This window comes from Aquarana catesbeiana, linkage group LG05 (genome assembly GCF_042186555.1).
Source record: "Aquarana catesbeiana isolate 2022-GZ linkage group LG05, ASM4218655v1, whole genome shotgun sequence".
In the NCBI taxonomy this organism is placed as follows: Eukaryota; Metazoa; Chordata; class Amphibia; order Anura; family Ranidae; genus Aquarana; species Aquarana catesbeiana.
The window spans coordinates 629922380-630066558 of NC_133328.1; the positions used below are offsets into that span (position 1 = coordinate 629922380).

At 44.3% G+C, this 144179-nt stretch overlaps 1 protein-coding gene across 4 annotated transcripts; it reads right to left on the minus strand.

The window, feature by feature from the left end:
• Positions 1 to 13113: 13113 nt before the first annotated feature.
• On the minus strand, positions 13114 to 108728 carry LOC141145542 (cytochrome P450 2C20-like). 4 transcript variants are annotated; one of them, XM_073632308.1, is made up of 10 exons: positions 108640 to 108728; positions 62307 to 62490; positions 57342 to 57504; positions 32921 to 33061; positions 28875 to 29035; positions 23611 to 23784; positions 22312 to 22453; positions 20694 to 20881; positions 19369 to 19510; positions 13114 to 15693 (listed from the first exon to the last, which is right to left on the minus strand). In XM_073632308.1, exons 1-10 carry the CDS (start codon positions 108723 to 108725, stop codon positions 15497 to 15499), a joined length of 1578 nt encoding a protein of 525 aa, XP_073488409.1. In that variant the 5' UTR covers positions 108726 to 108728; the 3' UTR covers positions 13114 to 15496. The 4 variants fall into 4 exon arrangements, with proteins under 4 accessions (XP_073488409.1, XP_073488411.1, XP_073488410.1 ...); XM_073632310.1 differs by lacking the exon at positions 108640 to 108728 and adding an exon at positions 97054 to 97188; XM_073632309.1 differs by lacking the exon at positions 108640 to 108728 and adding an exon at positions 90313 to 90456.
• Between the last annotated feature and the right edge of the window lie 35451 nt (positions 108729 to 144179).

The window sequence follows — 144179 nt, forward strand, 5'->3', positions numbered from 1 at the left end:
TATGGGAAATTAGCAGCACTAAAAAAATGCAAAGCATTCTTTAAATGGTACCCTTGCGAAGCGGCCGACCTCCTGTATTTACTATGCAGCGGGGTAGCCTCTAACTCTGAGCATGGGACCCAGATGCTAGTAGAGATAGCTGGATCCCACAAGTATGGAACAATGTAACTCTGTATAAAATATCCATACCTGGAATTCTGTTTTTAAAACATAGGCCACTGCTTATCATACACTGTGCTTTAGCAAACGAAATGCCCATTAGTTAAAATGGAACTACAGTAGACTCTCTCAATCAACAATTCCTGATGATGCACGCACGAGCGTGAAATATATTGAAAGCGAGGCTCAACACGCAATACATGAGTCCTCTGTTTCTGCATACGGCTGAGAAGCAAGCTGAGACGCACGCCGAGTATCACACACACATGCATGGTGCCGGACCGGCTTCTGCTCCTCTCTACAGCTGCATCTCGTTTCTGCTGTACCTTACACCAAACAAACTGGATTTGTAAGTGTTATTTTAAGCTATTAAAAAGACGTTATTACACTATCCAAGCCTTTCTGTGGCTTTTTATGTGGAGCCACTGTTTGCAGATGATTTGGATGAATTGGATGTGAGCTGGTTATACTAAAGGAGTAACACTCATATATATATATATATATATATATATACACCATCCGCGTTGGATTGAGACCTGGATGATCCACAAATAGCATACCTATGCTGCAAAACCTATGAAGGGACACATTGGATGAAAGAGGTTTCTTTGTATACTAGATGCCTGGTGGTCACTTGGTGGCCGATGCAATCTGGTGAGCGCTTTGATATACGAATTCGGGTGAAAAATAAGCCTGAGTCTTATATTCATTTTGGCAACAAAAGACACAGTAGGGCTTATTTTCGGGGTAGGTCTTATCATGTAATGTGCGTTCTTCTCTCCCCCTCTCTCTCCCCATCTGACAGGAACTCCCAGTGTGAACTGAGTTAAAATGCTTGTAAATCCTATATTCCACTCTATTACAGTAGTATATAATGTACAATGTGTGTGTTTCTGTAATATAATTGTGCCAAATACCTTCGTTATAGCGTTGTTCTGTGCCTCTGTGACCCGCCGGAGCTCTCTACCCCGCATTTATATTACAGAAGCACACACATTGTACATTATATACTACTGTAATAGAGTGGATTACATGATTTTACAAGCATTTTAAACTAGGGCTTATTTTCGGGGTAGGGCTTATATTGCACCCCTCCTGGAAAATAACGCTAGGTCTTATTTTTGGGGTAGGTCTTATTTTCGGGGAAACGCGGTACACGGTGTTTGGAGCACATAGAGAAGATTCATGATTCATGTCTTATAGCAATGTTTGATAGTACCATGGACTTTTATTTACGTTAATTTAATTTATTATATATTCACTTCATTATTATTCAGCCTGTTTGTGATTGCACTACTGTTGCGCCCTTTACGGTTTCACCTCTCCCAAGCATCAAACTCTTTCAATCCTTATGCTGCATGCATTAATTTAGTTAGTTCGTTATAGTTTATTTTGAACATGTGAAAAAAAAAAAAAAAAACATAAGAAATAAAAGAAGTAATCATTCAATAGTAGACAATCACAAAACAACTACAAGAGAAAAAAAAAAAAACTATGAAAAAAAATGTAGTTTACATATCCAAAAATGAGTGGGAAGAAGTACAAACCCATCACTATACAATAATTAGTTATTCAACTATAATATACTATAATCTAACTACACAATCATACACATATAATATATGCATACATACCCAGACCAAAAATAAATCAAAAACAATATTATTAAACAAACAATAATAGTTCAAACACCTTCATTGTAAAAATCATCTCTTTATACCTCTTTTTAAACTGGTTTATGCGTAGACATTTGTTGAGCTCCACATTGAAATTGTTCCACAGTTTGACTCCACAAATAGAAATACAGAAGCTTTTCCTAGTTGTCCACACAGAGTCTTATGCCGCGTACACACGAGCGGACTTTACAGCAGACTTTGCCCAGCGGACGGGATTTAGTCGGACAATTCGATCGTGTGTGGGCTCCAGCGGACTTTGTTTTCTCAAAAGTTGGACGGACTTAGATTTGAAACATGTTTCAAATCTATCCGACGGACTCGAGTCCGGTCAAAAAGTCCACTCGTCTGTATGCTAGTTAGATGGACAAAAAGCCACGCTAGGGCAGCTATTGGCTATAAACTTCCTTATATTAGTCCGGTCGTACGTCATCACGTACGAATTCGACGGACTTTGGTTGATTGTGTGTAGGCAAGTCTGTTCATTCAGAAAGTTTGTTGTCAGAAAATTTGAGAACCAGCTCTCAAATATTTGTTGTCAGAAATTCTGACAGCAAATGTCCGATGGAGCCTACACACGGTCGGAATTTCTGACAACAAGCTGACATCAAACATTTGTTGTTGGAAATTCCGTGTGTACGCGGCATAAGATATTACCACCATTGAAAATGAACAGGATAGATAGGGGTGTTTCACTCGTGCAATTAGTCATAAGATAGTTAAAACAGATGCAGCCACTGTGCCCCATCAAATGCAGCCACTGTGCCCCATCAAATGCAGCCACTGTGCCCCATCAAATGCAACCACTGTGCCCCATCATATGCACCCGCTGTGCCCCATCAAATGCAACCGCTGTGCCCATCAATTGCAAGCACTGTGCCCATCAAATGCAACCACTGTGCCCCATCAAATGCAACCACTGTGCCCCATCAAATGCAACCACTGTGCCCATCAAGTGCAGCCACTGTGCCCCATCAAATGCAACCACTGTGCCCCATCAAATGCAACCACTGTGCCCCATCAATTGCTGCCACTGTGCCCCATCAAATGCAACCACTGTGCCCATCAAATGCAGCCATGCCCCATCAAATGCAGCCGCTGTGCCCCATCAAATGCAACCACTGTGCCCCATCAAATGCAACCACTGTGCCCCATCAAATGCAACCACTGTGCCCCATCAAATGCAACCACTGTGCCCCATCAAATGCAACCACTGTGCCCTATGTAATTAAGCCACTTTGCCCCATCAAATCCAGCCACTGTGCACACAGACACACACACAAACATACACACAGCCAGACACACACAGACACACACAGACACACACACACAGACAGACACAGACACACACACACAAAGACACACACACAGACAGACACAGACACACACACACACAAACAGACACACACACAGACAGGTAAAGAGAGAGAGAGAAGTGAGGAGTCTGCAGCATGCCTCATTTCTCTTACCAGCCTGGCAGGTGCCTACTTAGGTCTGGAAGCAATTTCTGTGACTGTGTAAGGCGTCGTACACACGGTACAAAAATCAGATGGGAAAAGTCGTAAGACGAGCTGTCGGCAGATTTTCGGATCGTTTGTACGGTGCTTTCGACAGACGATTTGTCACAAAAGTCGAAAGTACAAACATGCATGCTTGAAATCAAGGAACGTCAGGGAAGAGTTTGGTCTTGTAAACTACCATTCGAAATCGGCAGCTGATGAAATGTTGAAATGCAGAGCACATTCTCATCTTCTTTAATGGGATAATAATGAATCTGCTTTACTGGTGATACTGATGTAGTTATGCTAAACATATTTTAAAAGGCATTTGTTTTGAACGATCTGAAAATTGCGAATCAACGCTCACCAAACTTCTACTAACACAAAATTAGCAGAAGGGGCCCAAAGGGTGGCGCTTGAGAAATGAACTTCCTCTTTATACTCTCATAGTATGTCATTACCTTCGTGTTTGTCAAACGACAATTTGGGGATAGTTAATATGCAAGACAAAATCCTGCACACGCGCTTTTGACAAACATCAGACGCTCGGTCGTCCAACAATCAAACCGTGTGTACGAGGCCTAAGGCTCAGTAGAAAGCTGCAGGGGATTAGTTGGGGAAGGGAAGGCTCCTCTACACTCCTTATTCCAGCCTGTGCATCCTCCAGCACCTCCCTCTGCTCCTCAGCCGTTCTCTCGCGCAGCACAATTTATAGATTGCGGCCGCTGCACTCAAGTCATATCACTCCACCAGGCACCATTTGTAAAGGAGTGGGCGGTGCCGGCCGAATCTAGAGAGGAGGCATCGGTAAATATGGCTGCCGCCGCCGCCACTCTTATGAAAAAAAAAGCCCCAAAGCTCCTAGCCTGTACGCCCACTTGGGACCCCAAAAAATGACCATGATTTTTTTTCTTCCCTACTCCATGTGTGCAGAGTGTGACAGGACACAATGGGTCCCCATGACCTGGAGGCCCGTGTGCAACGAACACCCTGCACACATGGAGGATACGCCACTGGGCTTACCCCATATGTGGCCAGTATATACAATAAATTAGAGTGAAAAAATATAAGACATCTGCTGTAAATAGATATTTAAATTTTTAAAGCAATATCTACCAAGTGCACTATATTAGTGCACCCCCCGCCAAACATAACTGATTGGTAGGATAAAAATGGCTAAACATAAACTAACTATACTACAAATAGTATCATTACATATGTACAATAAATTTCCATGGACTACCTCAGCCGAGGCATAAGGACTTCTTCCAAGCCTGCAAAGAGAGTACACAAATACATTTGTATGACCTAACATACTTATGCCCCGTACACACGGTCGGACATTGATCGGACATTCCGACAACAAAATCCTAGGATTTTTTCTGACGGATGTTGGCTCAAACTTGTCTTGCATACACACGGTCACACAACCGCGTGTATGTCGGAAAATCTGATCATTCTGAACGCGGTGACGTAAAACATGTATGTCGGGACTATAAACGGGGCAGTAGCCAATAGCTTTCATCTCTTTATTTATTCTGAGCATGCGTGGCACTTTGTGCGTCGGATTTGTGTACACACGATCGGAAATTCCGACAACGGATTTTGTTGTCGGAAAATTTTATAGCCTGCTCTCAAACTTTGTGTGTCGGAAAATCCGATGGAAAATGTGTGATGGAGCCTACACACGGTCGGAATTTCTGACAACAAGTTCCTAACACACATTTTCCGTCGGAAAATCCGACCGTGTGTATGGGGCATTACAGTGAGACTGTCTTCTCCTCAGAGGTAACCTTCTCACCCAAACATGCACCTCTTACTAACTATCATGTAGAGATAGCTTGTACATCCAGCCCCCTAAGGGCAACTCTTGACATGTTTTCCCGTCGTGTTTCTGCAATAGACAAACAGAAGGACCTACAATTCTACCTGGCTAAACACATTCTAGAGTGTTCCAAGTAGGAACCATGTGGATAATAATAGGCAAAGTCCCCCTATAATACCAGGGTACTGTCGTCCCTGTGGGCCAGGGTAATTGACTTACTGCCCTCCATCTATCTTCTTTTTGCACCGATTTGTTTACCTCCACCCAAACTCATAGACCCCCTAACTGAGTATGAACAGCTGTGCTTCCTCTCCGAGACATCCAAACATCTACTTTCTTCAATTTATAAAATTACCACATGCATTGCTACATGATCAACTTCCAACATACACCAAGAGGTGGTCCGCGGATCTAAGGAAAGGGCTAAGGATGGCTGACTGGCAAACCTCATTTCACTTTACGCATAAATCATCCATATCTTGTTACGTGCAAGAAAAAAAATTTAAACTCCAACTTCCAGATGGTACAGGGACCCCCACTCCCTACACAAAATATTACCATCGGTACCTGCCTGCCACCTGTTGGCGGTGCGGATCAGCTGAAGGAACTTTTCTCCACATTTGGTGGGAATGCACCCGGATTCAACCCTTTTGGTCTCAGATTTTTTCCATATATTGTAGTCTTTATGATGACTCCTTGACACCACAATGGTACTATTATCCATGCTTCCGGGATCGGTGGCTTTACAGAAACGGAGGTTGCTGTGTTTTTTACTGTCAGCTGCCAGACAATTGATCCTTTTATTCTGGAAAACCAGTGGCGGCCTGTCCATTAGGGATGCCCGGGCACTGCCTCCACTCTCCTCTCCACCCCCTATATGCAGTGGATAGATTCGTGCAAAGCATGAATCTATCCATGGCTGCCGCCCCCTTTTCATGTGTCCGGCCCCTTTCAGGGCACCGGGCACATGAATTACAGCGGCCAGGGTTTTTTTAAGCACCTGATTAGAGCCATAGACTCTAATAGGCTTCAAAATTGGGTGGGCTTGGGATGCTGAGGATGCATTCCGATCCCACCCAGGTGTTTTGCAACAGCGAATGAATATTCGCAGTTGCAACACTGATCCTCCTCCCGGGCCAATCGGAAAACAGGTATGAAACCCGTTTCCTGATTGGCCAAAACGTCAGGTGATCCTATTGGACGCCTATCGCTGGTAGGAGCAGAGAGGTGGTGCACCACGGAGATGACTCCAGGAGAGGGCACTGGAGCTCGCCATGCTGGAAGATGGCCACAGCAGCTCCAACCGCTGCCTCACCGCCCGCATCCACAGTAAGGACAGCAGGTGGCGGAGGGGGGGTGTTAGTGCCGCACGGGGGGGGGGGTAGCTGGCAGTTGTGCTAGTGCCGCTCCACTGGACTCTTTGGGACCCACCCTTTTCTCTTCCTCTCCGCTCTTTTTCCTACCTTTCCTCTTCTCATCTCTTCCTTTTACTCTTTTCTCCTTTTGATGTTTTTTTTTCCTCTTTGTTTTTTTTTATTATCATAAATCCATGTTCTTAGTATGCCAGATACATCTACCCTCAAAGGTGTGTCACGCACAATGCAGTTACATCTGTTTTTAAATATATATCTTTGTGACGGATCTCGGATACCACGGCTGGGCACCTCCGACAGACGTGTCTCCTGTTCCCCACCCGCAGCCGGCAGACTCGCCATAACCAGCCCTTAACCTCCCAATCACGAGGCAAATCACACAGGTGTTGAGGGTTAAACATGCAGAGCATAAAAATAGTTTATTAGGTACAAAACATACACTTTTAAACACAGTTAGGGACACTCCCCTTAGCCTTGTCATAGAGGGGGTAGGGAACAAGGAAGAACCAATGGAAACTCAACACTTGTCTATTCAAATAACTACAGTTGAAACACACCAAGGGATTATAATAAGCAGGCAGCCCCCCTTAAACATCCCCCGCTGGGATGCGTCTCCACACCTTTTGTCTACATGCCATGACCTAACATAATTAACACAATAACAAGAGGGGGGGGGGTGGGGGGAGAAAGGGATGCAGCTTACATAGAGACCTCATCACATGATCCCAATGCCATTTTACCCCTAAGTCTCTCGTTCTCTGCTGGGCCATAGTCTTTGGTTAGGAGGCCAGCCCACAGCCCCCTCCAAAACACACACAGTGACAGTGGGTTCTGTCACATTTCTCCCCTTTTAAAAAAATGACAAACAAGGTCCCTGACCCTCAACTGGTCTGGACCTGTGTTAGTCACAAACTCTCACCCCAGGCAAACCGCAAAAGGAACAGTACGACTCTGGCGCTAGGGAGAACATTAAACACGGTGACAGTGGTTTCTGTCACAATCTTGTACTGCTGACTAAGAGGGTATTCCTCTGTTGTTATCTCACTTCTGTATACAATAAAAATATATTTGTCTTTAATACCAGGGTACTGACTCTTTCCTATTAGCCGAACCCACAAGTTAGAATGAAAAAGTGTGGAGTACCCTCCTCCATTTGCAAGGATAGAAGGGAAGGGGATTTGGGACAGGGCTTCTAGCCCAACAGCAACACTATCAACTGCAACAATGGTTCTTCAGGCTTGGTAGCCCCTTTCAAACAGCACATGCAGTTCAAACAGGTAATGAACTCAACATCATTTTGTAATAGTGATCAGAATGTGGTATCCGATCATCCTTCCTTCAGGACCCTGAATATTAATAGCCCACGCTTGACTCTTCTTGTATGGGCGATTGAGTACCACACAATCAAAGTAGATGGATCTCCCCAGACTCCAGTTATCCTTAATGGACAAAAATGTCTCTCAGAGCTGTGGCTTGGATGAATTGTGTTGTGGCTTAGGAACATATAGGAAGTCTCAGACAGCTTCTTCACACCAAGCCTTTCTCTTGCTCTCTTATTTCCTCCATTATTTCTCTAGGGGCATATGGGTAATCATAACATATTCCATGGCTATCTTTTGCTGCACATACCTCTTAAAGTGAGATAACCTGGGGAGCTTTTGCCTGTCGCCTCTACCAGGCGAGGCATACAGGGTCTTCACCTTGGTGATCAGATTAGAATAAGCTTCTTTCTGAGCTTGAGCCCGAGCATAAGTATGAGGTGGGGACAAATCTTGGACCCTAGTGGCATAGGCCTCACAGAATCCAAGGTTTCTGGCACACCTCATACGAACAACCTCTGCCTCAGTTTCTTCGCTATATAAACTTGGACATGTAGGACTCTTCCTCTCTTCGGTTCCCCAGCTCCACTCCGTCTCCTCTTCTGCTCTCCACTCACTGATTCCCTGATTTCCTCTTCCAGGGATCCAAACCGGCATTCAAATCTGGGTGACCCCCACATCAATGATCCCTGGCTCTTCCTCCTCTGCTAAAGAGCTGGAGATCCCCAGTCTCTGGACCCATCTGCCCTTTTTAGAGCCAGACCTTTAGATTTGCGACCACAACCACTCAATATTGAACTTTACAGACTAAGTCAGAAATGCCATTAAAGTTTATGTGCATGTAAAGGCAGGCATCCCTATACTTTTGGCAACATAGTGTATATACGTACAGGTATTTATAACCACCTTCTTACTCCTCATCCCAGTCAGGTTTGTCGGAGTACAGTGAAAAAAAGGTGATTAATGCGCTACCTTCAACTAATTAACGAAAAAAGCTGCTACAAACAATGTGACAAACATTGACAAATAAAATAAATAAATTGCAGCGCTTAAAGCAGAAAAAACACCATATGTGATATAAAGTGAATGTCTCTGCAAACATATGTGGATATCCCACTGAAAGGGTATAATCAAAAAACAAAAGTCTGTGACAAATGCAGTGAAATCAGGATTGAAATTCCTTCAACTTTCCAGATATCCACTCAGAAGTCATCAAAGCAATAAGTGGATGTAAATGCGCTTACCGGAACTGTTGGACTCCACTGCCATCAGCATAGAGTCAATCGAGCAGTGTGCCACCAAGGGCAGATGTATGAACAGCCAAGGACCGATGGAACGCCTGCAGGCCAAGATGTCACTGCTGAATCACCAGGATAGAAGCAAGGACCAGTTCCAAGGTTCAAACATTTTCTCATGTCCAGGAAGTATGTGGAAAAAAAGGGGAATGCCTCCACATAGTGCAAATCAGGGTTGTTTTTGCTAAAAAACCGTAGTACATAAAAGTGATCACGAATATAAAACAGAGTGGCAATGTAGAGAGTTAAAGCCACCCTACGCATTTCGATCAATAGACCTTCAACAGGGGCATAAAAGACTCTTACTACCCTGCCCAAATATATAGAATATCTTTAAGATTACAATAATACTACTAGACCAATCAGCTGTGAAGGAACTAAAAACATGAATGCCATTGGACGAAAGATGGTCACGTGATTAGACGTGGCCAACCTCGTCTCAAGGTCCAATCACTGAATAGATGGTTGAGTGCCTGTACATGGATCTCCCAATGAGAGGATCGTGCGTCACCAAGGCCGGGTGATCAGCTAACAAGTCCCGGGTTAGCATCTCTTGCAAAAGCCCGCGAAAAAGGCAGGGCAGAGCACGTGACGCCATCATCTCCAGGAAGTGCACACACTGCACATTGGGACAGCCAGACAGCAGTGAACGCCCTGTCAAAAAGCCTGCGAATACGTGGGCGTGTCCACAGGGCAGTCACCTGACATGCGGCCGATCCCCATGTGACGCCGACGTCAGCCCAAAGGGACATGTACCGGGGCACTGAAAGATCGGCAGCGTGCGTCACACCGGGAGGTCCGCACAAACGTGGAACCACTCACATGACCTTCACATGATAAAGTGAGCACACGACAAAGTGAACACATGACAGGTATCAAATAACGTCACATGAACAATTATAAATAACAAAAAATGTAAATAAATGAATAAACAACGGAACATGGGACGGACAAGGCAAGCAGCCCCGCAAAATGTACAACCACATACCCAGTTCCTTTCCCATGATCCCAACTAAAAAAAGGAAAAAAACAAATGATCAAAATGAAATGTAATGTACTTGTAAAAATACACAAAAATAAATCTGTGCATGGATACAATATAACGGAGACTATTAAATCTCCAAAATGGTCACCAATAAAAAATAAAATAAAAATAGTGTAATAAACACCAGAAATAATAATATAAATTATGAAAAATGTGAAGAAAAGTGTAAATATCATGAAAGGTTAATGAATTAGTTCAAATCCCACTCCACGTTAATCCCAAACGGGAAATAGGATCTGAGCTCGTGTATCCAGTAAGTCTCTAATTTGGAGACACCCCATAAACGAGACTCCCCCTCCAATGAGGGACGAACCTATCAATAACTTGGAATAAACTTCCCGTGGGGTCCTTTACTTTTACCACTTTTTACTTTTGCCACTTTTTATGCCTGCAATATGTTCGTTCACACGTACAGTGAACGTTCTGATGGTACGACCCACATATTGCTTCTTGCATGGGCAAGTAAGCAAATATACCACATATTGAGTGGCACAAGTGGCAAATTGTCTCATGCAGTAGGTACGCAAAGTAGTAGTAGAACTAAAGGTATCAATTTTGCGTCTCACTGCAACATTGTGCACACACACACATTACACCTTTGGTATGGATAAAAGCCTTTACATTGTTGAAAAAATGAGACTTTTTTGGAGGGTCTATAATATTAGGAGCAATTTGTCCTTGTATGGAGTGGGCACCTCTAAAAATAACACCAGCGTGCTCGGGGAGCACAGGGCCCAGGAGTCTATCACTCCTAAGTACCTTCCAATGTTTTCTAAAAATCTCTTTTATTTGTTTGGACTGGGTGGAATACGTAGTGAAAAAAGACCATCTAACTTTGGAATCAGAAGGAATGGTAGGGCATTCTACCAAGGTAGAGTTGCTATCAATCAATGAGACTCTATTGATGCCACTCAATATGTGGTATATTTGCTTACTTGCCCATGCAAGAAGCAATATGTGGGTCGTACCATCAGAACGTTCACTGTACGTGTGAACGAACATATTGCAGGCATAAAAAGTGGCAAAAGTAAACACACTGTACCCCGTCATTACCTATTACACCATGATAAGGACCCCACGGGAAGTTTATTCCAAGTTATTGATAGGTTCGTCCCTCATTGGAGGGGGGAGTCTCGTTTACGGGGTGTCTGCAAATTAGAGACTTACTGGATACACGAGCTCAGATCCTATTTCCCGTTTGGGCTTAACGTGGAGTGGAATTTGAACTCATTCATTAACCTTTCATGATATTTACACTTTTCTTCACATTTTTCATAATTTATATTATTATTTCTGGTGTTTATTACACTATTTTTATTTTATTTTTTATTGGTGACCATTTTGGAGATTGAATAGTCTCCGGTATATTGTATCCATGCACAGATTTGTTTTTGTGTATTTTTACAAGTACATTACATTTCATTTTGATCATTTGTTTTTTTCCTTTTTTTAGTTGGGATCATGGGAAAGGAACTGGGTATGTGGTTGTACATTTTGCGGGGCTGCTTGCCTTGTCCATCCCGCGTTCCATTGTTTATTCATTTATTTACATTTTTTGTTATTTATAATTGTTCATGTGACGTTATTTGATACCTGTCATGTGTTCACTTTGTCGTGTGCTCACTTTATCATGTGAAGGTCATGTGAGTGGTTCCACGTTTGTGCGGACCTCCCAGTGTGACGCACGCTGCCGATCTTTCAGTGCCCCGGTACACGCCCCTTTGGGCTGACGTCGGCGTCACATGGGGATCAGCCGCGTGTCAGGTGACTGCCGTGTGGACACGGCCACGTATTCGCGGGCTTTTTGACAGGGCGTTCACTGCTGTCTGGCTGTCCCAATGTGCAGTGTGTGCACTTCCTGGAGATGATGGCGTCACGCGCTCCGCCCTGCCTTTTTCGCGGGCCTTTGCAGGAGACGCTAACCCGGGACTTGTAGGCTGATCACCCGGCCTTGGTGATGCACGATCCTCTCATTGGGAGATCCATGTACAGGCACTCAACCATCTATTCAGTGATTGGACCTTGAGACGAGGTTGGCCACGTCTAATCACGTGACCATCTTTCGTCCAATGGCATTCATGTTTTTAGTTCCTTCACAGCTGATTGGTCTAGTGGTATTATTGTAATCTTAAAGATATTCTATATATTTGGGCAGGGTAGTAAGAGTCTTTTATGCCCCTGTTGAAGGTCTATTGATCGAAACACGTAGGGCGGCTTTAACTCTCTACATTGCCACTCTGTTTTATATTCATGATCACTTTTATGTACTACGGTTTTTTAGCAATAAACAACCCTGATTTGCACTATGTGGAGGCATTCCCCTTTTTTTCCACATACTTCCTGGACATGAGAAAATGTTTGAATCTTGGAACTGGTCCTTGCTTCTATCCTGGTGATTCAGCGGTGACATCTTGGCCTGCAGGCGTTCCATCGGTCCTTGGCTGTTCATACATCTGCCCTTGGTGGCACACTGCTCGAATGACTCTATGCTGATGGCAGTGGAGTTCAACAGTTCCGGAAAGCGCATTTACATCCACTTATTGCTTTGATGACTTCTGAGCGGATATCTGGAAAGTTGACGGAATTTCAATCCTGATTTCACTGCATTTGTCACAGACTTTTGTTTTTTGATTTTACCCTTTCAGTGGGATATCCACATATGTTTGCAGAGACATTCACTTTATATCACATATGGTGTTTTTTCTGCTTTAAGCGCTGCAATTTATTTATTTTATTTGTCAGAGTACAGAGCTGTTAGCAGAACAGAGGACCCGACAGATGAAACATTTCCTTCGGGGGTAATTGCTACACTTCTTTTGGGATAGCCAAGTGAAACCCTCTTAAACCCTCAATGTACTTTGAAAAAGTGATGTCTTATACCACCCTAAAAAGGGAATGTTTAGCCATTTCAATGGAGAAGAGAAAAAAGGTATATTAATTTAATTATCTGTCTATTTCAATACCATCTGTTAAAACAAAAAGTTGTATTTATCAGAACCCAACTGGACATTGTTCTATTCCTGGCACAAAAGAAACAGAGTATAAACTAACCATCAACACTGGTGTGCAGCTTGAGGCTGGATTCACACCGTTGTGAATTGGATGTGGGTTCCCCCACATCCAATTCACAATAGCAGGAGATTTCTCTAAGGAGCCGGTTCACATATCTCCGCAGCAGGCCTGGTGCATTTTGCACAAAAACGCTGTGCGTCTTTTGGTCCGTTTCAGGTCCGAATTAAGCCCAAAATTCGGGCTGAAATCTGACCCGAAACGGTGGACCAGCACGCACCGGACCCCTGCTGTGAGCCACATGCGGCTCATATGTGAACCGAGCCTCAAGGTTTAGGGCAGATGCTGACCTAGAAGGGGGAAAACTGAGGAAGATTTCACTTATAGGTCTGAGTGTACAGGACATGGGATCCCAAGAACATTTGTAGAGGGAACCAGCAGAAAACCAACCTATGGACTGCAGAGGTTGTCATGGGGGATCTCGCCTCCACTGACTAAAGTCAATGTTCAAGTTAGTTGTTGTAGCTGTAACTGTAAGCTTTGGACCCAATACAACCTTGTGACCACCAACGTTGTGTTCCTAGACACAAGGGAGATCAGGTCTACCACCCATCCACACTTGAGCTGCACACAACTTGTTTTTACAATATCATAACATAAGTTTATAATATGCATTACATATATTATGTATCTGTAATAATTTGCTTTGTATATCAAACACATTTTTTTTCTTTTTTATGCAAAAACAAAAATACTTTCCATCTGAGTGCTTTTCATCCTTCAAGATTATTTCTCCAATTTTTACGAAAAAAAATAAATATTAACAATAATTCCCTGCTTTCTTTTTCTTTGTGTAGTTGCAAACAATGTGTTAGGCTGTTAGAAATACATTCTAAAATATATATTGCACTCTGGCATCCCTCAGAAGATGTTCTGTAGGACAAAACATGTAAGGGTGGAGCCAAGCAGTTACGTCATCATGCCGCCTTGGATGTTTGAAAACTGCTACACTATCTAAATCAGTGGTTCTCAACCTGGGGGTCGGGACCCCCTCGGGGGTCAAATGATGATTTGTCAGGGGTCACCGAATCCTGGGCTGTTCCTGAAGCCCACACCGCTCTCCCAGCCTTTTTGCGGCCGACCCGCAGCAGGGCTATCCTTGGAGCCTGTGACCTCCCCCCTGGGCTATTCCTGGAGCCTGCGGCCACCCACTCATCCTCTTCGCAGGTGCCCATTCAGTTCATGGTATGGCTGGGGGGCAGAGACTAGAGGTCAGCTGACTGGTGAGGAATGTGAAGTGGGAGGGGCTGGAGGAGACCCTATCTCCTGATTTTGGCATAGGTGTCACTGCTACGAGACACCACCAAGTCGGAGACACAGTGAAGCCAGAGACACAGTGAGTAACACTACCTGTGATTATAGTTGCCAATAAAAGGACTCAGGTAGCGCTAAATGTCTGCGGGTTAGGGGCGCAAATTACTTGCCTTGCCTTGGGTGCTATGAAAATAATTTTACTGTTAGGGGTCCCGACAACTTTGAAAATTTTATCAAGGGGTCACGGCACTAGAAGGTTGAGAACCACTGATCTAGATTCTTTCTCTGCACATGAGACGTGGATATGCTACTGTATATGTGGTTACCATTACCATACATAAAAGGAGAAAGCAATCCATTCTTCTGTGATCAGTATAAAGTGATGTGACACCTCCTGTGTGATGTGGTCTAACCTTTTGGTAAGCTTTTGGTAAGCAGATTTGTTTGGTGGTGGTTGGAGCACTGAAGCTGGTGAAGGTGTTAACATGATTAAGTTTCACGGTGGACTTTTTCTCTGAGTTTAATTCATTTTGGACTTTTTGTGACTATTCACGGTTGGTTTTACTGGTCGCATAAATGCAATATGTCATTTGGAATTCATTTCTTTTTTGTTGTATATAAACTTTTTATTTAGAAAAATATAGTGGTACAAGATAATATTGCACATCATAAATGCAGTAGACAATACAATTGTATGCATGTAGTCAAAGGATTATTGAAATTTGGAATGAATTTCTAACAGTGCAACACATTGTACAGTTGATATTGAATTTAGATACCACTGTGTTCAGATATCTGTGAGTTCTGCCGTTTTATTGAATATTCTTATCAATTTGTATCTTATTTTTATTTTATAGCTCACGTATTGGTTCTATTTGCATTGTTTATTGATAAACTTTGTAGATAACCCCTGGTTTAAATATATGTTGAGGCGTTCCTCTAAAGAAGGTCTCCTCTCCATACATTTGTCTGTGAATGTTGCAGATTACATGGTGGGTGAGGCTCGGGGCAGGGCACGCAGTTGGGCTGATGCAATTACTATATTTTTATTATCATGCAGCCATTTGGGGCCCTGAGGCTCGGCTCCCGGGGGAAGCTTGATGGTAAATTTCTGGAGCACAGCAGAGAAGAGAAGGAAGAGCTCCATTCGAGCCAAATTCTCTCCAGCACAAACACGCTTTCCTGTGGAAGAGACAAGGAAGAGTTGCAGATGTAAAAATTGCAAACAAGTAAATAAATTATTAAAAAATACCAAGCTCTATGAATGGATGTGGTGTTTAGGTGTAGACAACCAAAGACAGTGCTATCAATAGATTTTTTTTTTTATATGAGGAAAAAAAAACGTGCTTAAAAATGATCAAGATAGGAAGCAACAAAGAATAAAATGAGCAGCAACTCTACTGTGTGAATAGAAAAAAGGATATTCCTGTGCTATCACTAAAGGTAAAGATAAATATGTGCAACTGCTGCAAACACTGATAGGTGAATCTGGGACCAAAACATTTACAATATATGTGAATGGTGCTGCGCTGTTGTTATTGGGACTAAAAAAATATATAAAATACTGAAAGTCAACAAGGTGGCAGTATAACGAATATCAACTGCATATATCTTCTAAAGTGTAATGGTGAAATACTGAAATTGAACACAAGATGGCAGTGTAACTCTGATATCAACTGCATATACCTTTTAAAGTGCAATAGTGAAACAGAAACGTCCAGTGAAAATATGCAAAACCATAAAATTAAACAATGCTTGATAAATGCATAAAGTGCAATAATAAAAAGTCTCTGGAATAATCATGTATGTAAAAGTGACGTATCGTCATGTATCGTTTGGGTCACATGACTTCATCAGGGGATCCGGCGATACCCTGATGAAGTCACATGACCCGTTGGGATTGGCTGACAGGCACAACCGGAAGTGACACAGGGTATTCCTCTTCCTCCCCCTCTCTACCCTACTGGGGTGAATATGGAAGTGTAATACAGCGGAGTCACCATTATTGCGGTCACCATTATTGCGGATTGCTGGAATAATACAAGGAGGACCCCTCAGGTTATAGGAACCACCAGGCACCCACGCAAAGGACCCACAGAGGAAATCTGATTATTGATATACCTCCATGCTGTTACCTTACAGCCGTAGGCAATAGGCCACCCCTTATAGAGATGTCACTGCATAGGAATGAAGAGACACCATCACACTTTCTTAGTTTGTATGTTTAAGATTGGAACATCACGTTTTACTTTTACTAATATGATTATTCCAGAGACTTATTATTGCACTGTATGCATTTATCAAGCACCGTTTGATTTTGTGGTTTTGCATATTTGCACTGGACGTTTCTGTTTCACTATTGCACTTTAGAAGTTATAGGCAGTTGATATCAAAGTTACACTGCCATCTTGTGTTCAATTTTAGTATTTCACCATTGCAATTTAGAAGTTATATGCAGTTGATATTAGAGTTATACTGCCACCTTGCGTTGAATCTCAGTATTTATATATTTTTTTAGTCCCAATACCTTTGTTTACAACAGCGCAGAACCATTCACATAAAGAAAAAAGCCTGCTTACCAGCAGTACTGGACCTCTTTATTATAAAAAGGCCAGTAACCCTTTTGGCCGATTACCCCACCAGGGCCTTTTAGTGATGTTCCTGCAGACTCTCAGAGGGCCTTTAAAAGAATCCTCTGGTTGGAGTGTCCGTGGTGTAAAACTCTTTGTTGTTTCCGGCCTTATATACAGAACGGGGAGGCCTCGCCAGGAGCAGCGGCTACTGCTGCTCCTGGCAAGGGTTGAGTCCCTGGCATGGAGGCCTCCCCACTCTGTGAATAAGGTCGGAAACAAAGAGTATGACATCACGAACACTCCAGCCGGAGGATTCTTTTAAAGGCTGTCTGAGAGTTTGCAGGAACATCACTGAAAGGCCCTGGTGTGACTTGTTATGCGTTTTATCACTCGATGGGGACTCTTCTTTTATGTTGTATTTTTATTATTTTGTGAGGTTCATTATCTTTTTTGTTTAGCGCGACTCTGTTATATAGAACTGTCAATAGATTAGGCAAGTCCAAATCAGTATGTAAGGTTTGGGCCATTGGCCACTGGAGTCAATGTGAAAGGCCATGTTAAAGGTGGTTTTTAAAGTTAGTCATCTTAAAGAGTGCAGTGGGCTTTAAATGGTTCCTGAGGGTTAGAGAAGCTTCTTTCAGCTTGAGGGTGCTCAGTGAGTGCAGGAAAAACTGAAGGCCACTGCATTTTTTTTTCCCTGATGAAAATACAATCCAATCCAAGAAATCGTCTAAGTTGGGATTCAGTGGGCAGAACAATGCCCCTTACACATTGGTGAATAAGGAAAGAAGGGGAAAAGGGAGCATGTTTCCTTAGTAGGCTCTTTGGAGAACAATGGGCAGCTTATATCTAAGATCTACTTTATATACAAGGAGAAAAGTGCCAATCCAGCTGTATAAAGTCCACAAAAGATTTTTATTGGAAGATCAGTAAAAATCCAACATACTCCAAGGGACTTTGAAGGTTCCATATTATTTAAAGTAATTTGCTGCATATTGGGGATGGGAATAGGGGGGGGGACAAAAGTCATTCTTTCACTGGTGACATTATCTGAGACGAGGAGAAAACATTGTAGTGGATCTTTTTTTCGGAGGGGTGGATGGTCAAAGCTTTGAACATCAAACAAAAATGTAATTGTGTAGTTGACTTAAAGAAGCCTATGTACCGCCAGATCTCCCAGAATCCAGCAAACACACAATGGGGGCGTTTTACTAAATCTGGTGCAGCTCTACATAGAAACCAACCGGCTTCCAGGTTTTATTGTCAAAGCTTAAAGCGGTTGTATAGTCAATTTTTTAACTTTTACCTACAGGTAAGCCTATAATAAGGCTTACCTCTAGGTAAAAAAAATATCTCCTAAACCTGTACGGTTTAGGAGATATTCCCCTTGCTATGAGCCGCTGACTGCAGCGGCGCATGCCCACAGGGGATTCTCGGCTGAAGGCCCGGCAGATGCCGGACCTTGCCGGGAAAGAAATCTCCCGCGCGCATGCGCGGGAGTGATGACATTGCGGCTCCGGCCACTTATAGCGCTGGAGCCGCGATACCCGGAAGACACGCCGAGGCAACATGTCAGCTACCTCGGCGTGGACCAGGTAAGATACCGACGCCTCGTTCTAAGGTAAGTATTTCATAATGAGCTAGTATGCGGTGCATACTAGCTCATTATGCCTTTTGCCTTACAGGGGTATAAAAAAAAAAAAATTGTCAGTGGGTATACAACCGCATTAATTGAACAAGCTGAAGTAAGAAGCTCATTTGCTGCCATGCACAGCTGAACAAGATTCTGGGTGCTCCGGTTTTAGTACATCTCCCCCAATATGTTCTACAACATGTATGAATTCATTGCAACTTTATCTCAACTTGAAATAAAACCAATCACTGGAAAAAATCAGTCCGTTAGATTAACACCAAGATGTGAGTCCTGGGAAGTGCAGAGGGTGGTAGTGAGGGGCACTTTTAGAAGGATGTGAGGAACAAGGATGAGATGTGAGAACAGCTGAGGGGCTGATGTCATGGAGCGGTTTCTTGACCCTCACAGGTTATGGAAGACAATGAGAGGAGTTGAAAATATCCTACTGTGCATTTATCAGGAAAAAAGGTGTCCCTAGAACAGCACTTTACTGGCAGCAGGGGGACTTTTTTTGGTGCTGGTGCCACTTTACATCAACCCCATGCATGAGGAAGAATAAGATCTGGGCCAGAAGATTGTTCCCTACCTGTGCATTTTTGGGATTTTAGGTATAATTGTTATGGTGAAGGCCTAATGGTATGAATCTCTCACCAGCTGAGAATGGCATGAAGGCCGCCCGTTTGCGGAACTGGCCCTCCTCATCCAGGAAGTGCCCGGGGTTGAATTGTTCCGGCGTCTCCCACTGCAAGGGATCATTAAGCACCGACGTCAGGAACGGGGTGACGATGGTGCCCTGGTAAAGGAGAGAGACAGAGTTACTGTTATACATGAGTACAAATCTCATCATACAGGCTCAGCATCGACTTTATCATGTCAGAGGCTGTGACAAGCTGAATACTCAAACCATTTGTATATTACTGTGAATGTCAGTGTAATGTAATGAATGACTAGGGAATAGACAGGTGCCTGAGCAGAAAGAGAATTGTTTCTCACTCCCTTTTCTACAACGCTGTATATTACATTCTGGTGCATAATAAAAGAAGCAAACTCAGAATTAACTTGCTACATGAAATTTGATTTTGTATACACTGATTACCTATAAATGTGACCACTGATAGTTAAAGTGAACAACATGGATTATGTAGTGGCACCGGAAAGTGGGTGGGATATATTAGGCAGTTAGTGCATTTGATGCGTTGAAAGCAGAAAAAATGGGCAAGCAAAAGAATTGAGTGACATTGACAAGGGACAAATTGTAATGGCTAGATGACTGGGTGAGAGCAGCTCCAAAACTGCAGCTCTTGTGAGATGTTCCCGGTCTGCAGTGGTCAGGACCAACCAAACCTGGTCCAAGGAAGGAAAACCAGCAATAGGGTCATGAGCAGCCAAGATTCATTGATGCACATGGGGAGCAAACGGTGACCCATATTGTCTGATCCAATAGGAGAGCTCAAATTGCTTAAAAAGTTAATGCTGGTTCTGATAGAAGGGTGTCTGAACACACAGGGAATCGCAGTTTGTTGTGTATGAGGCTGCGTAGCCACAGACCGGTTGGGGTGCCCATACTAACCTGTGTCCACAGCCAAAAGCACCTACAATGGCCACGTGAGCATCAGAATTGAACCATGAAGCAATGGAAGAAGGTGGCCTGGTCTGATGAATCACGTTTTCTTTTAAATCATGTGGAAGGCCGGGTGCATGTGTGTCGCTTACCTGGGGAAGAGATGGTACCAGGATGCAGTATGGGAAGAAGACACGCCGGCAGAGGCAGTATGATGTTTTATCTAGTGGAGTCCATGCCTTGCTGGGTCAGGGTTGTTTTGGTGGCAAAAGGGGGACTTACTCAATATCAGGTGGGTGGTCATAATGTCATGGTTGATTGGTGTATTATTAACTGCTCTCTATGAGACCTCTCTTCCCAGACTGTAATGCCTCCTTGCTTTCCACCACCTTTCTTTGTCACTGTAGTCAGGTACCTTTGGGAGGGTGTATCCACGAAACTGGATGTCTTTGGTCACAGCGTGGAAGAGAGCAGTTGGGGCCAAGTCTAACACTCTCTGTATTTCATGGATTACTGCATTGGTGTATGGCAGTTGTAGTCTGTCTTCGATCCCAGGTAGACGCTGTGACTGCAACAAGTCATCAATCTCATGCTGGACCTTCACTGAAAGGAGAATATAGAAGAAGATTTGTATGTTCCACATTCTGAGGTTTAATGAGCATATATAACCTTTAAGAAGACACCCTACTTTTTCAGAAATGTTGCTGCACCTGCAAACCAATACTGAATCTTGCTGAAAGCGAAGGCGTCGTTGACCAGAGATGGTCTCACGATTTTAGAGTGCAAAAGAGGGGCATTTGAGGGTTTGCATTACCTAATTCAGTGGCCTTTGGGTGCCATAAACATGCCTAGATATACTTTGCGCAATATTATTAGGAACACCTGTACCCCTACCTATTCATGCATTTATCTAAATCAGTGAAGCAGCACAGAAATGCATAAAATCATGTAGCTACAGGTTAAGCAAGTTCAATAAAGTAAAACTGGAGGCAAAATGTTTAATTGAGTTTTAGATAGATGGGAGAGGGTTTAGAGTTCCTGTCGGGTTTTTATTGCTGTCTGTATTCCTGCATCCAAATAACCAACAGTGCAAACAAACGGCAACTGCCCCAACCTAAAACTGGTGGGAGGGCACACTGGACACTTTTGCTGCCATTGTGCCATCTGCTGGGTGTCCAGTGCATCCCTGTGCCTTTAAGGAGGAGTGGGCCCCTCCAGGCAAACCTGCCCTCAATCCATCCATTATTATATGTGTGCTCCAACTATGGAGGCTGTCAAATTTATAGTGTTAGGACGGCTGATAATATTGGGGTGCCTTGCATAGCCTCTGCAGCTTATGCATGTATTTGCAAACGTGTCCAAACTAAACACCTGTTTTTAATGTGAACTGTTAGACGGGACAGTTCAGTTCATTGCAGGCTGGTCGGTAAGTTGAGCTGGGAATATTTCTTTATTCCATGTGCTCCTTGCTGTTGAGGCCAGTTATAGGTTGGGTCAGTTGCTGTTTGTATTGTTGGTCTAGATTTTACTTACTTACCTTATTGGTAAGGAAACCAAAAACATCCCTTGATAGGCAGTTATGCAGACAGAAAGACCTTGCTGGTGAGAGGTTAGAGAAGAATGGACTGGAGAGCAGAAATGCATCTCAGAATGGACAACACATTGAACTTTGAAGTCGATGGGCTACAATAGCAGAATACCACAATGGGTTCCACTCCTATCAGTCAAGAGGAGGAACCCATCCAATACTGTGCCCACTGCACAGGATCAACAAAACTGGACATAAGACTGGAAAAATGTATCCTAGACGAATGAATCTCAATTTCTACTGAGGCACACAGATGGAAGGCCCATCCATGCATGCATAAGTCATTTTTTACTTTTCCCAAACTTTCTTATGGATGGGTTCTGCCAGGTGTTATATGAATGTCTGTGTTAATTTTGGGTACATTTCTTATCACTACTACCGCAGGAAGTAACAAGAATAACAACTCTTCTACAGACCATGCTGCACAGGCTATTATTGATCTTACTCTGGACATCAGGATAGTGGGCCATGAAGGCCAGGCAGAATTTCAGGGTAGAAGCGGTGGTCTCAGAACCTGCTGCCAACAGTCCCACCAGGACATTCAGGAGACTCAAATCACAGAAATCTGGGTCCTCTTCATGCTCCTCCTGAGTGGACACAGAGAGAACCATGGTCAGATAACTGCACAAAATAAACACTACAACCGTAAGGAAATTAAGGGCCCTTTAATACGTCCGCCCAATGTTTTTTACATGCATGAGCTTAAGCACATTTTTATTCAAGTTTACACCTAATTTTGTGCTTTGAATGTGCAATTTGTTGGTTCATTTGCTGTAGGGAGGAGATGAGGAGGTAGAGGAGCAGATGGGGGGGGGGGGGGTAGGCAAGAGAACAGGAGAAGATGAGAGGGAGGAGAGGAGGAGGAGAGAAAGGGAAAAGGCGAAGGGATGAAAAGAGAAGAAAATGAGAGGATGAGGAGAGGGAGAAGGAGATGGACAGGAGAAGCATAAGAAAGAAAGGGAAGAGAAGACGAAAAGGAAAGCAAAAGAGCAGAATAGGGAAAGAAAGAGAAAATAGGAGAAGAAAGGGAGAGAAGAGGATAGGGAGAGGACAAGCAGAAGAGAGGGAGAAGAGAAAAAAAGGAGAGGAAGATGACAGGAAGGGAAAAAGCAAAGAGAAGCAGAGGAAGATGGAGAAGTTATGAGAAGCAGACAAAAAAAGAGGAAGAGAAAAAGTAGGAGAAGAAGAGTGAGAGGAAAGAAGAAGTGAAGGAGAGGTAGAATGGGGTGGATAGAAAGGGAGAGGAAGAAGAGAGGTGAAGAGAAGGGGAGGGAGATGGAGAGGAGAAATGAGAAGCAGAGGAGAGACAGAACAGAAGAAGAAACAGAATAGAGGAGGAGAAGAAAGGGAGAGAAGGGAGGTAGAGAAGTGAAGGAAAGGAGAAGAGAGTTAGACTGGGTGGATAGAAAAGGTGAGGAAGAGGAGAGGAGGAAAAGATGTGCAGAGAATGAAAGGAAGTTGGAGAAGAGACGTGAAGAGAAGTAGAGGAGAGAAGAGGAAGAGAAGAGGAAACAGAGAATAGTGGAGGGGAGGAGAAGAAGAGGGAGAAAAAGAAGGAGGAGAAGAAAGTAGAAGAGAAGTGGGGGAGAAATGAAAGAAGAGGAGATGTAGATTGGGTGGATATGAAAGGAAAGCAAGGGGAGAAGAGAGGAAAAAGAAAAAGAAAAGCAAAAGTAGAGGAAGTGATTAGAAAAGAAGGGAGAAGAGGCAAAGCACTTTAAAATGTTATCTTTAGTATAAGCACCTCTTTCATCTTGAGCAGAAAATGATCGATAAAATCTTGGGGGGCCTCAGGCTTCAATGTGCGCTTGTGCTCCTCGATGTATTTTAGCAAAAATCTCTGCAGGTAGGTCCTTTCTTTAAAGAGGATCTTTGGCAATATTGGCAGTTTGAGGAGGATCGGGAAGACATTGCAGAACTGACCAGTGGCAATAAAAAGAGAGAGAGAGAAAACAATGAATGTCTTGATGTGGAACTCTGGAGTGTTTTCAGTGGAAGAGCCTTTTCTGTAAACATATCCAATAATCTCACAAAGATTAAATGCCTGCATAGTGGCTGACTCGCTGGATCATTGGAAGTTGAGCAAATCCGGGGACAGGGTGAAGAGTTAAATAGAATGTACTTGACTAAATGTGCAGTTACACTTTACAGTATACAGTTTCTAAAGCCAAAACTTTTTTTTTCTTTTGCTTTTGCTGAAGTAGGGAAGGGTTATTCTTCATGTCAGTTTTTTTGTTGTCTGACCCCTATTAGAGAGATCTCTCCTTACTGCCTTACGTGATTGAAAATCTATTCAAAAGGGAGAGGAAATTATCACCTAAACAGATGTCACTAGATGTCACCCTTACCCTTACTCCACACACAAAAGCTAACCTGTGGGCGGGGGCCTCACTTTGCCCATGCACGTTGGGCTAACGTTATGCCCGGAGTGTGCTCATCAATGCCCGGGACCAGGCGGAGACTGTGGTCATGTGAAAAGTCTAATATTAAGGCAGTTCCCCAACTCAGATGAGCCATCACTGTGGGCAGTAGAAATGCCTGTTCCCACTCCATCAGTCCAGCATACCTCTTACATCCACCCAGTAACAGAATGGGGTCCCGCCAAGCACATAATGTGGACCTCATACATGCTCCATCTTAACTTCTTCTCCTCCATACTTTGGGGATAGGTCATGGATCTCCATAGTGCTGGCCTGCTACTGGTTGCTATGGGAGACAGGCCATTCAGGAGGGAGCCAAGGCAATGACCCCCTTGCTACTGGAGGACCTGCCACCCTCCCAGGTACCACACCTAACAACTGGACAGATTGCTTTGCGACTTGGACTTTTACATCTTTACTCTTAGCAACCACATTACTCTCATTGACTGGTTGAAACACCTACCTGTGTAGTGTAACTTCATACCCACTTCAAGACCCTGGTTCTTCTGGGAATAAGCCAAAATCATCAAGTACCCCTTTGAATAATTTCAGACCAGGCTCAAAACAGTTAATATAACTTTTACTAACAAAACTTCAGTCTTACAGTCCATTGTGAACAGTTTAAATCCTTAGCATTAACTACAAGTAAGTGGCTGCCCAGGAATACATCTGTGAGGTGATAGTCCTTGCAGGTAAAGTCCATTTCTGGTGATCCTCCAAAACTTTTGGTGTCTGTAGCGGACTGCATGGCAAGTCAGTCCCTCCTCCAACTCAAGTCTAGGTGGGAAAGAGCTCTCTGGACCTCAGCCTTCCCCCTTTTTATACCAAAGGTGGGATGGCCGAGACCCAAAAGCCCAGAAACCAAGAATGGACAGTTTAACCCCTTCCTCCCCCAGTCTGGGCCAGCCACTAACTTATTAACAAGTGTCCAACCTGCTTACAAACCCAAATGCCGCGTACACACGGTCGGACTTTTCAGCTACAAAAGTCCGACAGCCCGTCCGACAGACTTTCGACAAACTTTCAACGGACTTTTGGCGGACTTTCAACAGACTTTCTAACAACCGGACTTGCCTACACACGATCACACCAAAGCCTGACGGATTCGTACGTGATGACGTACACCGGACTAAAATAAGGAAGTTGATAGCCAGTAGCCAATAGCTGCCCTAGCGTCGGTTTTTGTCCGTCGGACTAGCATACAGACGAGCGGATTTCTGGGTCCGGCGGAGTTATGACGTAAAGATTTGAAGCATGTTCCAAATCTAAAGTCCGTCAGATTTGCGACTGGAAAAGTCCGCTGAAGGTCCGGTGAAGCCCACACACGATCGGATTGTCCATTGGATTTGGTCCGTTGGCGTCCGTCGGACAAGTCCGGTCGAAAAGTCCAGCCGTGTGTATGCGGCATTACCCTCACTCCCAAACATTTAAAACAAACCTTTTTCCTCACTCCAAATGCTAAAACTAATCCTTACCCTCACCACAAAACCTAAACCTAACCATTACTATAACGTCAAACCCTAAATCTATCCCTTTCCCTTAATTTAAACCCAACCCTTACCTTCACACCAAATGCTAAATCCAACACTTACCCACACTCAAAACATTTAAGCTCACACTTGCCCTTACTCCCAACACCAAAACTAACCCTCACCCTAAACCTAACCATTACTGTCACTTCAAACCCAACCTGTACCTTCACTCCAAACACTAAAACTAACACTAACCCTAAACATCACTCCAAACCCTAAACCTAACAATTACCCTCACTGCAAAACACTAAAGCTCCCCCTTACCCTCACTCCAAACACTAAAGTTAACCCTTACTCTCATGCCAAACCCTAAACCTAACCTTATCCCTAACCATCATGCCAAACCCTAAATCTAACCCTTATCCACACTGCAAAACACTAAAGCCAACTCTTACCTTCACTCCAAACCCTAAACTAATTTTTGCCCTCACTCCAAGCACTAAAGCTAACCCTTACCCTCACTGCAAAACAATAAAGCTAACCCTTACCCTCACTCCAAACTCTAAACCTTACCCCTACCCTCACTGCAAAACACTAAAGCTTATCCTCACTCTAAACCTAGCCCTATTCCTTATCTTGACTCCAAAACCTAAACTAAACCCTTACCCTTACTCCAAGCACTAAAGGTAACCCTTACCCTCACTGCAAAGCCCTGCAGCTAACCCTTACCCTCACTTCAAACCCTAAACCTAACCCTATCCCTTACCATCACTCCAAACCCTAAACTAAGCCATTACCCTCACTCCAAGTACTATAGCTAAGCCCTACCCTCACTCCAAACCCTAATCCTAACCAATACTGTCACTTCAAACCCTAAATCTATCCCTTACTTTAAACCCAACTCTTACCTTCACTTCAAACCCTAAAAGTAACATTTACCCTCACCATAAACCCTAAACCTAACCTTATTTCAAACCCTAAACCCAACCCCTTACTTGCACTTCAAACCTTAAAACCTAACCCTTACCTTCATTTTAGACATGCAACTTAACCCTTAACTTTACTTCAAGCCCTAAACTTAGCAATTAACCTCACATTAATCGCTAAACCTAACCATAAGCCTCAATCTAACCCCTAAACCTAATGAATAATTTTAGTGTAATTCCTAAAATAAATTATATTAGTATCTAAGGCCAAAATGTCAAGGTCTTATTAACGACATTTCCCTTCTTGTAGTCTTGTAATCACATTAAGAGAACGGAAATCTCCCTAAAGTAGGAATGTCCATAGACAGGTGTCATCACAATAAGATTTCCCTTCTATTTCTGTCCTGGTGTCAGCAGGACAAACTGAGAGGGTGAATCGTTTTTCTTCTATTTTCATCTGGTAATCCAGCCACTAACAACCTTCCTGTTCATGAATAAGCGCTAGCAGTGCAAAACACGTTAACTGTGTTTCCTTGCTCCCACAGTGTTCTATGTTTGCTGTATATGGTGATTTAAAGATTATTAAAGTGTGCAGCCCTTTGGATCCTATTGCACTTGTTCCATATGGCTGGATGAGCGGTTCTTGCACCTGAATACACAGGAGGAAAACAGGGACTGTGTGGTGGACCCACCTGGAGCAGCAGCATACACATTTTACAACATTCCTGATGTTTGCAAATGTCAATGTTTCTACAGTATGGAGGAGCAGTGTTGTCACCCTAGAGCAGGAAGTGCGTTAGGACTAAGGATCATCTAACCGATCTACTCTTAATACTACAGAGGAAAAGTCTTGTATAGTCTACAGAGAAGACTGGGAGATGTGCTAACAGATATAGCACCCTCTAGTTAGTGTGCTAGAGAGATAGCATTTTTGCTAGTGTAGGTAAGTTGTCAGGCTTGGCTGGCAGCCAAGCCTGTGTGTTTTTCTTCTGGGTCAAGGTTGAGTGACTCAGGCAGAGCTGGTGACTCACAGGCAGCATCACTGAGACCTCCCACTTCTTTCCAGAATGTAGTGGAAAGTTCTGGAAAGGAGAAGAGAGGAGAGGTGGCGCTGCCAGGGGTATTGTGAGGAGCCCTGACCAATCCCCAGTCTGGATTGACAGGGCCCAGGCCTCATTAAATACTCAGGGTCAGCCCAGCTGGTGAGGAGTTGTTCGGGAGAAAGCTGGAGATGGAGTGCTAAGCTGCTGTGGCTTTCGAGGGAGCTCCCCAGTCTGGGGGGGTGACCTTGGGTCTGGGGCTCGGGTGTGGACAGGACCCTTCAAGACACACGGAGGTGTCCTGGAGCAAGGAGAGGACAGCAGGAGCGCACTGCCAGGCAAAGTCTCCAGGGAGCTACAACAGGTTGCAGCCAAGAAGGCTGGCGAGGGTCACACAGTCGGGAAGGACTGGGAAGGCATGCCTAAGAGGATTGGGAGATTGCAGTCTGGGGTGGGTGCAGAGCCAGTGGTGTGGACTGTGGTGGCACAGGCAGTGGAGAGAGGCAGCTGCAGCCGGGAGGGCTTGCAGGGCCTGAAGAGGTGGTACTGGGAGCAGTAGCCAAGTGGACAGCTAGTATTGGGACTACCTTCATTTTTGCTACACCATAGGGGCCCGCGGTCCCTGCCTGCAAAGGGCATTTGCTTTGGGCCTGACATCAGTGCTAGCTGGTCCTGGAGAATGAGTTCAAGAGCTAAGTAAAATGCTGGAAAGTGAGCTCAGGAGTCAGGTCAAGTGCTGGAGAGTGAGAGCCAGAGTTGAGTTGTGCTGGAGGAAGTTGTGTATATACACAGGAGTTGTATATAATTCCTCAATCCCTAACAATTTCTGAAATCAACTGGGCATCTCATAACTACCCTATCCCCATCCAAGTTTAATCCCCTTAATAAAAATACAAAACAAAGCGCATGGACTGTTTTCTGTCTGAGAGGGACTGAAAATTGTGTGCCTGGCTAGGCAGGGTGACAGACGGACTACAATTACCATCAGCCCCTATGGAGGGGTACCGCTACACAGACAGCACAAGAAGTTATCAGGTCTCTGGAATTTGGAAGGATCATATAGCAACCAGTGTGCCTAAATCATCATCCACTATTTCACCCGACAATTTCCCTATAATAAGGATGATAAATCCTGTCAATGATAACCTACCATATGAGATGGACACAAACTGCTTCGAATGTGTCGGCTGGTGGAGGCCATCAGCTCATGTAACTTTGGGTCTTTATAGTCAAAATGTTCCCCGAACAACACAGAGCTCATAATATTCCCAACTGCGCAGGCCACAATCTCTAGGGGATTAAATGGTTTTCCTTAAAAAAAAATTTTTAAAAATTATATAGTTACTTAGCTAGTCTGCTAAAAAAAAAAAAAAAAACACAAGTCCATCTAGTTCAACCAATAAAAGGAAAAAGAAAAATTAAATATAATATAATATAATATAATATAATCACACACACACACCCAAGCCTATACCCACAGTTGATCCAGAGGAAGGCAAAAAAAATAATAAAGCATGATTCAATTTTCTCCAGCAGGGGGAAAAAAAATCCTTCCTGATCCCCCAAGAGGCAATCGCTTATTCCCTGGTTCAACTTTGGCTATAAATATTAGTATCCAGTTATATTATGTACATTTAGGAAAGAATCCAGACCTTTCTTAACCACTTGCCTACTGGGCACTTAAACCCCCTTCCTAACCAGACCAATTTTCAGTTTTCGGTGCTCTCACATTTTGAATGACAATTACTCAGTCATGTAACACTGTACCCATATGAAATTGTTGTGCTTTTTTCACACAAATAGAGCACTCTTTTGATGGTATTTAATCATCACTGAGCTTTTTATTTTTTGCACTATAAATGAAAAAAGACCAACAATTTTGAAAAGAGAATGCATTTTTCTTCGTTTTGGTTATAAAATTTAGCAAATTAGTATTTTTTCTTTATAAATTTTGGCCGAAATTTATACTGCTACATATCTTTGGTACAAAATAACCCAAATAAGTGTATATTATTTGGTCTGTGTGAAAGTTATAGAGTCCACAAGCTATGGTGCCAATCACTGAAAGTTGATCACACCTGATGAACTGACGGCCTAGCTCATTTCTTGAGGCCCTGAAGTGTCCGGAAAGTACAAAACCCCCTCAAATGACACATTTTTGAAAAGTAGACAGTCCAAGGTATTTAGTAAGAGGCATGATGAGTTTTTTGAAGTTGTAATCTTTTCCCACAATTCTTTGCAAAATGAAGATTTCTTTTTTTCACAAAATTGTCACATTAACAAGTGATTTCTCACACACAGCATTGCATACTTGCAACTACACCCATAAAATACATTCTGCTACTCCTCCTGAGTATGGCAATACCACATGTGTGAGACTTTTACACAGCCTGGCCACATAGGGAGGCCCAACATGCAGGGAGCACATCAGGTGTTCTAGGAGCATAAATTACACATTTAATTTCCTCTTACACTTTTGAAGGCCCTGGAGCACCAGCACAACGGAAATGCCCAAAAAATGACCCCATTTTGGAAAGTAAAGACCCCAACATATATTCTATGAGGCATTTTTTTTCTACACATTTTTGAAAATGAAAACGCATTTTGTTTTTTACACAAAGTTGTCAATTTATAAGATATTTTTAACACATAGCATGTACATAGCAAAAATGACATTATATTCTGCTACTTCTGAGTATGGCGATACCACATGTGTGAGACTTTTCCACAGCCTGGCCACATAAAGAGGGCCAACATGCAGGGGGCACCGTCAGGTGTTCTAGGGACATACATTTCAAATCTAATTTGGCTACCTATTACACCTTTGTGAGGCACTGTAGTAGCACTGATGGTCACTGTAGTGGCATGGATGTGGCAGTAATGAGCACTGATGTGGCACGGATGTGCACTGATGTTGCACGGATGTGCACTGATGTGGCACGGATGTGCACCGATGTGGCACAGATGTGCACCGATGTGGCATGGATGAGCACTGATGTGGCACGGATAAGCACTGATGTGGCACTGATAAGCACTGATGTGGCATGGATGTGCATGAATGAGCCATGGATGAGCTATAGATGGGGATGGATAAGCTTGAATGAGCCATGGATGAGCATGAATGAACCATGAATGTGGATGGATGAGCATGAATGAGCCATGAATGGGGATGTATGAGCATGAATGAGCCATGGATGAGCATGAATGAACCATGAATGGGGATGAATGAGCATGAATGAACCATGAATGGGGATGGATGAGAATGAATGAGCCATGAATGGGGATGGATGAGCATGAATGAGCCATGAATGGGGATGGATGAGCATGAATGAGCCATGAATGGGGATGGATGAGCATGAATGAGCCATGAATGGGGATGGATGAGCATGAATGAGCCATGGATGGAAATGAATGAGCCATGGATGGGGATGGATGAGCATGAATGAGGATTGATGGATGAGCATGAATGAGGATTGATGGAGCCATGGAAGGGCACAGATCAGTGCTGTGGGAACTTCAGATCCAGCCTGCAGCACTGCTGCACCACCTCCCTCCTCTACTCACACACTGTACCTATCGGTGAGAGGGGAGGAGCTGAACCGGACATGCTCTGGTTTGTTGACAACTGATCACTCAGTCATTGGACGGAGCGATCATGTGGTAAAGGGCCGCTGTCATTGGCCCTTTACCCCGATCCGTGACAGTCATGGACATTGTACTCCCTCCCAGAGTTATCCGTCCGCGCTGTAACCGTCATTCGGCTATGGCCCTTGTCCTCTGTGATGACCTTAAAGTGAATAACTCAACACCAAGTTCACTATATGGACCACATATATATTTATACATGTTGATCATATCCCCCTTAATCTTCTCTTCTCAAGAGAGAATAAATTCAGTTCCTCTAATCTTTCCTCATAGCTGAGCTCCTCCATGCCTCTTACCAGTTTAGTTGCCCTTCTCTGCACTTTCTTAAGTTCCCCGATATCCTTTTTGACAACTGGAGCCCAAAACTGAACTGCATATTCCAGATGAGGTCTTACTAATGATTTGTACAGGGGGGCAAAATGATATCTCTCTCTCTGGAGTCTATACCTCGTAATACAAGAAAGGACTTTGCTCGCTTTGGAAACCGCAGCTTGACATTGCATGCTATTAAGCTTATGATCTACCAAAACCCCCAGATCCTTCTCCACTATGGATCCCCCCAGTTGTACTCCCCCTAGTATGCATGATACATGCATATTCTTAGCCCCCAAGTGCATAACTACATTTATCAACATTATACCTCATTTGCCACACAGTTGCCCAATTAGACAGTGCATTGAGGTTGGCTTGTAAGTTGGAGACATCCTGTAAGGACGTTATTCCATTGTCTAGCTTGGTGTCATCTGCAAAGACTGAAATGGTACTTTTAATCAAGCTAAAATGAACAAGCTAAAAGGTCCGTAATGAGTAATGGCTAACTGGGATGGGATTAGGCGGAAGCATAGTCAATGAACAAGCCAGGGGTCAGTAACAAGTGGTAGTGAAGCTAAGGACAGCTGCAGGAACACAAGGAGCAAGAAATCAGCTGGAGAGAACAATAATCTGGCAAGCAGAAAGTGAAACGACATGGCTTAAAGTGGTTGTAAAGGCTGAAGGTTTTTTACCTTCATGCATTCAGAGCATGAAGGTGAAAAACCTTTAGTGTGCAGATTCCCCTCCCCCCCTTTATACTTATATGAGCCAGATCCAGTGATGTGCAAGAGAGCATAAGCTCTCCCAGGTCTCTCCATCCTCATTGGCTGAGGCGCAGCAGTGGGAGCCATTGGCTTCCGCTGCTGTCAATCACAGCCAGTTAGGAGGGAGTGGGGGTGGGGCCGAGTCACACTGCGTGTCTAAGACACACAGAGGCAGCTCAGGAGCGAGCATTGATGAGTGCCCCCACAGCAAACAGCTGTGCACAGAGCAGGTAAGTATGATAAAAAAAATGCCTTTACAAGTGCCTTAAATCAGGAAGTTCATGGGAGGAGCAAAGAGTTTGAGACAAGGTATAAAGCAAGAATGTCCTTGGGACCAGACCGGGAACGTTCCAGCATTTCAGGTGGCACAGCAAGATACACATTCAGACACTGCAGGGATCCCAGGTTCAGATCTGGATCCTGACAACTGAATTTATTTTGCACAAAAAAATAAATTAAATTATTTCCTTCCCACCTTCTGTCTCGGCAATCTCCTGGATGATATAGTTTGCTTCCTGCAGCACGCGGGATTCCATGGTCTTCTTCCCCATCCCAAAGTTCCTCAAGGAGGAGATGGTGAAGCGCCGAAGAGGACGCCATCGGGGGCCATTAATATCTGAGGAAGAAAATGATCAGTGATTTGGTTAGAATGAACACGCAAACCATAAACTTGTAGATGAGCAACTATAGAACATGGGGCTCCAAAGAAAAATCTCTCCGTGGCCCACCCCAATCTTGAATATTGTGTTATTGTGGTTGAATTACCAAATGTTATACTGTATATGGCATATATGATGTCCGGGGTAATCCAATAAGAGAAGTTATTTATAGCTGTTGGCTTTAATGTTTAATGTTGCAGCTTACTCGCCAGTGGCTCTCCAGTCTTAGCTTCAACTGGCCTTTTTTCTCTTTAGATGTCAGAATTTCCAATCGCTTCCACACAGTAAGCATGTGCTGACTGCTGAACTTCAATGGTTTAGAAGCTAGTAAAGTAAAATAAAATGGAACCAAAGCCACCTTGCTATCTGTCGCTGCTCCGGCTTTGCTCAGTGAATGGATTTTGATGTTGGTAAACAAAGCTCATTCATAGTACTCTGGAGAAAAGTGGGAATATTGGTGAGTCAACAATGTCTTTAGTTAACCATTTGACTGCCGGAAGATTTTTCCCCCTTCATGAGCAGGCCATTTCTTGTTATTCAGCACTGCGCTACTTTAACTGGTAATTACGCAATCCTGCAACACTGTACACAAATGAAACTTTTATAATTTTTGTTACACAAATAGACATGTGCACTGCCAAAAAATTTGTTCGTTTTCGTTTCATTCGTTTATTTTCTCTTTCGTTTTTTGGGTCATTCGTTATGATCGCAATTCGTACGTTCGTACATTCGTAAGTTCATAAATTCGTACATTAGCACATTCGTATATTCATACATTCGTAAATTAGAAAATTCGTATATTCGGAAATTCGTACATTTGTAAATTAGAAAGTTCGGAAAATTGTAAATCCGAAATTTGAAAATCCAAAAACCTGAAAATTTGAAAATCTGAAATAGTAACTAACTATTAAATTATAGGTATTGTAATTTCCTTTCAAATTTGGCTGTTAGTGAACGTAACAAATACAAATTTACCTGAAGTTACGAATTATCCGAAATAACGAATGCTGCATCTAAACAAATGGAACGGAACAAATTAATAATAATAATTAATAATAATAAAAAAGTTTATTATTATTATTGTTATTTATTATTATTAATTCATTATGTTCCATTCGTTTGGATACGGCATTCGTTATTTTGGATAATTTGTAACTTCGGATAAATTTGTATGTGTTACGTTCACTAACAGCCAAATTTGAAAGGAAATTACAATACCTATAATTTAATAGTAATAGTTAAAATTATTAGTTAATTATTATTTCAGATTTCCAAATTTCCGAATTCACGAATTTACAAATTTATGAATGTACGAATGTACGCATTTACGAATGTACGAATTTACGAATATTCGGAAAAACTCGTTAAACGGGTTTTCATTAATTCGGATATTTCCGAATTAACTAATTTGTTGAAATTCGTTAAAAAATGAATTCGGAACTAAATGAATTGCACATGTCTACACAAATAGAGCTTTCTTTTGGTAGTAATTGATCACCTCTGGGTTTTTAATTTTTTTGCAATTAAACAAAGAAAAATTGAAAATTTTGAGAGAAAAAAAAACTATTTTATACTTTCTAATACAAAACATATCCAATAAAAAAAAATCTATTTAGGCTAAAATATATTCTGCTACATGTCTTTAGTAAAAAAAATTCCAACAAGTTATACTATTTGGTTTGCGTGAAACTTATAGCGTTTGGTATAGATACTGGATTTTTTTTTTTAGTTTTATAATATTTACTAGTAATGGCGGTGATCAGCGACTTATAGAGGAACGATCTCATCCCTAGTCAAGAGGAAGAGATCAAAAATAGATTTAAAGAAGAAAAGAAGTTACTAACAAAACATCTCAATAGAAAGTGGGATGTGGAAAAGTGGAATGTGTCTTTCTTGGAAACATATCGTATTTGCCAGCGAATATAGATGATTTTTTATACCCCGAAAAAAATCGGGGGTTTTATACGCGGGGCATAAAATGTGAAAATTTTGTTGGTTTGGGCCAAGCTGGCCCAAAACGAATGTCCCTAATCTGTCAGCATGTTGGATGTGCAGCAATACTGTATGTAGCTTTGGCTACATACAGTATACCGTGCTGAGCCAATCACGACAAGCGATGTATTCTATTAATGAATACAAAGCCTGATCGGATTGGCTTTGAGAGTCAGAGAGGTGCGGGCTGATGATGTTACAACCTCTGCCAATCCGAGCAGGCTTTGTATTCGTCAATAGAATACATCGCTTGCCGTGATTGGCTCAGTGCAGTATACTGTATGTAGCCGAAGCTACCGTACATAGGGTATTACTGCACATCCAGCGGGCTGACAGATAAACAAAATGGCTAGAAGACAAGACCCCATCATGGCTCCAGGAAGAAGAAGGAAATATTAAGCCAGCTACGGAAGGGGGGTAGTCTTATACGGTGTGTATAGCCCAAAACCTATGTTTTAACTGGAAAATTTCCAGTTGCCTTATATGCTGGCAAATACGGTATATACGGTATATTCATCATAGAATAGTCCCAAGAGGTTTACCAGACAGGATAATACCAGCATAACATCTCCATAATGAGAGGTTCCTCCCAAAATGGAAGGAACTTTGAATTAACCATGGAGTAGCTGTCATGGATTTGATAGTAGAGAAGGAAAAGGCCCAATTAGTTGAGCTAATTGCACAAATGGAGGAGAGTGTACGAGGATTGGACTCCTTTAAAGAAATGGAGGAATTTCAGAAGCAGACCGAAGTGCTTAAGAAATAGAAAGAACACAGTTTAACCTTAAAACGACTAAACAGTCTAAGTTTAGAAAAGACCTAAATTATTTTGAAAGGGACAAGATTTTTGATTTAACAATCCGACATTGGAGGAGTAGATCTAGGAAACGGGGCCCACATTCTTCATCTCGGTTAGGGGGCGAAAGATTGTTGAGTGACACAGACGAAGAGGGTAAAGTCATAACAGTAACTTTTTTTTTAGCGCAAGTAGGGGCGTGAGACACCGAAGATGGGAAGATGGCCCCCAATCCTCAAAAATGCCAGTAGTCAAGAAGAAGCAGGAAAATATCAAGAACAAAGACAAAAGTCAAAAGGGAATAAAAGGTCACAATGAAGGAGTCAAAGGAAATGAGTGAAGAGAGATTAGATACTAATTTGGAACCAGATATGAAGGTGATCAACTTGTCTGCCTTCCCTTTGGCTCAAAGACACATATGCCTTGTCACGGTGCTACTGGTGTAAACCCACAGGCAAGCAGGTGACACAGGATCCCCCGGGGTGTGGAATCTAAGGGCCAGCCGGTATTCTGCCAGGGACCCCCTCACGGGAGTTTGGACTTAGCTGCGTGCTGACCCCAGGTCATGACCCCCAGGTTCACCCTGCTCGCGAGGAGAGTACCTAAAGACACTGGCAGTCACAGATGGATGGAAGGATGGAGCAAAAGGAGAGCCGGATAGCAAGCCAAGGTCAGGGTGGACAACATAATTAGGAGAACTAGCCGAGTCGGTACACAAGAGATCAGTTCACGAGAAGTCAGATTAGGAAAGTTAGCACGAAAGGCGCTCAGGAACAAGTATTGCTCAAGCAACCAGAAACTGGTCTGAGTGGAATTTAAATAGAGAGGCACATGGGAGGCTGGACAGGAAGTAGCAGGAAGGAAGCTATATTAAGCATCAGGTGAAGCCGGCGACACCCATAGCTGCTAAGTGCAGCAAGAGCTGAACACAAGTTTGTGGAACCACAGGTGCCAGCCGACCTACAGCAGTAAAAAAGGTAAAACACGTATGCAGCCAGTAAGACATAGATCAGCTCCCCAGCTGATCTGTGACACGCCTGCTGCAGTGGGGATGTCCTTTTCCCCAGTTAGCAACATGGACGAGTTTACGGTTTTCAAAGAGGTTACCCTGTTCTCACACAGTCTTAAGATCTCTATGTAAAAGGAGAGATACCTTCAGAAAGCCCCAAATAGAAGTAGATGACCAAACTCTATTGGAGGAGAATGAAGATCCCATGGAAACACGTACACCCCAAAGAAAGAAGGGTGGACTTAAAATACGATCTAAAAAGATGCCACATCTTAGTAAAAAATAAATTGTTAAGCCTCTTTTGGGACATGGTACAGACCGACACAAAGATGTATTGAGAACCTTCCATGTGAGGAGCGACAAGCACTTAGAGATCTTGGAGAAGCAAACCACATTATTATAAGGGTGGGGGGACAAGGGTGGCAACATCGTCCTAATGAATGAAACTTCTATGAAAGAGGTTAAGTGATTACTGGGTGACATGACAATGTACATGAAACTTGACCATAATCCCTTCCCAGACGTAGTGTGTGAACTAAATGAGAGACTAAACGGGGCAAAAGAGGTTGGTCTTCTAAGCAAAGGAGAGTTTGAACATCTCCTTGTGAAGGAATTCAATATGCACACATTTTACATTATACCGAAGGTGCACAAATGATCAAGGGCACCTCAATGGGGGCATCTTGGGCGCCAGCCTATGCCTCTATTGGAGGCATAGGAACCTACACCTACACCTGGGATTATGGGTGGAGGAAGAGGTGTTCACCTCGCCGATGTACCTTGGACACGTACACACCTGGCTAAGATACATACACAAAGTGCTTGTGGTGTGGAAAAGGAGATATTCAAGATCTGCATAAATTCATAGGCCAGTTGAATGATAGCAAACACAATATACGTCTTACATATATGTATGATCGTAGACAGATCTCTTTTCTTGACCCCTGGATTAACATTGAAATCAATTATTATGTTCCACAAAGAAACAGCGGCTAACACCCTACTTGGAGCTGATAGCCATCATCCCATTTGGCTAAAAAATGGGATCCCAGCTGGTCAGCACCTACGTATTAAGCAGAATTGTACTAAACCAAATGATTAAAGAAAGGATGGAGATGAACTTTATAAGAGGTTCTGCGAACAAGGGTACTCCTATAAACAAATCCGCAAGGCAAAAAAGTAGAGTAGCCAGCTATAGCAGAAAGCCTCTTGCTAACTATTGAAGAAAAAAAAGGAGAAAGGAGAATCTGGACCGGTGAGGTTGATAACACCATTTGGAGCCCAGTGGCGTACCATACGGAAAATCCTCCACACACATTGGGGGATCCTGATGAATAGTCCTGGATTTACCAACATAGTGGAACCTGCTCCCAAGATGGTGGCCCGCTGGGCAAGGAATCTGGGTGCCATCCTGATACACTCAGAATTTAAAAAAGAACCAACTTCAAACTGGCTTTTTAGAGTACCCCAGATTGAAGGGAATATTTCCATGTGGCAGGTGTTAAATTTGTCCTTTGGTTAATAGAACTGACTCATAGTGATGCAGTAGGTCAAAATAACTATGAAATAAGGGGCCTGATAAATTGTTCCACCACAAGAGCGATATATATGCTTACCTGCCCATGTCCAAATATATACATAGGGAAAACTAAGAGATCTTTAAAGATCTGAATAGGTGAACATATGAGAGGGATCAAAGAAAAGAACCCAGAAAAACCTCCTCCTGTGGCAAAACATTTTACTTCTCATCATGGAGGAAAAATTGAGGGCATGAAAATCAAGGGGATATTTGTTCTTAAATTACCCCCAAGAAGTAGTGATTTTATTCTCATATTAATGCAAAAAGAAAAATGGTGGATATACAGTAGAGGCTAAGTTACCAGACACCACTTTGATTGAATACAGAGATGAATCTCCAGGTGTTCCTAGAGACTTGGGGACTATTCATTATTATTTGGTCTAATTTTTTGGTCTGTTTTGTCTGTCTTGTCTGTGTGGTTGTTCTGATAATTTATTACATTGCCCCTCTTTTGTGAGATCTACATCTTCCTCCTTAGTATCATCATTATGGGGATGTATTTACAAATGTTGCACTAGGACTTTCAATGAGATTATCCCTAGAACTATTCTTGCAGGTAGTAGCAACTCCTAGGGATCGCTAAGGGAACATTATGAGGCGAAGAACCAAAACCTCGTACTGTCCCAGTTGTGTTTGAGGGGCAGCACTCCCACAAAGGGGTTAGTGTTATAAGGGACAGGCAGTTGCTGGCCCCTCTCCGTCCAGACGAATATACACTATGTTTTAGCAAAAAGCCAGTGTCACATAATGTCACTCTTGCCAGAGCCATCATGCGATGTGAATAGAGAGCCGGTTACTAGGCGATCGGCTCTCTTCTCCTCACACGGAAGTTGTCAGTGAGGAGAACGGATCGCTGCAGCCGGCCGGTGAACAGTGAGTATGAACTTTTTTATTTTCATACACTGATCACCGGCCCAGTGTCCCCAAAATAGTGTCCCCAAAACAGTGTCACTACACAGTAAAAACACCTGTCCCCCACATATGTCCCAGTAAAATCATATGTCCCTGATCATCTGCGTACACCTGTCCGTGATCACAACGACATGTAGCAGAATACATTTTGGCTTAAATTTATGACAGAATTCGATTTTATTGGATTTCTTTAAAAATAGAAAGTAGAAAATAATGGGGCTTTTTTTTTCAAAAATTTCGCTCTTTTTTCACTTATATCGCAAACATTAAAAAACTAAAGTAGTATAAGAATAAATACCACCAAAATAAAGCTCTATTTGTGTGAGCAAAATGATAAAAATGTAATTTGGGTACAGTGTTGTATAACTGCACAATTGTCATTGAAAGTGCAAGAGCGCTGAAAGCTGAAAATTGGCCTGGGCAGGAAGGGGGTGAAAGTGCCCGGTATTGAAGTGGTTAAGGTCTTTTATAGCCCATTTTTATTAAAAGTTCAGCAAACCCAAACATGAGTTTACCTCACAGGGGTATTCAACATTCCTTCATCAACATAAATGGCATTCAGCCCTTCTGACTTGTACTTGCAGCACTGCCGCTCTGGCCTTACACTCCAGGCCCTTGTCTGTCTCCTACAGACTAGTCGCTCAGCAAACCTGTGCACACAGCTAGAACCCTCCTGACTCCTGGGCCAGACCTCCTGTCTGCCGGGGTGGAGCCCAGAATCATGGTCAGGCCATTACTAAAAGCCCAGCACACACCTGACCAATTAGTCTGCTGGCTGTTCTGAATACCTGGACTCAGGATTTCCTCCCACCAGGATCACTTTGAAATCTCCAGGCTCCAGAACCCAAAACTGACTTTAGAAAAAAACTGAGGAAACTGAAAAGCCAGTTTCCTCTTCATGTCACAAGCTCCCTGGAGGCCCTCAACCCACCTGGTTGAGAATTCTGGGTCACAACCTCTTTCTAGACCCTGGCAGGGCAATGCTTTGCCACAGTAGTTATGTGTCTTTACCTTTTATGTTTGTCTGTCTATCTATATGCACCTTATTTGTTTGTGCTGTGTTTGATCAGAGGGACTCTATAATGCTTGGAGTCAGATGTGTTTTAGTGCTTCTACATGTTGATATTTAAGCATTCAATAAAGTTTTTATTTTTGGAATATTAACCCTACTATGACCCACTGTCACTTTAGTAACCCCTTATTTTCCAGTGTTTTGTAGTATATTAAGTATTTAGTTATTGTGTAACACCTTAACAGGTGACTGGTCTATGGGATCTAATTAGACATGTGCAATTTTTTTAGTCTGAATTAGTTTAATGAATTTCGACAATTTCGACAACGAATTAACGAAAACCCGTTTAACAAGTTTTTCCCAATATTTGTAAATTCGTAAATTCGAAAATAAGAACGAAAATGCAAAAGAACGAAAATCAGAAAATTTAAAAAAATCTAAAATAACTAACTAATAATAACTTAACGATTACTTGTAGCAAGGTCCCAGGCCTCCTTCAGTCTAGTGAGAACCTCCAGAGCCAGAGATAGCTGACATCCTTCTGTATATGGTGGGTTGTGAGGTATAGTGGGTGCAAAAGCAGTTAGAGTCATTGGGCGTCAGACACTTCTTGGATGCAAAAGAGATTTTTATTTCTCTTAACAGAACTTTGGGAGAGAGGGTTAGGGCCAGGACACCCTTAGGTAGTTGCAAAAAAAAAAAAAAAAAAAAAAAAAGAGTAATTGGCAGACTCCGAGACTTCAACAGGAGGACAGCCATGCAGGGAAAGGCATCCAGCAGGACGCCACATCTGCATGTGTAGGAATGCTGTCTTCTATGACAACAGTCTTTAACAGTTTCTAACACAAAGTGTAACAGTTCCGTCACTTCCACTACAATCACTTCTTGTAGTTCTTCAGCCCACTGAGCTCCCAGTCTCTCTCACTAGACCCACTGATTCCCTGCCACTGAATCCCTTGAGATCTTCCAATCTTCATGGTAGTATCTTCCTCAAGTGTCACCCCCGCCTCTCTGCTGGGTCCCTAGCTTGGCACTCAAGATACTTCTCAAGCTTCACCCCACTGGCCTGCTCAGTCCCTGGCTTGACACACAAGGCTGCTCTGCAATTGTCACCTCCGCTGGCTTGGTCCTTGGCTTGATACCCACTAAAGTTTCCTGATTCTTCACCGTCCCAGGTTGGTGAGAATACTGCACTGGTACTTACTTCAGCTACTCACTGTGGTCCCTGGTAAATAGGCGGTTGGTCCCTTAGTGGCGACAGCTTCCTCTTTACCTCCGACCATGACAGGTTCTACGGTTGGCAGAACCATCACTTCTGGTTGGACTGCAAGCCGCAATCCCAACCCTGAGCTGCTCTCTTGCTTCTGGATAGGCCTTCAGACAGCCTAGCAGCCAGATGTGCCCGGGATAGGCCCAAACTCCAGCCTAGCAGCCTGGGCAATACAACACACATCCACCCAGACAGTCATCCAGGTGGCACAGAACCCCAATCACCTGACTCCACCCAAATATATAGGTTCCCCCACCAGGCCAACGGATCCAAGAAAACCCTTGTCCATTCGCTGGGATACCCCATATACGCATAATCTGACCTTGCATTGCCCTTCTCATTTCTAATGCCACCATGAACCTGGCCACCTAGCGGCAAAAGAGAAATGCAGCAATTACAGCCAAGAAAGCTATACCTGACAGGTAAATTTAGGAGCAACCCTGCCTAAGCACCAGGGTGTTACATCCTAACTATTAAATTACAGGGTCCAAGAAAAATGAAACACCACTCAGGTTGTGGATGAGCAAATCCTTGCAGGTGCCAGCCCTGGCTCACTACCGTCAGTAATCAATGAAGAAAAAGAGGAATGGCCGCACACCACAGAGGGACGAGCTCTGTACAAAATACTCTTTGTCATAATTCCAGAGGAAAATACAGGAGCATATGTTGACACATTTCACACGGGTAACTCGTGCTTGTTCACTTGTGTATTTTTGCATTTTGTATTTTGCCTCTGGCATGGTGACAATAGAGTATATTTGTAAATTTGGAAATTCGAAAATTTGCATCTTTTGCCAACTCTTGGCAGAAGGTGCTCGAAAGATGTAGCTGCAAATTCAGAGAGCGGAGTGCATCAGAGGAAAGGAAAAAACATCCCCCTCACCCGATCACACCGCCTCTTACCAACAGGTATGGACCCTCATATAGGAAGGTCAAAAGCACAGTTGCAATATACTCCTAAATGAACGAGTGTCCGGTGGGGATGATTCACCACACTCCTCTTAAAAGGCACACTGTTAATCTCTCGATAAGCTTCTCTAGGAACTCTATTTACTTGATCCAACCCATCTTTTATATTTTACCAAAAATTGGGTATTATGTTGTGATTGTGTGCAATAAAATTCATTATAGTGTATATATTTCCTGAAAATAACGTTTTTATAAACAATTGTGCAACATAATAAATTGCAACTGTCACCATTTTATCCTACAGAGCCTCTGCTTTCAGGAAATACAGTATCTCACAAAAGTGAGGACACCCCTCACATGTTTGTAAATATTTTATTATATCTTTTCATGTGACAACACTGAAGAAATGACACTTTGCTACAATGTAAAGTAGTGAGTGTACATCTTGTATAACAGTGTACATTTGCTGTCCCCTCAAAATAACTCACACAGCCATTAATGTCTAAACCGCTGGCAACAAAAGTGAGTACACCCCTAAGTGGAAATGTCCAAATTGGGTCCAATTAGTCATTTTTCCCTCCCCGATGTCATGTGACTCGTTAGTGTTACAAGGTTTCAGGTGTGAATGGGGAGCAGGTGTGTTAAACTTGGTGTTATCGCTCTCACTCTCTCATACTGGTCACTTGAAGTTCAACATGACACCTCATGGCAAAGAACTCTTTGAGGATCTGAAAAAAAAAGTATTGTTGCTCTACATAAAGATGCCTAGACTATAAGAAGATTGCCAAGACCCTGAAACTGAGCTGCAGCACGGTAACCAAGACCATACAGTGGTTTAACAGGACAGGTTCCACTCAGAACAGGCCTCGCCATGGTCGACCAAAGTAGTTGAGTGCACGTGCTGAGCGTCATATCCAGAGATTGTTTTTGGGAAATTGATGTATGAGTGCTGCCAGCATTGTTGAAGGGGGGGGTCAGCCTGTCAGTGCTCACCATACACCGCAAACTGCATCAAATTGGTCTGCATGGCTGTAGTCCCAGAAGAAAGCCTCTTCTCAAAATGATGCACAAGAGAGCCTGCAAATAGTTTGCTGAAGACAAGCAGACTAAGAACATGGATTACTGGAACCATGTCCTGTGGTCTGATGTCTGATGAGACCAAGATAAACTTATTTGGTTCAGATGGTGTCATGCATGTGTGGCGGCAACCAGGTGAGGAGTACAAAGACAAGTGTGTCTTGCCTACAGTCAAGCATGGTGGTGGGAGTGTCACGGTCTGGGGCTGCATGAGTGCTGCCGGCATTGGGGAGCTACAGTTCATTGAGGGAACCATGAATGCCAACATGTACTGTGACATACTGAAGCAGAGCATGATCCCCTCCCTTCAGAGACTGGGCCGCAGGGCAGTATTCCAACATAACAACCCCAAACACACCTCCAAGATGACCACTGCCTTGCTAAAGAAGCTGAGGGTAAAGATGATGGACTGGCCAAGTATGTCTCCAGACCTAAACCCTATTGTGCATCTGTGGGGCATCCTCAAACGCAAGTTGGAGGAGTGCAAGGTCTCCAACAACCACCAGCTCCGTGATGTTGTCATGGAGGAGTGGCAGAGGACTCCAGAGGCAACCTGTGAAGCTCTGGGGAACTCCATGCCCAAGAGGGTTAAGGCAGTGCTGGAAAATAATGGTGGCCACACAAAATATTGGCACTTTTGGGCCCAATTTGGACATTTTCACTTAGGGGTGTACTCACTTTTGTTGCCAGCGGTTTAGACATTAATGGCTGTGTAAAACAAGTAAAAATTTGCGCTGAACTGAAAAAAGCAAGCGGCCAGCAAAGTTCGTAGATAACAAACAAAAAGTCACATGCATAAAAATTATTGTGGCGCTGAAAAGTTAAAAAATGAAATTGAAGAGTGGGAGGAATCCAATCACCAAATATATTGTGCAGATGTAGAAAGAGTCACTCGTCACCACGTGGTAATGTAGTCTGCTTACCAGAAGGTGTTAAGGATTAGGCATAGATGATAAATTCTCAATAGCATCCAGCAAATCCAGCCCACTGGAACCCCTCATCAGACCACAACATCCGCGGGATTTCCTTCACATATAAATATCTCCCAATGGTCACTTCAGAATTAGGCATTCAGGCATGTAGTCATCATATATCCGAGGAAAAGAAAATGAAGGACCCATAGTGAAGCCCGTAATGATAGATAAAAAAACTTTTATTGTAGTAACTTACAGTTGAAGCTTAAAACAGCATGCATCAATGATAGGAACAAACGGCTGCAGCAATCAGCGTACGGATGTCAGCCTGCCTAAATTAATTAATGGCTGTGTGTTGAGTTATTTTGAGGGGACAGCAAATTTACACTGTTATACAAGCTGTACACTCACTACTTTACATTGTAGCGAAGTGTCATTTCTTCAGTGTTGTCACATGAAAAGATAGAATAAAATATTTACAAAAATGTGAGGGGTGTACTCACTTTTGTGAGATACTGTAATTGATTGAGGTTTTAAACAATTTTCTAGCAAAAAACACAGATTTTAACATGTGTGCAAAAAATTTAAAACTTTGCTCTGGACACAAAATGGTTAAATCATTTTGTTCCCCATGCCTGATTTTTCACTCCACAGTTTTTACTTCTGAGTCAACCCATTACACTGTACCTCCTGGCTCAGTTTCAAAGCTGATCCTTATTGTGCATGACCGCTCTATGTGCAAGTCACCCAGAACCAGCTAATCATCTGGACCGAATGCCAAAAGCCTTGCCTAAAGTCAGCCTCAGCCCCATACACATATCAGCACACTGCTGAGCACTCTGCATATCAGCCAGTGAGCTGTAAGTATGCAGCACATGTGATTTTTCACTCCAGACGGCTTAAGTTCTTGACCCCCTCACTCTCCTTTCTTGCCCATTTTCCTGCAAAACTATTTTTTTTTGCATAAGTACATCTGCCCTGTGGTAGTGCCCAGAGCCCCATGTGCTTTTTTGCCTATCCCTTGGCTTTTAGCCTTAAAACTTTGAAAGGTAATTTGAAAGATTCAGCTCCTATTGACTTCAATGGGATTCAGATTTGGCATTTGAACTTCAGATATGTTTAGCCAAACCTCAGTGAGGTGGTCAGTGGGATAAATGCTCCTTACATCGGTGGTCAGTGGGAAGAATGTCCCTTATATTGGTGATCAGTGGGAAGAATGTCCCTTACATTGGTGATCAGTGGGAAGAATGTCCCTTACATTGGTGGTCAGTGGGAAGAATGCTCCTTACGTTGGTGGTCAGTGGGAAGGATGTTCCTTACATTAGGGGTCAGTGGGAAGAATGTCCCTTCCATTGGTGATCAGTAGGAAGAATGTTCCTTACATTGGTGATCAGGGAGAAGAATGTCCCTTCCATTGGTGGTCAGTGGGAAGAATGCTCCTTACATTGGTGGTCAGTGGGAAGAATGTCCCTTACATTGGTGATCAGTGGGCAGAATGCTCCTTACATTGGTGGTCATTGGGAGGAATGCCCTGCCAGACAGGGATCCTGTCCCTATGCCGGCCACTTGCATAAAGTGTGCCAAACCTGGGAGCTGGAGTCTTAAATAGATTCTGCCTGATCCAAGATAGCTTCTGGAGTGTCAATGGCAGTCAGTGGAAAGAATGATCCTTGCAGTGGTGGTTAGTGGGAAGAAGATTTGTATTCTATATTTTATATTTGACAGCATGAGCTACTCAACCCAATTATTATTCAATATATTTGACAACCCACCCCCTCCCCCTTTTTCTCTTTTTGTACCCTACTGTTTTTTTTAAAGTGTCTGTGTGCACACTATTGGTCTGATTAAGTCACAACTACTCATGAAATGTGCTATTTTGACGTTTTAATAAATTTTGTTTTTACTGTAGCATCCTTCTAGGTAGGTGCTAGAATAAAGTATAGTTTTTGATCTTTCTGCTTACCAGGAAGACGGTGAGGTAAAACTTAGGGTGCCCCCCAGGGGGCAGGATCTATTGGTTAGGTCTGCTCATTGTGCTCTGGTGCAGCTCAGCTTGTTTGACTGTCCCTCACTGGTAAAATAGGGAGGCATATTGGACAGTAGGGGACCTGACAAATGAGAGTACAGGCTTTGTTACAGTCCTGGCAATACTGTATTAAAGCCCCAGGCACGTGTGCTCAGAGTTAGTTAGGCCGGGGTACATAGTCCACGAGGGAGGCGGCTGCCCTTTCCTCTGCAGAGGTGGTTGTACGGCCCTGGGTGGTCGACTCAATGGCCTAGAGAGAGAGCTCAACCCAGAGGTCCGGCAGAGCTGACTGGAAGGGAGACACCAGGAAGGATTGGATTCTGCCTACTGGAGTACACATCTGTGACTTTGGGGCCTGTCGAGTGAGGGTGTCCCCTTCAGCTAGAAGAGTCAGTGGATGGGTGACCATCACCCCCCAGCTACATCACCAAACTCATCTGCATATATCGCCCAAATCATCCACTTTGCTCCTTCCAGGACCTTCTGCGCTCTAGCTCCCTTGTTATCTCCTCTCAGGCTCGTCTTCAGGACTTCTCCAGAGCCTCTCCCATCCTCTGGAACTCCCTGCCCCGGTATATCCGATCAGCCCCTAACCTGTTCACCTTTAGGAGATCCCTGAAAGCTCACTTATTCAGGGAATCCTATCCCACACCCACCTAACAACCCCATCAAATCATTCCCCACATCTATTACCTTTTGTACCACCACCCCCTCCCTTTAGAATGTAAGCTCTACGAGCAGGGCCCTCCTGTCCCTTCTGCATTGAACTGTACTGTAATTGTGCTGTCCCCCTCTACATTGTAAAGCGCCGCGTAAACTGTTGGCGCTATATAAATCGTTTGTAATAATAATAATGGGTGTGAGTAAAGGGGAGGCTAGCTAGTGTCCTGAAGATAATGTAGTGCATCAAGTCTGCTGATAATGAGAGCAAGAAGACTTAACCCTTCCATACAAGTGGCTGTATCATTAAAGCAATGTGACCGCTTCCACAAATAATCCGGTGAGGCCACGTGAGAGTTGTCCTTATCCATTGTAAATAGTTCACTGTGAATCCCGCTAATCCCTTCTCCCATCCAAGTTTCAAAGCTGATCCTTATTGTGCATGACCGCTCTATGTGCAAGTCACCCAGAACCAGCTAATCATCTGGACCGAATGCCAAAAGCCTTGCCTAAAGTCAGCCTCAGCCCCATACACATATCAGCACACTGCTGAGCACTCTGCATATCAGCCAGTGAGCTGTAAGTATGCAGCACATGTGATTTTTCACTCCAGACGGCTTAAGTTCTTGACCCCCTCACTCTCCTTTCTTGCCCATTTTCCTGCAAAACTATTTTTTTTTGCATAAGTACATCTGCCCTGTGGTAGTGCCCAGAGCCCCATGTGCTTTTTTGCCTATCCCTTGGCTTTTAGCCTTAAAACTTTGAAAGGTAATTTGAAAGATTCAGCTCCTATTGACTTCAATGGGATTCAGATTTGGCATTTGAACTTCAGATATGTTTAGCCAAACCTCAGTGAGGTGGTCAGTGGGATAAATGCTCCTTACATCGGTGGTCAGTGGGAAGAATGTCCCTTATATTGGTGATCAGTGGGAAGAATGTCCCTTACATTGGTGATCAGTGGGAAGAATGTCCCTTACATTGGTGGTCAGTGGGAAGAATGCTCCTTACGTTGGTGGTCAGTGGGAAGGATGTTCCTTACATTAGGGGTCAGTGGGAAGAATGTCCCTTCCATTGGTGATCAGTAGGAAGAATGTTCCTTACATTGGTGATCAGGGAGAAGAATGTCCCTTCCATTGGTGGTCAGTGGGAAGAATGCTCCTTACATTGGTGGTCAGTGGGAAGAATGTCCCTTACATTGGTGATCAGTGGGCAGAATGCTCCTTACATTGGTGGTCATTGGGAGGAATGCCCTGCCAGACAGGGATCCTGTCCCTATGCCGGCCACTTGCATAAAGTGTGCCAAACCTGGGAGCTGGAGTCTTAAATAGATTCTGCCTGATCCAAGATAGCTTCTGGAGTGTCAATGGCAGTCAGTGGAAAGAATGATCCTTGCAGTGGTGGTTAGTGGGAAGAAGATTTGTATTCTATATTTTATATTTGACAGCATGAGCTACTCAACCCAATTATTATTCAATATATTTGACAACCCACCCCCTCCCCCTTTTTCTCTTTTTGTACCCTACTGTTTTTTTTAAAGTGTCTGTGTGCACACTATTGGTCTGATTAAGTCACAACTACTCATGAAATGTGCTATTTTGACGTTTTAATAAATTTTGTTTTTACTGTAGCATCCTTCTAGGTAGGTGCTAGAATAAAGTATAGTTTTTGATCTTTCTGCTTACCAGGAAGACGGTGAGGTAAAACTTAGGGTGCCCCCCAGGGGGCAGGATCTATTGGTTAGGTCTGCTCATTGTGCTCTGGTGCAGCTCAGCTTGTTTGACTGTCCCTCACTGGTAAAATAGGGAGGCATATTGGACAGTAGGGGACCTGACAAATGAGAGTACAGGCTTTGTTACAGTCCTGGCAATACTGTATTAAAGCCCCAGGCACGTGTGCTCAGAGTTAGTTAGGCCGGGGTACATAGTCCACGAGGGAGGCGGCTGCCCTTTCCTCTGCAGAGGTGGTTGTACGGCCCTGGGTGGTCGACTCAATGGCCTAGAGAGAGAGCTCAACCCAGAGGTCCGGCAGAGCTGACTGGAAGGGAGACACCAGGAAGGATTGGATTCTGCCTACTGGAGTACACATCTGTGACTTTGGGGCCTGTCGAGTGAGGGTGTCCCCTTCAGCTAGAAGAGTCAGTGGATGGGTGACCATCACCCCCCAGCTACATCACCAAACTCATCTGCATATATCGCCCAAATCATCCACTTTGCTCCTTCCAGGACCTTCTGCGCTCTAGCTCCCTTGTTATCTCCTCTCAGGCTCGTCTTCAGGACTTCTCCAGAGCCTCTCCCATCCTCTGGAACTCCCTGCCCCGGTATATCCGATCAGCCCCTAACCTGTTCACCTTTAGGAGATCCCTGAAAGCTCACTTATTCAGGGAATCCTATCCCACACCCACCTAACAACCCCATCAAATCATTCCCCACATCTATTACCTTTTGTACCACCACCCCCTCCCTTTAGAATGTAAGCTCTACGAGCAGGGCCCTCCTGTCCCTTCTGCATTGAACTGTACTGTAATTGTGCTGTCCCCCTCTACATTGTAAAGCGCCGCGTAAACTGTTGGCGCTATATAAATCGTTTGTAATAATAATAATGGGTGTGAGTAAAGGGGAGGCTAGCTAGTGTCCTGAAGATAATGTAGTGCATCAAGTCTGCTGATAATGAGAGCAAGAAGACTTAACCCTTCCATACAAGTGGCTGTATCATTAAAGCAATGTGACCGCTTCCACAAATAATCCGGTGAGGCCACGTGAGAGTTGTCCTTATCCATTGTAAATAGTTCACTGTGAATCCCGCTAATCCCTTCTCCCATCCAAGTTCCAAAATTAAATACAAAAAACCCAAAAACCCAAATACCCTGGACTGGTCATTGAGTAACGAGCAAGCGGGTGTAAGGGTGGGACAAGTGGAAACCCCTATCAGCCAGCTGCTGGTAACCAGAGAGAGGCCTAAGAAGTCAACACTCAGCAAGCCCTACGGAGACAGTGCTACATTACCAAGAAATCCACATTTGCTTTGACCCGATTCTTATCTGGGTGCATTTGCTCCACCATTGTTTTTTCTTTTTAGGATATCCCTCCTCTCACATTTTGTTCCATTTTCAAGCTCCATGAGAATCACCCTATTTGGGCTGCTCTAGAGCATTGAGGGCGACCTGCAAAGACTTGCATGGAGACAGAAGTGTTCTCCACAAGCAATTTGCCCTAGGTTGCACACACCACAGTGACCCACAGAAGATTGGTGTGCTGCTCAGGCTCATGTAGTAATTAGGAGAGCCATGTAGATGTTGTATAAGTCCGCTTCTGCAGGAGTGCTGGCGAGTGAATGGAGCTCGTCCCAGTTCCTGTAAGCACTAGAGAGAGGAAGTAAAGAGTCCCTGGTGTTGCACATCCATGCATGTTGTGTGATGGTGGAAGAGACAACTTTAGCCTTGTTACGTGGTGATAAAGAAGTGAGAAGGGGGGGGGGGGGTGAAGGGGAAAAAGACCAGGAAAGAGAAAAAATGAGCTTGGAGTAGAAAGGTGAAATGGAGATCTATATGAAACTGGGAAATGTAAGTGTATAATAATAGAAGATAGTGCTGCGTGTACAAAGGAATAAAATATATGAATTAAAGTGAAAAAAAGAATGAGAATACAAATAAAAGTGAAAATAAAAATAAGTATCAAATGTGAAAAGAACAATAAAAAATAAAAATATATACTGTATAACATTTTTTAAAACGAAAATAAAGCTGAAAATATGAAGAGAGGCTGTGGAAGGAGTGGTGATATGTGAAGAAAAAGGTACGGTAAAAGATAAAGAATAATGAAACATGAAAAGTGAAATATGAAAAGTAAAAATAATAAATAAAAGATGTATGTGGGTACAATGTGGTGAGTGTGGAAGCGTGTGCCGAATTATGAAAAAATAATAAATGGTGCAAAATAAAATGTGGGATAGAGAAAATAGGTAAACGTGTGTTAGTAGGATAATGTCCGGGGAGGGAAGGAATAAAATTGTAAGATGGAACAGTGACACAATAATGCAGAATGGAATAAGATGGCCCAGCTCTTTATGGTGAAGAAAATGTCAAAAAATATAAAAAAGAACATATTCTCTCATAGAACCAAAAATATAGTATCTTATACTCCCTATTGAGCCAATTAAAAACCATAAAAACTTTTATTTCAATATTCTTATCTAAAATTATTATGTTTTTAAGCAGTTAAATTGTTATTTTCTGGTTCCCAGGGATGCCATCAGATAAGGGCAGGGTTGACACCTTGCTGTCAACAAGGGTACTTTTGTTTTTTTGTTAATGTATGTGGTTTTTTGTTTGTATGGTTAATGCTTGGTCATGTCTCTTCCTACAATAGGCTCTCTGGATCTATGCAGCTTTTGTTACACGCTATTAACGTTCATATGCGTTTCCTTGATAACATGATGGAACCATCTGATGGCCACACGTGACATGTCCAGTTTTAATAACTTATCCTGGAATGTCCGGGGGCTCAATTCCAAATTTAAAAGAGCAGTACTTTTTAAGTATCTCAAATTACACTCCCCCACATGATACTGCTTCAGGAGACGCACCTTATGGGCAGCAAACTATTGGCACTAAAGAATCTGTGGATCCAGATAGCCTTCCATTCTTCCTATTCCATCTATGCTAGGGGGTCTCGGTGCTGGTCAGCAAATCCTTTCCATGCGTATTGGAACAGATTCACACCGAACCCCAGGGCAGATACGTGATAGTGGTTTTCACAGTTTGGGGCACAAGATATATTGTGGTAAATATATACATCCCTCCTCCCTTCTCAACATCCACCTTATACACTATCCTGGAACGGGTTACCCCATACTGCCCCGCCAGGTTGTTACTTATGGGCAATTTTAACGCCAACCTAGCTCCAGACTTAGACAGACCAGCCCCCCCAAACAATGCTCCTCAGACTTATCTACTTGGACACAAGCAATGGGAGTGACTGAGGTCTGGAGGTGGAAACACCCCTCGACTAGAGCCTACTCCTGCTTTTCCTACAAAACGTCCTCACGCATTGACTTAGCTTTTGCCAATCCGGCCATGATGTCAGACGTGCTAGACGCCACTTACCTACCCAGTGGGCTGTCGGACCACTGCCCCCTCCTTCTTAACATCCGCTCCCCCGCTTCCCGAACCTCCACCCTTTGGCGCCTGGGAACCCATTGGCTCTCCCACGCTGACTTGACCAACACTATCCCATCTCGCCTTATCATACACATGGAACTTAATGCAGGGTCCTCCTCTCCAGAGGTCACTTGGGATGCCTTCAAGGCCTTCACTAGGGGTCAATACATCTCCTCAATAGAAAATAGTAAAAACCTTCGCGCCAATGGTGTCGATAGCAGATAATATATATGAATTACATATACTGGTGATACATCTAGTAAAAAAACATTCCCAACAATAAAGAAAATTTGTGGAAATATATAAACAATCAGTGTAAGCTGCTCCCCAATTTTTGAATAATCAAAAAAATAGATAATCAAAAAAAGGAATGTAAGGAAGATAGGGGGCGCTAGATACCATATTATTCAAGTGCTCTAAATAAATAAATAAATCTCCTGCATTACCAAAAAAATGGAAATGTAAGAAAGCTAGGGGGCGCTAGATACCATACTATTCAAGTGCTTTAAATAAATAAATATCCTGCATTACCAAAAAAATGAAAAACATAATAATGACAAATCATAATTAGATTACACATTGGAATGCCCACAATAGTGAAACAAATATATAGTGATTGATTGTCCACATAAAAAAGTGCCTGAAGACGTTCACTACGAAACGTACGTCAGAGCGGTACGTGGTCACATGTCCTATCACCCAACAACATCCGGATCCTTTGGCTGCCCCCCTGTGTAAGCTGGAACGCACGCCAGCGTGGAGGAGACATGAAAGGCTTTTTCTGACTGTGAAGTCACCCTGACATGCAAGCAGCCCCAGTGCCGGGTAGGCACCCACCAATGTAAGCGGCCATTTGGCTTTTTAATTTGTTTACTTTTTTAATAAATGGTTTTACGCTATGGAGACTGTTTTTGTTTCCTATGTATCCTTATCCTATCTTGAATGAGCTTGACGGGAACGATCCATGCCTATAATACCAACCACAGTCCGGCCATCCATGTGAGCAGGCACAACCCTGCACAAGCGCTAGTGACTCTCTTTTTAACTAAAGGAGTCATTGGTATCTGGTAAGCAGATATCTACTACTTCGAGGTGTTTTCCTTTTTCTTATTTTCCTTTGGTGATGGAAAACCTTTCGTTTACAGCAACAAGATTGGGATATTATTGAAAGATATCATTTCAACCACTTCAAAACACTTTTTTATGTGGACAATCAATCACTATATATTTGTTTCACTATTGTGGGCACTCCAATGTGTAATCTAATTATGATTTGTCATTATTATGTTTTTCATTTTTTTGGTAATGCAGGATATTTATTTATTTAAAGCACTTGAATAGTATGGTATCTAGCGCCCCCTAGCTTTCTTACATTTCCATTTTTTTGGTAATGCAGGAGATTTATTTATTTATTTAGAGCACTTGAATAATATGGTATCTAGCGCCCCCTATCTTCCTTACATCTCCTCAATAGCTGGGATCCGTAGAGAACAAGCCGCTACCACAACTGAGCTACAGAACAAGGTAGATACCCAGACTGAGGCCTTCACAGCCGATCCCACTGACTCTGGCTTTGATGTCCTCAATGCAGCGAAACGGGAACTACACCTCCATCTAACATAACTTACCAGACTAGATCTCTACCATAACAAGCAAAGATTTTTTGAACAGGGGGACAGAAACAGTCGCCTCTTGACAATGTTAGCACAACATGACCTGCCCCTGACGGTGATACCCAGCATAGTGTATCCTTCGGTGAATTGGTCTCTTTTCTCCCTGACATATTAGACGTATTTTGGCAATACTATGACTCCCTTTACACCTCCGTGTTGCCCTCAAGTTTCATGCCACAGAACCTGGTGCCCTGGCTGGACCCCCTGGCACTTGGCTGGCTTTCGGATGCCGAGAGAGAAAATTTGGTGAGACCCATTACCCCGGAGGAGGTTTTGAAGGCCATCGAATCCTTTCCCGCCACAAAATCCCCAGGCCCAGATGGTCTCACTATAAAGTTCTACAAAACCCACAGGGACCTGCTTGCCCCCTAACTGGCCCAGCTCTATTCTCACTGTCTGATGGAGGGCGCCCTTCCCACCTCCATGAGTCATGCACATATAATACTAATCCACAAAGCCCTAAGGACCCCCCATCCTGCGCTTCATATAGGCCTATCGCCCTACTTAACACAGACTTAAAAATTCTTACCAAATTGCTCACTATGAGACTACAACTCCTACTGCCATCTGTGATAAAGACTGACCAAACTGGTTTTATGGCTAACAGAGCCACTGATGTCAACCTACGATCCTTATTTACCAAGATACATGCACAACACCTCAATGAGGGTTCCCGGGTGGTGGCCTCCTTAGACATGGAAAAGGCCTTTGACACTGTGGAATGGCCTTTTCTGTGGGAGGTCCTCCATAGAATGGGGTTCCTTTGTTATTTATTATGTGGTTACAGATACTCTACAAGCACCCCACGTCAGCTATCAAGTTGGGGGGGTCTGTCACAGCCCTTCCAGAGGCACGCGACAGGGCTGCCCTCTCTTTCAGGCCCTTTTCGCCATCATGGTGGAACTGCTGGCGGAGGCCCTGCGCACCTCCCTGCACATCAAGGACCTTTGCTGGTTGGAGGAGAGGGTCGCCCTGTATGCGGACGACCTCCTTTTCCTCAACGATGCAGATTCTTCGCTCAAAGGGGCACTGCAGATTCTGAACTCATTCTCCACTGTCACAGGCCTAAAGGTTAACTGGTCAAAGTCTCTTTTGTTCCCTATAGACCCTGCAGCTCGTACCACCACCCCCTCCGATATACCCCTACAATGGGTTGAGAGCTTCAAGCACCTTAGGGTTGTAGTCTCAAGGCAGGCTTCAGATTTCTTGCCCCTGAATCTATCCCCAGTGGTTCAAGAGACACGGCTGAGACTGAAGGCATGGGAGTCACTACCCTTATCATTGCTAGGTCGGATAAATATGATAAAAATGAAAATCCTACCCAAATGTACCTACCTACTTTGCCAGTCTCCTCAATGGATTCCCAAATCCTTTTACACCCGGCTAAATAGCCTCTCCACCTCCTTTATCTGGGAAACCCAGTCCCCCAGATACGGATGGTCAAAACTTACACGCCTGTCCTCCCAGGGAGGATTGGCGTGCCCTGACCTATATAATCATTTCCTGGCCACCCAGCTAGTTACAGCAGCTTGGTGGATCACACCCGATACGACAAACCCCCCCACCTTGGTTGAGGCGGCAGTGGTGAAATTGTTGCAAGCACTGAAATTTTTCTTTTCCGTGGCCCAAAGGCCCCATACAGGCTGACCCCCTCTATGCGCACCACACTGCGTGCATGGGTGGGCGGGACTTAAAATTGAAAGATACACTAAAAATGCATTTCCTCCAGCTGCCCCCTTGTGGTTGAACCCCACCCTGGAGCATATTTACAAATTACCTGAACCCCACGCTTGGACTAAATTCAACATTAAAACAGTGAACCAAGTAATCTCCAATCAATCTCTGGCCCCACTCCCCAAGTTGATCTCTGATTTCAACATCCCGCAGAGCTATTTTTTTTAGATATCTACAACTCTTCCATGCCTTCAGTCACCAATTCTCCAGTCCTCCCCTCCAGATCGTCCAGTCCACATTAGAGGACCTCCTCAGGTCCGGATTTGTGCAAATAAGCCCACCTCGCGACTTTACTCTCATTTGATAATGACCTCCCTCCCTACTCTGGAAAAACTCAGAAACAAATGGCTACACAACATTCCCGACTTTGACAATGAGGATTGGGATGACATATGGGACTTCCCTTTCAGAATCCCTGGTCTCCCTGAGAGATCGGCTAATACAGATCAAGATGGTCCATCGCGCATATTTTACCCCACACAGAGTACACAAAATGAACCCCGCCTCCCCCCCAGGATGCTGGCATTGTGGAACAATACCTGGTGACTTTACTTATATTTTTTGGACCTGCCCAGCCATTGTTGAATATTGGAAGGAGATATTAAAGGTCATAACACAGGTCACCACCATATTGTTCCAACCCTCCATAGCAATATGTATATTGGGTCTGATAGAACAAATAACCCCTGGTCGGGCAACTTCTCTTTTACACCCCGCAAAGCCATAGCCCTCAGCTGGCGTAAGCCTACTCCTCCTCCTATCTCCCTTTGGAAACAATTGGTCAACAACAGCCTGCCTCTTTACAAAGATTGTTATGTTAATAGGGGTTGCCCGCAAAAATATGACAAGGTTTGGTCCAAATGGCTGGTGGATTCCTCCACAGCCTCAGACTCACACCCCACTTAACCTATTATCTTCTGCTAATGAATAGGAATCTGCAATTGTGAATGTAACATATATTTCTGAGATGCACGTTTTAGCTCCATGCTGTCCTCCTACCCATGGAGCCTGCGTGCTGCGACCACCGTGATGCCTTAAGTTTCCTGCCGTGTTTCATGTAACTGTTTGCCTTATATCATACTTCTGTACGTACCAAAGTTAACACTCGTCATGACCAGTGTATGTTGTTTTTCTGTTAAATGTTTTAAAACTCAATAAACAGATTTGCAAAAAAAAAAAAATGATTATGTTTTATGAATAGTACTTCCATAGGTAATCAGCACAAATGACTGGACAGTTCTTTTTTAGAAGTGACTTGTTTCAAGCTGACCTTGAGCTGTTCAAAATCCTATAATCCAGCCTTTCCTAACCTTTTTAGCATGGGGGGAACTCTTGAACTAAATTTCCAGGCTCAGGGAACAGCTACTATTAATTTCTATATCGAAAATTCACAGCACATTAGTGTGATGGTCACTCAGAAGAATTCTCCTTACATTTGTATTCAATGGAAAGTTCTCCCCCTAGATAGATAAAAAGATCATTGCTGATATTGGTTACTCAACTGTTCTGACAATCTTACCATATCCTTCGCTGGGGATGTGTAGTGTGGGGATAAATGGGCGAGCACTAAACTCCTCAGCGTGGTCCAGCAGGGCATCTTTTACCACCTCATAACCGCAGAGGACCACCACCGGCTCCGTTAACTTCCAGATAGTGAACATTGAGCCATATTTTTGGCTGAGCTGTCAAAGGTAAGAGAAAAGTGGAAAGTTAAAGTTCACTGACAGGAATTTTTCTGCTGTTGTGAGTGAAGGAACCTGAAAAACCTGAGGGACAAAAAGATCTTCATGGTTTCCTTAGGCAACCTAAAATTTTGGATCTTGTAAGTAGAGATAAGCACATTTATGAGAAATTCAATCAGTTATAGTTCTGCCAAGAGCCTTAGAAAAAAACTCAAGAACCATTGAAGTTCACATTTTCCATGTACAGTATGTATGTTTTGGGAAGCTCCTGGAAGCCCTGCCTAATGATGGGACCAAAGGGCTAAATGAGTTACTTCCTTTAAAAACTCTAAGAGGGATACTAAAACAAATTGGCGGGACCTGGTGGCACTGGCAGTCAAGCGAAGGTGGCTCAGGCAACAATAGAAGTAGCTACCAGAAGCCTTTTGGGAATGTGTACAGGTGAAATTAACAATGAAAGTTGAGTTTGGATTTGACTGTGAAATGTGCTCCAAATCTATCACCACCTAAAATTCAGGATCAACTCTGCTTGTAAGGTGTCATATCAGTATGATGTAAAGAATTTGTAAAGTTCAGAATTTTATGTCAAAATACAAATATCATCACATAGGTGAGCTATAAATAACTTTGAACATCATTTTATAAATGCCAGAAAACATATTCATCACAATGTTCCCAGTAGTCTCACATCTTCATAAAGATCTGATTTTTTTTGCTCATTGTCACTACATTTTGAAATTGCAAGAATCACCCATAGTCCTGCCGTCCCTTCAGAGCTCTGTGCTGTGGCTGTGACTCCTGCATGCATGCGTGGTTGTGACGCCATTGTGGCCCAGCCAGTCAGATGGGTGGAGTACGCCAACCCGGAAGGAAGACTGGGTGACGATGGAAGCCCTGACAGGTGACAGTGCACTGCTGGAGGGCTTCATTCTAAGGTAAGCATTTCATAGTGTGCTAGTATGCAATTCATATTGTCTAGCAGGGTTTTTTTTTTGCGGTTTACTACTGCTTTAAAGCCCATCTCTCACAACTATTTTCTCTTTAAATTCCTGAAGCACCATATGATCTTTACCGATTGGTAAATGGAAAAACATTAAAAGGAGAAGTAGGGCCAAAGCTCTTTTGCCCCTACTTTTCCTGTGGGTCACAGGAGTGCACTTCATTCTGCACTCCTGTGAGCCATTTTCAGCCGACAGTGGGCTAAAGGCTGCTGTCCGCTGACGTCTCTCATTTGGTCCAGGCTCTGGATCGTTGCTGACTTTAATATGTTGGGATACATAGAGATGCCTGGACCGGCATCTGGCTCAGCCTCCCAGTGAGAGAGTGAGACAGCCGTCCCACCCCCCTGCACAACCTGGCGCTCCAGTGAGTGCTGGAGGGGCAGATCAAAGAACCGGTGACTGACAGTCACCACTCACTGAAGACCAAGAACTGAGTGATTACCAGTCTTTGATCACTCAGCTCTTTGTCTTAGAGACCAATGCTGCATGCACCAAGGTATAATTGTTTTTTTTTTTTCCAATTCCCATACTCTTAAAATATACTGCTCTTAAATTCCAGTGTTGTGAGCTGGCAGAGCTGAGTAATGGCCACACCCTTCGTGCTGGCAGAGCTGAGTAATGGACACACCCTTCGTCACAACTGCCCTCATATAGAGAAGTGCTAATCTAGAGATGGGGCATGTCTGACCAGGTCTGTGAAAATGGTGATCATTACTACAATGTGCATATCTAGTTCTGTGACTTCAGCTGGGCTTTACCTCCCCTATTTCTCAAACTCTGGGATACATACGCTGTACTGAGAGATAGGCACTGAATGAGAGGAACAGTAAAACAAAATCACTTTGTAGCTCTACACAGGAAGTAGAGCTTGTAGAGGTATATGAGTAAATATGGCTATCCCCATGTACATTGAGTGGTGTAACAGAAGGTGACCCATACTCCGCTTGAGTGCTTCCGTCAGCACACTGCTTCCTCCAGTCTGGAACTTCAGATATCAGATATTACAGCCCTTATATTGTAAGAACCAGGCGAGACTAGCCCAGTTACAAAACTGCAACATGGAACTGTTTATTGAAACAAAGGTACATAGAGATATTTAAACTTCTCCTCAGTAGACTGTCCAATCTGAAAGGAGAGCTGTTGGAGGAATTCGCCCCCTCCCCTCTCACAGCTAATCTACATACACAGCCCATAATATCCAAGGCAGACAGACAGAATAGAACAATCGAATACAGCCACACCCCAAACGACCCAATACAGAGCACACCAAAGTATGAGACAATGGGGGTTATTTATGAAAGGTAAATCCACTTTGCACTGCAAGTGCACTTGGGAGTGTAGTCGCTCTAAATCTAAGGGGTAGATCTGAAATGAGTGGAAGCTCTGCTGTTTTTATCATCCAATCATGTGCAAGCTAAAATGCGTTTTTTTATTTTCCTTGCATGTCCCCCTCGGATCTACAGCGACTTTACTTCCAAGTGCACTTTCAGTGCAAGGTGGATTTGCCTTTAGTAAATAAACCTATATATATATATATATATATATATATATATATATATATATATATATATAAAACACACACACATAACATTCCAGTGTGGTTGTACAGTGGGTCCAGATCAGACTGGGGTTCTCGGTCACCCTGTACCCCTATTAGAGACGCAGGGTGACTTAGACATAGGAGCTGCGTGGAAAGCTGAAACAATGAAACAAGGGTTTCTCAACCTCCTCAAGGGATTCTGCGTTCCACAGGCCCTACACCCAAAGTGACTCCCGTCACAAGTGGAAGTACTGACTTCCTTTTATAGTTGGTTAATGAGGGTCAGTCAGGTGTCCAGGCTACAAAGTGGGAGTTTTGCACTGTCTATAGATAGTAATGATGAATTCCAGCAACTCAAAATGTTTTACATATTCTAGACATGTGCAACCTGTGACCCAAGTACAGCCATGAGCAGATCAATACAGAAGCTTAAAGTGGACCTGAACTCAAAAGGGGATCTTCGATATTATAAGGAATATCTAAAAATAGTATTGTGTTCTCTCTTAGGCCATTGCCTTCTCCGTTTCCAATTCCATCTGAGAACTCTTGAAGACCTCCAGGGGGAGAATGGGCAAAGATGCCATATTTCTATGAAATCTACAAGGAAGTTTTTTATCCTCAGTCTAATTAACCGCTTCCGGACTGCCTTCCGCACCTTTACTGCAAGGCATCCCGGCTGTGCAAAGCGTTGTACCTGTACGTTGCGCCATGCAGTAGCCTCTGTGGGCCGCGTGCACTGATTTGCCAGCGGGGGAGACAATCAGCGGGTCTGGCAAACATTGCGTTTCGCCAGACCCGCTGATTGGCTTCCCCGCTGGCCAATCAGCACGCACCCGCAATTGATCCCCAGAGAAGCAAAACGGCGATCTGCCTATGTAAACAAGGCAGCTCACCGTTCTTTCAGGGGAAAACATGGAGATGCTAAGCAGGAATACGGATCTCTGCGTTTCCCCAGGCAGACCATCCTCCACACAGTTAGCAAGCACCCCCTAGGGACACAGTTAACCCTTTGTTTGCCCCTGATTTTAACCCCTTCCCTGCCAGTTACATTTATACAGTGACAGTGCATTTTTCTTTAGCACTGATCACTGCATTAGTGTCACTGGTCTCCAAAAAGTGTCACTTAGTGTCAGATTTATCCGCCGCAATGTCGCAGTTCCGCTAAAAATCGCTAATCGCCGGCATTACTAGTAAAAAATAAATAAAAAGTCCCTAAATTAATCCTATAGTTTGTGGACACTATAACTTTTGCGCAAACCAATCAATATACACTAAGACCCCTTTCACGCTGCGCCGCCTAGGGTGTCAGCAGTAAAGCGGTGCTATTTGGCCGCTATTGCACGGTTTTAACCCCCCCCCGCTAGCAGCCGAAAAGGGGTTAAATCCGCCCGCAAAATGCTGCCAGAGCGGCGCTTTGCTGGCGGTATTGCAGCGCTGCCCCATTGATTTCAATAGGGAGCAGCGGTGGAGGAGCAGTGAGTTCACCGCTCCTTCACCGCTCCAAAGAAGCTGCTGGCAGGACTTTTCTGAGCCCTGCCAGCGCACCGCTCCAGTGTGAAAGCCCTCAGGCTTTCACACTGGAGTTCATGGAGCAGCTGTTTTAGGGCGTTTTGCAGGCGCTATTTTTAACACTATAGTGCCTGCAAAACGCCCTCAGTGTGAAAGGGGTATTATTGGGATTATGTTCACCAAAGATATGTAGTAGAATACATATTGGCCTAAATTGATGAAGAAATTCGATTTTTTTTTATTTTTGTACTGGGTAGGTTGTATAGCAGAAAGTAAAAAAAATATATATTTTTGTTTTTGTTTATAGCGCAAAAAAAAACAAAAAAAAAAGCAGAGGTGACCAAATACCACAAAAAGAAAGCTCCATTTGTGGGGAAAAAAGGACATCAATTTTATTTTGATACAACGTTGCACAACCACGCAATTGTCAAAGTAATGCAGTGCCATATCGCAAAAATTGACCTGGTCATGAAGGGGGTATAACCTTTCCGTGGCTGAAGTAGTAAAAGTGGACAACCCCTCACACGTCTGGTTTTCTCCTTCTAGTCTCTACTCCACACCACCAGACCACTTAAACTGCCTGCTCTCTTTTATAACTAGGGGAAAATGTCACCAACTGCAAGAAAGAACAGGAAATGGGTCAACTATAAATGTCTGAACAGGACAGCACATTCCCACTTGACATTCCCCCCAAGACAGTTGACATTTATTGCCCAGCATGCTCTGCCCAACAATCTACAGAGGTCACTTACCAAGGCGTAGTTTGCATCAGCCGTAAGCTGATTTATATACTTCGGGGTGCCCAAGAAAGGCAGCGGGGTGGGTCCGGGAGGCAGTGACCTGTACCGTCTGTGCTGTCTCCACCATGAGAGGACTAGGTGGAAAGTGATGAGGAAGGTGACCAACGCAGCGAGGATTGCGGAGAATTCCATCTTCCTGAAAGAGATAGACAGATACGGACATGAACTATGAGAGGGAATAATATTCTTCTCACCTTCCAGCCCACATTCATCTGTTCACATTGTCCAACTGTGATTGAGGGTCAGTTAAATGTAATAATTCTTTGTGTCACATTATTCCTTCAGGGCCCAGGGTTGCCATCTGTACAGGATTCACCTGGACAGTCCGGGTTCTGAATTATCTGCTCGGGTTTCAAACTGCCTGAAACCCGGACAGACCATTCGGGCAGGGGGAGCTCCATCAGCATACTTTCCGCTGTGGAGACAATCACAGCAGCAGTGTCATTGCTTCTCAATAAATACACGCACTGTGTTGGTGTGTGTGTTTGGAATCTGAAGCTCCTCGGACCCCCCCCCAGGGTTGACAACCACGTTTTTTACTGACAAAACATGGAAAATTTACAGGCGGAGCACATTTTTTTATGGCAACCTGAGAAATGACAGAACTCCTATTGAAAACGAATACAGTGACTATTTAACCGCTTCCCGCCGGCCATCAAATGACGGCTGAGCGGCGCGGCTCTCATTCTGTGTGGACGTCTGGGTTCCCTTCAAAAACCATGTTGAATACTGTGCTGACCGGTACCCTGCTTACGGATGCTGGAGTTCGTTTGAAGCTGCAGGGGAGGTTTGTTCTGTATACGTCAGGAGATATTGAGGGAAGGGGCATGATCTGCCATCGATGTGAAGGACTGGCCGTGCATCTTCCTCCGTTTGGCCGATGTCCGCAATGTGGAGAGTACTTGTTTGTGGTGGAGCAACCTACCACGTGCTTATGGGATGGATTGGGCAACAGGTATCACCACAGTAGAAGCTGCTACTGCTACAGAGAGAGAACGGCAGGCCACCACTTTGCCTGTTGTTGCTGACAATGTTCCGGAGAGAGACACTGCTGTTGCCGTCTCATCAGGGGACATTACTTTGATTTCTGCGTCCACTACACCTATTCCTGTTGTACCTGTTCAGAGGAAGGTGGGATATGTGAAGGCTTCCCACGGCCGTGGTCGAGGCCTACCTCAGAGGTTACCTGAACCGGAGCTACCAAAGTCCACATCGGGAACGGGTAAGCCACTGACGGGGAATGTATCTGGGACTGTAAATAAGTATCTGCCAGCGGAAGAGTTGGGAGATTCGGAAATAGAATCCATGTCGGATCTTTCCTATTTAAAGACTATGTCACAAGAGCTGTTATGGTCACAAGGTGAAGATGTCGCCTCTGCTATGACTTTCCCTGAATGGACAGCCCTGTGTTCTGGGAAGACATCACCCTGTGTGGAGCCACACAGTACTGTTACTGAGACTTTATCGAAAGTTGCTAGTTCACTACAGACACCGGCTGGGTCTATGGTGAGCAAGTCATTGGATTCCTGTGTGCCTCCTGGTATAGGGAAGGACAGATCTTTGCCCAAACTTGCACGTTTGCAGAGAATGTTAAACAAGCGTGTGGCTGCAGAGTATGGTTTGGAGTTCCCCTATGTGCCCCAGGACATAATGCAAGTGATTGAACTCAACCGGGAACTTTGGTACAGTGAAGCTGTTTGGGACTATTTGTCTGTACCTAAGCCTTTCCGAAAGACTGGATGTTCCGTTAAAATGGATGAACGTTTTAGTGGATGTTTTATGCACTGGAACGATGATGCCTACATCATCCCCTCTGCACTCCTCTCCCGTACATACTGCCCCCATCATCCCCTCTGCACTCCTCTCCTGTACATACTGCCCCCATCATCCCCTCCGCACTCCTCTCCTGTACATACTGCCCCATTACACCCTCCGCACTCCTCTCCCGTACATACTGCCCCCATCATCCCCTCCGCACTCCTCTCCCGTACATACTGCCCCCATCATCACCTCCGCATGCCTCTCCCATACATACTGCCCCCATCATCCCCTCTGCACTCCTCTCCTGTAAATACTGCCCTCACCATCCATCACCTCCGCACTCCTCTTCTGTACATACTGCCCCCATCACACCCTCCGCACACCTCTCCCGTACATACTGCCCCCATCATCTTGGTCACATCAGACCAAAGAATCTTATTTCTCACCATCTTGGAGTCCTTCAGGTGTTTTTTTTTTTAGCAAACTCCATGTGGGCTTTCATGTGTCTTGCACTGAGGAGAGGCTTCCGTCGGGCCACTCTGCCATAAAGCCCCGACTGGTGGAGGGCTGCAGTGATGGTTGACTTTCTACAATTTTCTCCCATCTCCCAGTTGCAACTCTGGAGCTCAGCCACAGTGATCTTTAGGGCTGAAACAACTAATCGATTAATCGTCAACTAATCGATTATGAAATTAATCGATTACTATTTTCATAATCGATTAATCGGCCAGTAACATAATGGGGTTAAAAAAAAAACTAAAATGAGTCCTTTATAGTACAAAAAGAGCAAATAATTGCTACTATAAATATTACTTTCACAGTTCTACAATAAAAAAAATGAATCCCGTACAGCAGTGATTATCTGCTTTTTTTGTACTATAAAGCACTAATTTTAGTTTTTTTAACCCTATTATTTTACTAAACGTCTTAGACCTGGTTCATATCTATGTGTTTTTTGGTGCTTTTTGCATAAACGCACTACAGTTCATTTACATGGTTTCCTACGGGACAAGTTCACATCTATGCTTTTTCAGCCGCTGCGTATTTGGAAAGGGTCAAGGACTTTTAACGCAAAACTGTGCTTTTTTGGTTCAATATACTTCAATGGAGAAGCTGCAGAAAAGCATGTAATGTGTTTTTGCAGCAATTTGTGTTTTTTAATCTGCCCAACAACAAATTGGCCACAAATTGGCCAAAAAAAATTGCAAAAACGCAAATCACAGCAAAATCACGTGCGCAAAAATCAAAACGCACAGCAAAAAGCACCGCAGAAACAGATCAAACGCAAACTGCATAGGTGTGTACCGAGCCTTATGCTGGCCACACGGATCAATATAGTCAGTATATCTCCTCTAATAGTATATACAGTATCTCTCTTCTGTCTGTTATTCTCAGAGTGGATTAGATATTTTGCTCCCCAACCATATAGTTGGTTATTTATATTTACCACTGCATAGAGATATTTAAGAATAAATTGCCTTTTTTTTTAAACTTTACATATTAACTAAATTATACACAACGCTTTTTTCTAAGGTTATTAACCGATTAATCGATTAATCGAAACAATAATCGGCCAACTAATCGATTATGAAAATAATCGTTAGTTGCAGCCCTAGTGATCTTTGGGTTCTTCTTTACCACTCTCACCAAGGCTCTTCCCCCCCGATAGCTCAGTTTTGGCCGGACAGTTCTGATCGTCCCAAGCGTCTTCCATTTAAGGATTATGGAGGCCACTGTGCTGTTAGGAACCTTAAGTGCAGCAGAAATTTTTTGTAACCTTGGCCAGATCTGTGTCTTGCCACAATTCTGTCACTGAGCTCTTCAGGCAGCTCCTTTGACCTCATGATTCTCATTTGCTCTGACATGCACTGTGAGCTGTAAGGTCTTATATAGACAGGTGTGTGGCTTTCCTCACCAAGTCCAATCAGTATAATCAAACACAGCTGGACTCAAATGAAGGTGTAGAACCATCTCAAGGATGATCAGAAGAAATGGACAGCACCTGAGTTAAATATATGAGTGTCACAGCAAAGGGTCTGAATACTTAGGACCATGTAATATTTCAGTTTTTTTAATAAATCTGCAAAAATGTCAACAATTCTGTGTTTTTCTGTCAATATGGGGTGCTGTGTGTACATTAATGAGGAAAAAAATGAACTTAAATGATTTTAGCAAATGGCTGCAATATAACAAGGTTAGGGGGGTCTGATTACTTTCCATCCCCACTATACTGCCCCCATCACACCCTCCGCACTCCCTTCCCATACATACTGCCCCATCACACCCTCCGCACTCCTCTCCCGTACATACTGACCCCATTATACCCTCCAGAAATGTTATTTAAATCACAAAACTATATGTATAGTGTTTGCTCGGGAGATCTTTCGCTTATATGGGCTACCCAAGGTGATTGTCTCGCACAGGGGTAGTCAGTTTGTATCCCGTTCTGGCGAGCCTTTTGTGCACAGATGGGAATTCAGCTTTCTTTCTCCTCTGCGTATCACCCCCAGTCTAATGGGGCCGCAGAACGAGCCAATCAGTCCTTGGAGCAATTTCTACGTTGCTATATTTCTGACCATCATAACAACTGGTCAAACCTATTACTGTAGGCAGAGTTTGATCACAACAGTGCCTTGAATTCTGCTTCCCGATTGTCCCCATTTATGGCGAATTATGGTTTCCAACCTTCCTTGATGCCTGACTCGTTTGTTCTGTAGAGTATTCCTGTGTTAGAGGATCATCTCCGTGGTCTTCGTTCCACTTGGGCACAAGTCCAGGAGGCTTTGCAACATGCTAATGATAGGTACAGACTCCATGCTGACTGCAGACACCTGCCTGCACCTTTCTACCAGGCTGGGGACAGGGTCTGGCTGTCATCTCGCAACCTCTGACTAAGTGTTCCCTCACTGAAGTTGGCACCTTGGTTTATTGGGCCTTTCCCTATTCTTCGCAGGATTAACCCAGTGGCTTACGCATTAGACCTTCCTTCTAATATGCGTATTTTGAATGTAATTTATGTCTCCTTATTAAAACCTTCTTCAACTGCTTTACCACCTCGTGCCACGTCCTCACCCTGTACAGGTTGAGAACCATGACGAGTTTGAAGTACAGACTATTGTTGACTCCCGTTCATGGGCGCATAAGTACCTGGCGCATTGGAAAGGGTACAGTCCAGGGGAACGCTCTTGGGTCTCATCCTCGGACGTACATGCCCCTGTCCTCCTCCGTGATTTCCATAGACATTTTCACCTCAAGCCTGCTGGTCCTCCGAGGGGGAGGGGTCATTAAGGAGGGGGTACTGTCAGGGCTCAGCCCTTCCCTCTGAGCTGGCTGCTCAGCTGTTGGCTAATTGGCAGCTCCCATCTCTCTCCACAGTTACTCAGCTGTTGATCATATCCTGCTCATCAGTCCTGCCTACTTAAACCGTCCAGTCCAGAGGAGCTCTGCCTTCGCCTTGGTCAACATCACAGAATCTGTCTCCTGCGATCCTGTTCAAGACTTGCTTTGCTGACATCCCTTCTGAGTCCAGATCCTGCTTGCTGTTCCACTACATTGATCCCTGACTTATGGCTTGGCTGACTATCCGCTCAGGTTACTGAACCTTGGCTATGTTTTGAGTACGTTTGTTCTTTTTACTTTTATAATTAAACAAGTGTGATTTAACTGTACTTCTGTCTTGGTCTGATTTCATGGTTTCTGACACTGGGAGGGAGAAGTGGACAGAACTGAGCTCCTGAGTCACTGAGCTTAGCTGCCAAATCACTGGGGGAACCTTAAGGCTGCTTTCACACTGAGGCACTTTATAGGCGCTATAGTGCTAAAAATAGCACCTGCATAGCGACTGTAAAGACCCTCTCCTCTCACTACAGTGTGAAAGCCTGAGTGCTTTCACACTGGAGCGGTGCGCTGGCAGGACGCCAAAAAAAGTCCTGCAAGCCGGATCTTTAAGGCGCTGTTGGAGCGGTGTATACACCGCTCCTACAGCGCCCCTGACCATTGAAATCAATGGGCAGCACCGCCAAAGTGTTATACCACCGACACCCCCAACGCCTCAGTGTGAAAGTAGCCTAACTATGGATTACACGCTGGCAGAAAAGTAGGGTGTGCTATGCTGTGGGGGAAAACTAAGTAGATAAGTTAGTGGAAGAGGGAGCTGGGCTAATAATTCATTTGTGGGGGGGGGGGGGAGTAGGGTGAACTGGTTGCCAAGTCAATCCTTCAAAGTGAAGCTAGGCTGCTAAATCACTGCAGGGAGGGGGGAACTGAGGGAGGGTCTAGACATGTGCAGACTGCAGAATGAAAAAAAATGTTTTGTTTCGTTGCTTACGTATATACAGTTAAATTTGTTTTCGGAATTAGTTTTGTTTATTCATATTCAAATTGATTTGAAAAGTTTTCGAATTCGAAAAGTTGTTTTCCAATTTCCAAAGAGAATAAAGAGTAGAACAGAACAAAATAGGATTGAAAATAGAATAGAATAGAAAAAAGAATAGCATTAATTAGAAAGATCATAGCCATCTTCTGAAATTCGAATAGCATAGTAAAGAATACAGTTATAACCATTTTCCAAAATTTAAATAGAATCAATTTCAAATTTGAATAGAAAGAGTAGAGAAGAACAGAATAGAATAATAGTATAGAAAAAAAACACCACAATAGAATGACTATAACCATTTTCGTATTCTAATAATTTTTTTTTCTATCCTTTTCAAATTCAAATTGATTCTATTTGAACTTTGGGAAATGGTTATATTCTTTCTATGCTGTTTTTTAAATTGTTTTCTTTTTGTTTATTCTATTCAATTTTATTGTATATTCTATTATATTCAAATGTATTCTATTTGAAATTCAAATTTTGGAAGATGGTTATATTCTATTTTATTTTTTTTTTCTATACTACTCTGTTTTCTATTCTTTCTTTCGCAAGAATTTTATTAGCATTTTTTTACAACAAAAATGTCGATATGGTAAATGTTTCTAAGTCTCCATTTTTATACAATTAGAATAGCAGACAACTTATTGCAAGTATTCAACAGTATCAAGATAATTGAGTATTGTCATATCAAATCAAATATTCTAATCTTTTCCATTCAAAATTCAAATTGATTCTATGTGCATTTTTGGGAAATGGTTATATTTTATTTTTATTCTTTTCTTTTCTATTCTAATATAGTCTATATTTTATTCTTTTCATATGTATTCAAATTCAAAATTTATTCTACTTGAAATTCGAATTTTAGAAGATGGTTATATTCTATTCTATTTGTTACTACTATATTCTAGTCTATTCTGTTTTTTTTTTCTATTCTATTTTGTTGTGTTTTACTCTATTCTTTTAATTTTCTGTTATAAAAAAAAATAGAATAGAATATATTTTATTCTCTTTGGAAATTTGAAAACTATTTGAATTCGAAGTTCATCCAAATTTTTTTTCGTTTTTTTCGGATTCGTTTATATTCGGTACTATTGCAATTCGGAAATTCAGATAAATCCAAATGTCCGAAAAACAAAAATTCGTCCGAATTTCAATTCACAACGAAATGAACCGCACATGTCTAGGAGTTTGTCCTGGCAGGGCCAGCTGAATCAGATCAGTTCTGAGAGTAAGTTACAGGGGGAGCTGACTCACAGAAATGCTTTTGGGAGGGGGGAGCAGGAGCAACTGAGCTGCTTGGTCAGTGCTGTGTTTTGGCCTAGACCAACAAGGCCCAGGCCTAGGGCGGCACTTTGCGGGGGGGCAGCAAAAAAGCCCCCCCCCACCAAAACGGCATCTGCGCCCTCCTCCCGCACAGCAGGGCACATCAGCAGAGTAAAGCTTAGCAGTGCAGTGGTGTCGCGGCTGCAGATGGGGCCAGAAAGCAGTGTAAGCAGGAGCCGTCAAGCTGCCCCCGTAAAGCCGTGATTCTCTCTCTCCGATTGGTCCTCTGCTGTGGCCAATCATGGGGAGGGAAACAGCGGTCAGGAAGCTGGGCGGCGGCATGGCAAAACCAATTAGTGCCACTCTCTCTCTCTTCTCCCTTCGACTGACAGAAAGGGGAGGGGGGGTGAGCGGGGGAGTTCTCTGCTGCTGCCGAGCTCTCTGGTAAATGGAGCAGCAGCGCTGTGACAGGGAGAGGAGAGATGCGGGTTGTCTGTGTATCTCCCCCGCTCGCCCCCCTCCGCTTTCTGTCAGCCGAAGGGAGAAGAGAGAGAGAGCGTCTCTAATTGGTTTTGCCGTGCCGCCGCCCAGCTTCCTGACCGCTGTTTCCCTCCCCATGATTGCCCACAGCAGAGGGCCAATCAGAAGACTCTGGGGGCATCATGGGAAAAGTAGTCCCTGAATTGTGGCGGCCCCTTTGTGTCCACAGACATCATGCTACAGCCCCCAGCATGCACACACTCTGCTGGGGGGTGTTACAGGAGGAGAAAAAGAATACTGTGCTGGGGGAAGCCAGATAGGGAGCCACACTGGACCCCTGTACCTGCACCACCAGAGCAAGGCTGTAGCCGCACCACCAGAGCCACGCTGTACCCGCACCACCAGAGCCACGCTGTACCCGCACCACCAGAGCCATGCTGTACCCGCACCACCAGAGCCACGCTGTACCCGCACCACCAGAGAGCCACGCTGTACCCGCACCACCAGAGAGCCAAGCTGTACCCGCACCACCAGAGAGCCACGCTGTACCCATACTACCAGAGCCACGCTGTACCCGCACCACCAGAAAGCCATGCTGTACCCGCACCACCAGAGAGCCACGCTGTACCCGCACCACCAGAGAGCAACGCTGTACCCTCACCACCAGAGCCACGCTGTACCCTCACCACCAGAGCCACGCTGTACCCTCACCACCAGAGCCACGCTGCACCCGCACCACCAGAGAGCTACACTGTACCCGCACTACCAGAGCCATGCTGTACCCACACCACCAGAGAGCCATGCTGTACCCGCACCACCAGAGAGCCACGCTGTACCCGCACTACCAGAGCCACGCTGTACCCACACCAGAGAGCCATGCTGTACCCGCACCACCAGAGAGCAATGCTGTACCCGCACCACCAGAGAGCAACGCTGTACCTGCACCACCAGAGAGCCACGCTGTACCCGCACCACCAGAGAGCCACGCTGTACCCGCACCACCAGAGAGCCACACTGTACCCGCACCACCAGAGGAGGAGAAAGATGAAGCCACTGCCAGGGTAGAGACATGCTACACTACTGACAAGAGTCGGCCTGGGCAACCCAGAGTGAGCGAACGTCCAGCCAGAGGGATCACTGTTGCGGTTTCATCGGGTCTGGTAAGAGAGCCTGTTGGCCATTATCCATTACTGTTCTCAGGGACTGAGCCATTAGGAAGTGCCTAACCTGATATCCTCTAGGCCAACCCTAGTGACGCCACTGTCCCGGAGCCCACAAGTTCCGGCACTGAGGTTCGGTAACTGGCCAGACAGGGATGCGCCAGCGTGGGCACCCAGGACATTTGCCGCCCGGAGTCCCACAAGCGGCGATGGGCTTTCCGTGGCAGCCGACACATCTCTCCCCATTGTCAGCCACACACACTCCTCGGCTCCTCCTTCCTTCTCCTTCTCGGCTCCAATGTTCTAGTGTACACAGCCAGGAGGAGGAGGAGCCACAGAGGAGGGACACGACTTCAGTGCAAGAGCCTCCCAAAGCACCCAGCACATATCACCTTACCCCCAAAGGAAAAGATGCCGCATCCCTCACTGTCCTCCTCCCACGGCGTCCCTCTGTCCTCCCATGAAGATGACAGGGCGGATCTTAAAAAGGAAGGGGTGTGGCCTTGACAGGAAGGGGTGGGTCATAGTTAAATTAGGGGGTGCGCGAGCTTAGTCAGGCCTAGGGCAGCACAAAACCTAAATACACCACTGGCTGGGAGGAGGGAGCAGGAGGAACTGAGCTTCTGAGTTGCTGTTGGGAAGGGGCAGCAGTAGGGACTCATGAGTGGGAATTTAATTTTTGACAGTGTAGGAATATCACAGCAGCTGCACACTGAAGTGAAAAGGTCACCTTATTATTGTTAAACTACAACAGGGGTCTTCAAATGAAGGCCCTCGGGCTACAAGTGGTCCCCTACAAGATTTTGCCCAGCCCACAGTTGATATTATTATTATTATACAGAATTTATATAGCGCCAACAGTTTACACAGCGCTTTACAATATAAAAGGGAGACAATACAGTTATAATACAATAAAATACAAGAGGATTAAGAGGGCCCTGCTCACAAGAGCTTACAATCTAATAGGGTGGGGCAGGTGGTACAAAAGGTTGTAACTGTGGGGAATGAGCTGGTGGAAGTGGTAGGAGATTAGTTGGAGACGTGATAGGCTTTCCTGAAGAGATGAGTTCAGGGATCGCCTGAAGGTAGCAAGAGTAGGGGATAGCCGGATAGATGGAGGTAGCAAGTTCCAGAGGATGGGAGAAGCTCTGGAGAAATCCTGGAGATGAGCATGGGAGGAGGAGGAGATGTGAGAGCTTGAAAGCAGGGGGTCTTGAGAAGAGCAGAGAGGTTGATTTGGGTGATATTTGGAGATAAGATTAGTGATGTAGCTCAAGGCAGAGTTGTGTATGGCTTTGTATGTTGTGGTTAGTATTTTGAATTTAATTCGCTGGGTGATTGGGAGCCAGTGTAGGGATTGGAGTAGAGGGTTGGCAGACACTGAGCAGTTGGTAAGGTGGATAAGTCTGGCAGCAGCATTCATGATAGACTGAAGAGGGGATAGCCTATGGAGAGGTAAGCCAATGAGAAAGGAGTTGCAATAGTCAAGGCGAGAGATAACAAGGGAGTGAATGAGGAGTTTCATTTGTTAAAAAGGGGCGAATTTTAGAGATGTTACGGAGGTGAATTCTACAAACTTTTGACAATGATTGGATTTGAGGCTGAAATGACAAGTCAGAGTCTAGGATTACACCTAGTACCCTGGCATGAGGGGAGGGACTAATGGTTGCATTGTTGATTTTGATGGAAAAGTCATGGAGGGGGGCACGGGCGGGGGGGAATATTAATAGCTCAGTTTTAGAGAGATTTAGTTTAAGGAAGTGGTGCGACATCCATGCTGATATGTCAGCTAGTAAGATAGTAATGCGAGAGGAGACTGAAGGAGTGAGGTGAGGAGTAGATAGATTTGGGTGTCATCAGCGTATAAGTGGTATTGGAAGCCATGGGCAGTTATTAAGTGACCAAGGGAGGAGGTGTAGATAGAGAAGAGAAGGGGTCCAAGAACCGAGCCTTGGGAGACCCCCACAGAAAGGGGCAATGGAGAGGAGGAGACAGAGTTGTAGGTGACACTGAAGGAGCGCTGTGATAAATAGGCAGAGAACCAGGATAGAGCAGAATCTCGGAGGCCAAGGGAATGTAGTTTATTGAGAAGGAGCGGGTGGTCAACAGTATCAAAGGCTGCAGAGGGGTCAAGTAGTAGGAGTATGGAGTACTGGCTGTTGGTTTTAGCAGTTAGTAAATCGTTAGTGAGTTTTAGTAAGGCAGTTTCCGTGGAGTGCTGCGAGCGAAAGCCAGACTGTAAGGGGTCAAGAAGGTTATTTTCATTGAGGTAGGAGCTAAGACGGTTGTAGATTAAGCGTTCTAGAAGTTTAGAGGTGAATGGGAGCAATGAGATGGGTCTTAAGTTGTTCAAGTCGGTAGGGTCCAGTGAAGGCTTTTTAAGAATGGGAGTGATCTGCGCATGTTTTAGAGGGGAGGGGAAGATGCCACTAGAGAGGGAGAGATTGAAGATGTACGTATGTGCAGTTGATATGCAGAGTCTCCGCTTCTCCTCCACCCCCAAAACAGCAGTGGGGTCACCAATGTAAGGTGGGGACTCTGGCGGAGACCCTGAAGTAAGTAAGGGCTCTGATGGGGACACTGATGTAAGGGAGGATTGTAATTGGGACATGATTGCATAAAGTGGACCTGAACTCAAAATGGGAATAATCTGATTGGGACCCTTAGGTAAGGACTGATGAGGACACTGATGCAAGGGTCTATTCTGACTTGGAACTGGACGTACTTCTCTGATGGGGACACTGATTTAAGGACAGACTCCGATGGGGACGCTGATTTAAGGACGGACTCCGATGGGGACACTGATTTAAGGACGGACTCCGATAGGGACACTGATTCAAGGATGGACTCCGATAGGGACACTGATTTAAGGACGGACTCCGATAGGGACACTGATTTAAGGACAGACTCCGATGGGGACACTGATTTAAGGACGGACTCCGATGGGGACACTGATTTAAGGACGGACTCCGATGGGGACACTGATTTAAGGACGGACTCCGATGGGGACACGGATTTAAGTAAGGGCTCCTATGGGGACACTGATTTAAGTAAGGGCTCCTATTGGGACACTGATTTAAGTAAGGGCTTCTATGGGGACACTGATGTAAGGGGGACTCTGATGGGTATTTTGATGCAAGGAGGACTCTGATGAGGCTGAGTAACTACTGGCAATGTTCGCAACTGCAGAGGTTGGTGAAGGTTTCTTTTAAAAAACTCATTTGCGATTTAAGAATATGTAGATACTTAAATGTTTAAAAACCTGGCAACAGCTTTAGAATAGGGTAAAATGAGGGAATAAGGCGAGTTTAGTAAAGATTTGACATTTCCTGCTTAGCGTTAGCAGTTTCTATTATTTGCTGCCTGCAACTGATGTATCCATTTGCTCCCATCAGCAGGGTCGCTGATAAGCCAGTCCAGTCAGCCCTCCTGTACTGGGCCCCAGGCCCCATCAATTGAAAAAGGGGGGTCTGGGCACCTGCTGAGCAGGAGGGCCAGCTGTACTGTCTTATTACAAACACCAATCCTTTTCTGCCTGCCCCTGCAGCACTACCAGATTTTCCTCTTCTTACTCCCTCCGGCTACAGGGGGATTGGTCCTAGCACATGTGCCCCTTCCATCTGCTGTCTGGACCCCTGTGCCGCTTTTCTGCACAGCAGTCCCGGCTTCCATCCCCTCTTCTCCCATCGGCAGCTGCTATGGGCACACAGGGGAATGTTTCAGGCTGGAGAGCGGGGAAGGGGGTCGGTAAATATGGCATTTACTGGCCCCTTTTCTGAATGAACATAGTGAGTGATTGGTGCCAACTGCTCCTGTGCCCATTCACCACTGAAACATAGTGAACTGTGTTTACTATACTTCAGTTTGTGAGTGAGTAGAAAGCCTTCTATTTATTCTTCTATGCAACTGAGGCTGCAGAGAAAGGGACTGATAAATCTATGTCCTCAGTCACTTTCAGCCGGGGGGAGGAGCCCTGTCAAGTAGGCTGTATGGGACCCTGTGATTTCTAACAGCAGCCCTGTATATCAGTCCATCAAACCTGCAGCTGGCTGCACAGGTCTTATCACTCAGGCTCGGCATCCACACTGACATATAGATTTAATTTGTGAATAAAGGAGAATTCCAGGGAACTATAAATGGAAAGAAGTATGAGAATATATGTACTACGAGCAATGCGGTCAGGAGCAGCCCATCCATTAAGGGCGCACAGGGGCCCCCCCATCCATGCATCCGGTGCCCCTTTCAGGACGCCGGGCACATGGATTCCAATGCGGGGGTGGGTGTTTTTTTGAAGCACCAATTAAAGCCATATGCTTCAAAATAGGGTGAATGTGCTCTGGAGCCCACCCAGGTGTGTAAGAACAGCCAATGAATATTCACTGCATGCAAGAGAAGCACCGCTCTAACTGTGAAGCCTCTGGTGAGATAATAGAAGACCAACACACCTACTCCAGGTGCTCAGGCTTGGGATGTCCTCCTTCCATCCAACTGAGATACTTAGGGATAAAAAACGAAATGCCGGCAACTCTGGAAATTCTTCTGTAATATTTTATTATAACATGACCATTAAAACGTGACAACTGACACGTTTCGTCACTTAGCTTTTTTCACAGCACAGCCCCCATAGGAAAATACAACATATAAAATAGTGCAAAAAAATAAAAGCATAATGCAGGTCACAACCACTAATTAGATGATGTCAGTAATTGAAGGTAAGCGAGAACACCGCTGCAGGTGCATGTTTCTCAGGAAGTGATAACAAGCAAGATATATCATAACTAGGGATGAGCTTCGAGTTGGCTGTTCGCAAGTTCGCAACATTGGCTGTTCGCAAGTTCGCCGAACAGCGAACAATTTGGGGTGTTCGCGGCAAATTCGAATGCCGCAGAACACCCTTTAAAAGTCTATGGGAGAAATCAAAAGTGCTAATTTTAAAGGCTTATATGCAAGTTATTGTCATAAAAAGTGTTTGGGGACCCGGGTCCTGCCCCAGGGGACATGGATCAATGCAAAAAAAAGTTTTAAAAACGGCTGTTTTTTCAGGAGCAGTGATTTTAATAATGCTTAAAGTCAAACAATAAAAGTGTAATATCCCTTTAAATTTCGTATCTGGGGGGTGTCTATAGTATGCCTGTAAAGGGGCGCATGTTTCCCGTGTTTAGAACAATCTGACAGCAAAATGACATTTCGAAGGAAAAATTCCATTCAAAACTACCCGCGGCTATTGCATTGCCGACAATACACATAGAAGTTCATTGATAAAAACGGCATAGGAATTCAACACAGGGAAACCCTGAACCAAAATTAAAAAAAAAAAAACGGCGTGGGGTCCCCCCAAAAATCCATACCAGACCCTTATCCGAGCACGCAAACTGGCAGGCCGCAGGAAAAGAGGGGGGGACGAGAGTGCGCCCCCCCTCCTGCACCGTACCAGGCCACATGCCCTCAACATTGGGAGGGTGCTTTGGAGTAGCCCCCCAAAACACCTTGTCCCCATGTTGATGAGGACAAGGGCCTCATCCCCACAACCCTGGCCGGTGGTTGTGGGGGTCTGCGGGCGGGGGGCTTATCGGAATCTGGAAGCCCCCTTTAACAAGGGGACCCCCAGATCCCGGCCCCCCCCCTGTGTGAAATGGTAAGGGGGTACTTACACCTACCATTTCACTAAAAAACTGTCAAAAATGTTAAAAATGACAAGAGACAGTTTTTGACAATTCCTTTATTTAAATGCTTCTTCTTTCTTCTATCTTCCTTCATCTTCTTCTTCTTCTGGTTCTTCTGGCTCTTCTGGTTCTTCCTCTGGCATTCTCGTCCAGCATCTCCTCCGCGGCGTCTTCTATCTTCTTCTTCTCGGGCCGCTCCGCACCTATGGCATGGGGGGAGGCTCCCGCTCTTCTCTTCATCTTCTTCTTCATCCTCTTCTCTTCTTCCTTCTTCTCTTCTCATTTTCTTCTCCAGGCCGCTCCGCACCCATGCTGGCATGGAGGGAGGCTCCCACTGTGTGACGGAGTCTCATCGTCTGACGGTTCTTAAACCCTCTGACGCAGGGTGACTTGACGGGACTTCCCTGTGACGTCACGGGGAATGCCACAGGGAAGTCCCGTTATGTCCTGTGCGTCAGAGTGGACGGGGTCACCGGGTGGCCCCGCCCCTGTTATTTAAGAACCGTCAGACGAAGAGACGCCGTCACACAGCGGGAGCCTCCCTCCATGCCAGCATGGATGTGGAGCGGCCCGGAGAAGAAAATGAAGACGAGAAGAAGAGAAGAAGGAAGAAGAGAAGAGGATGAAGAAGAAGATGAAGAGAAGAGCGGGAGCCTCCCCCCATGCCATGGGTGCGGAGCGGCCTGAGGAGAAGAAGATAGAAGACGCCGCGGAGGAGATGCTGGACGAGAACGCCGGAGGAAGAGCCAGAAGAACCAGAAGAAGATGAAGGAAGATAGAAGAAAGAAGAAGCATTTAAATAAAGGAATTGTCAAAAACTGTCTCTTGTCATTTTTAACATTTTTGACAGTTTTTTAGTGAAATGGTAGGGGTAAGTACCCCCTTACCATTTCACACAGGGGGGGGCCGGGATCTGGGGGTCCCCTTGTTAAAGGGGGCTTCCAGATTCCGATAAGCCCCCCGCCCGCAGACCCCCACAACCACCGGCCAGGGTTGTGGGGATGAGGGCATGTGGCCTGGTACGGTTCAGGAGGGGGGGGCCGCACCCTCGTCCCCCCCTCTTTTCCTGCGGCCTGCCAGGTTGCGTGCTCGGATAAGGGTCTGGTATGGATCTTTGGGGGGGACCCCACGCCGTTTTTTTTTTGGCGCGGGGTTCCCCTTAAAATCCATACCAGACCTGAAGGGTCTGGTATGGAATTTAGGGGGAACCCCACGTCATTTTTTTTTTTTAATTTTGGCCGGGGTTCCCTTAATATCCATACCAGACCTGAAGGGCCTGGTATGGAAATTACGGGGACTCCCACGTCATTTTTTTTTTTTAATTTTGGTTCGGGGTTTCCCTGTGTTGAATTCCCATGCCGTTTTTATCAATGAACTTCTATGTGTATTGTCGGCAATGCAATAGCCGCGGGTAGTTTTAAATGGAATTTTTCCTTCGAAATGTCATTTTGCTGTCAGACTGTTCTAAACACAGGAAACATGCGCCCCTTTACAGGCATACTGTAGACACCCCCCAGGTACGAAATTTAAAGGGATATTACACTTTTATTGTTTGACTTTAAGCATTATTAAAATCACTGCTCCTGAAAAAAACGGCCGTTTTTAAAACTTTTTTTTGCATTGATCCATGTCCCCTGGGGCAGGACCCGGGTCCCCAAACACTTTTTATGACAATAACTTGCATATAAGCCTTTAAAATTAGCACTTTTGATTATTCATGTTCGTGTCCCATAGACTTTAACGGTGTTTGCGTGTTCGAGCAAACTCTTTTCCTGTTCGCATGTTCTGGTGCGAACCGAACAGGGGGGTGTTCGGCTCATCCCTAATCATAACATTAATCACTGAGAAAGAAAAGAAAAAGGAAACACGGATCAGTATAAGAAACCACATAGTTTAAAAAGATAAAAAAAAAATTTTAATTAAATCGTGCTCCACAGGTAAAGAGCTCACAATCCGTGATTACATTAATTGTGGTACTAATAATGTGGTCTATTCAGTAGAGTGCACTCCCTGCAATCTACAATATGTAGGGTGCACCACAAGACCATTGAGAACACGGATAGGAGAACATTACCCTGGAGCATCTTATCCATCAGGCAAGGGACTCTCCAATGTGTCAAAACATTTCAAACATCTCTAGGCAGGGAATATGTCTGCTTTTTCTTTTTGTTTATATGTTGTATTTTTCTATGGTGACTGTGCTGTGAACAAGGCTATGTGCTGAAACGCGTCAGCTGTCACATTTTAAGGTTCGTGTTATAATAATAGATTACAGAAGAATTTCCAGAGTTGCCGGCATTTCATTTTCTATTCTCAATGAATATTCACTGTTCTCACACAATCTCCTCTATGCCAATAAAGAAGTGGGTCTGAGAAGTTTCCTGATTGGCCGAAAGGAGAAGCATTTTGATTGGCCGTCGAGGAGAAGGGAGGAGATGGAAGCCACCGAGCAGGGGAAGGAGAAGCTGCTCATGATGCCCACTGCCATGATGCCCGCGAAGGAGAGCAAGGGAAGCCACCCGTGATTGCCCGCCATGGATGGGGTAAGTGCACTGACCAACCAACCAGACAGGGGACGGCTGCGGGTGCGCGGGTTGCCGCCCCCCCCAAAAAAATTACCACCAGATGCCACTGAATGCGGTAGTAGTGGAGCAATGCTTTTCGGTCCATGTGCACTCTAGGTCTTGTGCTGCTATATTATATCACAATAGGTTCAGCCCAATATAAAGTGACAAATAAATGTTAAAATTGCACCCTCTGACATACAGTGCTTTGCAAAAGTATTCACCCCCTTGGCTTTTTACCTGTTTTGTTACATTACAGCCTTTAGTTCAATGTTTTTTTAATCTGAATTATATGTGATGGATCAGAACACAATAGTCTAAGTTGGTGAAGTAAAATTAGAAAAATATATACATAAAACTATTTTTCAGAAATAAAAGACTGATAATTGGCATGTGCGTATGTATTCACCCCCTTTGTTATGAAGCCCATAAAAAGCTCTGGTGCAACCGATTACCTTCAGAAGTCACATAATTAGTAAAATGATGTCCCCCTGTGTGCAATCTAAGTGTCACATGATCTGTCATTACATATACACACCTTTTTGAAAGGCCCCAGAGGCTGCAACGCCTAAGCAAGAGGCACCACTAACCAAACACTGCCATGAAGACCAAGGAACTCTCCAAACAAGTAAGGGACAATGTTGTTGAGAAGTACAAGTCAGGGTTAGGTTATAAAAAAAATCCAAATCTTTGATGATCCCTAGGAGCACCATCAAATCTATCATAACCAAATGGAAAGAACATGGCACAACAGCAAACCTGCCAAGAGATGGCCGCACACCAAAACTCACGGACCGGGCAAGGAGGGCATTAATCAGAGAGGCAGCACAGAGACCTAAGGTAACCCTGGAGGAGCTGCAGAGTTCCACAGCAGAGACTGGAGTATCTGTACATAGGACGACAATAAGCCGTACACTCCACAGAGTTGGGCTTTATGGCAGAGTGCCCAGAAGAAAGCCATTACTTTAAGCAAAAAACAAAATGGCATGTTTTGAGTTTGCGAAAAGGCACGTGGGAGACTCCCAAAATGTATGGAGGAAGGTGCTCTGGTCTGATGAGACTAAAATGGAATTTTTGGCCATCAAAAAAACGCTATGTCCAGCGCAAACCCAACACATCACATCACCCAAAGAACACCATCCCCACTGTGAAACATGGTGGTGGCAGCACCATGCTATGGGGATGTTTTTCATCAGTCGGGACTGGGAAACTGGTCAGAGTTGAGGGAAAGTTGGATGGTGCTAAATACAGGGATATTCTTGAGCAAAACCTGTGTGTGATTTGAGGCTAGGGCGGAGGTTCACCTTCCAGCAGGACAATGACCCCAAACACACTGCTAAAGCAACACTTGAGTGGTTTAAGGGGAACATGTAAATGTGTTGGAATGGCCTAGTCAAAGCCCAGACCTCAATCCAATAAAAAATCTGTGGTCAGACTTAAAGATTGCTGTTCACAAGTGCAAACCATCCAACTTGAAGGAGCTGGAGCAGAGCAGTTTTGCTAGGAGAAATGGGCAAAAATCCCAGTGGTAAGATGTGGCAAGCTCATAGAGATTTATCCAAAGCGACTTGGAGATGTGATAGCCGCAAAAGGTGGCTCTACAAAGTATTGACTTTAGGGGGGTGAATAGTTATGCACATTGACTTTTTCTGTTATTTTGTCCTATTTTTTGTTTGCTTCACAATAAAAAAAAAAAAAAACCCGTCTTCAAAGTTGTGGGCATGTTCTGTAAATTCAATTATGCAAATCCTCAAACAATCCATGTTAATTCCAGGTTGTGAGGCCAAGGGGGGTAAATACTTTTGCAAGGCACTGTAAATATACACATAAAACCAAACTGTGGAAAAAGCAAAAACACAGGTATAGCACCCAAACAGTTACAATGTAATCAACTTGTATTATATTCTTATACCGCAGAATTCATGCAGCAAGTGCTCTGAATCAGTTCTGACTCATTACTAAATACAGTATGTGCCAATTTTTTTCAATCTACTTTTGTGCCAACAACCCCATCCCCCCCCCGCAGGTATTTCTGACAAAGGTCAAAAAGCATTTGCAGGTATAAATCCAATAGTTTTGCATTAGGAACATTTGCAGTTAAACATAAGGACAGCTAGGAAAAACTGCATAATGTAAAATCCTTCAACACTTTATGTATAAAAAAAAAAGCATTAAAACTCACAATGGGGGGTCCTCAAGCAGCACTTTTTAATCAGCATGCATGTAGCCCGTATAGTCTACGCCCTCCTGGTCTTCTGCGACTGATAAACAAATCTCTCCCTAACTTAATGACATCCCAAGCCCCGCCTACTCATTGCGTTTCGTCCCCTAATGATTTTCTCGGGAGTGACCTATGAGACGTCACCCTAGAAGCCCTCTGCGTACAATACGCCCTTTGTCTCCTCCGCCCCTTTTCTCTTAACTCTTTAGTTAGTTAGGTTCAAAGTCATATTATACATAATGGTAGATGATCCAATTACACAAATTCCCTCTAGAGGTAACCAACTACAGCAACATGATACAAATGAAAAAATAAAACCTTCCCTCCATAATGGTTATAAACATAATTGCACTGATCTACCTTTAGGACATTAATAAGTCATTGTAGACTATATTGCACTCTTCTACCCTTCCAACATGAACAAGGGGACAAATATGCATGCAAAAGCAACAAACAAAATATATATAAAATATACAGTATGCACACCAATTAAAAAAAGGCCATACAATGCCTTCGACCTGACTTTTTTGCTTAAAATATAGGCTAGGATTCACACCGAATTGACTTAACATTGGCTTTATTTGTATACGGCTAATCTACCATTAGGGATTGGCCGAACGGACCCCTGTTCGGTTCGCACCAGAACTTCCGAACACCGCGAAAGTTCAGACCCGAATAACGAACCCCATTAAAGTCAATGGGACCCGAACGTCAAAAATCGAAAGTGCCCATTGTGAAGGATTATATGCAAGTAATTGGGCATACAATGGTTATATGGGTCCGGGTCCTGCCCTGGGGGACATGTATCAATAAAAAACAAAGATTATGAAAAACATCATTTTTAAATGAGCAGTGCTTTTTTTATTTTTGAAGTGAAAGCCTAAAAATGAAAAATTCTTTCAAATATAGTGCCTGTGGGGTCCCCTTAGTCTACCTGTAAAGTGGCAGATCTGTACCATGTCTAGAATCTGCTGCAGCAATAATTGCATTTAATAAGCCAAAAAAAAAAAAAAACCACATTTTCTCTGCAAGCTGCCTTTATTTTGCTCAGCAACAGCTGGAGAGCCAGTGTGTACGATGAGGCCACAATGTAGTGCACTAGGGAACAAGATTAGAGATTTTCTGGATACATTCTGGTGTCACTTTGACTTTGTATAAAAGTAACGGGTGCGTAAAAATTGGTCTTTGGGTGTCGGGGGCACCTTCCCACCGTAACCCTTTAGAGGTACTCTTGATGAAAGCAAGAATTGGCCTTGCTATAAAAATTGCAATGATATGCACCTGTCAAACAAGTGCTGAAAATTGGTCTTTGGGTGTTAATTGTGCCCATGAAACCTATACCAAGAACATTCTTCCAGATGAAATGATCGAACACCCTCAAAGCTAGGCAGCCTTGAAGTCCTGCAGAGATTCCACATCCCAAAAAGACTTAATCAGTGATATCGGAATCAGGGGCTTCATAACTGGTAATCTAGGACTGATTCATTTTTATAAAAGTCAAACGGTCCACGAAGTCTGTGGACAGACGCGTTCTATGATCAATAACAAAACCTCCTGCAGCACTGAATGCCTGTCCTGAAAGCACGCTGGATGCAGGGCAGCTCAACAACTCAATAGCACACTGTGCAGTGGATTGCTGTCTCCCAGGGGCATACTTTAATACTCAAATCTTAAATATACAGCGATATGCTGTTAGGCTGTATATAGCCATCAGCATTGCTGAAACAAATTCAAGGATTCATTGTTGGATACCTTTTGGGCCCCCCCCTCCCCCTCTGATGGGGACACCGATTTAAGGACAGAGTCTGATGGGGACACCGATTTAAGGACATACTCTGATGGGGACACCGATTTAAGCGGTGGTCCACCTATCTATCGTTTTTTGTTTTTGGAGTTCATTCACAAACTTTTCTTCTCATGATTATCTACTCACATGTTCTGTGTAATAAGTCCGCCTGTGTCCGATTTCTTTGTAAAGAATAACTTATAAAATTCACTGAAGGCGGTTTCCATCTTCATTGTGGGCATTTGAAGCCCACAAGCATGTATTTCCTGGATGCGGTGAATGCTGTGCTCCCAGCATTCACTGAGATGTTGTGATGACGCTGTTGCACAATGCATGCTGGGAAGCCTGAGACTAGCTCCCAGGGGACTGTGGGAGATCTGGGAGAGGCTAGAAACACGCCTACTCCCATGGGAGGAAAACCAGGAAGTGCTAAGAAGATTAGAAAATAAAAGGTAATTACGGCGATTTAAATTTTTTTGCACAGCATGTCAGCATCTAGGCAAGGAAGAGAATGCATAGAGATAATGTTCAAAATTTGGGTGGAACCCCGCTTTAAGGATAGACTCTGATGGGGACACCGATTTAAGCACAGACTCTGATGGGGACACCGATTTAAGGACAGACTCTGATGGGGACACCGACTTAAGGACAGACTCTGATGGGGACACCGACTTAAGGACAGACTCTGATGGGGACACCGACTTAAGGACAGACTCTGATGGGGACACCGACTTAAGGACAGACTCTGATGGGGACACCGACTTAAGGACAGACTCTGATGGGGACACCGACTTAAGGACAGACTCTGATGGGGACACCGACTTAAGGACAGACTCTGATGGGGACACCGACTTAAGGACAGACTCTGATGGGGACACCGACTTAAGGACAGACTCCGAGGCGGACACCGATTTAAGTAAGGGCTCCTATGGGGACGCCGATTTAAGTAAGGGCTCCTATGGGGACGCCGATTTAAGTAAGGGCTCCTATGGGGACGCCGATTTAAGTAAGGGCTCCAATGGGGACGCTGATTTAAGTAAGGGCTCCTATGGGGATGCTGATTTAAGTAAGGGCTCCTATGGGGATGCTGATTTAAGTAAGGGCTCCTATAGGGACGCTGATTTAAGTAAGGGCTCCTATGGGGACGCTGATTTAAGTAAGGGCTCCTATGGGGATGCTGATTTAAGTAAGGCTCCTATGGGGATGCTGATTTAAGTAAGGGCTCCTATGGGGATGCTAATTTAAGTAAGAGCTCCTATGGGGACGCTAATTTAAGTAAGGGCTCCTATGGGGATGCTAATTTAAGTAAGGGCTCCTATGGGGACGCCGATTTAAGTAAGGGCTCCTATGGGGACGCCGATTTAAGTAAGGGCTCCTATGGGGACGCAGATTTAAGTAAGGGATCCTATGGGGACGCCGATTTAAGTAAGGGCTCCTATGGGGACGCCGATTTAAGTAAGGGCTCCTATGGGGACGCCGATTTAAGTAAGGGCTCCTATGGGGATGCTGATTTAAGTAAGGGCTCCTATGGGGATGCTGATTTAAGTAAGGGCTCCTATAGGGACGCTGATTTAAGTAAGGTCTCCTATGGGGATGCCGATTTAAGTAAGGCTCCTATGGGGATGCTGATTTAAGTAAGGGCTCCTATGGGGATGCTAATTTAAGTAAGGGCTCCTATGGGGACGCTAATTTAAGTAAGGGCTCCTATGGGGATGCTAATTTAAGTAAGGGCTCCTATGGGGATGCTGATTTAAGTAAGGGCTCCTATGGGGACGCAGATTTAAGTAAGGGATCCTCTGGGGACACCGATTTAATTAAGGTCTCCTATGGGGACGCCGATTTAAGTAAGGGCTCCTATGGGGATGCCGATTTAAGTAAGGGCTCCTATGGGGATGCTGATTTAAGTAAGGGCTCCTATGGGGACGCTGATTTAAGTAAGGGGCTCCTATGGGGACGCTGATTTAAGTAAGGGCTCCTGTGGGGACGCTGATTTTAGTAAGGGCTCCTATGGGGACGCTGATTTAAGTAAGGGCTCCTATGGGGACGCTGATTTAAGTAAGGGCTTATATGGGGACACTGATGTAAGGGGGACTCTGATGGGTATTTTGATGCAAGGAGGACTCTGATGAGGCTGAGTAACTATTGGGAATGTTCGCAACTGCAGAGGTTGTGAAGGTTTCTTTTAAAAAACGAATTTGCGATTTGTTAAGAATATGTAGATACTTAAATGTTTAAAAACCTGGCAACAGCTTTAGATTAGGGTAAAATGAGGGAATAAGGCAAGTTTAGTAAAGATTTGACATTTCTTGCTTAGAGTTGGCAGTTTCTATTTGCTGCCTGCAACTGATGTATCCATTTGCTCCCATCAGCAGGGCCGCTGATAAGCCAGTCCAGTCAGCCCTCCTGTACTGGGCCCGGGCCCCATCAGTTGAAAAAGGGGGGCCTGGGCACCTGCTGAGCAGGAGGGCCGGCTGTACTGTCTTATTACAAACACCAATCCTTTTCTCCCTCCCCCAGCAGCACTGCCAGCTTTTCCTCTTCTTACTCCCTCCGGCTGCACTACAGGGGGATTGGTCCTAGCACATGTGCCCCTTCCATCTGCTGTCTGGACCCCTGTGCCCCTTTTCTGCACAGCACTCCCGGCTTCCATCCCCTCTTCTCCCATCGGCAGCTGCTATGGGCACACAGGGGAATGTTTCAGGCTGGAGAGTGGGCAAGGGGGTCGGTAAATATGGCATTTACTGGCCCCTTTCCTTTTCTGAATGAACATAGTGAGTGATTGGTGCCAACTGCTCCTGTGTCCATTCACCACTGAAACATAGTGAACTGTGTTTACTATACTTCAGTTTGTGAGTGAGTAGAAAGCCTTCTATTTATTCTTCTATGCAGCTGAGGCTGCAGAGAAAGGGACTAATAAATCTATGTCCTCAGTCACTTTCAGCCGGGGGGGAGGAGCCCTGTCAAGTAGGCTGTATGGGACCCTGTGATTTCTAACAGCACCCTGTATATCAGTCCATTAAACATGCAGCTGGCTGCACAGCTCTTATCACTCAGGCTCGGCATCCACACTGACATATAGATTTGTGAATAAAGAAGAATTCCAGGTAACTATGAATGGAAAGAAGAATGAGCATATAGGTGTTAGGAGCAATGCGGTCAGGGGCGGCCCGCCCATTAAGTGCAAATAGGGGCCTCCCCCATCCATGCATCTGACCCCTTTCAGGACGCCGGGCACATGGATTCCGATGTGGGGGTGGGTGTTTTTTTAAAGCACCAATTAAAGCCATAGGCTTCCAAATAGGGTGAATGCAGTCTGGAGCCCACCCAGGTGTGTAAGAACAGCCAATGAATATTCACTGCATGCAAGAGAAGCACCGCTCTGACTGAAGCCTCTGGTGAGAGATAATAGAAGACCGACACACCTACTCCAGGTGCTCAGGCTTGGGATGTCCTCCTTCCATCAAACTGAGATACTTGAGAATAAAAAAGGAAATGCCGGCAACTCTGGTGATTATTCTGTAATATTTTATTATAACATGACCATTAAAATGTGACAACTGACGCGTTTCGTCACAGCTTTTTTCACAGCACAGTCCCCATAGGAAAATACAACATATAAAAATAGTGCAAAAAATAAAAGCATAATGCATGTCACAACCACTAATTAGATGATGTCAGTAATTGAAGGTAAGCAAGAACACCGCTGCAGGTGCATGTTTCTCAGGAAGTGATAACAAGACATACAGTATCATAACATGAATCACTGAGAAAGAAAAGAAAAAGGAAACACGGATCAGTATAAGAAACCACATAGTTTAAAAAGATTAAAAAAAATTTAAATTAAATCGTGCTCCACAGGTAAAGAGCTCACAATCCGTGGTACATTAATCGTGGTACTAATAATGGTCTATTCAGTAGAGTGCACTCCCTGCAATCTACACTATGTAGGGTGCACCACAAGACCATTGAGAACACGGATAGGAGAACATTACCATGGAGCATCTTATCCATCAGACAAGGGACTCTCCAATGTGTCAAAACATTTCAAACATCTCTATGCAGGGAATATGTCTGCTTTTTCTTTTTGTTTATATGTTGTATTTTTCTATGGTGATTGTGCTGTGAACAAGGCTAAGTGCTGAAACGCGTCAGCTGTCACATTTTAAGGGTCGTGTTATAATAATAGATTACAGAAGAATTTCCAGAGTTGCCGGGATTTCATTTTCTATTCTCAATGAATATTCACTGTTCTCACACAATCTCCTCTATGCCAATAAAGCAGTGGGTCTGAGAAGTTTCCTGATTGGCCGAAAGGAGAAGCATTTTGATTGGCCGTCGAGGAGAAGGGAGGAGACGGAAGCCACCAAGCAGGGGAAGGAGAAGCTGCTCATGATGCCCACTGCCATGATGCCTGTGAAGGAGAGCAGGGGAGGCCGCCCGTGATTGCCCGCCATGGATGGGGTAAGTGCACTGACCAACCAACCCGACAGGGGGCGGCTGTGGATGTGCGGTTTGCCGCCCCCCCCAAAAAAAATTACCACCAGATGCCACTGAATGCGGTAGTAGTGGAGCAAAGCTTTTCGGTCCGTGTGCACTCTAGGTCTTGTGCTGCTATATTATATCACAATAGGTTCAGCCCAATATAAAAGTGACAAATAAATGTTAAAATTGCACCCTCTGATATACAGTGCCTTGCAAAAGTATTCACCCCCTTGGCATTTTACCTGTTTTGTTACATTACAGCCTTTAGTTCAATGTTTTTTTTTAATCTGAATTATATGTGATGGATCAGAACACAATAGTCTAAGTTGGTGAAGTAAAATTAGAAAAATATATACATAAACTATTTTTCAGAAATAAAAGACTGATAATTGGCATGTGCGTATGTATTCACCCCCTTTGTTATGAAGCCCATAAAAAGCTCTGGTGCAACCGATTACCTTCAGAAGTCACATAATTAGTGAAATGATGTCCGCCTGTGTGCAATCTAAGTGTCACATGATCTGTCATTACATATACACATCTTTTTGAAAGGCCCCAGAGGCTGCAACGCCTAAGCAAGAGGCACCACTAACCAAACACTGCCATGAAGACCAAGGAACTCTCCAAACAAGTAAGGGACAATGTTGTTGAGAAGTACAAGTCAGGATTAGGTTATAAAAAAATATCCAAATCTTTGATGATCCCTAGGAGCACCATCAAATCTATCATAACCAAAATGGAAAGAACATGGCACAACAGCAAAACCTGCCAAGAGACGGCCGCACACCAAAACTCACGGACCGGGCAAGAAGGGCATTAATCAGAGAGGCAGCACAGAGACCTAAGGTAACCCTGGAGGAGCTGCAGAGTTCCTCAGCAGAGATTGGAGTATCTGTACATAGGACGACAATAAGCCGTACGCTCCATAGAGTTGGGCTTTATGGCAGAGTGGCCAGTAGAAAGCCATTACTTTAAGCAAAAAACAAAATGGCATGTTTTGAGTTCACGAAAAGGCACGTGGGAGACTCCCAAAATGTATGGAGGAAGGTGCTCTGGTCTGAAGAGACTAAAATGGAACTTTTGGCCATCAAAAAAACGCTATGTCTGGCACAAACCCAACACATCACATCACCCAAAGAACACCATCCCCACTGTGAAACATGGTGGTGGCAGCACCATGCTATGGGGATGTTTTTCATCAGTCGGGACTGGGAAATTGGTCAGAGTTAAGGGAAAGTTGGATGGTGCTAAATACAGGGATATTCTTGAGCAAAACCTGTACCACTCTGTGTGTGATTTGAGGCTAGGGCGGAGGTTCACCTTCCAGCAGGACAATGACCCCAAACACACTGCTAAAGCAACACTTGAGTGGTTTAAGGGGAAACATGTAAATGTGTTGGAATGGCCTAGTCAAAGCCCAGACCTCAATCCAATAAAAAATATGTGGTCAGACTTAAAGATTGCTGTTCACAAGTGCAAACCATGCAACTTGAAGGAGCTGGAGCAGAGCAGTTTTGCAAGGAGGAATGGGCAAAAATCCCAGTGGTAAGATGTGGCAAGCTCATAGAGACTTATCCAAAGCGACTTGGAGCTGTGATAGCCGCAAAAGGTGGCTCTACAAAGTATTGACTTTAGGGGGGTGAATAGTTATGCACATTGACTTTTTCTGTTATTTTGTCCTATTTTTTGTTTGCTTCACAATAAAAAAAAAAAAAAACCGTCTTCAAATTTGTGGGCATGTTCTGTAAATTCAATTATGCAAATCCTCAAACAATCCATGTTAATTCCAGGTTGTGAGGCCAAGGGGGGTAAATACTTTTGCAAGGCACTGTAAATATACACATAAAACCAAACTGTGAAAAAAGCAAAAACACAGGTATAGCACCCAAACAGTTACAATGTAATCAACTTGTATTATATTCTTATACCGCAGGATTCATGCAGCAAGTGCTCTGAATCAGTTCTGACTCATTACTAAATACAGTATGTGCCAATTTTTTTCAATCTACTTTTGTGCCAACAACCCCATCCCCCCCCCCCCCCACAAGTATTTCTGACAAAGGTCAAAAAGCATTTGCAGGTATAAATCCAATAGTTTTGCATTAGGAACATTTGCAGTTAAACATAAGGACAGCTAGGAAAAACTGCATAATGTAAAATCCTTCAACACTTTATGTATAAAAAAAAAAGCATTAAAACTCACATTGGGGGGTCCTCAAGCAGCACTTTTTAATCAGCATGCATGTAGCCCGTATAGTCTATGCCCTCCTGGTCTTCTGCGACTGATAAACAAATCTCTCCCTAACTTGATGACATCCCAAGCCCCGCCTACTCATTGCGTTTCGTCCCCTAATGATTTTCTCGGGAGTGACCTATGAAACGTCACCCTAGAAGCCCTCTGCGTACAATACGCCCTTTGTCTCCTCCGCCCGTTTTCTCTTAACCCTTTAGTTAGTTAGGTTCCAAGTCATATTATACATAATGGTAGATGATCCAATTACACAAATTCCCTCTAGAGGTAACCAACTACAGCAACATGATACAAATGAAAAAATAAAACCTTCCCTCCATAATGGTTATAAACATAATTGCACTGATCTACCTTTAGGACATTAACAAGTCATTGTAGACTATATTACACTCTTCTACCCTTCCAACATGAACAAGGGGACAAATATGCATGCAAAAGCAACAAACAAAATATATATAAAATATACAGTATGCACACCAATTAAAAAAAGGCCATACAATGCCTTCGACCTGACTTTTTTGCTTAAAATATAGGCTAGGATTCACACCGAATTGACTTAACATTGGCTTTATTTGTATACGGCTAATCTACCATTAGGGATTGGCCGAACGGACCCCTGTTCGGTTCGCACCAGAACTTCCAAACACCGCGAAAGTTCAGACCCGAATAACGAACCCCATTAAAGTCAATGGGACCCGAACATCAAAAATCGAAAGTGCCCATTGTGAAGGATTATATGCAAGTAATTGGGCATACAATGGTTATAGGGGTCCGGGTCCTGCCCTGGGGGACATGTATCAATAAAAAACAAAGATTATGAAAAACGTCATTTTTAAATGAGCAGTGCTTTTTTTTATTTTTGAAGTAAAAGCCTAAAAATGAAAAATTCTTTCAAATATAGTGCCTGGGGGGGTCCCCTTAGTCTACCTGTAAAGTGGCAGATCTGTACCATGTCTAGAATCTGCTGCAGCAATAATTGCATTTAATAAGCCAAAAAAAAAAAAAACACATTTTCTCTGCAAGCTGCCTTTATTTTTCTCAGCAACAGCTGGAGAGCCAGTGTGTACGATGAGGCCACAATGTAGTGCACTAGGGAACAAGATTAGAGATTTTCTGGATACATTCTGGTGTCACTTTGACTTTGTATAGAAGTAACGGGTGCGTAAAAATTGGTCTTTGGGTGTCGGGGGCACCTTCCCACCGTAACCCTTTAGAGGTACTCTTGATGAAAGCAAGAATTGGCCTTGCTATAAAAATTTCAATGATATGCACCTGTCAAACAAGTGCTGAAAATTGGTCTATTTTTAAGTAAGGGCTCCTATGGGGACGCCGATTTAAGTAAGGGCTCCTATGGGGACGCCGATTTAAGTAAGGGCTCCTATGGGGACGCCGATTTAAGTAAGGGCTCCAATGGGGACGCTGATTTAAGTAAGGGCTCCTATGGGGATGCTGATTTAAGTAAGGGCTCCTATGGGGACACTGATTTAAGTAAGGGCTCCTATAGGGACGCTGATTTAAGTAAGGGCTCCTATGGGGACGCTGATTTAAGTAAGGGCTCCTATGGGGACGCTGATTTAAGTAAGGGCTCCTATGGGGATGCTGATTTAAGTAAGGGCTCCTATGGGGACGCTAATTTAAGTAAGGGCTCCTATGGGGATGCTAATTTAAGTAAGGGCTCCTATGGGGATGCTGATTTAAGTAAGGGCTCCTATGGGGACGCCGATTTAAGTAAGGGCTCCTATGGGGACGCAGATTTAAGTAAGGGATCCTATGGGGACGCCGATTTAAGTAAGGGCTCCTATGGGGACGCCGATTTAAGTAAGGGCTCCTATGGGGATGCCGATTTAAGTAAGGGCTCCTATGGGGATGCTGATTTAAGTAAGGGCTCCTATGGGGACGCTGATTTAAGTAAGGGGCTCCTATGGGGACGCTGATTTAAGTAAGGGGCTCCTATGGGGACGCTGATTTAAGTAAGGGCTCCTATGGGGACGCTGATTTAAGTAAGGGCTCCTATGGGGACGCTGATTTAAGTAAGGGCTCCTATGGGGACGCTGATTTAAGTAAGGGCTTATATGGGGACACTGATGTAAGGGGGGACTCTGATGGGTATTTTGATGCAAGGAGGACTCTGATGAGGCTGAGTAACTATTGGCAATGTTCGCAACTGCAGAGGTTGTGAAGGTTTCTTTTAAAAAACTAATTTGCGATTTGTTAAGAATATGTAGATACTTAAATGTTTAAAAACCTGGCAACAGCTTTAGATTAGGGTAAAATGAGGGAATAAGGCAAGTTTAGTAAAGATTTGACATTTCTTGCTTAGAGTTGGCAGTTTCTATTTGCTGTCTGCAACTGATGTATCCATTTGCTCCCATCAGCAGGGCCGCTGATAAGCCAGTCCAGTCAGCCCTCCTGTACTGGGCCCGGGCCCCATCAGTTGAAAAAGGGGGGCCTGGGCACCTGCTGAGCAGGAGGGCCGGCTGTACTGTCTTATTACAAACACCAATCCTTTTCTCCCTCCCCCAGCAGCACTGCCAGCTTTTCCTCTTCTTACTCCCTCCGGCTGCACTACAGGGGGATTGGTCCTAGCACATGTGCCCCTTCCATCTGCTGTCTGGACCCCTGTGCCCCTTTTCTGCACAGCACTCCCGGCTTCCATCCCCTCTTCTCCCATCGGCAGCTGCTATGGGCACACAGGGGAATGTTTCAGGCTGGAGAGTGGGGAAGGGGGTCGGTAAATATGGCATTTACTGGCCCCTTTCCTTTTCTGAATGAACATAGTGAGTGATCGGTGCCAACCGCTCCCGTGTCCATTCACCACTGAAACATAGTGAACTGTGTTTACTATACTTCAGTTTGTGAGTGAGTAGAAAGCCTTCTATTTATTCTTCTATGCAGCTGAGGCTGCAGAGAAAGGGACTAATAAATCTATGTCCTCAGTCACTTTCAGCTGGGGGGGAGGAGCCCTGTCAAGTAGGCTGTATGGGACCCTGTGATTTCTAACAGCAGCCCTGTATATCAGTCCATTAAACCTGCAGCTGGCTGCACAGCTCTTATCACTCAGGCTCGGCATCCACACTGACATATAGATTTGTGAATAAAGGAGAATTCCAGGTAACTATGAATGGAAAGAAGAATGAGCATATAGGTGTTAGGAGCAATGCGGTCAGGGGCGGCCCGCCCATTAAGTGCGAACAGGGGCCTCCCCCATCCATGCATCTGACCCCTTTCAGGACGCCAGGCACATGGATTCCGATGTGGGGGTGGGGGTTTTTTTAAAGCACCAATTAAAGCCATAGGCTTCCAAATAGGGTGAATGCAGTCTGGAGCCCACCCAGGTGTGTAAGAACAGCCAATGAATATTCACTGCATGCAAGAGAAGCACCGCTCTGACTGAAGCCTCTGGTGAGAGATAATAGAAGACCGACACACCTACTCCAGGTGCTCAGGCTTGGGATGTCCTCCTTCCATCAAACTGAGATACTTGAGAATAAAAAACGAAATGCCGGCAACTCTGGTAATTATTCTGTAATATTTTATTATAACATGACCATTAAAATGTGACAGCTGACGCGTTTCGTCACTTAGCTATTTTCACAGCACAGTCCCCATAGGAAAATACAACATATAAAAACAGTGCAAAAAATAAAAGCATAATGCATGTCACAACCACTAATTAGATGATGTCAGTAATTGAAGGTAAGCGAGAACACCGCTGCAGGTGCATGTTTCTCAGGAAGTGATAACAAGAAAGACATATCATAACATGAATCACTGAGAAAGAAAAGAAAAAGGAAACACGGATCAGTATAAGAAACCACAAAGTTTAAAAAGATTTAAAAAAAAATTTCAATTAAATCGTGCTCCACAGGTAAAGAGCTCACAATCCGTGATTACATTAATTGTGGTACTAACAATGTGGTCTATTCAGTAGAGTGCAATCCCTGCAATCTACAATATGTAGGGTGCACCACAAGACCATTGAGAACATGGATAGGAGAACATTACCTTGGAGCATCTTATCCATCAGACAAGGGACTCTCCAATGTGTCAAAACATTTCAAACATCTCTATGCAGGGAATATGTCTGCTTTTTCTTTTTGTTTATATGTTGTATTTTTCTATGGTGACTGTGCTGTGTACAAGGCTATGTGCTGAAACGCGTCAGCTGTCACATTTTAAGGTTCGTGTTATAATAATAGATTACAGAAGAATTTCCAGAGTTGCCGGCATTTCATTTTCTATTCTCAATGATTATTCACTGTTCTCACACAATCTCCTCTATGCCAATAAAGAAGTGGGTCTGAGAAGTTTCCTGATTGGCCGAAAGGAGAAGCATTTTGATTGGCCGTCGAGGAGAAGGGAGGAGACGGAAGTCACCGAGCAGGGGAAGGAGAAGCTGCTCATGATGCCCACTGCCATGATGCCCACGAAGGAGAGCAGGGAAAGCCGCCCGTGATTGCCCGCCATGGATGGGGTAAGTGAACTGACCAACCAACCCGACAGGGGGCGGCTGCGGGTGCGCGGTTTGCCGCCCCCCCCAAAAAAAATTACCACCAGATGCCACTGAATGCGGTAGTAGTGAAGCAAAGCTTTTCGGTCCGTGTGCACTCTAGGTCTTGTGCTGCTATATTATATCACAATAGGTACAGCCCAATACAAAAGTGACAAATAAATGTTAAAATTGCACCCTCTGATATACAGTGCCTTGCAAAAGTATTCACCCCTTGGCTTTTTATCTGTTTTGTTACATTACAGCCTTTAGTTCAGTGTTTTTTTTTTTTAATATGAATTATATGTGAGGGATCAGAACACAATAGTCTAAGTTGGTGAAGTAAAATTAGAAAAATATATACATAAATCTATTTTTCAGAAATTAAAGACTGATAATTGGCATGTGCGTATGTATTCACCTCCTTTGTTATGAAGCCCATAAAAAGCTCTGGTGCAACCGATTACCTTCAGAAGTCACATAATTAGTGAAATGATGTCCACCTGTGTGCAATCTAAGTGTCACATGACCTGTCATTACATATACACACCTTTTTGAAAGGCCCCAGAGGCTGCAACGCCTAAGCAAGAGGCACCACTAACCAAACACTGCCATGAAGACCAAGGAACTCTCCAAACAAGTAAGGGACAATGTTGTTGAGAAGTACAAGTCAGGATTAGGTTATAAAAAAATATCCAAATCTTTGATGATCCCTAGGAGCACCATCAAATCTATCATAACCAAAATGGAAAGAACATGGCACAACAGCAAACCTGCCAAGAGACGGCCGCACACCAAAACTCACGTACTGGGCAAGGAGAGCATTAATCAGAGAGGCAGCACAGAGACCTAAGGTAACCCTGGAGGAGCTGCAGAGTTCAACAGCAGAGACTGGAATATCTGTACATAGGACGACAATAAGCCGTACGCTCCATAGAGTTGGGCTTTATGGCAGAGTGGCCAGAAGAAAGCCATTACTTTAAGCAAAAAACAAAATGGCATGTTTTGAGTTTGCGAAAAGGCACGTGGGAGACTCCCAAAATGTATGGAGGAAGGAGCTCTGGTCTGATGAGACTAAAATGGAATTTTTGGCCATCAAAAAAACGCTATGTCCAGCGCAAACCCAACACATCACATCACCCAAAGAACACCATCCCCACTGTGTAACATGGTGGTGGCAGCACCATGCTATGGGGATGTTTTTCATCAGTCGGGACTGGGAAATTGGTCAAAGTTGAGGGAAAGTTGGATGGTGCTAAATACAGGGATATTCTTGGGCAAAACCTGTACTACTCTGTGTGTGATTTGAGGCTAGGGCGGAGGTTCACCTTCCAGCAGGACAATGACGCCAAACACACTGCTAAAGCAACACTTGAGTGGTTTAAGGGGAAACATGTAAATGTGTTGGAATGGCCTAGTCAAAGCCCAGACCACAATCCAATAAAAAAATCTGTGGTCAGACTTAAAGATTGCTGTTCACAAGTGCAAGCCATCCAACTTGAAGGAGCTGGAGCAGAGCAGTTTTGCAAGGAGGAATGGGCAAAAATCCCAGTGGTAAGATGTGGCAAGTTCATAGAGACTTATCCAAAGCGACTTGGAGATGTGATAGCCGCAAAAGGTGGCTCTACAAAGTATTGACTTTAGGGGGGTAAATAGTTATGCACATTGACTTTTTCTGTTATTTTGTCCTATTTTTTGTTTGCTTCACAATAAAAACAAAAAAAAACGTCTTCAAAGTTGTGGGCATGTTCTGTAAATTCAATTATGCAAATCCTCAAACAATCCATGTTAATTCCAGGTTGTGAGGCCAAGGGGGGTAAATACTTTTGCAAGGCCCTGTAAATATACACATAAAACCAAACTGTGGAAAAAGCAAAAACACAGGTATAGCACCCAAACAGTTACAATGTAATCCACTTGTATTGTATTCTTATCCTGCAGGATTCATGCAGCAAGTGCTCCGAATCAGTTCTGACTCATTACTAAATACAGTATGTGCCAATTTATTTCAATCTACTTTTGTGCCAACAACCCCATCCCCCCCCCGCAGGTATTTCTGACAAAGGTCAAAAAGCATTTGCAGGTATAAATCCAATAGTTTTGCATTAGGAACATTTGCAGTTAAACATAAGGACAGCTAGGAAAAACTGCATAATGTAAAATCCTTCAACACTTTATGTATAAAAAAAAGCATTAAAACTCACATTGGGTGGTCCTCAAGCAGCACTTTTTATTCAGCATGCATATAGCCCGTATAGTCTATGCCCTCCTGGTCTTCTGCGACTGATAAACAAATCTCTCCCTAACTTGATGACATCCCAAGCCCCGCCTACTCATTGCGTTTCGTCCCCTAATGATTTTCTCAGGAGTGACCTATGAAACGTCACCCTAGAAGCCCTCTGCGTACAATACGCCCTTTGTCTCCTCCGCCCCTTTTCTCTTAACTCTTTAGTTAGTTAGGTTCCAAGTCATATTATACATAATGGTAGATGATCCAATTACACAAATTCCCTCTAGAGGTAACCAACTACAGCAACATGATACAAATGAAAAAATAAAACCTTCCCTCCATAATGGTTATAAACATAATTGCACTGATCTACCTTTAGGACATTAACAAGTGATTGTAGACTATATTGCACTCTTCTACCCTTCCAACATGAACAAGGGGACAAATATGCATGCAAAAGCAACAAACAAAATATATATAAAATATACAGTATGCACACCAATAAAAAAAAAGCCAAACAATGCCTTCAACCTGACTTTTTTGCTTAAAATATAGGCTAGGATTCACACCGAATTGACTTAACATTGGTTTTATTTGTATAGGCTAATCTACCATTAGGGATGAGCCGAACGGACCCCTGTTCGGTTCGCACCAGAACTTCCGAACACCGTGAAAGTTTGGACCCGAATAATGAACCCCATTAAAGTCAATGGGACCCGAACGTCAAAAATCAAAAGTGCCCATTGTGAAGGATTATATGCAAGTAATTGGGCATACAATGGTTATATGGGTCCTGCCCTGGGGGACATGTATCAATAAAAAACAAAGATTATGAAAAACATCATTTTTAAATGAGCAGTGTTTTTTTGATTTTTAAAGTGAAAGCCTAAAAATGAAAAAATCTTTAAGATATAGTGCCTGGGTGGGTCCCCTTAGTCTACCTGTAAAGTGACAGATCTGTACCATGTCTACAATCTGCTGCAGCAATAATTGCATTTAATAAGCCAAAAAAATAAATAAAAAACACATTTTCCCTGCAAGCTGCCTTTATTTTGCTCAGCAACAGCTGGAGAACCAGTGTGTACGATGAGGCCACAATGTAGTGCACTGGGAACAAGATTAGAGATTTTCTGGATACATTCTAGTGTCACTTTGACTTTGTATAGAAGTAACGGGTGCGTAAAAATTGGTCTTTGGGTGTCGGGGGCGACTTCCCACCGTAACCCTTTAGAGGTACCCTTGATGAAAGCAAGAATTGGCCTTGCTGTAAAAAATTGCAATGATATGCACCTGTCAAACAAGTGCTGAAAATTGGTCTTTGGGTGTTAATTGTGCCCATGAAACTTATACCAAAAACATTCTTCCAGATGAAATGATTAAACACCCTCAAAGGTAGGCAGCCTTGAAGTCCTGCAGAGATTCCACATCCCAAAAAGACTTAATCAGTGATATCGGCATCAGGGGCTTCATAGCTGGTAATCCAGGACTGATTCATTTTTATAAAAGTCAAACGATCCACGGAGTCTGTGGACAGACGCGTTCTATGATCAGTAACGAAAGCTCCTGTAGCACTGAATGCCTTTCTTGAAAGCACGCTGGATGCAGGGCAGCTCAACAACTCAATAGCACACTGGGCAAGTTCTGGCCAGTGATCTATTCTCATGACCCAGTAAGTCAGTGGATCGTTAGCTGGAAAGCTCTTCATCTCTGTTTTGGCCCCAAGGTAATCGTCCACCATGTGATACAGATGCTGCAATGGGATGTGGAAGCTGACAGCCCTGGGCGGCGAAAACTAAAAAAATGCCTCACTTAGGCGGATGCCTTCTCCAACGCTCCTCTCTTGACTAAAAGACGACTCAAAACTAAGTTTTACACGACACTGTAACCTACTGGAGTCAGGAAAAACGTTCAATAAAATCTTTAACGTGTCCTCAAGAGATTTTATCTTCTGCACTCTCTGTGGGGATGGAATGAGTTCTGAGACCTTCCCCTTATGACGGTGGTCAAGGAGGATTGCCAACCAGTAACAGGAGGTTTGAGCCATTATTGAACACCACCATTCCTGGCTCCAGCTGGCGTGGTGTGAACCACCTCTGGGCCTGTCCCTGCAGAGCTGCAAGAATCTCTGCTCTGGTGTGGTTCCTGTCCCCTAAAGACACCAGCTGAAGCACTGCATGGCACCTTTTAGCCTGACTCTGGGAATAGCCCTTTGAACGTTTAGGGGGTACCTGATATTCATAGGACAATTCTGCAGAGGAGGGCATGGAGGTGGCGGAGGAGGAGGAGGTGGTAGAGCTCACAGGTCTGGCAATATCACCACCAACTGTATGGAGACATGGGGGCACAACAAGCTGCAGCACCGAGCCCTGTCCTGCATGCTTTTGAGTTGCAAGCAGCGTTACCCAGTGTGCTGTGAACGAAATATATCATCCCTGTCCATGCTTGCTGGACCACATGTCAGCAGGTGGATTTTACGGCTGACTGCCTTGCCCAACGATGCCAGAACATTCCCTTCCATGTGATGGTAGAGAGATGGAACGGCCTAATGTGAAAAGTAGTAGCGTCTGGGAACCTGCCATTGTGGTACAGCACATTGTGCGAATTCACGGAAAGGGGCAGAATCCACAAGGCTGAAAGGCAGAAGTTGGAGAGCCAACATGGCACATGGGTGGCAGGGACTGTATTTTCTTTTCTGCTGCAGCAGATGGGGCAGAGAAATTTGCCGGCTACAGTCTACAGCTGGTGGTGTGCTACTGGCAGATTTGCTGCTAGGACCTGGGACACCCTATGCTATACCATCAACCCAACATGTCAGTGGAGGCTGCTGAAAGGTAATGACTCGGTATAGAAGGGGCAGACTGAAGTGGGCAAGGTGGAGGATGAGGAGGAGGAAGAGGGACAGATTTGTGCCCCTTTTGTGTGACTTTTAGGTGCTCTTGCCAACGGGCTGAGTGGTTGGACGTTAAATGCCTTGTTAAGCATGTGGTACCCAAATGGTTGGTGTTTTTGCAACGTTTGATGTACCCGAGACACAGTTTGCAGATAGCAACTGTGCAATCTGCTGCAGATGTGCTGAAAAAGGCCCAGACAGCTGAGCTTTGGGGAGTGGGCTGGGAGATAACAGCTGCAGAATGTGATGGAATAGGGTGGCTGCTCTCTACTCTTTCTTGATGTTGGCCTCCTTGGGGTTGTGCCGCCTCACCTTCAATTTCTTCCTCTGCTCTATCTGGCACCCAAGTCGCATCAATGACCTCATCATCATCATCCCCATCTCCTCCATCTTCATCATTACCACTGGAGACAACTTGGCAATACCCTGCGGCTTTGGGAACATGAATGCCAATTTGTCTACCATGTCTACCAGTGTTCCTCCCTCTCTCTATCATCCTCAAGCACAGAACCAACATCTGAATCCAGTAATGGCTGGGCATCATCAAGGAGCAAGTGGCTGACGTTGTGGTCAAATACCTCAGCTGACTCCTCAATGGCTGATGGTTGGGCTATGGCAGGAACAGATGTGGACAAGGAGGCAGGTTTATCCACTCTGGCAACTGCAGGGGACTGCACACTTGTCTCTGCTTGCATGACAGAGGATGAGGAAGGTTTAGTAAGCCAGTCCACCACCTCCTCTGCATGCTGTGGCTGGATAGCACGGGCAAACTCACTTAACAGAGTAAATGATGCCTTGCCTGAGGACTGACCACCACGTCCACCTTTGCCTGTGGACACATTTGTTGCTGGCCCCCTTACAGTGCCAAGGGAACGTCTGCCTCTCCTTGTTATCCTCCCAGACATTATTGGGAGGGAGGGGGCGGTGCTTATAAGCAAATGTAAAGAAGAAGTTTAAATCTGTATGTAGATGCACTTTAATCAATGTAAAGAGGTGTTTGGTGCACTTTAATTTGAGTACTCCCACTACACAGACACACTCCACGGATACACTATCTGAACTATCCCAACTCTAGCTATACAATAATGTCAAGATTACTGACACGGTCTCACTACACTACACTGAAACTTTTTCAGTGTAGTGTACTTTTTCCTCATATCTTAGGGCCCTTTCACACTGGGGCAGGGGCAACGTTGGCACTAAAGCGCCGCTATTGTAAGTGGCGCTTTACCGTCGGTATTAACCCCCTGCTAGTGGCCGAGAAATGGTTAAAAACCACCGCAAAGCGCCTCTGCAGAGGCGCTTTGCTGGCAGTGTAGCCGCGCTGTCCCATTGATTTCAATGGGCAGGAGCGGTAAAGGAGCGGTATACACTCCGCTCCTAAGATTTTTTTTTTTTTTGCTGAGCCTCTGTTACCTGGACTCTAGTGATATTACAGATGATATTACAGATGTGCAAAAAACTTCTTGTATTCAGGTGAATATTTGCACTCCTTACCCCCCTCCCCTTTTTTCTTCATTTCTGTACCCCAAATTGTTTTGCATTACTTTGGTCATTTTATGAAAAAAGAAAATATATATTCAATGTAAAAAATAAAAATAAATAAATAAAAAAGAGTATACAATTATCCAAACTTGATAAAAAAAAAAATAAAATAAAAAATTCTACCCACCGTACTGGTTATAAACATTGCAGTGATCTACCATTCCAACATGAACAATGTGGTATTTATGAAAGAAAAAAATAAAATCTATGTACACCAAAAGACTAAAATTATACAAATAAAAATATTATAACCTGCCCACCCTAGTGGTTATGAATACTGATTTAGCATTCCAACATTAATGAAGGGGCATTTACAGTGGGGACGAAAAGTATTCAGACCCCCTTACATTTTTCACTTTTTGTTATATTGCAGCCATTTGCTAAAATCATTTAAGTTCATTTTTTCCTCATTAATGTACACACAGCACCCCATATTGACAGAAAAACACAAAATTGTTGACATTTTTGCAGATTTATTAAAAAAGAAAAACTGAAATATCACATGGTCCTAAGTATTCAGACCCTTTGCTCAGTATTTAGTAGAAGCACCCTTTTGATCTAATAAAGCCATAAGTCTTTTTGGGAAAGATGCAACAAGTTTTTCACACCTGGATTTGGGGATCCTCTGCCATTCCTCCTTGCAGATCCTCTCCAGTTCTGTCAGGTTGGATGGTAAACGTTGGTGGACGGCCATTTTTAGGTCTCTCCAGAGATGCTCAATTGGGTTTAAGTCAGAGCTCTGGCTGGGCCATTCAAGAACAGTCATGGAGTTGTTGTGAAGCCACTCCTTCCTTATTTAGCTGTGTGCTTAGGGTCATTGTCTTGTTGGAAGGTAAACCTTCAGCCCAGTCTGAGGTCCTGAGCACTCTGGAGAAGGTTTTCGTCCAGGATATCCCTGTACTTGGCCGCATTCATCTTTCCCTCGATTGCAAAAAGTCGTCCTGTCCCTGCAGCTGAAAAACACCCCCACAGCATGATGCTACCACCACCATGCTTCACTGTTGGGACTGTATTGGACAGGTGATGAGCAGTGCCTGGTTTTCTCCACACATACCGCTTAGAATTAAGGCCAAAAAGTTCTATCTTGGTCTCATCAGACCAGAGAATCTTATTACTCACCATCTTGGAGTCCTTCAGGTGTTTTTTAGCAAACTCCATGTGTCTTGCACTGAGGAGAGGCTTCCGTCGGGCCACTCTGCCATAAAGCCCCGACTGTTGGAGGGCTGCAGTGATGGTTGACTTTCTACAACTTTATCCCATCTCTCGACTGCATCTCTGGAGCTCAGCCACAGTGATCTTTGGGTTCTTCTTTACCTCTCTCACCAAGGCTCTTCTCCCCCGATAGCTCAGTTTGGCTGGACGGCCAGCTCTAGGAAGGGTTCTGGTCGTTCCAAACGTCTTCCATTTAAGGATTATGGAGGCCACTGTGCTCTTAGGAACCTTAAGTGCAGCACAAATTTTTTTGTAACCTTGGCCAGATCTGTGCCTTGCCACAATTCTGTCTCTGAGCTCTTCAGGCAGTTCCTTTGACCTCATGATTCTCATTTGCTCTGACATGCACTGTGAGCTGTAAGGTCTTATATAGACAGGTGTGTGGCTTTCCTAATCAAGTCCAATCAGTATATTCAAACACAGTTGGACTCAAATGAAGGTGTAGAACCATCTCAAATCAGAAGAAATGGACAGCATCTGAGTTAAATATGAGTGTCACAGCAAAGGGTCTAAATACTTAGGATCATGTGATATATTTCAGTTTTTCTTTTTTATTAAATCTGCAAAAATGTCAACAATTGTGTGTTTTTCTGTCAATGGGGTGCTGTGTGTACATTAATGAGGAAAAAAATGAACTTAAATGATTTTAGCAAATGGCTGCAATATAACAAACTTTCCGTCCCCACTGTATGTGTATATAATATATATTTATTTAATTTATTTATTTAAAAATAAAAAAGACCAGAGGCGTAACTGGAACCTTCAGGGCCTCGATGCAAGAATCCATGAAGGGCCCCCTGACCCCCAGCCGGGGCCCTTCCCTCCAAGCCCAGAGCCTTTCACTACCTAAGTGTGGGACCCACACTGCTGCGACTTATAACACATGACAAGTCAAAACATATTAATTTCAATGTGTACAGTCTTAATTAATGCAAGTCAAGTCATAGCAAAAAAAAAAGGGCCCCTGCACTACTTTTCTCTGACTTTGGGGTCACAGCAAGTCACACGTCTTTGGTGTAAGTGGGGCCCTCTCACATGTTCTGCAGCGACCCCCTTCCTGCTGTCTTGGGTGGTGGAATGCCAGGGTCCAATTACAACCCTTGTAGTTCCACCACTGGAGTCACTGAATCTGGGTCAGGGTTATTAGAGGCCAGTGATTGAAAGAACAAAGAAAATGACCTCACTCCAAAAATAGGAAAAAAACTTTTTATTATTGTGTAAAAAACATCCAACATCAAAAAATGGTTACAGCAACAGCATCATGACACACACAGAGGGGAGCATGATTGACGCATTTCACAAATTCCTTCGCTTAATCTTAAATGAGGCCAGGGGTGGATGACCCATCCTGGACGCTCTCTGGTGCCTCCCCCTGTTTTCTAGAATGTTGGAGAATGTTCTGGAAAAATAGAGGGCGGAAGCTAGGAGGGGGGTTGCCTTAAATATTTAGGGGCCTTTAGCCAATACCCAGGTTGGGGGCCTGGCAGGGAACTAAAGAGCCTTTAAATAGACATGTGCTATGTCAGCATGGGTGTCGGGTGGAAGATGAAGCAGTGCTGTGGGAGGCTGTTGGTGGCTCTTGAAGGACCCCTAACTGGGGAGGTGGGGGGAGTTTACCTCTGACTGGAGCTCAGGTGGCTCACCTGGAAGGATCCCACCATAGGAGGCAGTTGGAGGGATCATGACTGGAGAGGCAGCAGAGAGAGCAAGGAGAGAGAGCGAGTAGAGCAGCACAGTGCAGGGACAGACAAGGGGAGAGACTGTCAGCTGTAGAAGGTCTCTTTTGAAGACAGCGGTGTGCCCAGTCCTCATCTAACCTTGCCCTAGGAAGTCTCCATGTGTATGTTAGTCAGGAAGACTGTGAAGAGAAAGCAGCCAGATGGGCTAGCATTTTCTGCAGGTGGTAGAACTGAGATCAGTGTCTACAGGAAGGCAGAAGGTATACTGTTAGTCCCTCTAGGATTGAGCCAGCAGGTGCTGAACAAAGGGAACCAAGTTTGTGCAGGAGGAAGGAAGAAGAGGTATCTGTATATATGAAGGAAGTTATCAATGGTTCTGTTATGGACAGTTTTCAAGTTGGGCATCCCATAATCCCCTACCCCATGCAAGTTATCATTCCCTAAAAAAACAAAACACTAAACAAGCCAAGGGACTGATTTTTGTGTCTGACATAAGAAGGAAATGCTATGTGACTGGCTGTGCATCAGTGGGGAGCCCACCTTCAGCAACTACATCTTATAGTGCTACATTTGGATTTTCCCATGGTACCCTGCATGACCATTGCCCCTAGCAACCGGAGATCATTTAGCCAGAGACTGTACCCTGCTGTTTTAAAATCCTCAGGGGAGATAATGGTGGGAAGCCGGGATTGCGTATTGCTGAACTGTGAATGTCAAGATAGTGTTCAAGTGCTGTTGTCCATAGCAACCATGTTGAGGTTGCTGCCAACCAGTTATACTGCATACCCAGTTGCCCTAACTGAGGCTGGGATGGCTACTTGTGCTACACCAGAGCCTGCCCTAATCAGTGAGAACTGTGCTGTGTGCTATCACCTATGGCAACCACGGCAAGTGATCGTGCCCATGGATTACAAAATGTCCAGCTGTCTGATCATGGCTGGTGAAAGTGACTGTGTGCTGGAACATCCTGCTGAAACCAGTAAAATGTGCATGGATGTGTCCGCTGTTACCCATAGCAACCGAGGTGGGTCGATGGGATCCTACAGGATTATGTCTGTCAGCTATTCAACCACAGCTGAAATAAGAGTAGGTCAAGATCCTGCTGAAATCAGTAAGACATGTACTGTTGTTGTCCATAGCAACCGCTGCAGACTTTTATTGCTGCCTACGCTCAGCTGTTCAGCCCTGGCTGGGGTCAAGGGGCATGTTTTAACAAGTCCTGCAAGTATCAGTGCATGCGAAGTGACTATATGGAAGGTATTAGTGCCTGCAAAGTCCAGTCCAGAGAGGAAGGGGTTACAGAGTGCGGCTTGGGAGCGGGTCTGCTTATCAGGACTGTTGGCATCAACTAGTCTGGAAGCTTGAGGCTGGAACCACCCTGCAAAGAGAGCCCAGCTTGTTCAGCACAGGAAAACCATGGAGGAGTGCATAATGGCGGGTTACCTACAGCCTGTTCGTAAGCCTTGCTGACATGCAGGTACTGGACAGGAGATACCGTTTGGTGGCTACCAGGGTGCGGCTAGAGCACTGAGGGGGATTCGCTCTTGGTATGATCAATAGTATGGAGAAGCTGTGCCTGTTATGCCCTGGATGCAGGAAACCTACAGCAACGGTCGAAGCCTGGCTGAATCGTGGGCATTGTGAACAGCCTTTAACCATGCTGATGCCCAGCAACCTGCCACCAGTGACCTATGCTGTGGACCTGTCATCAGGATTGTGCCTGGAAAACGGAATCCCAGCCAGCCGGTGGGAGTTCAGGGGTGAGTAGTGTGCAGGCCTGTAGTCAGTTAGGCATCAGCTTGAGATATGCCAGTAGAGAAGCCAGCTGCTGAAGTCCACCCTTGTCAAGCCCCACCTGGAAGGAGCCAGCTGTTGAGGACCATGCTTCTTCAGGTGAACCAGAGGGGAGTGGCAGTGGTGGTGAAATAGATTGGGGGGGGTCTCCCTGATTGGAGGCTGAGTTTGGGCCCCTAGAAGAGGAGGCTGAGTGGTCCCCAGAGAGCGAGTCAGAAGAGGAGTGGACCTGAGTAAATGCTCAGGAAGCTGAGAGTCTGGAAGAGGAGGCTGAGTGGTCCTCAGAGAGCGAGTCAGAAGAGGAGTGGTCCTCAGAGAGCGAGTCAGAAGAGGAGTGGTCCTCAGAGAGCGAGTCAGAAGAGGAGTGGTCCTCAGAGAGCGAGTCAGAAGAGGAGTGGTCCTCAGAGAGCGAGTCAGAAGAGGAGTGGACTTGGGGAAGCGCTCAGGAAGCTGAGAGTCTGCCAGCAGATATACCCAGGGAAGAGCAGGGAGAGAGGTCCGTTACCCTAGTGCTGCCAACTCATCCCTTTAAACCCAAACATCTTTGAATTATACAGATTCTAAGGCTAATTAAATGCAGATAAGGCAACAACTCCACTAAAACAACCCTGTTGTGCCCCTGCCCCATCTCCGGTCCCGACAAAGCTAGCTGTCACCAGGGGCAGGTTACAGGCACAGGACCCCACCTACAAGATGTGGATCACCAGGTCCTCACAGGCCTGTATCCTACCTGGAGAAGGAAAGCCCAGGGAGCTTCCCAGGTTCCCCCGGTTTCAGAGGAAGGTTCAGAGAAGGACTGCTCAAGTGGTGATTGGACATTCCTTATATTCTGGACCTGTTTATATGTGGCACCGTTATAATCCCTAACAAAATTCTCTTCCTTGCGAGCATCAAAAAGTAGATGCAGTAACATTCCAGTGCAAAGAAATAAGGTTTTGCTGCATTTTTTCCTGCACTGTATATTACTGGAAGGCGGCAAAATGCATCAAAAAAGCACCACAACACATTACAGCAAAAAAAAAAAAAAAAAAAAAAAATCAACAAGGGAAAAAAAAGCACACTGGAACATGTTAATAATGCCCCGGAATGCATAAAAAAAGAAAATAGAACATTCTGCATTTTTTTCTGCATTGAACTGTACTGGAATGCAACAAAATGCATCAACGCATTACGGGGAAAAAAAACCTCAGGAAACATTGGGGGAAAAATGCACTAGAATGCATCAAAAACGAAACAGAATGCATTTCAGTTAAAAAAAAAAACGCGCTGGAACGCATCAAAACGCAGATGCAGTAACATTCCAGTGCAAAGAAATGAGATTTTGCTGCATTTTTTTCTACACTACATATTACTGGAAGGCAGCAAAACGGATTAAAAACGCACCGCAACACATTACAGCAAAAAAAACAAAAAAAAAAAAAGGAGAAACCTTGGCAAAAAAAAAATAAGGGAAAAAAAAACGCACCGGAATGCATCAAAACGCAGACGCAGAAACTTTCCAGTGCAGTAAAAAAAAAAAAAACTGTATTGAACTGTACTGGAATGCAGCAAAATGCATCAAGAACGCACGGCAAGGCGTTACGGGGAAAAAAACTCAGGAAACATTGGGGGAAAAATGCACTAGAACGCATCAAAAACGCAAAAGAACGCATTGCAGTAAAAAAAAAAACCTAGAAAACTTTAGAAAATAAAATGCACTGGAATGCATAAAAAAAGGGATGCAGTAACATCCCAGTGCAGTCAAAGAAATTAGATTATGCTGCATTTTTTCTGCACTGAATACTGGAAGGCAGCAAAATGCATTAAAAGTGCACTGCAAAATAAAAGGAAACCCTTAATAATGTGCCAGAACGTGTCAAAACTCGGATGCAGAAACTTTCACACTGGAACAACATCGCACACGCAGGTAGCAAACACGGTGCTGATACCTGCACTGGATAGCATTGTACCAAAGCACCATGCGATCCAGGTTGCTGTGCGTTTTAGAAGTAGCCCACACACTACTGATGGTGCGATGTGATTTCAGCCTAATCAAATTAATGGGCTGTACATTATTATTATTATTATACAGGATTTATATAACGCCAACAGTTTGTGCAGCACTTTACAACATGAAGGCAGACAGTACAGTTACAGTACAAATCAATACAGGAGGGATCAGAGGGCCCTGACCGTTAGAGCTTACAATCTAGAAGGGAGGGTCATGTGATACAAAAAGGTAATAAAATGCACATTAACCATTTCCAGACCACCGCCGTCGTTTTACGTCGCTACTGTTATGGCAGCAGCTATCACAACCCCAGTATCCTCTTCTTCGGCCGGCGGTCTGCTTTCCGATAAGAGTGGTCTCTGCGGCGGATCCGCAGAGAGATCACTTTTATCGGCGGTGGGAGAGCGCCCCCCCCTCTCCCGCCATGCTCCGGTGCCCCTTGGCGCTTACCGGAGCCGTCGGTAGCGGCGGAGGTGATCGGATCCTTGTCCTTGCTGGGTATGGAGACGAGTGAGGGGAAGATGGCCCCCACCCATCTCTATATCATCGCAGGGCGGAGACAACGTCAAAACTTCACTTCAGCCCATAGTTCTTAAAGGGCCATTTAATATTATTTTTTTAAAATGACCTTCATTTTTTTTTTTTATTGTATTTTAGTGTAAATATGAGATATGATGTCTTTTTGACCCCAGATCTCATATTTAAGAGGTCCTGTCATGATTTTGTTCTATTACAAGGGATGTTTCCTGCCAGACAGGATTATCGCTGTGTTTTGACTGTCTGTCAAAGTGCTTTCAGTGTGAATGGGCCCTTAGCTGGGAAACACTGGTTTTTCTTTAGACCCGGTTCACATCTATACGGCTTTGCACGCCCCTGGTGCACGGGCATGACACCAAATCGTTTTAATGGGCTGCTGTGCCTGCATTTTATGCTGCGAGAAAGTCCCTGTACCGTTTCTAAAATGCGGCTGCAGAGAAAATCGCATGGTGCTTTTGCAGCATGCATTTTGTGCAGGAAACTGCATTTTTCAGTGAATCTTTCAAGACTCATGTCATGAAGACAATGCATTAAGAACACATTTAGCCTTTTTAAAATAAATCTATTTGGGTTGCGCTGATACTGGTATCGCTGCAGATACTAAGAATTTGCAGGAATACTTGTACTTGTGCAAATGCTCCAGTAATGAAACCAATACCTATGTTCAGGGCGGTTTGCAGTGCGATTTCAAAGTCTGGTCTGGTGCGATTTCGTTCGGTGGTTCAGGTGCGATTCCAATGCAAATTGACATTTGTATTCAGCCCCCCGGAGTCAATACTTTGTAGAACCCCCTTTCGCTGCAATTACAGCTGCAAGTCTTTTTGGGGATGTCTCTACCAGCTTTGTACATCTAGAGGGACATTTTTGCCCATTCTTCTTTGCAGAATATCTCAAGCTCTGTCAGATTGGATGGAGAGCGTCTGTGAACAGCAATTTTCAAGTCTGGCCAGAGAGTCTCGATTGGATTTAGGTCTGGACTCTGACTGGGCCATTCTAACACATGAATATTCTTTGATCTAAACCATTCCATTGTAGCTCTGGCTGTATGTTTAGGGTCGTTGTCCTGCTGGAAGGTGAACCTCCGCCCCAGTCTCAAGTCTTTTGCAGACTCTAACAGGTTTTCTTCTAAGATTGCCCTGTATTTGGCTCCATCCATCTTCCCATCAACTCTGACCAGCTTCCCTGTCCCTGCTGAAGAAAAGCATCCCCACAACATGATGCTGCCACCACCATTTTTCACGGTGGGGATGGTGTGTTCAGGTTGATGTGCAGTGTTAGTTTTCTTCCACATATAGCGTTTTGCTTTTAGGGCAAAAAGTTAAATTTTGGTCTCATCTGACCAGAGCACCTTCTTCCATATGTTGGTTTCTTCTCTGATGAATGCTCTGCTTTCCCAGCCTGTCAGTTTAGGTGGACGGCCATGTCTTGGTAGGTTTGCAGTTGTCCCATACTCTTTCCATTTTCGGATGATGGATTGAACAGAGCTCCGTGAGATGTTCAAAGCTTGGGAGATTATTTTTATAACCTAACTCTGCTTTATACTTCTCTACAACTTTATCCATGACCTGTCTGGTGTGTTCCTTGGCCTTCATGACGCTGTTTGTTCACCAAGATTCTCTAACAAACCTCTGAGGGCTTCACAGAACAGCTGTATTTATACTGAGATTAAATGACACAATTAGGTGACTTCTGAAGGCAATTGGTTCCACTAGATTTTAGTTAGGGGTATCAGAGTAAAGGGGGCTGAATTCAAATGCCCCCCACACTTTTCACATATTTATTTGTAAAAAAAGTTCAAAACCATTTATCATTTTCCTTCCACTTCACAATTATGTGCCACTTTGTGTTGGTCTATCACATAAAATCCCAATAAAATTAATATATGTTTTTGGTTGTAACATGACAACATGTGGAAAGTTTGAAGGGGTATGAATACTTTTTCAAGGCACTGTAAGTATCGGTCTTAAAAAAACTGGTATCAATGCATCCCTAAAATGTGTTTATAGATAAAGACTTTTATATTATTGTACGGTGATAATGTGTGTTATGTGACATGATAACATACATTTCATTCATAGACGACCACTCACAGTACATTTACCTCATTATATTGACGCTAAATACCGTTGTTATGGCAGCAGTTAGCTGCCATAATCCCAGTATCCTCTTATTCTGTGGGAGATTGTCTACAAAATAAAAGTGGTCTCGGCAGCGCATTCGCTTGGAGATCACTTTTAGAGGCTTCCCGGACGTTTCCGCATTTACATGAGAGATCGTAAAGTCGCAAGTGATCCGATCTTCTGGAGTGATAGGCAGGAAGTCGAGTGAGGGCAAGACCGCCCCCCACTCGACTCTAAGCCCTTGGAGGACCAGAGCCATGTTTGACATCACTTCCGCCTCATGGCTCAAAAGGGCTGATTATTTATTTATTTTTTTATTTTTATTGTTAAAAGGCAAAATTAAGTTGTTGTTTTTTTTGGCTTTTGAAGGTAAATGTGAGATGTGAGGTCTTTTTTTGACCCCAGGTCTCTCAATAAAGAGGACCTGTCATGCTTATTTCTAAAACAAGTGATGTTTACATTCCTTGTAATAGGAATAAAAGTGATCAAAAAAATAATTTAAAAAAAGGGACAGTGTAAAAATAAAAAATAAAAAGTAAAATAAATAAGGAAAAAAAACCCCATTAAAGCGGCCCGTCCCGCCGAGCTCGCACGCAGAAGTGAACGCATGCGTAGGTCACACCCGCATGTGTAAACAGTGTTCAAACCATACATGTGAGGTATTGCCACGATCGTTAGAGTGAGGGTAATAATTCTAGCACTAGATCTTCTCTGTAACGCTAAACAGGTAACCTGTAAACACTTTTAAAGGTTCGCCTATGGAGATTTTTAAGCACCGTAGTCTGTCACCATTCCACGAGCGTGCACCATTTTAAAGCATGACACGTTAGGTATCTATTTACTCGGCGTAACATCATCTTTCACATTATACAAAAAAAAATTGGGCTCACTTTACTGTTTTGTTTAGTTTGAATTCATAAAATTGTTTTTTTTTTCTTAAAGACCACTGCGCAAATATGGTGTGACATAAAATATTGCAATGATCGCCATTTTATTCTCTAGGGTCTCTGTTAATAATATATATATAATGTTTGGGGGTGCTAAGTAATTTTCTAGCAAAAAGTTCCAGAAAAGGCCTGGTTGTTAAGGCAGCCTATTGAGATCAATGCCTGTGACATCTGGTATTGTGGCAGTGGGCTAAAATGGCAGAATTTGGAACAAAAATGGTTGCTTCTGATAAATTTTACTTGTAAAAATGTCTAAGTAAGATTTTGTACATGTAAGTTGAACTACTAAATAGTTAAATGCCAAGCACTTTTATCTAACCCCCCCCCCCTTCTAAATTAGGCAGATAGCTGAGAGACTGCAGATGATATTCACTAACAAGCTTTTTAGAGGCTTACACAATGCTTCAGGAATGTCTATGTAATTGTTGAAATATATACAGTGCCTTGAAAAAGTATTCATACCTTTTTAATCTTTCCACATTTTGTCATGTTACAACCAAAAACATAAATGTATTTTATTGTGATTTTTAAAATTTTTTACAAATAAATATGTGAAAAGTTTGGCAAGCATTTGTATTCAGCCCTCTTTACTCTGATACCCCTAACTAAAATCTAGTGGAACCGATTGCCTTCAGAAGTCACCAAATTAGTAAATAGAGTCCCTGTGTGCAATTTAATCTCAGTATAAATGCAGCTGTTCTGTGAAGCCCTCAGACGTTTGTTAGAGAACCTTAGTGAACAAACCGTGTCATGAAGGCCAAGGAATACACCAGACAGGTCAGGGATAAAGTTGTGGAGAAGTATAAAGCAGGGTTAGGTTATAAAAAAATACCCCAAGCTTTGAACATCTCACCGAGCACTGTTCAATCCATCATCCGAAAATGGAAAGAGTATGGCACAACTACAAACCTACCAAGACATGGCCGTCCACCTAAACTGACAGGCCGGGCAAGGAGAGCATTAATCAGAGAAGCAGCCAAGAGGCCCATGGTAACTCTGGAGGAGCTGCAGAGATCCACAGCGCAAGTGGGAGAATCTGTCCACAAGACAACTATTATGCTGCGTATACACGATTGGAAATTCGGCCAGCAAAAGACTGATGAGAGCTTTTGGTCTGAAAATGCGACCGTGTGTATGCTCCATCTGACTTTTCCAGCCAGTAAAAGATTGAGAGCATGTTCTCAATTTTTCGGTCGGAAAATGTTCCGATCTGAAATTCCGATCGCCTGTAGCTATTCCGACGCGCAAAATTCCTACGCATGCTCGGAAACAATTTGACGCATGCTCTGAAGCATTAAACTTCATTTTCTCGGCTCGTCGTAGTGTTGTACGTGACCGCTTTCTTGACGGTCGAAAGTTCAGCAAACTTTTGTGTGACCGTGTGTAGCTTGAGCGCAATTCCGTCAGGAAAAGCACCAAGATTTTTCTGTCCGAAAGTCCGCTTGTGTGTACGCGGCATAAGTCATGCACTCCACAAATTGGCCTTCATGGAAGAGTGGCAAGAAGAAAGCCATTGTTGAAGGAAAGCCATAAGAAGTCCCTTTTACATTTTGTGAGAAGCCACGTGGGGGGACACAGCAAACATGTAGAAGAAGGTGCTCTGAGCAGATGAGACCAAAACTGAACTTTTTGGCCTAAAAGCAAAACGCTATGTGTGGTGGAAAACAAACATTGCACATCACCCTGAACACACCATCCCCACTGTGAAACATGGTGGTGGCAGTATCATGTTGTGGGGATGCTTTTCTTCAGCAGGGACAGGGAAGCTGGTCAGAGTTGATAGGAAGATGGATGGAGCCATGGGATGGAGCCAGGGAGAAGACGTCGCAGAAGACCAGCCTCCTCCGCTAGCAAAAGAGCGGCAAAAGAGCAGAAGATAGCGGAGGAGCCCGGAAGAAGGAAGAAGGCACCAGAGAAGAACCAGAGAGCGCGGAGACGACACCGGAGAGAGGGAGAAGAGGCCTGAGAGACGCCTGAAGTCGGAAGAAGACCACCGAAGTCAGAATAAGACCCCCGGAGCTGCCTAATAAATCACTTTAAAAACCTATCTACTGTGTTTTTTCTTATTGACACTTTTTCCCCCCAGGTGAATGGGTAGGGGTACAATGTACCCCATATTCATTCACATAGGGTGGGGGTCTGGGATCTGGGGCCCCCTTATTAAAGGGGGGTTCCTGGATTCCGATAAGCCCCCCCGCCCCCAGACCCCGACAACCAACGGCCAGGGTTGTCGGGAAGAGGCCCTTGTCCTCATCAACATGGGGAGGAGGTGCTTCGGGGTGGGGGGCCCGCAGGGTGCCCCACCGCCCCAAAGCACAAACCCCCCATGTTGAGGTCATGCGGCCTGGTATGGTTCAGGGGGGGCGCTCGCTCGTCCCCACCCCCTTTCCTGACCGACCGGTCTGTGTGCTCGGATAAGGGACTGGTATAGATTTTGGGGGGGACCCCCATGCCGTTTTTTCAGCTTAGGGGTTCCCCTTAAAATCCATATCAGACCGAAGGGCCTGGTATGCTCTTGGAGGGGAACCCATGCTGGTTTTTTATTTAAAATGTGGCGTGGAGTTCCCCCTCAAGATTCATACCAAGCAGTGCCTGGCATTGGCGGGGATCCAAGTCGGATCACCGTGCTTGTCGCTCATTGGGAAAGGAAAAAACATTTTTACTTTCCCTATGAGCGAGCCAGCTCGGCGCTGCTATCCGCAGCTGACACATTGCACTGCGGTTATGTGCGGATAGCTGTGCTAAATCGCTCCTGGACGCAGTCAATTCTATTTTTCTATCCGCACCAAACCACATGTAATGAAAACGCAGCTAAACGCAGTCTGTGAATGGGCCCATAGGAAAGCATTGTGTGTGTTTAGCTGCGGTAGAAAACGCAGCTAAAAGCACAATTCTATCCGTCCGTGTGAAAGGGGCCTTAAAGTCTATGGGACACGAACATGAATAATCAAAAGTGCTAATTTTAAAGGCTTATATGCAAGTTATTGTCATAAAAAGTGTTTGGGGACCCGGGTCCTGCCCCAGGGGACATGTATCAATGCAAAAAAAGTTTTAAAACGTCCGTTTTTTCAGGAGCAGTGATCCTTTAAATTTCATACCTGGAGGGGTGTCTATAGTATGCCTGTAAAGTGGTGCATGCTTCCCATGTTTAGTAACAGTCCGAGAGCAAAATGACATTTCTAAAAGAAAAAAGTCATTTAAAAGTACTCGCGGCTATAATGAATTGTCGGTCCCAGCAATACACATAAAAGTCATTGAAAAAAATGGCATGGGATTCCCCCACAGTCCATTACCAGGCCCTTTGGGTCTGGTATGAATATTAAGGGGAACCCCGAACCAAAATAAAAAAAAATTGCGTGGGGGTCCCCCAGATTCCATACCAGGCCCTTCAGGTCTGGTATGGATATTAAGTGGAACCCCGCGCCAAAAAAAAAAAAATGGCGTGGGGGTCCCCCTCAAAATCCATACCAGACCCTTCAGGTCTGGTATGGATTTTAAGAGGAACCCCAAGCCTAAAATAAAAAAAATGGCGTGGGGGTCCCCCCAAAAATCCATACCAGACCGGGGAGGATGAGAGAGCACCCCCCTCCTGAACCGTACCATGCCACATGTGCTCAACATGGGGAGGGTGCTTTGGGGTAGCGGCCCCCCAAAGCACCTTGTCCTCATGTTGATGGGGACAAGGGCCTCATCCCCACAACCCTTGCCTGAGTTCACCTAGTTCTGCGAGTGGTCTGCGAGTGCACGTAGGTCTGCGAGTGCACGTAGGTCTGTGAGTGCACATAGTTCTGCGAGTGCACGTACAGTAGTTCTGCGAGTGCACGTAGTTCTGCGAGTGCACGTAGTTCTGCGAGTGCACGTAGGTCTGCAAGTGCACGTAGGTCTGCGAGTACCTGTGTATTGTCTTGTTGAGTACCTGTGTATTGTCTTGAGTATTAGTGTCAGGAAGCTAGTTGTTAGGTAATTTAGTAGTTAAAACCAGAGTTAGTGGAACTGGTCTAAGTGGTGAGTTAAAACCATAGTTAAAACCTGTGTAGTGTGAGCACCTGAGTGTTGCCTGAGTAGTGTGTGTGTGGATCGTTACTACTTGTGTATTGTGTACATGTGTATTGTGAGTGCGAGTGGTCTGTGAGTGCACGTAGTTCTGCGAGTGGTCTGCGAGTGCATGTAGTTCTGCGAGTGCACGTAGTTCTGTGAGTGGTCTGTGAGTGCACGTAGTTCTGCGAGTGCACGTAGTTCTGCGAGTGGTCTGCGAGTGCACGTAGTTCTGCGAGTGATCTGCAAGTGCACGTAGTTCTGTGAGTGCACGTAGTTCTGTGAGTGGTATGCGAGTGCACGTAGTTCTGTGAGTGCGCGTAGTTCGGCGAGTGGTCTGCGAGTGCACGTAGTTCTGCTAGAACACGTAGTCCTGCGACTGGTCTGTGAGTGCATGTAGTTCTGCGAGTGCACGTAGTTCTGCGAGTGGTCTGCGAGTGCATGTAGTTCTGCGAGTGGTCTGCGAGTGCACGTAGTTCTGTGAGTGGTTTGCGAGTGCACGTAGTTCTGTGAGTGCACGTAGTTCTGCGAGTGCACGTAGTTCTGCGAGTGCACGTAGGTCTGCAAGTGCACGTATGTCTGCGAGTGCACGTAGATCTGCGAGTGGTCTGCGAGTACCTGTGTATTGTCTTGAGTATTAGTGTCAGGAAGCTAGTTGTTAGGTAGTTTGGACAGGGTATAATCCCCAATCCTCATTAAATTTAATAGGTACGATGCCTGGCGGGTGTGGAGAAGTGACTTGTTGTACATCTTGCGGCATGTATGCGTTCCTTGATCATCTGATCGAGGGTGAATACTGCTGTTCAAAATGTAAGCGCATGGTTTCCCTGGAAGCCCAGGTTCTGAATCTGGGGAAGCAACTGTCAGCACTGAGAAGTCCCTCCATACTAAAGGAGAGCCAGGAACATACACGGCAGGTGCTGGCAGGGGCCAGCACAGAGGCGGGTGGAGACAAAGAGGTGCAAGCACTAGCAAAGAGTAGATGGGTGACAGTCAAGAAGGGTAAAGGGGGAAGTGCCAGGGAGGCCGATCCAGGGCTGGAGCATCCCAATAAGTATGCTCCATTGAGTGATATTGGTGAAACCAGTCAGGGACCAGCACTGCTGGAGCTGAGGGACTCTCCTAGCTGCTGGGGGAAGAACTCCTCCAGTGAGAGTGGGGGGGAAGCGAAGGGAAAGGAAAGACAGATTCTGGTGGTAGGGGACTCAATTCTTAGAAGGACAGAGAGGCCAATCTGTAAAAAAGACCGAACAATATGTTGTCTACCGGGCACTTGGGTTTGGCACATCACGGATCTGGTGGACAGATTACTGGGAGCGGCTGGGGAAGACCCAGCAGTCATGGTGCATGTTGGCACCAATGACAAAGTCAGAGGCAGATGGAGTGTCCTAAAGAAAGATTTTAGGGACTTAGGAGCTAAATTGAAGAAAAGGACCTCCAAGGTAGTATTCTCAGGAATACTACCGGTACCTCGAGCCACACCAGAAAGGCAGAGGGAGATTAGGGAAGTAAACAAGTGGCTGAAGAACTGGTGTAATAAGGAGGGGTTTGGGTTCCTGGAGGACTGGGCCGACTTCTCAGTCGATAACCGGTACTATAGAAGGGACGGACTGCACCTAAATGAGGAGGGTGCAGATCAGCTGGGAATGAAGATGGCCAAAAAGTTAGAGGGGTTTTTAAACTAGGCGATGGGGGGGAGGGTCCAGAGGTAGAGATATTCAGCGTGGAACATATTCCAGAGGGTAGTATTGGGGGCATTAGTGGTAGGTTGACCAAAGCACATAAACCTAAGGTAAGTATAGTAGCAAGTCCTAGTTGCAATCTCAGAACACCCAATAAGAGGATAATATGTGACCGGTCTCAACTGCGTGGCATGTTCACCAATGCCAGGAGCCTGGCGGACAAGATGGGTGATACTATTGTACGAGGAGGATTTGGATTTTGTGGGAATTTCAGAGACCTGGTTCAACAGCTCTCATGATTGGCTGGCAAACATTCAAGGGTGTACCCTTTAGCGCAAGGATAGAGAGGGTAAAAAAGGGGGAGGGGTATGCCTATATATCAAGAATAATGTATAAGTGAATGTGAGAGATGACATCACTAAGGGAGCTAGGGAGGAGGTGGAATCCTTATGGGTAGAGCTCCAAAGGGATGAAGCTAAGGGGAAAATAATACTGGGAATATGCTATAGGCCCCCTAACCTGAGGGAGGAAGGGGAGACAGATCTCCTATCACAATTTGGATTAGCAGGAAGGATGGGAAGTGTTATCATAATGGGGGATTTTAATTATCCAAACATAGACTGGGCAGAGGGAACCGCATATTCATCTAAGGCTCGCCAGTTCCTAAATGTCTTGCAGGACAATTTTATGGGTCAGATGGTAGACGCACCAACTAGAAATAAAGGGTTACTGGATCTACTAATTACCAACAATACAGACCTGATCACGGATGTGGAAATACAGGGCAATTTAGGTAACAGCGATCACAGGTCAATTGGCTTCCGTATAAATCACACAAATAGGAAACATAAGGGGAATACAAAGACACTGAATTTCAAAAAAGCCAACTTCCCTAAACTACGAACCTTACTAGAAGGCATAAATTGGGATAAAATCTTAGGAACAAAGAACGCGGAGGAGAAATGGGTTTGCTTTAAGAGCATAATAAATAATGGCATTAGCCAATGCATCCCATTGGGTAATGAATTTAAAAGAGCGAACAAAAGTCCTGGATGGCTTAACTCCAATGTAAAAATGCATATAAAAGCAAAGGAGAAGGCCTTCAAAAAATACAAGGCTTAGGGATCGTTATCAGCATTCAGACTTTATAAAGAATGCAACAAGAAATGTAAGGGTGCAATAAGGAAGGCTAAGATAAAATATGAAAGACACATAGGGGAGGAGAGCAGGGGAGGACCTTTGGCTTACCCCTTACTTCCCTGCCTTTCCAGCCTGCTGTCTCCTTCCTCTTCTCCTGTAGTCTACGGTGAGCGTGAGCTGTGAGACCCTGGGGGCCGCGACCTGGAGCCAGACTGCAGCGCAGTCCATCCTCACCACTAGAGGCTCTGGTGAACATCCGCTGGTTCTTAGACTCCGCGCCCTGGAGAATCTATGCTCTATGTTAGTTATCCTGTAGACCTGCTTCCTGAACCTTCCAGGGTTTGCTTTAAGAGCATAATAAATAATGGCATTAGCCAATGCATCCCATTGGGTAATGAATTTAAAAGAGCGAACAAAAGTCCTGGATGGCTTAACTCCAATGTAAAAATGCATATAAAAGCAAAGGAGAAGGCCTTCAAAAAATACAAGGCTTAGGGATCGTTATCAGCATTCAGACTTTATAAAGAATGCAACAAGAAATGTAAGGGTGCAATAAGGAAGGCTAAGATAAAATATGAAAGACACATAGGGGAGGAGAGCAAAAAAAATCCCAAGAAATTCTTTAAGTATGTAAACAGTAAAAAAGGGAGGACAGACCATATTGGCTCCATAAAAAAATGAGGAAGGACATCTGGTTACAAAGGATGGGGAGATGGCGAAGGTATTGAATTTATTCTTCTCCTCAGTCTTCACGAGTGAATCGGGGGCCTTCAGTAACCAAAACTGCAGTGTTTATCCTCATGACACATCACAGGAAGCACCTCCATGGTTAACAGAGGGCAGAATTAAATTTAGACTCGGGAAACTTAACATTAATAAATCACCGGGACCAGATGGCTTGCACCCGAGGGTACTTAGGGAACTCAGTAATTGCCAGACCATTGTTCCTACTTTTTACTGACAGTGTACTGAGTGGAATGGTACCAGCTGATTGGAGAAAAGCCAATGTAGCACCAATATTTAAAAAGGCCCAAAATACATCCCTGGGAATTACAGACCAGTTAGCCTAACATCAATAGTATGTAAACTTTTGGAGGGAATGATAAGGGACTATATACAAGATTTTAGTAATGAGAACGGTTTCATTAGCAGTAATCAGCATGGATTCATGAAGAATTGTTCTTGCCAAACCAATCTACTAACCTTCTATGAGGAGGCGAGTTGCCAGCTAGATAAAGGAAGGCCCGTAGACATGGTGTATCTGGATTTTGCAAAAGTATTTGACACAGTTCCCCATAAACGTTTACTGTACAAAATAAGGTCAGTTGGCATGGACTATAGGGTGAGTACATGGATTGAAAACTGGCTATAAGGGCGAGTTCAGAGGGTGGTGATAAATGGGTGTCATGGTTATGCAATAGAGTTTCTCTGTCAGCTTACCTGTCTCCATGTATTCATCTCTAAAGACCAGCTGCCTCTCACCTGACTGGTTTTATAACCTCTCCTCTAAGCATGGCCCCACCCCAGGCCCTATCAGGGAACCCTATATTAACCTGTGCACTGCAAGCCAGCAGTGCTGATCAACCATTGTGTGTTAGCCTCCGTGCGTACTTGCTGTGTTTCCTACGTCTGATTCCTGCTACCGACTTTGGCCTGTTCTCGACTCTCCCTGTCTGCTTGTTACCCTGACCTTTGGCGTGTTATGTTTATCCTTGTCTGCTAGTCGCCCTGACCTTTGGCTTACCCCTTACTTCCCTGCCTTTCCAGCCTGCTGTCTCCTTCCTCTTCTCCTGTAGTCTACGGTGAGCGTGAGCTGTGAGACCCTGGGGGCCGCGACCTGGAGCCAGACTGCAGCGCAGTCCATCCTCACCACTAGAGGCTCTGGTGAACATCCGCTGGTTCTTAGACTCCGCGCCCTGGGGAATCTATGCTCTAGCTCCCACTGGATCCATGTTAGTTATCCTGTAGACCTGCTTCCTGAACCTTCCAGGGTTCAATCCGCAGCAGTCAGTCCTAGGGTCCACTACCTTAGCGGTGCACTTCCGACTCCTACAGAGTGCATCTGTCACCTGGTCCCAGGTGACCTGACAGTTTGATCAGCCATGGACCTGGCTGAGGTGCTGCTATCTGCAGATGATCCGTTGCAGGGCTTAGTTCGCAGACTTGAGACCCAGGAATCGCATCAGACCCAAGTGATGCGATTCCTTCAGGATTTGGCATCCCGTTTTGAACAGGTTCAGGCCTTATTAGGACCCCCGGTTCAACAACCTCAACCGCTATCTGCTGCTGCACCTATCGCACCAGTCGCAGCCACACATTCATTACAACTGCCAGCTCCGGCCTGTTTCTCTGGGGACTCCAAGGCTTGCAGGGGGTTCCTTAGCCAGTGCACGATTCATTTTGAACTTCAGCCCCAAAACTTCCTGTCCGATTGGGCGAAAGTAGCCTATATTATATCCCTCCTGCCCGGCGAGGCGCTAGCTTGGGCTGCCCTTCTGTGGGAACTGAATGATCCAGTGGTTTCTAGCCTGCCTGATTTCTTGAAACTTTTTCGGAATATCTTCGAGGAACCGGGTCGTGTCTCCTCAGCGGCTAGAGCTCTTTTACGTCTCCGTCAAGAGTCCGCTTCTGTGGGACAGTATGCTCTTCAGTTCCGTATCCTCACAGCTGAATTGAGCTGGAATAATGAGGCCCTAGTTGCAACCTTTTTACATGGCCTCTGTGATAGAGTGAAGGATGAATTAGCAGGAAGATCCCTTCCTGCTGATCTGGATGGTGTCATCACCTTGTGTAACCAGATCGATATTCGCTTTTAGGAGAGGGCCCTGGAAAAAAGACGCCTACACTCCCCGTTCCTTAGGCAGCTTGAGCTCCCAGTCCCTTCTCTTCGATCCGAGGAGCATCCCCTGCCCGCGGAGGAACCTATGCAGCTGGGCTGGACCAAGTTGTCTCCTGAAGAATGCGCTAGACGCAGAACTCTGGGCCTGTGCCTCTATTGTGGGGCCAAAGGTCATTTTCGTGACACTTGTTCTCTTCGCCTGGAAAAACGATCGGGGCTAATACACCCTGAAGTATCATCTTCAACTTCTCGTCTTCTTCTTTCTGTGTTCCTTCATGTCGGCGCTTCCCCTCGTTCGGTCTCGGCACATCTGGATTCCGGAGCCGCTGGCAATTTCATGGATTGGGAAACTGCATCTTCCATGAGACTTACCCTTTTCCCCCTTTCAACGCCATTGGTGGTCTTGGCGATTGATGACACTGTTCTCCCAGGGGTCCTATCCGCTTCCAGACCCTCCCTGTTAAGATGTCGGTAGGGACACTCCACCGGGAGTGGATATCCTTCCTTGTCTTACCTAAAGCTTCATCTCCTATCATATTAGGTCTTCCTTGTTACGGTTCCATTCTCCACACATTGACTGGACTGATGGATGGATCCTGGCTTGGGGTTCCTCCTGTTCCTCTTCCTGCCTACTCAAGGTTACCCCAAAAGAGAAACCTCCTGTTGCCACCATCCCAGTATCTTCTGCTTCTCCCGCTGCATATAGCGATTTCTGGAATGTCTCCTGCAATAGTCGGGCTGAGGCACTCTCTGGGTCATGTGGCACCCTGGATGAGGAGCCCACCTGTGAACTTTAGCCGATCATTCACTCCAGTTTGCATGGTCATTTACCTTTGCCTGTTCCTGGACCCCCTTGGATGCACACCCAGGCTGACTCGTCTACCAGTTCCATATTCGCTACGCCCTGTGATGCGATTCTGGTGGTCGCTGCACCTGGCAATGCTGTTCAGTCGTCCTCTGCACCAGTTCAGCCTATGCCCAGTGAAGCTATCCAGCTTGACTTCTGTGACACATCACTTTCTAACCAACCTGGTCTCAGGGATCCACTGACTTCTACACTACAGCACAGCAAGTAAATGGCGCAAAAGAGACAAACAAATCCTGATATAAAATGATGCGCATAAACAATAAGGAAAAGAAATTCCATAACAATTAAATTAAACATGAAAATTATAAGTCCATGTAATGACACTGCAGATGAAGGAAGCAGGAATAGGGTGTAAAATCCACATTCAGGGCAGCCTTCTAGTGGGAGTGAAAGCCATGTCCCAGTAGCACTATAAAACAAGGAGAAAGAGGCGCCTCTGGGTGCAGACGTTTAAAACAATTTATTAAAAAGATATAGCAACAGCTGGTGATGCACTCACATTTAGTAGAAAAAAGTAGGCAAAGGACTGTCCCAAGACAATCAAGGGGATCCGTGGGGTCATCTAATCCTGGCTGATGGATGACAGAGATACTGGGCAGTCTGTAAACGCTGGATGTTTTTCGGCCGAACAGCAAAGACAGGCTCCAGAGAGAGGCTTGGATGGCATCCGATCAGGCGAGGGATGATGACGTCACTCGATATGCGACGCGTTTCCTGAGCTGGCTCACCGTGAATGGTGTGACGGCGGCGCTCCTTTGTCAAGCTGATTGGCTGGGAGCTGAAGAGGAATTTAAGTAGAAAATGCTGAAGGGGAAGGGGGCGGAGTGGGGGCGGAAAGGGGGATGGACCTGGAATCTGATGTGTGGAAGTGTCAGCAGAGGAGGAAATCAAGGAGAAGGACGATATGAGGGGATGTGGTGTGCTGATTTGAAAAAAAGGGGGAAAATAAATAGAAACTAAATACCCATTGTAACCAATAGTTTTTAGTTTCTATTTATTTTCCCCCTTTTTTTCAAATCAGCACACCACATCCCCTCATATCGTCCTTCTCCTTGATTTCCTCCTCTGCTGACACTTCCACACATCAGATTCCAGGTCCATCCCCCTTTCCGCCCCCACTCCGCCCCCTTCCCCTTCAGCATTTTCTACTTAAATTCCTCTTCAGCTCCCAGCCAATCAGCTTGACAAAGGAGCGCCGCCGTCACACCATTCACGGTGAGCCAGCTCAGGAAACGCGTCGCATATCGAGTGACGTCATCATCCCTCGCCTGATCGGATGCCATCCAAGCCTCTCTCTGGAGCCTGTCTTTGCTGTTCGGCCGAAAAACATCCAGCGTTTACAGACTGCCCAGTATCTCTGTCATCCATCAGCCAGGATTAGATGACCCCACGGATCCCCTTGATTGTCTTGGGACAGTCCTTTGCCTACTTTTTTCTACTAAATGTGAGTGCATCACCAGCTGTTGCTATATCTTTTTAATAAATTGTTTTAAACGTCTGCACCCAGAGGCGCCTCTTTCTCCTTGTTTTATATCCACTGACTTCTGCCCAGTCTGATGATCCTGTTTTGGATGTCCAGCTCATCTTTAAGTGTCTGGAGGACCCTGCTCAGACTCCTGATGGTCTTCTTATGCCTTTACCTATTCCTAAGAAGCCTTTAGCCCTCAATAAGTCCTCTTGTCCTCTCCCTACCTCGGTTTCGGTCTCTGAGGATAATCTTAAGTACAAGGTTAGTCAAGTTCTCGATTCCCGGCGCCGTAGAGGCATTCTTCAGTACCTCGTACATTGGGAAGGGTTTGGTCCTGAGGAGAGGTCTTTGATCACTGCATCTGAGATCTTTGCGACTCATCTGTTGAGGAGGTTTCATCTGGAGTTTCCCTTTAAGCCAGGGCCCAGGCGGGGGAGGGGGAGGCCTCATAAGAGGGGGGTACTGTCATGGTTATGCAATAGTTTCTCTGTCAGCTTACCTGTCTCCATGTATTCATCTCTAAAGACCAGCTGCCTCTCACCTGACTGGTTTTATAACCTCTCCTCTAAGCATGGCCCCACCCCAGGCCCTATCAGGGAACCCTATATTAACCTGTGCACTGCAAGCCAGCAGTGCTGATCAGCCATTGTGTGTTAGTCTCCGTGTGTACTTACTGTGTTTCCTATGTCTGATTCCTGCTACTGACTTTGGCCTGTTCTCGACTCTCCCTGTCTGCTTGTTACCCTGACCTTTGGCGTGTTATGTTTATCCTTGTCTGCTAGTCGCCCTGACCTTTGGCTTACCCCTTACTTCCCTGTTCTTCCAGCCTGCTGCCTCCTTCCTCTTCTCCTTTAGTCTACGGTGAGTGTGAGCTGTGAGACCCTGGGGGCTGCGACCTGGAGCCAGACTGCAGCGCAGTCCATCCTCACCACTAGAGGCTCTGGTGAACACCCACTGGCTCTTAGACTCCGCGCCCTGGGGAATCTATGCTCTAGCTCCCACTGGATCCATGTTAGTTATCCTGTAGACCTGCTTCCTGAACCTTCCAGGGTTCAATCCGCAGCAGTCAGTCCTAGGGTCCACTACCTTAGCGGTGCACTTCCGACTCCTACAGAGTGCATCTGTCACCTGGTCCCAGGTGACCTGACAATGGGGAGTACTCGGAATGGTCAGGGGTGGGTAGTGGGGACCCCCAGGGTTCTTTGCTGGGACCAATCCTATTTAATTTGTTCATAAACAACCTGGAGGATGGGGTAAACAGTTCAATCTCTGTATTTGCGGACGATACTAAGCTAAGCAGGGCAATAACTTCTCCGCAGGATGTGGAAACTTTTCAAAAAGATCTGAACAAATTAATAAGGTGGGCAACTACATGGCAAATGAGGTTCAATGTAGAGAAATGTAAAATAATGTATTTGGGTGGCAAAAATATGAATGCAATCTATACACTGGGGGAGAACCTCTGGGAGAATCTAGGATGGAAAAGGACCTGGGGTCCTAGTAGATGCTCAGCAATGGCATGCAATGCCAAGCTGCTGTTAACAAAGCAAACAGAATATTGGCATTAAAAAGGGGATCAACTCCAGAGATAAAAGAATAATTCTCCCGCTCTACAAGACTCTGGTCCGGCTGCACCTGGAGTATGCTGTCCAGTTCTGGGCACCAGTCGTCAGGAAGGATGTACTGGAAATGGAGCGAGTACAAAGAAGGGCAACAAAGCTAATAAAGGGGTCTGGAGGATATTAGTTATGAGGAAAGGTTGCGAGCACTGAACTTATTCTCTCTGGAGAAGAGAGGCTTGAGAGGGGATATGATTTCAATTTACAAATACTGTACTGGTGACCCCACAATAGGGATAAAACTTTTTCGCATAAGGGAGTTTAACAAGACTCGTGTCCACTCATTAAAATTAGAAGAAAAGAGGTTTAACCTTAAACTACGTTGAGGGTTCTTTACTGTAAGAGCGGCAAGGATGTGGAATTCCCTTCCACAGGTGGTGGTCTCAGTGGGGGGCATTGATAGTTTCAAGAAACTATTAGATAAGCACCTGAACGACCGCAACATACAGGGATATACAATGTAATACTGACATATAATCACACATAGGTTGGACTTGATGGTCTTTTTTCAACCTCATCTACTATGTAACTACTATGTAAGCTCTTCTTGGCTCTTCAGTGGATAAATTGATAGCAGCACAGCCATTGGCTTGCGCTGCTGTCAATCAACTCCAATGATGCAAGGGCCAAGTCCTGTAGTCGGCGGCTATGGATGCTGGATACATACTTGGGAGCGCGCCTGCAAGGTAACCCCCTTGGGAGAGCGCTTTCCAGAGGGGGTTATCAGAAGTGCCCGCCGTATGCAGAATGACGGCTGGGAAGTGGCTCTGTTATCCTGACTGGGCGTCATATGACATCCAGCAAGTTAACGTGCTGGCATGCGCCCGTGGTGGGCTCGCAGCGTGTCAGTCTGACACCCGCATCTCCGATCGTGATAAGAAGCCTCTGTCAGAGGCTTCTTACCACGTGATCAGCTGTGACCAATCACAGCTGATCACAGCGTGAATCAGGAAGTGCCGGTAAATGGCATTCCTCGTTTCGCGCTGACAGGGAGAGCCGATCGGCAGCTCTCCCTGTCAGAGGGGGAGGGTCTGTGCTGATATTCAGAACATTGATTATCAGCACAGCCCCCTCAGATGTGTAAATAAGCTACCATTCAGTGCCCAGCATTCACCCAATAAAAAAGGCATCAAGTGCCCACCACTGTGCCAATCAGTGCCCACCACAGTGCCAATCAGTGCCCACCACAGTACCAATCAGTGCCCAGCAGTAACCACTGTCAGTAACACATCAGTACCTCATCATCAGTGCTGCCCATCAGTCCCACCTGTCAGTGCCAATCAGTACCACCTATCAGTGCCGCCTGTCAGTGCTCATCACACCCGCCTGTCAGTGCCCATCAGTGCCGCCTGTCAGTGCTGCCTATCAGTGCCCATCAGTGCTGCATATCAGTGCCGCCTATTAGTGCCCATCAATTCTACATATCAGTGCCCATCAGTGCAACCTTATCAGTGCCAACTCATCAGTGCCACCTCATCAGTGCCCATCAGTGCCACCTCATCAGTGCCCATCAGTGCAGCCTCATTAGTACCCATCAATGATGGGGAAAACAAAATTTTATGACAAAAACTAAGTAAAACTTTTTTTTTTTTTAATTTTGGTCTTTTATAGTTTGTTTACAAAAAAATAAAAACCCCAGAGGTGATCAAATACCACCAAACTCTATTTGTGGGAAGAAAATGATAAAAATTTGGGTACAGTGTTACATGACCGCGCAATTGTCATTTAAAGCGTGACATCGCTGAAAGCTGAAAATTGTCCTGGGCAGGAAGGGGCGAAAGTGCCCGCTATTGAAGTGGTTAAGGACTCAGTTACTATTTAAAATAACTTTCCATCTTTGTGCTGTGTTAATGTGTGTGGGGGCGCGCAGTGCGGCCATTGTTGGTGTGGTGTGTCAGTCACACCATATCACCGATCTTGGTAAAGAGCCTCTTACGTAGGCTCTTTACCATGTGGTCAGCTGTAGTCCAATCACAGCTGATCATAACGTAAACAGGAAGAGCCGTTTATCGGCTTTTCCTCCATTCACACTGACAGACGCGAGTAGAGGAGAGCTGATCAGCTGCTCTCCTGACAGGGGGTTCTTCACTGATTGATTATCAGCGCAGCCCCACCGAGGATGCCCACCCAGGACCACCAGGTATGCCCATTAGAGGTGCCAATCAGTGCCCAGCAATAATGCCTACCAGTGCCGCCTCTTCATCAGTGCTGCCTATCAGTGCTGCATATTAGTGCCACCTCATCAGTGCCACCTCACAAGTGCCCATCAGTGCTGCCTTATCAGTGCCCGTCAGTGAAGGAATAAACGTACTTATTTGCAAAAACAAAAAAACATTTTTTTCAAAATTTTCGGTCTTTTTTTATTTGTTTAGCAAAAAAAAAAAAAACCCAGTGGTGATCAAATACCACCAAAAGAAAGCTCTATTTGAGCAAAATGATAAAAATATTGTTTGGGTACAGTGTTACATGACCGCGCAATTGTCATTCAAAGTGCGACAGCGCTGAAAGCTGGAAATTGGCCTGGGCAGGAAGGTGGGGGGGGGGAGTGCCCGGTATTGAAGTGGTTAAGAAATGAAACCAAGTATAAAAAGACGGTGTAATTACATGACAGTAATAAGCACTGACCACCGGTGCTTTTTTTAACAGTTTTTTTCTTACGCAATTATACTGTGGCAGGTTGGCTCGGCTGCGCAAATCGCCGCAAGTGTACGTTGTGTTCGTACAAGGCTCTCTGTGGGCGCCGACTGGCCAGCGGTTAGACAATCAGTGGGTCCTGCAGACTCAATGTCCGCTGGCCACCCGTGATCGTTCCCTGCAGAGACAGAACGGGGACAAGGCAGATCTCCGTTCTGAAAGGGGAGATCACAGAGGTCCTGTTTTTCTGCTATGCAGGAAAACAGATCTCTGTGTTATCCCAGGCAGCCCATCCCCCATACAGTTAGTACACACTGAGCGAACACAATTAACCCCTCGATCGCCCCTGATGTTAACCCCTTCCCTGCCAGTGCCGTTAGCATAGCTCCCAACTGTCCCTGATTTCGAGGGACTGTCCCTGATTTGGATGTCCCTCTTTCCTCCTCATTTGTCCCTCATTTTGGTCCGATCTATATAGATGTATATAAAATGAACTTTTTATCTTTCAAAAAGTGTTTCCCAGAGCTAAACCTTTCATCCAAATTCTAAATTGCTGCATTTGTAAAATTTAAAAGCCAATATAAAGGAATAGGAGTGGTAAAAGAAAAGCCTTTGTGGATTTAATTAACCTTTTCTTTTGGTTAATTCTCCTTTTAATGGGGTGTGGCAGGGGGGCGGCGTGTCCAATGCCTACATACATTTGCTAGTAGGTGTCCCTCATTCCCTCCTCAAAATGTTGGGAGGTGTGCCATTAGTACAATGTCAGTGCATATGTTTAGCACTGATCACTGTAATAATGTCACTGGTTCCCAAAAAAGTGTAAAAAATGTCAGTTAGGTGTCCGATCTGTCCGATGCAATGTCGCAGTCCCGCTAAAAATCGCAGATCACCACCATTACTAGTAATGGTTTTTACTAGTAAAAAAAAAAGATAAATGCCATAAATCTATCCCCTATTTTGTAGACGCTATAACTTTTGTACAAACCAATCAATTTACGTTTATTGGGGGGGGGGGGGGGGTTACCAAAAAATATGTAGCAGAATACAAACTGGCCTTAATTGATGAAGAAATTCGATTTTTTTTTTTATTGGGTATGTTTTATAGCAGAAAATAAAAAATATTATTTTTTTTTCCTTCAAAATTGTCGGTCTTTTTTTGTTTAGCGCAAAAAAAATGCAGAGCTGCTCAAATACCTCCTGAAGAAAAAAGGACATACATTTTATTTGGGTACAGCGTTGCATGACCGCGCAATTGTCAGCTAAACAAACGCAGTGCTTTATCTCAAAAAATGGCCTGGTCATTAAGGGGGTAAATCCTTCCGGGGCTGAAGTGGTTAAATGTGTATTTTGGTGCCTTTTTGTTGCGCATTTTGGCGTTATTTAGGCAAAATTATGCTGCTTTTTAACCACTTCATATGACGCCCTGCAGGATAACAGCATGCCGCGTGCATGTGGGGGCACGCGTTGCAGCGATTGGTGGTGCGGTATGTCAGTCTGACACACCGCTACACCGATCTTGGTAAAGAGCCTCCGGCGGAGGCTCTTTACCACGTGATCAGCTGTGTCCAATCAAGGCTGATCACGATGTAAACAGGAAGAGCCGTTGATCGGCTTTTCCTCCTCACTCGCGTCTCACAGGCGCGAGTAGAGGAGAGCCGATCGGCAGCTCTCCTGACAGGGGGGTCTATGCTGATTGTTTACCCTCAGATGCCCACACTAGACCACCAGGGAAGCCCCCAGGACCACCAGGGAAGCCCCCAGCATGTGGATGGCCAGGTACATCCCCTATGGCCATCCACATGTGAAAAAATATGCCCAAAATATGCCCATCAGTGCCCACCTATCAGTGCCCATCTGTGCCACCTATCAGTGCCACCCATAAGTACCCATCAGTGCCACCTATGAGTGCCACCTATCAGTGCCCATCAGTGCCACCTATCGGTGCCTATCAGTGCCCATCATCAGTGCCACCTCATTGGTGCCACCTCATCGGTGCCCATCATTGCCGCCTTATCAGCGCCCGTCAGTGCAGCCATATCAGTGCCCGTCATTGAAGAAGAAAACTTACTTATTTACAAAAAAATGTAACAGAAACAAAGAAAAACTTGTTTTCTTTTCAAAATTTTCGTTATTTTTTTATTTGTTGCGCAAAAAATAAAAATTGCAGAGGTGATCAAATAACACCAAAAGAAAGCTCTATTTGAAAGAAATTATAAAAAATTTGTCTGAGTACAGTGTAGCATGACTGCGCAATTGTCATTCAAATTGCGACAGCGCTGAAAGCTGAAAATTGGCTTGGGCAGGAAGGTGTCTAAGTGCCTGGTATTAAAGTGGTTAACATGGTGTTTTGATGTGTTTTTTTTTTTATTGGGCATTTTGGCATTTTTTTAAACACACATTTTGCCACAGGTTATTTTAACATGCATTTTGGTGTAGTTTGTAACGCACATTTTGGCGCTTCTTTTAGTACATATTTTGGCATTTTTTTAAAGTGCGTTTTGATGAAATTTTTATGTGTATCTGCTAGCATATATGAGGTGCCATTAATAATTAATGGCACCACAAGCATAACATGCATTTTGCATGTGTCTCCAGAATGCACACAAAAACGCAGGTAAACAATTAGCCAAAATACATGTTTAAAAAATGTGCTAAAATGTGTTTTTAAAAAAAACACTAAAATGCGCATAAAAACAGGCCCAAAAAGCCAAATTGAACCTTTTTTGGGTACGGAGCATTGTGCGTTTTTTTTCAATGTGCACTTTGGTGCGTTGTTAGTGAGAAATGTCAAATGACAAAATGTGCGGCAAAATGCATGCCTGCTAACTGCATTTGGGGTGCCATTAACAATGAATGGCACCCAAAAACGCACTGCGTATTTTTCCATTTCAAAGCCCTGTAAAAGTGTTTGGGTGACTCCAGAGCAGACCAGTCACTTTTATCAGAAAGCCCTTTACTGGAAAGCTGTGAGCGTGATTTCACCACTTGTCTGCCATGCCGTTTATAAATGCACCTTGGTAGACAAATGGTTAAATAAAATCTGGGATGGTTCCTGTGAAAAAGTCTAGGCCGAAAATCCTCCAATACACACATATATTACACAATGCGAGCTCATAGAATTCTAAATAAACCGTCTTCATGAGGTGATTCATAGACCTCCTGTACACTGATCTGATATATGAACATCAGACATTCCTGACAGGAAAACATGTGAGGATGGGCTGTATAGAATTTATTATTATTTTTATTATTAGTATACAGGATTTATATAGCGCCAACAGTTTGCGCAGCACTTTACAATATAAAGGGGGTCAGTAGAATTACCACACAGTTCAGTACAGAAGGAATCGGAGGGCCCTGCTCATGGAGCTTACAATCTAAACTGTATTGTAAGTATTTTAGAGCCCTTTCACACTGGATGTCAGCGGTAAAACGCTGCTAGATTTAGCGGGGCTTTATCATTGTTTTAGCGGCGCTTTTTTGCCCCCTAGCGGGGGGGGTGTGTGTTAAAAACACGCCAAAATGTGTGTTGATAAAAGCAGGAAAACATGCGGTAAAGAACTGCACCAAAATGCACATAAAAACAGGCCCAAAAAGCCAATGTGAACCTTTTTTGGGCATGCAGCGTTGTGCGTTTTTTTTTCAATGTGCATTTTGGCGCGTTGGTAGTGTATTTGTCAAATGAGAAAATGTGCGGCAAAATGCATGTCTGCTAACTGCATTTGGGGTGCCATTAACAATGAATGGCACCCTAAAATGCACTGCTTATTTTTATACTTCAGAGCCCTGTAAAAGTGTTTGGGTGACTCCATACACCCCAAAACAAAAAAATAAAATCTGGGATGGTACCTGTGAAAAAGCCTAGGCCGAAAATCCTCCAATACAAACATATATTACACAATGCGAGCTCACAGAATTCTAAATAAACCGTCTTCATGAGGTGATTCATAGACCTCCTGTACACTGATCTGATATATGAACATCAGACATTCCTGACAGGAAAAATGTGAGGATGGGCTGTATAGAATGTATTATTATTTTTATTATTAACCACTTAAGGACCAAGCCTCTTTTTGAGATTTGTTGTTTACAAGTTAAAAACTGTTTTTTTGATAGAAAATTACTTAGAACCCCCAAACATTATACATTTATTTTTTCTCTAACACCCTAGAGAATAAAATGGCAGTCGTTGCAATACTTTCTGTCACACCGTATTTGCGTAGCGGTCTTACAAGTGCACTTTTTTGGAAAAAATACACTTTTTTGAATTAAAAAATAAGACAACAGTAAAGTTTTTTTCATATTGTGAAAGATAATGTTATGCTGAGTAAATTGATACCCAACATGTCACGCTTCAAAATTGCGCCCGCTCGTGGAATGGCGACAAACTTTTACCCTTAAAAGTGTCCATAGGCAACATTTAAAAAAATTCTACAGGTTGCATGTTTTGAGTGACAGAGGAGGTCTAGGGCTAGAATTATTACTCTCGCTCTACCGATCACGGCAATACCTGACATGTGTAGTTTGAACACCGTTTTCATATGCGGGCACTACTCACGTACGCGTTCGCTTATGCACGCGAGCTCGGTGGGCGGGGCGTGTTTAAAAATTTTTATTTTTTTTCTTATTATTTATTTTACCTTTTTTTTTTTTTTTTTTACACTGTTCTTTTTTTAAAAAAAATTGTGTTACTTTTATTCCAATTACAAGGAATGTAAACATCCCTTGTAATAGAAAAAAAGCATGACAGGACCTCTTAAATATGAAATCTGGGGTCAAAAAGACCTCAGATCTCATAGTTACACTAAAATGCAATAAAAAAAAAAAATTGTCATTTAAAAAAAAAAAAAAGACCCTTTAAGAGCTATGGGCGAAATTGAAATTTGAACGTCACTACCGCCCTGCAATGGTATGGAGATGGGTGGGGGCCATTTTCCCCCCACTCGTCTCCATACCCAGCAAGGGACAACATTGGCGGTAGGCACCGGTGCATGGCGGGAGGGGAGGTGCCCTCTCCCGTTGCCGATAAAAGTGATCTTGCGGCGAATATGCCGCAGAGACCACCATTATCAGAAAATGGATCGCCGGCCGAAGAAGAGGATACTGGGGTTATGACAGCTAGCTGCTGCCATAACAACGATATTCCTCTTCAGAGTTAGGACGTATATCGGCGTGCGGCAGTCCGAAAGTGGTTTAAAGAGCTGCACTAAAATGCCAACCTTTTTTGGGCATGCAGCGTTGTATTTTTCAATTTCAGAGCCCTGTAAAAGTGTTTGGGTGACTCCATTCACCCCAAAACAAAAAAATAAAATCTGGGATGGTTCCTGTGAAAAAGTCTAGGCCGAAAATCCTCCAATACACACATATATTACAGAATGCGATCTCACAGAATTCTAAATAAACCGTCTTCATGAGGTGATTCATAGACCTCCTGTACACTGACCTGATATATGAACATCGGATATTCCTGACAGGAAAACATGTGAGGATGGGCTGTATAGAATTTATTATTATTTTTATTATTAATATACAGGATTTATATAGCGCCAACAGTTTGCGCAGCTCTTTACAATATAAAGGGGGTCAGTACAATTACCACACAGTTCAATACAGAAGGAATCGGAGGGCCCTGCTCATGGAGCTTCCAATATAAATTGTATTGTAAGTATTTTAGAGCCCTCTCACACTGGATTCAGCTGCATTAGCGGTAAAACCCAGTTTTAGCTGCGCTTTTCGGCCACTAGCGGGGAGCTTTTAACCCCCGCTAGCTGCCGAAGGAAGGGCGCCCGAAAAGCGCAGCTGCCGAAGCGCTTTGCAGGTGCTTCGGCAGCACTGCCCATTCATTTCAATGGGCAGGGGCGGTGGATACACCGCTCCTCCACCGCCCCCAATGACGCAACTTCCAGGACTTTTTCTAATGTCCTGCAAGAGCACCATTCCAGTGTGAAAGCACTCAGGCTCTCACACTAGGACTGCAGGGGAGGCGTTTTTCTGGTGCTTTACAGGCGCTATTTTTAGCCCAAAAGGGCCTGAAAAATGCCTTCAGTGTGAGAGGGGTCTTACTGATCATTATGTAGGAACTTTTCTCCTAGAAAACACAGTGGGGGTTATTTACTAAAGGAAAATCCACTTTGCACTGGAAGTGCACTTGAAAGTAAAGTCGCTGTAGATCCAAGAGGGACATTCAAGGAAAATAAAAAAATAGCATTTTAGCTTGCACCTGATAGGATTGTCCACTCATTTTAGATCTACCCCTCAGATCTACAGCGGCTGCACTTCCAAGTGCACTTGCAGTGCAAAGTGGATTTGCCTTTCGTAAATAACCCCCAATGTGTAATAACATCTTGAACATTTTTAGAGCTGTGTGAATGAGGCTTAAAAATTCTTCTAGCTTTATCTTAATGAAGGAAGTGTGACATATGCGTGTATAGGTGCAAAAATACTGACGGGCAATGCAGATTTCTGTATTTTTTTTACTGCTGTATATGCGGCATGTTTATGCTCCTATGTGTACAGGCACTTTGAAAACAATGGTCTGTATTTACATCAGTAAAAAAGAAAAAAGCCTTTATGCCTAAAAACGCTGCATTTTTAGAGGCCTAAACGCAATTAAGGGCAGTGGAACATTACTGCCAACCTAATGACAATAACAAATGGGGTGACCAACTTCAAGGCCACAGCAAGAATCCAGGAACAGGTCATCCCATAATAAATGACAAAATAATAAACTAAGCACCAAATATGTAAATAAAATCAGATTACAAAAATATAATTCCACCAGCTGCAGTAAAAACTTGCTAAGAAGCAATAAAAAATAAATAAAACAATCCACCGCGCTCAGTGTAACCCAAATATACATATACAGGACATCCCAAGTCTCCCGCGAGGTGCGAGAGTCTCCCGCATTTCAGGAGCGGCTCCCAGACACCCGCGAGTGCCTTGCAATATCCCGGCAGGGGCGATCCTGGGCGGGTGCGTGGGGTGGGGGTGGTGTCAGGCCGTCTGTAGTGGTGGAATGTTCCCATCCTGGTTCCTCTGCCTTCAATCCACACCCCTCCTCTCTCATTGGCCCTGGAGAAGCTCTGAATTGTTGGCGCGGAGGAGTCAGAGAGAAGCTAGCTGGAGGGAGGATGTGAAATGTCAGTACTGACAACTGGTGCGGACTGGACACTGAGCTGTCACAGGGCTGAGCGAGGGAGGAGGAGAGTATCACCCTAGGAGCCTGGACATCGCCACTGTTCAGATAAGACATCCCTCGACCCCATGGATAAGGGAGGAGCGGCTTGTGAGCATGCAGAGGAATGTCCAGAAAGGAGAAACTTGATCTCTACCAGGCTTGTGTTTCTGTCAGCACTTTTTTAAATATTGCAATGCCATTCAAAAAATGTTTTTTGGCAAAAACATCCTGGCACCCGGCGGTGCAGGTGATTTTTTAGAGGAAATCCGCCCACAATCGTGGTTCGCCACTATTCAGCAGTCCGGTTTGATTCCCGGTGGTTTGTTAGGGCGGAAGTGTGTCGCGGTGATGCGATGATGCCTCGACGTATTTCAGCCAATCAATGGGCCATCATCAGGAAGCTCTAATTCCGCCATATTGGATGAGGGCATTTATACCCTTACATCAAAATTTGTGGTTTCTGATATTCAAATGAGTTGATCACCTGTTATAGGCTCAAGGGTACTTACAATCTAATCTCTAACAGATCTAGATCTAGGAATCATCACTTAAATAACAATAATACATTTAAATAAATAAATTAAATAATATTATATAATATAAAATACATGAAATTAAGTTTATTGATTACCAGTGAGAAGGCCATCTAGTGGTCATGAGTGAAATTACTAGTAAGTGTTCTGAATTCAATGTGATTAAAGCGGTTGTATACCCTTTTTGTACATTTTTACCTACAGGTAAGCCTATAATAAGGCTTGCCTGTCGGTAAAATGAATATCTCCTAACCTGTACAGTTTAGGAGATAATCACTTTGCATGCAGCCGCTGATGTCAGCGGCGCATACGCTGGGAAGGTCCGGCTAAAGACTTGCCCTAAAGAAGACTCCTACGTGCATGCGCGGGAGTGACGTCATCGCAGCTCTGGCTACTCGCAGCGCCAGAGCCACGAACGGGAAGACACGCCGAGGGGAAAATGTCAGCTCCCTCGGCGGTGAGCGGGATCAGATGCCGATGCCTCATTCTAAGGTAAGTATTTCATAATGAGCTAGTGTGTGGTGCATACTAGCTCATTATGCCTTTGCCTTACAGGTTTTTTTATTTTATTATTATTTATTTTGCTCATTGTGAAGCTGTAGGAACTTAAACCAAGTGGAACTTTTCTAAGTGGTGAGTTAAAAACCAGAGGGAGAGTGAACAAGTCTTACTTGTTGTTTGCTGGGAAGCTTTTTTGGGGCTTTTCCTTTTAGCTTTGCAATCACCTTTTTTCTGTCACTTTTTAAATAGCTTTTTTTTTTATTTATTTTTTTTTTTTTTCTTCTTTGGTTTCCTTCAGGCTATTAATTAGGGGGAGGGGGTAATTGCTAACAGGTGCCTGCAGTCTATATAACTGTGTGTAGGACTCATCCTGAGCCTGCTCATTGTGAAGCTGTAGGAACTTAAACCAAGTGGAACTTTTCTAAGTGGTGAGTTAAAAACCAGAGGGAGAGTGAACAAGTCTTACTTGTTGTTTGCTGGGAAGCTTTTTTGGGGCTTTTCCTTTTAGCTTCGCAATCACCTTTTTTCTGTCACTTTTTAAATAGCTTTTTTTTTTTTTTTTTTTTTTTTTTTTTCTTCTTTGGTTTCTTCAGGCTATTAATTAGGGGGAGGGGGTAATTGCTAACAGGTGCCTGCAGTCTATATAACTGTGTGTAGGACTCATCCTGAGCCTGCTCATTGTGAAGCTGTAGGAACTTAAACCAAGTGGAACTTTTCTAAGTGGTGATTTAAACCAGAGTTTAAAACAGGAGATTATAACAGGGGTCATAGTACCTGTGTAGTGTGAGTATCTGAGTGTTGTCTGAGTAGTGTGTGTGGATCGTTAGTACTTGTGTATTGTGTACTGTATACTTGAGTATTGCGAGTGCACGTAGGTCTGCGACTGTTCTGCGAGTGCACGTAGGTCTGTGAGTACCTGTGTATTGTCTTGTTGTGTACCTGTGTATTGTCTTGAGTATTAGTGCCAGGAAGCTAGCTGTTAGGTAATTTGGACAGGGTAAAATCCCCAATCCTCACTAAATTTAATAGGTACGATGCCCGGCGGGTGTGGAGAGGCGACTCTTTGTACATCTTGCCGCATGTATGCATTCCTTGATCATCCGATCGAGGGCGAATACTGCTGTGCAAAATGTAAGCACATTGTTTCCCTGGAAGCCCAGGTTCTGAATCTGGGGAAGCAACTGTCAGCACTGAGAAGTCCCTCCATACTAAAGGTGAGCCAGGAATGTACATGGCAGGTGCCGGCTGGGGCCAGCACAGAGGCGGGTGGAGACAAAGAGGTGCAGGCACTAGCAAAGAGTAGATGGGTGACAGTCAGGAGGGGTAGAGGGGGAAGTGCCAGGGAGGCCGATCCAGGACTGGAGCATCCCAATAAGTACGCTACTTTGAGTGACATTGGTGAAACCAGTCAGGGACCAGCACTGCTGGAGCTGAGGGACTCTCCTAGCTGCCGGGGGAAGAACTCCTCCAGTGGGAGTGGGGGGCCAGCAAAGGGAAAGGAAAGACAGATTCTGGTGGTAGGGGACTCAATTCTTAGAAGGACAGAGAGGGCAATCTGTAACCAAGACCTGAAGCGCCGAACAGTATGTTGTCTACCGGGCGCTCGGGTTCGGCACATCACGGATCTTGTGGACAGATTACTGGGAGGGGCTGGGGAAGACCCGGCTGTCATGGTGCACGTTGGCACCAATGACAAAGTCAGAGGCAGATGGAGTGTCCTAAAGAACGATTTTAGGGACTTAGGAGCTAAATTGAGGAAAAGGACCTCCAAGGTAGTATTCTCAGGAATATTACCGGTACATCGAGCCACACCAGAAAGGAAGAGGGAGATTAGGGAAGTAAACAAGTGGCTGAAGAGCTGGTGTAGTAAGGAGGGGTTTGGGTTCCTGGAGAACTGGGCCGACTTCTCAGTCGGTAACCGGTACTATAGAAGGGACGGACTGCACCTAAATGAGGAGGTGCAGATCTGCTGGGAATGAAGATGGCCAAAAAGTTAGAGGGGTTTTTAAAGTAGGCGATGGGGGGAGGGTCCAGAGGCAGAGATAGCCAGCGCGGAAGATATTCCAGAGGGTAGTATTGGGGGCATTAGTGGCAGGTTAACCAAAGCACAAAAACACAAGGTGAGTATAGTAGCAAGTCCTAGTTGCAATCTCAAAACACCCAATACGAGGACAATATGCGACCGGTCTAAACTATGTGGCATGTTCACCAATGCCAGGAGCATGGCAGACAAGATGGGTGAACTAGAGATACTGTTGTACGAGGAGGATTTGGATTTTGTGGGAATTTCAGAGACCTGGTTCAACAGCTCTCATGATTGGCTGGCAAACATTCAAGGGTATACCCTATACCGCAAGGACAGAGAGGGTAAAAAAGGGGGAGGGGTATGCCTATATATCAAGAATAATGTACAAGTGAATGTGAGAGATGACATCACTGAGGGGGCTAGGGAGGAGGTGGAATCTTTATGGGTAGAGCTCCAAAGGGATGAAGCTAAGGGGAAAATAATACTGGGAGTATGCTATAGGCCCCCTAACCTGAGGGAGGAAGTGGAGACGGATCTCCTATCACAAATTGGATTAGCAGCAAGGATGGGAAGTGTTATCTTAATGGGGGATTTTAATTATCCAGACATAGACTGGGTGGAGGGAACCGCGCATTCATTTAAGGCTCGCCAATTCCTTAATGTCTTGCAGGACAATTTTATGGGTCAGATGGTAGATGCACCAACTAGAAATAAAACATTACTGGATCTACTGATTACCAACAATACAGACCTGATCACGGATGTGGAAATACGGGGCAATTTAGGTAACAGCGATCACAGGTCAATTAGTTTCAGTATAAATCACACAAATAGGAAACATAAAGGGAATACAAAGACACTGAATTTCAAAAGAGCCAACTTCCCTAAACTACAAACCTTGCTAAAAGGCATAAACTGGGATAAAATATTAGGAACAAAGAATACGGAGGAGAGATGGGTTTGCTTTAAGAGCATATTAAATAAGGGCATTAGCCAATGTATCCCATTGGGTAATAAATTTAAAAGAGCGAACAAAAGTCCTGGATGGCTTAACTCCAATGTAAAAATGCATATAAAAGCAAAGCAGAAGGCCTTCAAAAAATACAAGGTTGAGGGATCATCCTCAGCATTCAGACTTTATAAAGAATGCAACAGGAAATGTAAGGGTGCAATTAGGACGGCTAAGATAGAACATGAAAGACACATAGCGGAGGAGAGCAAAAAAAATCCCAAGAAATTCTTTAAGTATGTAAACAGTAAAAAAGGGAGGACAGACCATATTGGCCCCATAAAGAATGAGGAAGGACATCTGGTTACAAAGGATGGGGAGATGGCAAAGGTATTGAATTTATTCTTCTCCTCAGTCTTCACGAGTGAATCAGGGGGCTTCAGTAACCAAAACTGCAGTGTTTATCCTCATGACACAACACAGGAAGCACCTCCATGGTTAACAGAGGACGGAATTAAAATTAGACTTGAGAAACTTAACATTAATAAATCACCGGGACCAGATGGCTTGCATCCAAGGGTACTTAGGGAACTCAGTCAAGTGATTGCCAGACCGTTGTTCCTAATTTTTACAGATAGTCTACTGACTGGAATGGTACCAGCTGATTGGAGAAAAGCCAATGTAGCACCAATATTTAAAAAGGGCCCAAAATACATCCCTGGGAATTACAGACCAGTTAGCCTAACATCAATAGTATGTAAACTCTTGGAGGGGATGATAAGGGACTATATACAAGATTTTAGTAATAAGAACGGTATCATTAGCAGTAATCAGCATGGATTCATGAAGAATCGTTCTTGCCAAACCAATCTATTAACCTTCTATGAGGAGGTGAGTTGCCATCTAGATAAAGGAAGGCCCGTAGACGTGGTGTATCTGGATTTTGCAAAAGCATTTGACACAGTTCCCCATAAACGTTTACTGTACAAGATAAGGTCCATTGGCATGGACCATAGGGTGAGTACATGGATTGAAAACTGGCTACAAGGGCGAGTTCAGAGGGTGGTGATAAATGGGGAGTACTCGGAATGGTCAGGGGTGGGTAGTGGGGTTCCCCAGGGTTCTGTGCTGGGACCAATCCTATTTAATTTGTTCATAAATGATCTAGGATGGGATAAACAGTTCAATCTCTGTATTTGCAGATGATACTAAGCTAAGCAGGGCAATAACTTCTCCGCAGGACGTGGAAACCTTGCAAAAAGACCTGAACAAATTAATGGGGTGGGCGACTACATGGCAAATGAGGTTCAATGTAGAAAAATGTAAAATAATGCACTTGGGTGGCAATAATATGAATGCAATCTATACACTGGGGGGAGAACCTCTGGGGGAATCTAGGATGGAAAAGGACCTGGGGGTCCTAGTAGATGATCGGCTCAGCAATGGCATGCAATGCCAAGCTGCTGCTAACAAAGCAAACAGAATATTGGCATGCATTAAAAGGGGGATCAACTCCAGAGATAAAACGATAATTCTCCCGCTCTACAAGACTCTGGTCCGGACGCACCTAGAGTATGCGGTCCAGTTCTGGGCACCAGTCCTCAGGAAGGATGTACTGGAAATGGAGCGAGTACAAAGAAGGGCAACAAAGCTAATAAAGGGTCTGGAGGATCTTGGTTATGAGGAAAGGTTGCAAGCACTGAACTTATTCTCTCTGGAGAAGAGACGCTTGAGAGGGGATATGATTTCAATTTACAAATACCGGACTGGTGACCCCACAATAGCGTTAAAACTTTTTTTGCAGAAGAGAGTTTAACAAGACTCGTGGCCACTCATTAAAATTAGAAGAAAAGAGGTTTAACCTTAAACTACGTAGAGGGTTCTTTACTGTAAGAGCGGCAAGGATGTGGAATTCCCTTCCACAGGCGGTGGTCTCAGCGGGGAGCATTGATAGCTTCAAGAAACTATTAGATAAGCACCTGAATGACCGCAACATACAGGGATATACAATGTAATACTGACACATAATCACACACATAGGTTGGACTTGATGGACTTGTGTCTTTTTTCAACCTCACCTACTATGTAACTATGTATTTTTTTGTTGTGCTGGTATACAACCACTTTAAAATGGCCACCTAATGGGCAAAATAAGTAAGTACATCATTAAAATATGATGATGAATATTAATAGTTTAATATAAATTTAGTGATAAGGAAATTAATTAGATAAAATAATTACCATGGTATAATTAGTGAATGAAATAATTAGTGAATTTAACAAAGTAACCTTTAAACTAGTTAATAGGCTGAGTGTTAGTTAAATGAAATCAACTAATATATGTTATAAAACAGTTGAGATCCAGCTCAACATTCAGCCCTAACGGGGTTAAAGTTTGGAGTTTAAATATCCATTTGGTTTTGTTTTGAGATATTTGTTTAATCATATTGGCACCTCTCCAATGTCTATTAATAGTATCAATGGCATAAAAAGATAATCCTGATGGATTTTTATTATGTACCAGCCTAAAATGGTTGAGCACACTGTGTTTAGAGAATCTATTACATATATCAGTTATGTGCTCACCAACACGTTTTGTTAATGTTCTGGAAGTCCTGCCCTTATACTGGTAGCCGCAGGTACATTCCAGAACATAGGTCACGTTCTTAGTGCCACATGTTATAAATTTCTAAATGGCGTACTGTTTATGGGTTTAATGTGATATAAAGGATGTCCGTTTCCTGGGCGCTCTTATTGTCCTCCTACAGGGACCAAATTTGCCACATCGAGAAAAAACCCTCTAGGTTAAACATAGTGATTTGTTGTTTTTTGGGGGGATCTGATATGTTTTTAACTAGTTTAGTTCTCAGTCCCGGAGCCCTAAGATAAATAAACTTAGGCCTCCTTGGTAGTTTTTTATTTAGAATAGGATCTTTTTGAAAAATTGGCCAATTCTTTTTTTATACTTTGTTCTAGAATAGATGTTTAAATTGTTTGTTAAAGCCTGTGATGAATGCAATATCATAAGCTTTTTTGTCCTTCACTTTAGTTTCCAAGAGTGCATCTCTATTCATTCTACCTACTTGATCTCTTACTTCTAATAAATGGTCATGGGAATATCCCTTATCTCTAAATCTTTGTAATAAGACATCAGTCTGTTCCATATAATCTAGATGTATAAACTGACCTTTTAGAATAGCCATCTTCCACTTTGGGTGGTGACAGCTTCTCACTGGAATGTAACCCTTCATGTCTGTGTTTTTGAAGTAGGTTTTGGTGCTCAGCATGTCACCACTCTTGAAGATGTGCAAATCCAAAAAGTCTATGTGTTGCCTGTGCACATTTACTGTAAATGTAATGCTATAGATGTTTCTGTTGATATGGCCAATAAATTCATTGAGGGTGGTCTCAAAATGTCATCTATGTACCTGCGGTATACCTGCAGGTCTGGCCAGATGTTTCCATATATTACTTCATCTTCCCACTTATTAAGGAAGATGTTTGCAACACTGGGGGCATATTTAGCCCCCACAGAAACACCTTTTATTTGGTTGTAATGTTGTCTCCATACCAAAAGAAATTGTTAGTCATGGCAAGTTTTAAGCCATGAAGAATGAATTGTTTTTGTTTGTATTTTAGAGTGGTATATTTGTTCAATGACCATTTCACTTCATTTAGAGCATCTTGCTGTTGGATGTTAGTGTACAGCGACTCTACGTCTACTGTGACCAAGATGCCACTATCATTTACTCTTAAGTTCTGTAAATTATTGATGACATCTTTGCTGTCTTTTAGGTAGGATAGACTCTTAGCCGCCAAGGGCTGGAGGAAGACATCAATGTATTCTCCCAGCCTAGAAAACAGAGAGTGGCCACTCAGGACCGGCCTCCCTGGTGGTTTCCCTACATTCTTGTGGATTTTTGGCACTTGATATAGTACCAGCATAATCGGGGCATCTGGAACCAGGTATCTTTTTTCTCTTTGAATAAGAATATTATTATCCCCTGCTTTATTCACTAGATCCTGTAACTGTGTTTTCAGGTCTTTAGTGGGGTTACTTTTAATCTGTATGTAAGTACTCTCATCGCTGAGGATATGTTCCATTTACATGTCATAATCTCCTTTGTTTAAGCTCCTGGGCAGTATGATTATGTCAGATTTTTGCGTCTCAAAGCAGTACAATTATTTTGCATAGAAATTTGGCGTTTTATATTGTAGGCCTGTAATTCTTAACAATAACACATTTAAATCTGTCCAAACAAGAGCCTAGTAGATATCCCGGGTATGCTAAAGTTTGAAACACAAAATCATAAATTATAATATAATAAATATAAATAATTATAAAAAATAATATTATACCGTAATAATAATAAAATGAATTTCCCCACGATTCACTATCACTCAATTTTGCAAGTGTTCTAATTTACTATCACTGTTTTCTAGCTGGTCTAAAACCACTTTTTGACGTAAAGGGACACTTTTTGGTTGCTATGGTCAATCTCCAGTTTCCAGGCAGAAAGAACAGTATATTTCATATAAAACTGCATACAGGGCATTGTACAAACCACTATGGACAAAAGGGATGTGAAATAATTTCATACAGTAGTGTAATCTGTAAGATTACAGTGTACTGTATGTGTTATGATTTTTTAATTTTTTGAATTTGCCACATGGCTTCGTCTCCGTGCGTTGCGACCCTCGCAGGGAATGGAGCCCAGCACACAGAGGCTTCGGGCAGAGGACAGAGCCCGCAGACACAGCGGGGGGACATCGCAGGATCCTGGGGACAAGGTAAATATACTGCACCAGGATCCTGCAATGCAATCCCGAGTGTGGCTCTGGGGTTACCGCTAATGGTACTGAAATTTAACCCTGAGCCACACTCGGGAAAACCGCCAGGGAGTTTAAGATAACA

Coding starts and splice junctions, on each gene's coding strand:
- LOC141145542 (XM_073632308.1), bottom strand. CDS start 108,725: ATGGGTGGGGGCCATCTTCCCCTCACTCGTCTCCATACCCAGCAAGGA. Junction 62,491..108,639: donor CGCCGCTACCGACGGCTCCG/GTAAGCGCCAAG, acceptor TATCTCTTTCAG/GAAGATGGAATTCTCCGCAA. Junction 57,505..62,306: donor CTGATGCAAACTACGCCTTG/GTAAGTGACCTC, acceptor TACCTTTGACAG/CTCAGCCAAAAATATGGCTC.